Consider the following 117,500-nt stretch of genomic DNA (forward strand, 5'->3'; position numbering starts at 1 on the left):
GTGTGTACCACTGCGGGCGGGTTGTTCCACTGCTCATAGGTGCGTGCTGCGTAGGGGTAGATGCGATCGTTGATGATCTGGAGTGTGGTCAGTCCGATAGACTTCATACTGCTGAAGTAGGCCTCCCAGAACCATCGCGCCTGAAAACACACACACACACACACACACACAACACACACATTCAGCAGGGAACACACACACATTCTTGTTTAACAAGTTTTCTACCTATTCCTCAGGATCAGATATTGTTTTCATAATTGTTGGAAGTCATAATTGAAATTATGCGTAGGGGTGTGTGTGTGTTAACACTGCAGATGGATTGATCCACTGCTCATAGGAACGTGTTGCGTAGGGGTGTGTGTGTGTGTGTGTGTTAAGGAATGAGCTGGGTTGTAGTAGACCCAGTGGTTGTAAACACTCAGCTGGAACAGCCCTGAGACAAAGTGGAGCCCGAAAGGGCGCGCAAAAACACACACACGTTAATGACCATTTTCACACAGTTGGTCGCGTGGCTGACCTGCATGTTTTAATGAGACATTTAAACGACATGTGGGGGTCAGCAAAGAGAAGGGCAGCGGCAGACCAGCTATAAAACACACACACACACACACACACACACACACACACACACCAGCAGCAGCAGCAGCAGCAAGATAGCCCCATATCCTGCCATGCGGATACATTGTCACATCAAATAGCAACATGCTACTTCCTAAGAGAGGCTTTGCAAATCACCTGAGACACATCTCCTTCGTTAGCATGATGGGCTGATTCAATTCAGCTCCTTGCCAGCTAGCGGTATTTTGTGGGCAGTTATGAGAGGTCCACTTGCTAACATAATATTACTAGTTGACAGATTCCACGCAAATAACCTCACATGCATTTTTGGATTACAATTATGAGGTTGAGGGAATAACCTGTCTATCTTTACAAAAGCTAAGCAACAACAGGCCAAACACATTCGAGACAACAGCGTAGCGAACCGTAAATCAGCCTCGACTGGATCAGCTAGGACTACAGCAGAGCACAGCGGCCCCTACCGGCCAAGACCTTCAATCCACACACACACACACGGACACACACAGACACACACACAGGGCTCAGCAGACAGAGATAAAAGACTGGGAGGGAGAGAGAAATAAAGAGAGAGAGACATAGAGAGAAAGGAGTAGAGAGAGAGAAAGAGAGGGGAAGGGGAAGAGAGAGATAAAGAGAGAGAGAGGGGAAGAAAATGTCCAGATGTGAAGTGGCGTAGAGTGATGTGTAAAAGGTGCAGCGGCACCTCATAAATCCTCTGTGTGTGTGTGTGTGTGTGTGTGTGTGTGTGTGTGTGTGTGTAGAGTGAGAGAGAATCCTCCCTCGACCCGAGCCCGTCTGGGTGCCTCGCCCCCAACACCCAACTCACGGCACCTAAAATTCCCAAACACACACACAAACGCACACACACACACACACCTCATATTCCTGATGTCTCTGAAATGTAACCCACACATTCCTCACGTCACCTTGAATACTCCCTCAGCACACACACTCTGATAAATCATCTTTACACACTTCTCACACACACTACTGCCACCTCCCCCAGAGTACAATCAGACAGGCCACACCCAAAGTATTTGTGAGAGTGAGAGTGTGTGTGTGTGTGTGTGTGTGTGTGTATGAGTGTGTGTATGTGTGTGGGTGTGTGTATGAGTGTGTGTGTGTGTGTGTATGAGTGTGTGTCTGTGTATGAGTGTCTGTTGAGGATGCTTTAAGCAATACATCACTTAGGATCTACACAGTGCGTGTATGCTAGCGTTTCTGAGCGTGATCTAGGTATTTACTTGAGTGTGTGCGTACTCGAGTGTACGTGTGTGTGTGAGAGAGGTGGGTGTTACCTGAGAAACTGAAACCAAAAGTGACACATTAGAACAGCTGTAACAAAATTCAAGTCAAGGAGAAGGACTTTACACCCCACAAGGTGGGTCATGCCTTTGTCTACTTCAATCCATCTCCCACACACACACTCAAACACACTCTAAGACACCAAGCTCAGGTCATGACCTTTCCAGCTGTACGTCACACCATGTTAACCTTGAGCAGCCTGAGGCAACTGGCCCACACAGGTCTCCATTTGGACTCCGTGGCCTGTGCTGTGTCAATCAACCTGTACCCAGCAGAAGTCCATTACGGCTCTAACACCAGCACAGTTTCACTGGACGCCTGCATACGCCTTTACCCAGCAGGGGTTCACTGATGCTACGCTAAGCAAGTGCTGTTAGCGATACCTGCAACTCAAAGCTCTAGAGAGGGCAACAATACTAGCCTCACCACTAACGTGTGTGTGTGTGTGTGTGTGTGTGTGTGTGTGTGTCTGTTTGACAATTTATCCATACACTCAAAGATGTGTGTGTCATACCTGTCTCTGCATCTCCTCTACTTGTCTGTGTGGGATGTTCTTCAGAATGGTGTACATCTCAGGAAGCTTCTCCTCTGGAATCACCACAGACGCTCTACACACACACACACACAATATTGGTACTAGAACAAGTCATTGTGGATAATTACCATCTTACTTCAAAGTCAAGACCAAAACAATCAAGTGAACATGCACGCACACAGACACACACATACACGCACACAGGGACACACACACACACAGGCACACAGGCGCACACACATACACACGCACTCGCACACGCAGTACCTCTTCCAGTCGAGGACCTCAGAGAAGGGCAGGATGTAGGAGTCGGCCATGATGACTGGAACACAACCAGCCTGTAGAACATCACTTAGAACTGCCTGGCCCAGACGAGCACCTCGCAGAACCACGCAGAACGAAGACTCCTGCACCAAAGCCAGCGAGATGAACACGTGTGTGTGTGTGTGTATATGAGTGAGTGAGTGAGTGAGTGAGTGAGTGAGTGAGTGAGGGAGTGAGTGAGTGAGTGAGTGAGTGAGTGAGTGAGTGAGTGAGTGAGTGAGTGAGTGAGTGAGTGAGTGAGTGAGTGAGTGAGTGAGTGAGTGAGTGAGTGAGTGAGTGAGTGAGTGAGTGAGTGAGTGAGAGAGTGAGAGAGAGAGAGAGAGAGAGAGAGAGAGAGAGAGAGACAGGAGGTGAGAATGTGATGAGTGCTAAAAACATCTCTACAGTGTGATAAGGACTTCCTGTTGGATTGAAATCATTTCATTATCCCATTATGGCACTATCACACACACACACACACACACAGTAGCATAAATCAGACATTTATCAGTGACATGTGCTAATCTGTTAGATATGGGAAGATCTCCCTCACTCCCCATTACCCCAGTCTCTCTCGCCCGTGGACAACGTGTCCCAGATGTGCTGCCCCTTTTCCAGACAAGATGAGAAGTGTGTGTGTGCGTCCGTGTGTTTGTGTGTGTGTGTTGCATGTGCATGAAATAATTGTCTATGCATGTCCGTGTTTAAAAGTGCAGGAGTGTGTTCCTCGGTGTGTGTGTGTGTGTGTGTGTGTGTGTGTGTGTGTGTGTGTGTGTGTGTGTGTGATGAGTGGGGTTTCCTGTCTAGACAAGGCTGGACGGAAGATGCGCTGAGAATCAGCAACAAGACATGGCCAATCTCCCATCTGTGTGTTTTCATGGGTATGTCTGACAGAATGTGAGACCCAATTGACATGCACAAACACCTCAACACATCCCATGCATGGACTATGTATGCATCCCCATCAGAAACACAAGCAACGGCATCACACTAAAGAAATACTGTACTACATCTTACAAGAATACATCAAACCCTCCTAGTATAACGTTTGTGTGCAAAGAAACTTTATCCCTCCTAGTATCCCTCCGTTTGTGTCCATGTAGCTTGTGTACACCATAAAATGGCCCTAAGACTGTGAGTGTGTGTGTGTGTGTGTGTGTGTCCCACCTGGAGTATCTGTGGGTAGTCGTAGACCTGTCCCCTGGCGCAGCGCTTGCGGGGTGATTGAGCTTGAGCGTGTGTGTGTGCGTGTGTGTGTGTGTGCCCCTGCGAGAGGTTGCTGCACTTGTCCAGCAGGAGGATGGTCTCGCCGTTCTCCTCCTTCAGCCGGTCCAGCTCCACACGGTACTCCCTGTGCAGCGCCGTCTGGGACGACAGCAGGAAGAACCGCCGAGGACTAGAGGAGAGGAGGAGGAGGAGGAGGAGGAGGAGGAGGAGGAGGAAGAGGAGGAGGAGAGGGGGAGGAGGAGGACAAGGAGAGAGGAGGAAGAGGAGGAGGAGGAGGAGGAGAGGAGGAAGACAAACAGAGAGGAGGAAGAGGAGGAGAGGAAGAGGAGGAGATGGAGAGGAGAGGAAGAAGACAAGGAGAGGAGGAAGAGGGGGAAGAGGAGAGGAAGAGGAGGAGATGGAGAGGAGAGGAGGAAGACAAGGAGAGGAGGAGGAAGAGAGGAAGAGGAGGAGGAGGAGGAGAGGGGGAGGAGAGGAAGAGGTGGAGGAGGGGAGGAGGAGGAGGAGAGGAGGAGAGGGAAAGGGGTAGGGGGTGGGGAGGAGGAGGAGAGGAGGAACACAAGGAGAGGAGGAAGAGAGGAGGAAGAGGAGAGGAGGAGGAGAGTCATGCCTCATGTCTACCAGTCATATCTGTTGTCACTGATATCAATCAACAGCAGAACTGACGTCCAGATCAGAGTAATGATTATTTCACTACATCAAATCACATTACATTCACACTAGTGTATTTATCAGGAAAAGAGGAGATACGGGTGTGTGTGTGTGTGTGTGTGTGTGTGTGTGTGTGTGTGTAACCTCCTCACCCAGGTTGCCTCTCAGGTAGGTCCACCTCTGCAGAGAGGGGGCTGTAGACGGGAATGCTGACATCATAACCCTGTCTGTAGGTCCATGTGGAGAAACCACCGCCAGCCAACAGAGCCCTGGAACACACACACACACACACACACAAAGTTTCTTAATATAGTCATCAGCTCGCACACGTTTACAATCTCGCACACACATGTATACAGTAGATGCGCTCACACACCACACACTGATTGTTATTGCATGTCGAATACCGTATAGGCACACACACACACACACAAACACAAAGGGATTCTTAATGTGAATCAAAGTTGTCCCTTAAATCAAGCAAATAGCAACTCATCTGTTCTCATTATATGGTGTAAGAAATCATAAAACACACACACAGCTGGTGCTGATGAGGACGCATGCCAAAAAAGAGCACAGCTGAAAGAGCCAATGAAATTCCCAAAAGCTTTAGTTAAGGAGCCACCTAGACACAGACACACATGTAAACGTTTGCAAATAAACACACACCCATGGAGATACAAACATACACGCACAGTCCTTAACACACATGTACGCTCTTGTGAGTGTATGTATAGGTGTGATGGCTTCTGATGTGAAGGGGAAACAATGGCAGTTGTAAATAACAGCTGATTTTTTGGACTGTAGAGTGGGATTTACACTGGAGAGAGTTCAAATGAAACACACTTCTGCACCAGATGATTCAACCTTCGAAGGAGAAGAAGCCACGTCAGACCTACAGCAGCCTGATGCGCTGGCGCCCTCTGCTGGACAGACACCCTTACACAGCCTCCCTTCTTATCGTACAGCAATACTGTGCAGGGCTTTACCGTTTTTAATACAGATACAGATATAGATACAAAGTCTTCAGGTGAATCTACAGTAACACAAATGCAAACATCCATGCTGGTGTGTGCTTGTATGTGTGTCTGTGTTTGTATGCGTGTCTGTGTCTCTCTCTCTCTCTCTCTCTGTGTGTGTGTGTGTGTATACGGCTCTCCATGTGTACAGAGCAGGCATTAGTACCTGTCTTAAGCCATAATGAGTGTATGTGTATGTACCCACCTGTCTCGGGGCACATCTAGAGCAGTGTTGTAGTCTGGTGGTCCACCAGGCAGCATGTTGAACAGCAGGTGGTTCATGCCCCGGTCCCATCTGATAACACACACACACACACACACACACACACACACACACACACACACACACACACACACAGTCTTACCACAAACCCTGAAGCAAAAACCTTTATTTCACACAGAGGTCAACCTCAGTTATTTCCAACCATACACCATATTTTTCAACACCACACCCAGTCTGATCCAACGTGTACATGTGTGTCTGTGAGAGATGATGAAGTTTTTGACCATATGTGTGTGCGTGTGTGTGTGTTACCGTGGTAATGATGCGAGGGCCTGCGCGGTCTCCCGGATGCGTAGGGAGTTCTGGTTGAGCACGTCTATAGAGGGCAGGAAGAGACAGGCGCGCGTGACGTCGTCCGTGTAGAAGTGGCTGTCGGACACGGCGCTCAGGAGCTCGTTGTACTCACGAGACAAACCCGTGCTGCTGATCGCCACGCCCTCCTCATCCACAAACCGCTGCAGCGGGTAGATGTACACCTACACACACACACACACACACACACACACACACACACACACAAATGAAAGGTTCAATTTAAGTTGTTGCACCAGAGATGCAATAAATTAGACACAATCCTGTGCACACATGCAGTGCTGCTGCTGACTATGTATGTGGTTGATAGTACATGGTAGTAATGCGCACGCACGCACACACACACACAAAGAGGTTAATAGAAGGTTCAGTTTAAGTTGGACATTAGACACAATCCTGTGCACACATGCAGTGCTGCTGCGGACTGTATGTGGTTCACATGGTAGCAGCAGTGGTGAACACATGCACGCACGGCACACAACGCAACACAACACAACACCTCATGTTTATTACGTTTTGGGATTTGTAAAGGTAGGAAGCAATACATACTCATTCACACACACGCGCGCGCACACACACACACACACACACACACATCACTCACCTTGATCCTGTTCTTGGGGTTGTACCCACAGCGGTAGACGTCGAAGCAGGTGTGCATGCGGCAGCTGAGGTCGCCCCTCTCGGGCAGGGGGCTGTTGGGCGCCAGGCGGGCCAGCGGGGCGTCGTGGACGCTGCGGCGCTCAAGGGTCCATTCGGCGCTGGACTCGATGGAGTGTGGCCAGAACTGGAACATGCCGGTGGCCAGCAGGCCCAGCAGCACCACGGAGAACAGAGTGATGTAATAGATCCGGTGCTTGGTCTTCATCCGCGGGATCAGCGCCGGGCCGCGGGAGCTGTACTTCACCGATGCGCACATGACCGCGCCACACACACACACACCACACACACACACACACACGCGCGGCACGCACTAGGGAGAGGGGAGAAGAGGCAACAAGGCAACAATTCAAGTTCAAAAGTTATTTGTCACATACACATTTATAATATACAAGTTATAAGTATAATGTGCAGTGAAATGCTCAATTTACTTCCCACTTGCTTAGTTCACTTTTCACAGTATGACACTGAGTGCTGCCTTACACTAAAAAGTGACAGGGATGTGATAAGTGACTCAAGAAGAGATGTGTGGGTGTCAGATCAGATTAAGCCCATTTATTAATTTAATTTAACATGGATGTGTTAGGAGTGTAATGTCCTCACGGGCCTTGTTTTACCCACATATCAAAGATATATTTTAGTTCACTGTCATGACGAGCAAGTAGAAAATCGTATTATTAAATATTATTCATATTTATTCATATTTCATCATCATTAATATTATTATTATTATAGGTATTTTCTTTAAAAATGACACAATGAGATGAACTGGTTACCAAAGTAGTTGTCAATTAATTCAATAGTTGACAACTTATCAATTAATTGTTACAACTACACATAACATTATCAACTGAATATAACTTTACATAGAATGGCTTTCTATTTCTATTGCAATTTACCATTACTCATTGTATAGCTTGTAATAAGTAATCTTGCATAGATTGAAAATGTATGAATTAATTATTACAACTCCACATAACATTATCAACTGAATATAACTTTACATAGAATGGCTTTCTATTTCTATTGCAATTTACCATTATGCTTTATATAGCTTGTAATAAGTAATCTTGCACAGGTAGGCTGATCACTTTGGACTTCACTTTTAGTACTACCTCCATGAACATACAACATCTCACTGCATTCCACTTCCACTGATACATAGGCTACTGCACCGCAGTGCCAGTTCCCTGTCCCACAATTTTCATCTATATAGTGTGTGCTTATTGTTCATGCGTCATATAGGCTACTGTCTCCCTAAATGTAACTTTGTATTGTTGTTATTTGTATGTCGTTTTGGACAAAAGCGTCTGATAAATACCATAACCAAATGACCATACCTGATGCAGGTAACGTTACTGATCTGATGATGAGGTTGGCTAGTCGCTTCCTAGCTCAGGGCCATTGCTCAAGACACAAGTAGTGAGTTGATGGAGGCTTATCGTCAACTTCTCATCACCAACACCAATAATAAAACGGACCCAGGGATATAAAATAACTGATTACTAATGTTAATGTCCCATGTTACATGCATTTCCAGTGTTCCCGTTATCAGTTACCGTTAGTCTGTTTCACATCCCGTCACATAAGCTACATCATACTGGCAAATGACATAAACTAGTGAGGGATGCAGAGGATCACCAAGCCAAACACGTAAAGACCTTGTGTATGGCAGAAATACAAAACTGTGAACGCACCCTAGCCTAACCATTTCCTTGTAAACATTACTTACTACGACTTAGCATAGTTAGCTAGTCAGCTAATGACCTGTCTGGCTAAAAAAAACACCAAACTTACCTTAATGCCCGACAGATGATGTCGCTTCACAAAAGTCAGAAATTCAATTCATATCCTCACTGACAAAATTAATTCCACATCTAGGTCTTATCCAGTTGTTCTGGCGAGTATATCTGATAACGTTAAGATCATAAACCTCGTCGAAAAACAGAAGAAAAAATACCGGAAACAGATTATATTTTAGTGCCAGTGGAAAATAAATCCCGTCTGCCCTCTAGTGCTTGGAGTACAATCGTTATTTAGCAAGAGTTGTTTTGTATGGGTTATATCCATTGGCCACACACAAGTGTCGGTAAGAGTCAAGGTGGCACAACTTGATTGGTGCCACTTCATTTGTTAGACCAACAGTAGTAAAATAATCCATGATAAGAGCAGCTGTTTCATTCTCAAGCAGAAAACCTAAAGGCGAGAGACACTACAGGTGAATGGGGTAACATTTATAACTAGAAAACGCAATTCCAGGGAATTACCAGTGCATGAAAATGCAAAACATATGGTGTGAAATATATTGTTAAAACAGATGATGTGCTAATTGACAACCAACATGATGAGGTTTAATACAGTTGAAATGACTGAACTAGGTAGATGAGGTTTAATATAGTTGGAATGACTGAACTAGGTAGATGAGGTTTAATATAGTTGGAATGACTGAACAGAAAGGTGGATAGTTTAAAAGGTTAAATTATTTGCTAGGTAGACGAGGTTTAATATAGTTGGAATGACTGGACAGTTAAATAGGTGGATAGTTTAAATGGTTAAATTATCTACTAGGTAGATGAGATTTAATATAGTTGGAATGACTGAACTAGGTAGATGAGGTTTAATATAGTTGGAATGACTGAACAGTTAAATAGGTGGATAGTGTAAAAGGTTAAATTATTTGCTAGGTAGATGAGGTTTAATAGTTGGAATGACTGAACTAGGTAGATGAGGTTTAATATAGCCTGGCCACCTGGCCTAGGATTCTAATTGCTTAACGGCAGTCTTAACAGAGCCATATCCTATGCTTAAAGCCTGAGACAGAGTATATAGTTTTAAAAATGTAGATAGTGTAATGGATGTTGATAGACAGAAAGTTGAATGGATGTTGATCGGCAGATTGGTTAATGGATGTTGATAGATAGTTTAATGGGTGGATGAGTGAATGGTTTGAAGAGGATGAATGGATAGAAAGTTGGTTGAAATGTGCCTTATATCCTTGTAGAATGGAGAGATACAGAGAGAGTTGGCCTAGTTCAGCAGAAAGCAGTTGATACAGGTGCAATCAGTTGAACTGATTCTTTGATGGGGCCTAGATTTGCAGCTGGAAGTTGATACAGGTGCAAATCACATGCTAACAATGTTAAAATGCTAACTATGCTAACCATGTTACTTAGCTAACCTAGCTAATCATTTTTAGCAGTTATGCTAACTATGCTAACTAGCATGTTAACTATGCTAACCATGTTACTTAGCTAACTTAGCTAATCATTTTTAATAGTTATGCTAACTATGCTAACTAGCATGCTAACATGCTAGCATGCTAACTATGATAACCATATTACTTAGCTAACTTAGCTAATTATTTTTAGCAGTTATGCTAACTAACATGTTAACATGCTAATTATGCTAACTATGTTAACCATGTTACTTAGCTGACTTAGCTAATCATTTTAAGTAGTTTTGCTAAAAATGCTAACTAGCATGCTAACATGTTAGCATGCTAACTATGCTAACCATGTGACTTAGCTAATCATTTTAAGCAGTTTTGCTAAAAATGCTAACTAGCATGCTAACTATGCTAACCATGTGACTTAGCTAACTTAGCTAATCATTTTTAGCAGTTTTCCTAAAAATTCTAACTAGCATGCTAACTATGCTAACCATGTTACTTAGCTAACTTAGCTAATCATTTTTAGCAGTTTTGTTAAAAATGCTAACTAGCATGCTAACATGCTAGCATGCTAACTATGCTAACCATGTGACTTAGCTAACTTAGCTAATCATTTTAAGCAGTTTTGCTAAAAATGTTAATTAGCATGCTAACATGCTAGCATGCTAACTATGCTAACCATGTGACTTAGCTAACTTAGCTAACTAGCTACAGTGGGTAGGAGTCATAGTTGATGACAAGTAACAGTTACAATGGCTGAACAGTTAAAAAGTTCAGTAGTTTAAAGTGAAATATTGTAGTGAGGACTTTTATTTTGAAACAGTTTTTGGCAGAGGAAGCAGTTGAACAGGATGTGTAGTCTTAATAGGGCCAGTTTGTATGCTTAAAGCCTGAGACTGGCAGTTGGTCCAGGTGGCCCGAACACCTGCCATAGGATTCTAATTGCTTAACGGCTCTATTGTGATGTCATCAGCCCATGTTAAGTCTATGGGGAAATTTTGACTAGTTTTTAATTAATAGTTTAAAAAGTATAAAAGTTACAAAGTTGAAAAATACAAAGCCCACATGTCATAAGTAAGACCTACGTTAACATAGTTTGAATGAAGTTTCTAATGCTAAACGGTTTAAGCTGCATTAACTGCTTAGAAGAAGAAGAAGAAAAAGCCTTGGAATAACAGTACAGTGCATTTTCATGCACTGTAATAAAACGTATAGGCTACTCTTTTGATCCCGTGAGGGAAATTTGGTCTCTGCATTTATCCCAATCCGTGAATTAGTGAAACACACACAGCACACAGTGTACACACAGTGAGGTGAAGCACACACTAATCCCGGCGCAGTGAGCTGCCTGCATCAACAGCGGCGCTCGGGGAGCAGTGAGGGGTTAGGTGCCTTGCTCAAGGACACTTCAGCCGTGCCTACTGGTCGGGGTTGGAACCGGCAATCTTCCGGTTACAGGTCCGAAGTGCTAACCAGTAGCCTAGGCCACAGCTGCCCCAAAACGTACCCACTTGTTTATTCAAATGTTTTTGCATTACAAATAAATGTTAGGCCTATGTTTAGATATGCAAATGAGTCATTATCTACCGAAATATGCACACATTTAGGCCCATATTTCCAAATCAGAAAGGTAGCCCAAAAATCAATGTGTTAATTGTTGTATACAAAAGTGTTTACAGAAGTATTATTGGATATATTCAGAAATATTGTAAGTCAGATAAAATAGTTTTATGGATAAAATGTTAAATCATGAAAATATAGGCCTAAATAAAGGCTATGAATGGTAGGCTATAAACATATCCCTCTACAAATGGCCTATCAGCATATAGGGATAGAACATTTGTTGTGTGTAAGTGCAACTACAGTGAAAATCCTGGCATCAAAATATGAGAAAATAAGAGAGACTGATAAAAGGCCCTGTAAAGATGTAATTAAAACCTGCACAATCAAATAACACACACACACACTCACATATTTCTTATTGTGATGTAAGGTTTCCAAAAATAAACTGCTCAACAAAAGGAACACTTTGAAAACACATCATATCTCAATGAAAACAAAAACATGCTAGATATCTATTTGATATGGACAGTGTTGGGAGGGTTAGTTTCAAAACGTATTCCGTTGCAGAATACAGAATACATGCCCACAAATGTAATTTGTAACGTATTCCGTTACGTTACTCAATCTGAGTAAAGTATTCTGAATACTTAGATTACTTCCGCATTGAATTGCATTTTATAAGTGTAGGAATGCGGCCATCAAATCCTGCTTAGGCCTACTAAACAGGCATATTCTGGTGTGTTCTTCTGTTCCAAATGGCTGAAGTGTTAGGCCCACATAGGAGAATGTAAAGTCAACTAAGCTACACAACTTTAAAATAGCAAGGTGACCACTAAAACTACAGCAGGCGACTAGGCTAATTAAAACAAACTAAATAAATAGGCTACTTTAAGGGCGTAGCCAGAAATTATAATTAAGGTGTGCCTGTGAGATTTTTCGGTGGCATCAACCCAGTAGGCTACAATTGAGGGGCGCATATGACAGGTGGAACGCAAATGACCTGTAAATGTAAACACTATAGGCTACTGTATATCAGTGCTCTCAAAATGAACGTTATCGCGTAATGACAATCAAAAACTGCACGTTAAAATATGCTACTCACAAGAATAATTATTCAGAGGCTGCATTTTAAAACATAAATGTAGATCTAATTAAAAAAAAAAGAATCCATAAACTATTATAAGTTAGAATATGCAGTGCCTATTTTAGAGATTGGTTTTATTGTAGGTCTAAATCAACACGTGAACTAGGCTTTGTTTATTGATTAGCAAACTGTGTAACCGATTGGCCGAAGTAGCCTGAGCTATTAATACTTGGTAAAATATCATTTGAACAGACATCAGGAACCACGATCAGTGAGGAACAGGAGTTACCTCCACTTACTTTACTCCTAATTTGCTGTGCAATTTTCAGGGTCTCCGATGACGGGTCCATAATGCGCGCTGGCTGCGTTTTGATGCTAGTGCAAGATGGCGGGGGTTGGATTTAATCATAGAAACAATTTAATCATAGATTGTTTTCAGGAGCTTCTGGGAAATGGAGTGGCCTTAATTTATTTAGAGAGTGAATAAACTTATGAAACAGAGAAGTATCGTCATGTAATCCATTGATTTTAACAGTGTAACTGTATTCTAAATACCAACTATTTAACTTGTAACTGTATCGGAATACTTACTCATAATTTGTATTCTGAATACGTAACACCGGTACATGTATTCCGTTACTCCCCAACACTGGATATGGACTGGGTAATATGTTAGGAATGAAAGGATGTCACATTGGTTTTTGGAAACAGAGGGCTGAATTAAAAGACCCTCTGAAAATCAAAGTGACAAAATTATGCGTCAGTGTAGTCCATTTGTAGTCCATCACAGCAACTGAAAATGGTACTCAGTTGGTATCGCCCCCACATGCTTGACGACATTGGGGCATGTTCCTCATGAGACAACTGATGGTGTTGGGGGATGTGCTCCCAGATGTGGACACGGCCATCACTGAGATTCGTGACAGTTTGTGGTGCAACTTGACAGTGGCGGACTTGGCAATTTTGTATTTTATGGCAAATGCCAATTGAGCTTCACTGTGCTGGGCAGTGAACACAGGTCCCTCTGGACATTAGGCCCTCAGGCTACCCTCATGAAGTCTGTTTTTATGTGGTAAGAGACATTCACACCAGCGGCCTGCTGGAGGTCATTTTGTAGGGCTCTGGCAGGGCTCCTACTATTCCTCCTTCAACAAAAGGAGCAGATCATACTGGTCCTGTTCCTGGGTTAAGGACCGTCTACCACTCTGCATAACTCTCCTAGAGCAACTGCCTGTCTCCTTGAATTTCCTCCATGGTCTTGAGACTGCACTGGGAGACAAAACAATCCTTCAATAGGACATATTCAGTTTTGGTTAAGTTACTTCAAAATCGTAATGTATTATGTATTACTTATTACTGTCATTTCAAAGTAATTTGTTACATTATAATATTACTGTCTCTGAATTGTAAGGCATTACACTACTATTGCATTACTTTTAAGTTACTTTCACCAAAATATCTAGAAATGTGGATTTGCCATTCTAAATGCAGTTTATTACGCTCAATGCAGCTTGCTCTTCCAATGGAGGGAGATGTGGTATAGCATAATGACTGAGCTAGGCTTAAGGCTAACAACAGTAGAATGCAATAGGCGCAGTGCTCATGATGCAATACCAGGAACAATCATAGTCAGAATTTTGTTAAAAACCGACAAAAGGTCAAAGTCTGGTAAATTGTGATAGAAATACTGTAACTTTAAGGCCTAGGCCTCCTCATTAAAATCAATAGAGAGCCTTCTATATTGCAGAGGTGGGACCAAGTCACTGTTGGGCAAGTCACAAGTAAGTCCCAAGTCTTAGCACTCAAGTCACAAGTAAGTCCCAAGTCTTAGCACTCAAGTCACAAGTAAGTCCCAAGTCTTCAAGTCCAAGTCAAGTCCCAATAGTCCTGTAGTAATAGAGTTACACCCGGAACAAATGAGTAACAAGCTGAATGTGTCAGGATATGCTCAGGATATGTTCAGACTACCTTTAGGAATGACATACTAAAAGTCCCCGTGAATCCCCCTTGTGCTCTCTGAGATATTCAAGATGGCGTCCAAAATGGCCGCCATTTGGAGATTTTTCCGTATCTCAGGCTTAAAACCTGATACAAATGTAATTAAAAGGTCAAAATATATGTTTTTTAGGGTAAGTAAGTCAAGTTCATCATTAGTTTCTTGAATGGAGACATTTCATAATAATAAATCACTTCAGTCATCATCCTCATCATCAGAAATGGGTGTTGATTATTCAGTTTCTCCCTCATCATCTAGTCAAGCTGGCATTGGTGCTGCATTATATGAAGTCAGCATTATATATAATATTATGTGCTATTACATTATAAAGGTTATAGAGGGAAAATTGCTGTCTGATTGTTGTCTAACTATGCGTTCAGACCAAGAGCTACCAAAGTTGCAAAATCACTTTTGTCAATGGTAAAATGCAGCTGCTAAATAATAAATCTGTCGTTTTTGTCGCGCAAGTCGCTCACGACATGAGATATTTTAACCTTCTAAGTTTACATATTTTTCACTAAGATGATTTATAAACATCAAATGTATACAGAAATGCCTGTAGCCTAAATATGCTTTAAAACTTGCCATCATATTTATTCCTCTTTTTCCAAACTCTCTGAATTAACAAGGAATTCTTATTTTAAATTAGCTTACGCTAACTGTTTTTTGGGTCACTGTACCATTTTAGTATTTTTTGAACATATTTCATCCATCCAAATCCTTATTTTTTTGTAAAATGAATCAGAAATATATAGTTTGTATACTCAACATTTTTAATCCTTGTAAGCAGTGTATCTGTAGAAGGGTTAATGTTGTTTCCCTGAATTTCCCCACATGAGTTGTGCTTTTCTTTTTGGAGTTTTTGAATTTTCTTTATTTTCCCACGGGAATCTAAGGGTAAGGGGGTGTGGTGTAGGTGTGACGTGGGGCTAGGCCCCGCGAAAATGAACTTTTAATTAAGTGTCCCACTACCCCGGGTGGGTTTGTCAGATTTCACGCAACACGAGCACCTGAATGTGATAGCCTGTGTACGAAAATAAACAAATTCAGTAAGACTCTGATCGAACGTCACGTTGCATTATTTCAACTTTTCTTTTAAAAACACAACGCAGAGGATATTTATGGAGAGCAAAATACTCCCGTTACATATCTATCAGTAGGGCTACATGTATTGACTATTGACGATGGTTTGCTCACTGAGCTAACTAGCATAACTCATCTTTCTACATAAAGCCAAATGGTAAACAATGAACTACCTGTTTATACACTCAAAACAATAAACAATAATCTCCCAATTTACATAATATGAATCTACATACTAAGTCAGTGGCTGAAAATAATTGAAAAGAGGCTCTATCTGAGGGGTTCGAAAACACCAAAGTTTTGAAGCGACTTTATCTGAGCCTCCTTGAGACTCTTGCAACAATTATTTCCCATAAGAAACGGTCTCCTTTTTTCAATACCTCCCAAGCCATGTGACCTAGTGACTCCAAACCAGTGCAGAATAGCTATCCTATATGGGACTCATCAGACACACCTCTTTCTATAACAATTGAATGCACACTCTATTTTATATTAATATTTTAAAGAAAATGCATCGTTTCCTATAAGGAATGGTCTCCTTTTTCAATACCCCCCCCCCAAGGGAAGTGACGTAGGGACACCAAACCAATGCAGAATATCCTTTATGGGACTAATCAGACACACCTCAAATTAATATAATTTTTGCACATACTATTTTATAGTACCCATTTGTTTCCTATGGAAACATTCTATACATATTCTGTTTTTTTTCTCAATACCTTAAAAAAAATTGAATATCTGTCAAATATATGAATATCAAATATCAAACTAACTTCACCTCGGTGTGCCACCTGGTGCCTGCAGTCTTCCTCTAAAACACCTAGGATATTCCGAGGACACAATTAGCCTATTGCGTATGAACACAACACTCAAGAACAGATAATGTGATGTGTTAATCACAACGTTTCTTCTAACAATTTGACATAGGCTATCCAACTAGCCCACTTGCCGACTCAGTGGCTGCATTTGCACCCGCTTCCTTATTATGACCGCCGCGCAGCGAAGCGATTACCGGGACACTGAAAGACCGGGGTACACGAAACTTGGTGGGCATGTAACCCCACATGGATAGCATGGAACCATCGTTTTTCGTTTTGATCTGTAGCCCCCGCTGGACTGGACCCCGAAAGGAGGGTAGGGCAGACACAGTTTTCTGTGAATATCTCGAAAACCGTAGGGTTTAGGAGGACCATTTTTTTGTATGTTGATCTCAAGGGGCCATGTCAACCCATTCCATAACCACTCATTTCATGTATAGCCCACCTAGTTAAACACAAAAAAAGTAAAAATGAGGTGTTGTAATTGAAGGTATCTGTGACCTAACATAGTCAAAACTGCACGAAATTGGAAGTGTAGGATCATTATGACACCCTCTGTATGCACGCCAAGTTTTGTGGAATTCCGTTCATGGGGGGCCACACAATAAATTAATTTATGTTACTATACACCAACTGGCCTGTAGGTGGCCGGAGACAGTTTTCTGTGAATAACTCGAGAACCGTAGGGCCTAGGAGGTCCACCTTTTTTATGTATGTTGGTCTTAAGGGGGCATGTCAACCCATCCCATTACCACTTATTTCATGTATAGCGCCACCTAGTTAAAAATTCAAAAGCAAAAAATTAGGTGTTTTCATCACAATATCTCTGGCTGACAAGGTCAAAACTGCACGAAATTAAAAGTGTAGGATCATTATGACACCCTCCGAATGCATGCCAAGTTTTGTGTACTTTCGTTCATGGGGGGCCTTACAATAAAATAATTTATGTGTACATTTAGTAACGTACACCAACAAGGATTCCCGGGACACTGAAAGACTGGGGTACACAAAACTTGGTGGGCATGTACCCCCCCACATGGATAGCATGGAACCGTCATTCTTCGTTTTGATCTGTAGCCCCCGCTGGACTGGACCCCCGAAGGAGGGTAGGGCGACACAGTTCTCTGTGAATTTCTTGAGAACTGTAGGGCCTAGGATGACCAATTTTTTCCGTGATATTTGCCTCCAGGGGTCATGTTAACCCATTCCATGTGCACACATGTGCATAAACAGATACACACGCACACACATACATTTACAGTAATCATAATGTGATGACACATACTCACACAGTAGAGATATAATACGCATGCATGCACATGCACAAACACACATACGAGGCAAACACACAAGCACGCATACACACACACACACACACCCACACACATAAACATAAATTTGTACACGCACACATGCACACAATTCAAGAATTTTTCCGTCATCTACTCCCTGAATTTTTGGTCATTGATACCCGGGACACCGAATCACCGGGTACATGAAATTTGGTGGGTATGTAGCCCCACTAGACTTTTACGGAAAAATTTCATTTTAGTCCCCCGGGACCACCACCACCCCGCCCCAAGTGCTGGGCCCCGAACCCAAAAAAAAACAGTTTTTCCTAAATAACTACCTGAACCGTGGCACTGAGGATGAAGAATCTTTTTATGGTATGTTGGTGTCAAGGGCCCACATCAACCTGGCTCATAATCACTCATTTGTGATTTGCACCCCCACCCCCGGTAAAAAATGAAAATGCAATATTATTCTGCTTTAATCGCCCCTATCTTCAGTTAAGATGTTCAGAACTGCACCAAATTTTATGTGTATGATTGACCTGGCATTCTCTGGGGATATGCCAAGTTTAAGAGAATTTCATCCATGGGGGTCTAAAAAAAATTAGGTTATGTGTACATTTAGTGACTGTACACTCATTGGCCTGTAAATGGCGGTGCACACATATACACATGCACACACACAGGCACCCACATACTATCGGTATTAGAACGGCCAATACATAATTACAAATTCAGTAGGATTAAAAGAAAGCCAAAATAAATATTCATCATCATCATCATGGCTGCATTTTCAGTATTGGCGATAAGTAGTCGTTTGTCCACTAGATGGTAGATCGTTGCAGTGAGGCGTAATTTTGTTGGAAGTTAAAAGTGGGTTGGAAAAAAACAATGGGCGCTTCCTACAAGGACTGTAATTTACCGCAGCGAACATCTAATAAGGATAGGACGATGTTCACATGAAGTGTAATTCCCATTTCTTCTTGAAGCCGAAATAAATCTGAGGATGTTTATCGGACATGCTTGGTTTTTACTGCAGGTACGTTAATCTTGTAATATCAATAAGGACCTAGGTAATGTTACCTTTAGCGTTGGTTGAGTGATGGAGGCATTTGATTGATTGCATTTGTAGAAAACTATAAATGCGGTTATACCAAGCAAATTGATAGCAGCACTGTTTGTATCTTTCGACTGTCATTTATTGCACGTGCTACAAAATCATTCTGTGCAATGGAAGATTTTACCAACGTTACACCCGGTCTGATACAGTTTTGCCTATACATCGTGAGACTGAGACGCCTGTTTATTTTGTTTTAAGTGCGTGCAGGGTGTGAGAGGGGAATCGATGTGCTTTGATTACAGCTTGGTAGTTGTAGTCTGTGAAATTAAAAAGCACGTGTGTGTGAAGTATCCAAACAATGACACCTTCATTTCATGGCTGCTTTAGCAACACACCTTAAGCTACTGTGTAGTGGGTCCCATTTAGAAGTGGCTACTTCATTCAAGGCTTTCGCTTGACTCATGGAGCTGCATGAATGTTATTACAACTTTTAAGCCCGCGATATGACAGTTTAAGTCCGCTTGATACTGTAAGGCGAAACCATTGGTTTCCAAAGGAGATTTTATTTTGTTATTAACCAGCATAGCCTATTGACAATTTATGTTGTAAATAGGCCTACCTTATAATCCTACCTGTAGCTTAGGGAAGCTAACAGCTTTCTATTTGGATCTAGTTTGTTAGTTACCGTTTTGTCATAACTCCCTGATGCATTGTTGCATTTAGAATAGCCAGAGCGTGTATATCTCAATCGGAAAATTAAACAATATAGGGTGCCTATGGACTAGGCTGGGTGAACCCAGCCTGATCTGCCCGCTATTTATTTTTTGATTTCTTAAATTTTTGATTGCTTGGTCTGATGAAAGCCAGACTAGCCATGGACCTCAGTTACACAATGCAAGGGAACATGAATCAGTCTATATTTGCCTTAACAATAACGGACAAAAGCTCTTCAACTTTGGCCCGTTAAAATGTGTATGAACAGTCTAGCGGCCGATTTCATCAAGGCCCATTTGGACATGTCAGTTATTTGCACCACTGGTTAGATGTAAAACAGCATTTCGTTTCAGACTAGGCTACTGTTACTTAATTTGTGCATTAACAATAACGTTTCAGACTACTGTTACTTAATTTGTGCATTGACAATAAAGTATTACATGAACTAAAGATGACTAAAATCTTATGTAGAAGAAGAAACATTCACAAAAAATCCATCCATCCAAAAATGACCTTTGTTTTTGATAACTGTTGAAAACGGCATGGAACAGAGATGTTTCTGTTTATAAATACATAAAAATAAATAAATAAATAAATAAATAAATAAATAACATTATGCTGATACCTTTTGCTTTTCCCAAATACAATGTAGCCTACAGGTGTAAGTGACCTTTCATCAATCCAGTTGCAATGGATGAACTGCCCTACTGTGATTGTTTAGAGATTTTAAAGGTTTTATAACAATGCTACATCTTCTTTGGCTATTCTACAATCTATTCACCTTTTCAGCACCAGTAGGCTACTTTCTGTGCAGCCACACACACACACTCAGGCATGCCAAACAAGCATACACAAAAGTTTCAAGAGTGGGGGATGGAGTAAAATATGGAGACAAATTGAAGTGTGATTTATTTTCGCGGAACAGATGTATAGGACTGAGCGGCGGTCATATTTTGTACCGCTATGCGGTACATCTAGTTTGGGTTTTGAGTTGCCAGGTTTTATGACAAAAGGATTGAAATTGAAAGTAAGTCATTGTAGGCTATAGCTTAGGCTATGTATAGGATGTATATCATACCCAATTTGGCAATCCGGGAAATGTCAGACTAACAGAAAAAATGAATGGATCGGTGATTTTAAAATTAAGTTTGATGGTCATGCAAATTCCGGGAGTTTCCCGGGAGAAGTATCAAAACGGGAAGGCGCCGGGAGATGAAAAGGAGAGACGCCTGTGCAGCTCAGATGTCTTCTTAATTTTCTTTATTCTTTTAGTAAAAGGTGCAGAACATTATTACACGTAGACTAACGTTTCGATGTAGTCACATCTTCATCAGAGTCTTTGGAAGGAATGGGGGGTAAGGCCCTAATAAGGATTACCAACAGGTGTGATTGAGCATAAAGGGGGCGTTGGCTACCTGAAGATACACCCAAAGCTACCAAGGAGCTACACTCACATTAGTCATTAAAGGCAAATTGCCCACAAGCCAGAAAAGTGATTAAAATGATCGAACAAGCATACGTAGCTTAAATAAACAAGCATAGGCCTACATAGTTCACAATACAATAGGGAAAAAGAGTAATTGATACATAGTTTACATTGTTAGACAAATACATAGTTTAACATTACAGAAAGCATGATAGATTCTGTTCTTCATTCAGGCCTAAAGGTTCTAAAGTGCCAAGTGCATGTATCCAATAAGCTTCCCTGCACAGGAACTTTTTGATAATATCACCACCTCTGGGTGGGGCTGTGATCTTCTCTATTCCCCAGAATCTTAAAGATGCCGGAGAACCACGATTGGCCTCCTTGTAATGTCGCGCCATGGCATATGTTGAGTTTTGGGTGCGAATGGCAGTCTTGTGTTCAGATACCCGTATTTTATGTTGGCGTTTTGTTTGCCCTATATAAGCCAGTCCACAGGGACATTTTAGAAGATATATTGCATGTGTGGTGTTGCAATTTATAAATGAAGAAATAAGAAATGTCTTGCCAGTGCGGGGGTGAGAGAAGCACTTTGTATTGGACGAATTTGAGCATTGTGCACAATTTCCGCATTTATAGAAACCTTGTGGTAGACAGGATAGCCAAGTGGTAGGAAGTGAAGGGGCCCGAAAGTTCATAATCCGCCCATGCATACACACACAAATGAAGGTTGTTGTTCTATGACTGCTTTCATTTTGTGCATACTGTCACATGTCTGTGCATGTCACGGCCTGAAAGCTTCATGTCCCTTCCTGTCAAGCATGTTCAGCTGTGGGCCCGGGACGCCTATGGCACAGCCTTTGGGATGACAGTATCACAATCCTTTTCCTAGCCTAACTTTTAAACGCTCGATTTATTTTAAATAGGCCCAGAAATACTGCCATGGCTGAACCCTGTTTAATATAATGAAAGAACATAAACAGACGTAGCCTACGCTAACTTAAGATTCACCGCGAAACTTCCTTCAACAAGTTTTGACAGATGTCAGTACCTGATCCAGAGCTGGATGACTATATTCTGGATAAAAGCGTCTCATCATCTCCTCATGACATAAAGCACAGTTGTTACACACTTGGGGAAAACAATATCCCCAACATGTGTACTGCGAGGTTGATTGCTGCTTTCTTTTCTCGCACTTTAGCCTACTTTTGTTTTCTCTCTTTACGGTGTTTGATCTACATGGTGCATCGTATAGCCTACTGCCACCTGTTGTTCAAGAAATGCATCAGCATGAGTAAATAGGACTAATCCCTGGACCGACTTGAAGAGACAGACTTTGACTATACAGTGCTCCTCTCACATGTGGTGCTTTTCTAGATGTCAAAAGTAACATTTATGAATGAAATTTGTGCATTCTAAGGTCTCTTTAACTCCCAGAGCCATATCCCTAATCCCAGAGCTCCAAGCACCTCCTCTGAATCTGCATCTTGTAAATGTGTAAAGCATACTGATTAGCTAATGTGTCTGATAATGTGCCATGGAAATACATTTGAACTTGAACCGTCACCCCTGCTTTAAACATTGGCTGTTTACTTATTAATAATGAGATGGAGTACTGTGTAGTAACTCAGTAATAAAGTGGAAGTACACGTATACAACACAGCATTTGCTATTAGCCTAATTATTGGGATATCAACAAGCTGACACATTTGTTAAAGCATGCAGATAAATAGTTATTAGATTACAATCAAAAGAATGAGTATATCAACCAGACATAAAATAACTGAACAGAGAGATCTGATCTGTTTTTAATATCAATCAGGTGTCATCTGCAAATACAATAGATACAATACAAGTACAAATGCAATACAATGCACTAATGCAAAAACACAAACATATTCACAATGTAACAGCACGATTCACATTCATATGAATTCACATTCACAAACATTCATATGAATTATTAATCTATGGTTTCTTAAAGTGATCACACTTTACTTGAGTAGCTACAGACAGACTACAGATGCTCCGATTATCAACAAACTATCTACATGACATGTTATGGTTAAGGTCAGGGTTAGGGGTTGGGTTTGGTTATGGTGATGTTAACTGCTACAACTGCTCTGATTGTTGCTATTTTCATATTTAGGCTGCTGCTTTATTTATTTATTTATTTTTTTGTTTGCTCACCAACACATTACTCTTTTTATTTACTGTTGACTTGATTCTTTTGGCATAATCATGCTTGTGTGTTTTCTGTGTATGTGTGTGTGTGTGTGTACCCCATAGGTCCAGCTGTGAAGTACACACACAGGGTGCTGATCACACACTCTCATGAACCATTCAGCAAAATCAACATGCAACATCAAAACACTGCTGTTGATTTTACTCTTGTTCTTTTTCCCTCCTCCTCCTCCTCTTCATGTGCTGTGCTTGTGATGGACATGTGTGGGGCTACTGGATCCCTCGAAACAAACACATGGCCAACACCATGGCAAAGAGCTGCAGGGAAGCACAGAGGTATAGCCTGACGAGCCAGACCCACATTAAAATGTAGGGTCTGGGCACTCACCGTTCGCAGTGCTCAGTCCGAGGGGCGGGATAATCGGTTGTCTTTCAAATTCCCTCTGCACACTATAGGACAACGCTGAGTCCCATGTGTTTTCCCACCAGCGGAGCTAGTTGGCTAGTTCAAACTTTTGCCAACTTAAAACAAGCTTAACTCGTGTCACACTGTTGGCCAACCGCAACATCCATCTTCTTTGTTTTCAAGTAGCAGGGAATTCAAGCCAAACCGTTGCAACTCTGCCATCAATCATTATGTTAAGCCCGCCTAACGACTCTATACACGATTTGATTGGCCTGATAGAAGTTTAATTTTTCGAGCTCACAAGCCAACGGAGAGTTGCTAGACTAGCCCTGGAAGCAAATGTAATTTGCTGCCGCTAGGGTGCGTCTAGATTTCTAGGCTAACAGAGATATACACAGCAGTTACTAATTGGATTTCAGGTACACAGGCTACGAGCTCTGGGAGAAGCGCATACACAACATTTACTAATTGGATTTCAGGTACACACAAGCTATTCCGCATTCAAACATTTACTTGAATATAACACAACATTTCGGTCTCAGAATATAACACTGAGACCGAAACGTTATATTCAAATACATTTTTGCATGCGGAATGGACAGTGTGCGGGATCGCTTCTAAAACCACTGATTCACGACCCATGGTCATCTCCGACGCACCTATCCCCAAAAAAAAGTGTGCAAAAGCTTTGCCACTTTGAACTGAGGTACACACAGGCTAATTTAGCACAAATCAGTGTTTTTATTAAGCTCTTTCTGCGTGACCCTGCAGTGTGTTACATCATATTTTTTTATCATTAACAACTCTTTTGAAATGGTCCTTAGTCAAGATAGTAAAAACAAAGTACAAAATCTGCAAAAGTCTACAGTTTTCTGTTAGCAACATACTGTATGTGTGATGTGTGAGTAACTGCAGTACCACAAACTTCCACAAGAGGGCACTATCTGGCTCTGGAATCGTAAGAAACAATCACAGCACATTGACTGTTCAGGGTGTGCAAGTGAGAAACATCACTCTCTGTACCTTTATGCACCACAATGGCCAGCCAAGTGGATATACGTCTCTAAATACTCAACCACAGCTGAGTTGCAGCCCTGTACACAGGACTTAGTCTTTGTGTGTGTCTGTGTGCAGCTACTGCATGCTGGCCCAGTTCCTTAGCCACTACACTATCACTGTCCAGTATTATGACATAATAAAATGTATCATCATAATGTACAGTATCAATGCGATTTTAATACAAAATGCACAGTGTGGATTACAAAAATTACATTAGGCCTACATTACATTACATTTGGCATTTTTAACCAAAGCGACTAACAACATGGTAACAGTTTAAGTTTTAAAGCAATTTTCTCAACAATTTTAGGACAATTTAAAAATGGTACAGTACAGTAAGAATAGGTGTATCAGTGAGTGCTGTTTTTAAACAGTTGAGTGTCAGTTCAAGACAGGTGGTAAGTGCTAGCATCAGCAAGACTTGTTGTAAGTAGTGCTATGAGAGGAGATGTTCTCTAAAGAGCTGGGTCTTCAGGAGTTTTTTGAAAATGGAGAGGGATGTCCCTGCCCTTGTAGGAATTGGCAGTGTGTTCCACCAACGAGGAACAACAGATGAGAAAAGTTTAGATTTGCCTGAGCGTACCGGTAGTAGAGCTAGACGTTGTTCGTCTTAGGAGCGCAACGGTCTGCAGGTAGAGTATGTCTGTATGAGGGCAATCAAGAAGGTGGGAGCAGAACCGGAGACTACTTTGTACTGTAGGCAAGCGTTAGAGCCTTGAATTTGATGCGGGCCACCATAAGTAGCCAGTGTAGCTGGATGAGCAGCGGGGTAACATGTGCACTTTTGGGTTGGTTGTAGACCAGGCGCGCGCCACGTTCTGGATCATCTGAAGGGGTTTCACTGTGCAGGCTGGGAGACCTGTCAGGGGGACGTTGCAGTAATCAAGTCGTGTGATTACTTTTTTATTGCCTGAACCAGGAGTTGGGTAGCATCTTGAGTCAAGTAAGTCCTGATTTTCCGTATGTTGTAGAGTGTGAAACGGCACGACCGGGCGACTGAGGCAACATGATCTGAGAAGGTTAGTTGGTTGTCGAGAACAACTCCTAGATTTCTTGCAGTCCTGGTAGGTGAGACAGACAGGGAGTCAAATTTGATGTTGATGTCGTGGTGTATGGTAGGTTTAGCTGGGAGGACTAGCAGTTCAGTTTTTGAGAGGTTCAGCTGGAGGTGATGTGCCTTCATCCATGTCTGAGAGGCAATCCGAGATCCGTGCTGAAACCAAGGGGTCATCAGGTGGAAAGGACAGATAGAGCTGTGTGTCGTCTCCATATCAGTGGTATGAGAAGCCATGCGAACGGATAATCTGTCCCAAGAAGGTGGTGTAGATCGCAAAGAGAAGGGGGCCCAGCACTGAGCCCTGGGGGACCCCTGTGGTGAGATAGTGAGGTGCAGATAGCTGTCCAAGCCATTATAGGTTAAACGAGCGTCCTGTGAGGTAGGATTCAAACCAGGAGAGAGCAGAACCGGAGATTCTCGTGCATACAATACAACATCTGATGACAATCGATTTATTTGATGTTATAGGCTAGACACTAAAAATGACCGCAGTGTAGATTACGCTATCGCTCATAAATGCGAAAGTAATTGTTTTCGGAGTGTCTATTTACACCCCTAGTACGAATAGCCTTGGCCACACAGCTGAGCTATTCATACCCTGTGACATAACAACAAAAAGACGTTGCTCACGTGGCCAATATCATCCCAACACCGAGAACGCGCACAGATCTGAGCTGAAAGCCTAGTTTGACAAATACTGTATATCACATAACTGCTATCGTAGTATCACTTAACTTATACACCAGAGTCAAGGCTTTGTGAAGCCTCAATATGTCTAGATAGCCTAGATATGTCTAACGTGCTTCGTAGTATACCCCACAGCTGAGCTGTTGGAGGTAAAGAGTGGTGTTGTTGACATATTCATCAACAGGTTGGTGTTTCAGATAATCCCCATGTGTGAAGAGGATGATGGCTCTGTCCCTTATTATGTTCTGCAGTGCTCTCTATAACCTCTCTAAAATGCAGATGTGTCTTTAGGGATTATTAATCATATTATACTAGAAACTGTTTCCCCTGCTCCTCTTACTAACACTTATACTTACTTATAAACCACTGCTTTGTGTTATGATGATGACAGCCCTAACCTCCCTATGATATGTTTTTTTTATCATTGTAGTGGTGCCTCCATGCAGTGCAGCGTACATATGTGGGGTCTGTATGTGATGTGGGTGATGTGATGTGGGGTCAGTATGTGATAAATAAACCAAAATTGCTTGTTTGATCAATTTAACCAGTGGCATCACTGAGTGACCAGATGGAGGATCTAATAAGCTCAAGGTCAGCCTTTGGCCTGGTTTGATGTCTCCATCTCCATCCTCATCCCCCTACTTAGCAGGGGATGCGTTGCTCCCCCCTTTCTAATACCCACTCCTCTGTTTTGTTGGTTGGCCTGGTTTACGTCACCTCCCCTCCCTTTCCCAGCATCCTCTCTGCCTCTATGACAAGAGGCAGGCGCTTTGATTCTCGGCTTGTAGCGCTGCCCTAGCGGCCAATTCAAACACCTCCCTGACGCCCTCCATCGTCTTCGCTGAGCACTCCATGTAGCCAAAGGCATCGATGCGAATGGCCATGTCCCAACCCTCCTCTTGTTTAACAGGTTCCTGGTTCCTCTTCGCTAGTTCCCGACGTGCATGCTCATCATTGCGCAGATCCTTCTTGTTGCCCACCAGAATGATGGGAGCATTCGGACAGTAGTGTTTGAGCTCCGGAGCCCACTTCTTTGAAATGCTCTCCAAACTGCTTGGCTTATCTATGGCAAAGCACAGGAGTATGACGTCTGTATCAGGGTAAGACAAGGGCCGCAGTCTGGGATACTCCTGCTGGCCTGCTGTGTTCCACAGATTAAGCTCCACCTCTTTCCCATCAACTTCAATGTTAGCAATATAATTTTCCAATACACGGGGGACATATATTTCAGGAAACTTGTCTTCAACGAAAGTTATACGCAAACATCTTGTCCCACATCCAACATCGCCAACAGTGAGTAGCTTCTTCCGAATGGACACCATTGTGGCTCGCATGACTCTTTGTCTCTCTTCGTACATCTCCTCAGTGAAGTGACCGCCCCCATTTCTCTTCACCATCTCATCTATTTTCTTCATCAGCTCCACAACTTGTGTGTGGTCATTGCTGTTGTTGTTGAACACATGGTATCCTCCATCACAGCTCTTTATCACTTCCCTTAGTTTGGGGTGGGCAGAGTGCACATATTTATCAATAGTCTGACCATGCAGTTTATCACCGTGACTGAACAGGATCATTGTGTACTTTGCAGCTCTTTTCCCAAAGAGCTCCTGTAGGGTTCTGACTGCCTTCTGTTCATTCCTACTAAACGTCCCCACTGCAATCACCAGCAGGAATACATGGGGTCCTGGAGTGGAGTACTTCATACATTTCACTTTGACATTATCTGCATCTCTGTCTTTGTGTAAAATACCAGGCGTACCAATCACTTTAACTGGTCTCAGACTGCCCATACACACTCCTTCACATACTTGTGTGACTGAGTTATATGAGTGGAATGCTTCTCTCCCCAGGATAGTGTTGCCAACAGCACTCTTTCCCACTCCAGTCTTTCCAACCAACACGATTCTCAGAGATGGACCTACAAACAACAAAATTCAATGAATTATGGGTATGCAATATGGGCAAAAGTAAATGAATAAATAAAACATGTTTAATATTATAAGTCTAGTACTAGTATATCATTCATGTCAATAGGATATAACATGTTCCTAAAAGAGGTCTTCACTATTTATTAAAAAACTGAAGCATTCACATAAAATAAAAAAAGAAAACACTTCACCAGACAATAGATGCACATAGTAAATTATAATCATGGAGTATTAAAATGATAGTTGAAATAGTCTACGTTATAAAATATATTGAGGGGTATCAGAGGGGGGACAGTCCAGTAGGCTAGATGTCTTTGGCAAGTACTAGGCTACAGACACAGGTGAAGAACAGTTGGCCTTAGCCAGTACTAGCACAAACAGATACAGTATGTACAGCAGGCATCAAAAGCAAGCAGACCAGACCAGACCTTAAAACTGGGCATTTACAGCTGTGAAGGTGATTCACACAATTATTTTTGGCAATTTCCGTAGACATCTAAAATGGGGTGGGATGATTGTATTGGGAGCACTGGGGTGTCAGGTGTGACTGTGTCCCACATAGTTTAGGTAGGAGGGCCCCATAGCAAGATTTTGCTTAGGGCCCTATATGGAGGTCTGAATCGGCACTTCCAAATGGAGTTGTGCTTAGAACTAATAAAAAAACCTTTAGGTTTTATCTAGGGACTGTCAATAATTTATTTTGTAATTGTGTTAAAAAGTCTTATTAGAAGATTCAGTGGTGTCCATGTACATACCTTTATAAATTATATCTCACCTGTCTTTAAGTGAACAGAAGCAGGCTGGCTCTTGACTCCATGTTGGAGCTGAGTGTAGACTCTAACAGTGTAGTCCATTTCTTCTTCCAGGCCTGTGATGTCTGTGCTGCATGACTCAGTAAACATGGACTGTGGCTCAGTCCCCTCACTCTGGTAAGAGACCAGGAAGCTGTGTGGAGTCTGCTTCATCTCAGGAGACACCTCCCATCTGAGGTTAGCAGATGATGTAGTGATGGAGCTCACATCCAGACGCTCTGGGACTGGAATCTCTGGAAGGATTGAGAAGGTTGTTGTGCAATAAAATCATGAAGTTCAGCCATTTGGAAACATTTTTTGAAAACTTGCTTAAACGTCTTTGTGAAAACTGTATGATGTGTGGTTTTACAACTCCAATTCCAAAAAAGTTGAGACGTTGTGTAAAATGAAAATAAACAGAATGTGATCATCTGCAAATCTCGAAACCCATATTTAGCTGCAAAAAGGACATAGACAATATATCAAATGTTGAAAATGACAAATTTTGACAACCTGCGAAACCTGTGAATTACTGTAAAGAGTAAGTGAGTGAATGAATTATTGTAGTGTCTTAACAATTGATATGATGCTCTCTAATTGAAGTGAAAATGTATCTGAAATATGTATTTGCATCCAACAATACTTTACCTATTTTAAAGATTTGGCTGCTTGGTTTGCTTTGGCGGCCATTGTTCAGCACAGTGTACACACTGATGGTGTAATCTCCTCCAGGTTGTAGGCCAGTGAAGGTATAATTGGGGGAACCTCTGTGGACGGGTTCTATGCATTTCTGATTCTGAAGCTCCAGCAGGTAAGACACCTGGTCCACTCCGGCGGGTTTGGTCCACTTCAGAGAGGCCGTCAATGAGTTCAAATCCACAGTGAGATTCTCTGGTGGAGGAACCTCTGCAGAGAATATTAGGGACATGTGGAGGCATGTTGTAACATCGTGATCATAATCACATGGCTTTCACTACTCCACTTTATGACAAATAACGCTCACATCACTCACACTAATTTCAGTTAACATCTCAAGCATTAGTGCACATAAAATGCTGCATTGTATGTATACAGAGTAGGCTAGTTGGTTGACAAACATGGTAGGCTGTGGGGGCCTATGAAATAGGCTACATCAGAATAATTCTGTATGGGTCAGCATTCTTTTACTGGGCTATAATTACTATTAGGTCCCGGACAGTTGATTATCAAACAAGGTCTACCACATAGCTGTGCATGGAAAGATTGCTGCATGGTGTTGCCACCTGCATCACAAAGAGAATGAGTCTTGTTCTCACCTATTATTTATTCTCACCTGTGTGAACAAACCTCTCCACACATGAGCTCTGATAGCCATCTTCCCTGAGGGTGGTCACAGCAAAGTCATACTTCTCTCCTGGAATCAGTTCTGTCACCATTAGACCCAAACTTGCCACTACCATGCTGTGCTGCTTTTCACCACCTCTCCAGGTCACTCTGAACCTGTGGGGTCCAGGAGCGCCCTCTGGTGGTGACCAGCTTAAGGACACAGAGTCTGGCTGCACTGAAGTGAACTGGATCTGCCCAGGAGGAGGAATATCTGGAAACACAGGAGAATGAGCCAGACTTCAGACCTCAGGATAATGATTTAAATACTAGGGCTGGAACACCAAAGCTGTGAATCCCCAGAAATGAAGGCTGTGCCCTATTGTTTCTGTAAGAATGATGAAGGGTCCAAGCAGGGCGGCTGTGGGAATCCTATTGTGTTTCCTGTGATTATTCCACATTATTGGTGGTCAACTCAGAATATGTTCTCAGAATATGTTCATCTGCATCTGGTTTAGTAATGCTGAGGCTTGCATAACAATGCAGTCTTGCTATAACTGGGCAAGTTTGAGACATGACTCGGGTGAGTTCTGAACCCAGAGTCTCCTAGGCAGCAGGTGGAGAACCTTTGAACTACGGACCAGCTCAGAGTTGAGAGTGTGAGAGTATATTAAAATGCATACATGCAGACGGTCAAAGTTTCAATTATTTTTTACTTTTCTAAAATTTGACCAAATTTTGATCATTGTGTAGGCTATGTTCTTGAACCTTTGTTATGTTAGGGCCTTTGTATGGTTAGATATAGGAAAGTCATAAGGGGTCACTTCCTTATAATGTTCATTGGGTGTTTTTTTTTTTTTTTTCAAATATGGTTTGACAAATTAAAGTTTTTTGGATAATTATTTGTCAGCATTGTCTGTAGATGATGTACACCATAGCGGTCAACCCTCTCGTTTTTTCCGGGTTTCTCACGTATTTTAACTTTTTTCCCGCTGTCTTCCCCTTTTAATATTTTCCCGTAAACATCTCGTATTTTAACAATCTCATAACATAGCTCTACCATCGGACTTGTCATTCTCTGTACTGTTGTCCTGTTGCTACAACCTTGCCCTTCCAACGAAACAGATGTTTTCAAAGCATCGTTTTGCTTGCTTGAAGGCGACAGTGAGACTATTTAAGATGAAGGCGTGGTTGTTGTGAGAGCACGATTCAGTGGCACCTGCATAGTGTACGGCCGAACGCTGTGTGTATCGGCCTACCACTCAGCTACGAGTAGAGAAAGAATTCCCCCTGTTTGTATATTCACTCCAAGTTGGCCTACCATAACTTCCCAACTCTGCACTGTAGCCCATAAACTGCATGACAGGCTATTTATATGTTCTCTCTAAAATCTCTAAAATAACCAAATGCATTTGTTCAACTTTATGAAGAAGAATTACGCAATATAGGCTACTTGGAACGCACATATTTTGTTTGTGCAGGAGAGAGAATGACAGCGCACAGGGCCATCAATTAGGCTACAGAACTTTAACCTTCCTAGGGCTGTATAAAGTTGACCAAATTAATATAGGCTGTTGTTAGGCGTAAATAAAGTTGGCTACTTTGTTGTATTGTTTAGCTGACCAATGCACAAGTTTGCAATTATGAAACGGACTAATACTGCAACCCTTCCAACGTTGGGGGACGAATGTTGACATTTTCCCGTATTCTGCGTGAGAAACCCGGGAAATGTCCCTTATTTTCAAAGCTCAATGTTAACAGCTATGATGTACTGACACTGAGATGAACTGCCTCAGACTAGTTTACTTTACTTTCAATTATTATGAAATTGTGAAAAAAGTTGACATCTCCACAGCAGAGGACGATTATTACGATTATATTATGACGATTATTATAGCGCCGCCTGTAGATGCACAATACATTGTACAACAATGTTTTGGGATCTGAATCGAGACTAGGGTCTGTGACCATAGTGTGTAGTGTCCACTTTTAATGAGAACAAAAACAAGAGTTCCCACAGCTGTGCTGCTTGAACCCCTTATAATTATGAGCACAAAAACAATAGGATTCCTGCAGCTGTATTGCTTGGATCTAGCCTGGGTGCCAATTTAGCCCCGCCCACAACATTTGAGGTCGGGAAGTTCGGTCTGGCATTGCTCCGTTGCGGAGCAACTATGCTCGAACCAGCCAAACTGGGCTTTAAGAAGATGGACAGGTGAGCAACAGTGCCTCGTCTATCCCATCATCTGAGCACGCTTAGGTTGATTCTGTTTGTAACAAAAATGTGCTGTTTGCACGTTTATTTTTTAAACATTGCGACCAGGGGTGTGGCAATTAACAACCTAGGGAGGGGCCTGGCGCGTTGTCTAAAAATCGCTATCATACACCACCTAAACCTGGTCAGAAGTCAATGGCGAGTTGCTCATATGCTATTTTAAGAGCGCATGTCAACAGTCATATTGGCAGGTGCACGCACCATCCTTCTATCATTCATGAACGCACACCAGCGCACGTCCATGCAAAGCATTACAAATTGCACGATTACAATGGGAAACATAATTAGAATAAAGATATTACGAAATACTGTACATCTCATGATGAGTAGTTATTCACCATCATTTGCAAATTGGTAATGACGGTTAAAAGTGATTAGGGGAGAGGCGAGAGACACGTATGGAGCACAGCTGAAGACGCACTGTCACGAGATATAAGCAACTCCTCTGCAGGATAAATGTTGTTTTATTCAGTCATTTGAGCAATATTAGGGTAAGTGTTGCTTTTTCCAGCCTATGTTTTCGGTGGTAACCCATTGTCAGTCAATAGTAAAAAGTAACTGCATATAACTGTCTTGTCGTTGACTGACTCCTTGGTGAAGTTAGTTTCACTTTGCCAATGAGTTCAAATAATAGACAAGTGCAAATGCGTGAAGGCTATGCTAGGTTTTAGTAAAGCATGGTTTAAGAATGACCCCTTCAAATGCGCCGTTGAATGCCAAAATACCGATGCATTTATTTGACATATCGGCGCATTATACGTTAAAGGAATGACAGATGTCATTCTCATTGGTTTAAAATGATGTTACGCCCAAAACACACCCATATGACTGATTAAAAAACCTAGGAACACCTTGTTGCGCCATGCGCTCCACGTTTGATAACGAAACCCCTCCCAATGTGAACTGGACATCCTACTAAATTTGAATAGACTTTTGACGAGTGACGATGCACTTTAGAATGTCATGATAGGGCCCATGTTGTTCTCTTGTTTGTTTATAATGATAATACTTACAGAAACAATAGGGCTTTGCACCTCTGGTGCTTGGGCCCTAATAAAATGTAACGTGCCGTGTAATTTAATTACTTGAGATAACATAATTAGGCGAACATATGGACATTGACTGAATTTCCACTGGATGGGCACTGGAGGGTCATTACTTCCTCTTTGCTGTGGCTCAGGCTGAAGATCCTCCAGCAGAAGAGGGTTATGCTTCTTAAGAGCCTCATAAAACTTCTCTTGGGCCACGCCTCCTTTCTTCTCCAGCATGGTTATGAGGGCAAAGTTCTTTTTTAGGCGGGTTGTGTTGCTTTTCACTTCCTCCCTCTCCGGGCAAGAGAGAACCCCGCCACACTCCAGGTGGTTTAGGATAGGATCAAGGACATGAAGACGCATCTCTAGCTCCCCCTTGTGTTTCTTAAAGAACTCTTGGCCTGATGCTGAAGAATGGTAATAAGAAAGAAGTTATGTGATTCGTTTGATAGTGCCTCTCTATGTATAATTCCAGTCTAAAAGGACAGGTTAGGCTACTCTTTAAATGATCATAGACATTGAAATGGATGAAAACATACCCTGCCTTCCCCATGCCAAACTGGCCATAGCTGTGACAGGGGCTCTGAAAACATCATATCAAAAACACTGTAAATAAACTAAATAACAACTACAATAAAACTAGAGCATTTTGCAAAGCAAAAACTACTAAATGTAAAACAAACTAAAACCAAACTGAAATCAAAAACTAAACTGAAAAACCACATGAATATTTTTTTTTAATATATTCATGCTTAAGATAAGTAAGCTAGCAGTACACTTCCATGCATTTATTTTTTGGGAAGAGAGAGGGGGCATAGAGCTGGATTATGGAATTAAGATAACGTGCAGAATAAGTGTCCTGTGAGGGATATGAATTTCATTCTGGCTCCTCTATGAAGCCAAAAGAAGAGTATCTAACAGGAAGGAGGTGCTTATAACGTGCAGATAACATGCTAAGTTGTAGCAAGTTAACACGGCTGATCATGGTGTATGGCTATCGTGTTATCTTGCTACAGCAGTTGTCCAAGCCAGTAGGTCTTCAAAGTGTCATGGTTAAGTTTTCAAACGTTTCACTGACTGCTGGCCAGGCTCTCTGTGGCCACCTCTATCTGTAGCCTAAAGTGAGGAAGCATTGCTCGTCTAAGAATAAATAAATAATAATTAAAAAAAAAAACCTGTGATGGGCGAGGATTGATCCCACATTGACTAGCATGCAATAGCAATGGCATTAACCTGTTGTGCCACAAGAGAAGCACAAGTTTGCGGCACACTTGATGATCTCTCATGGCACACTAGTGTGCCCCGGCACAGTGGTTGAAAAACACTGCCCTACCTGATAGCCCCAAATATATTTGCATCTTTCTAAAACTGCTTTTCCATGTCTCACCTGCATAAAATATAGTATAAACACAGATATGTGTGCATTGACTTAGAATAAATGGGATTTACTGCCTGGTCGGGACAAATGAAACAGGTGTTTCAATCGTCCCCCCATAGACATTTAGCATTATAGGCTGTTTTGCATCCATTACAAACAAACATGCAATGTGAACGTCTGGGATTGGAGAGAGCACTGAATGCTCTACTGAATAAGCATGAAGTCAAACCTTTAAATGAAAAACACTCTTTAATAATAATAAAAAATAAACCGCTAATGAAGTAAACTTGTGACCATCAAAAATCGTTTATCGCTTGTAACTACGTGATAACAGGACGGCATTTGGCTGAGCAACGGAGGTTAATATGCTCTATGTTTTGTCCAAATGATGTCTGTCTACTGTATCATCGTTGCACTCGGAGAAAACCGGAATGTTTCATTCGTCCCCCGTTTCAATCGTCCCGGTGTTGCACCAAATTCTGTGACCTGTCGAATTTTGTGACTCTAGAGGGCGCTGTTTTATTGGAGTCTATGAATGTACTGAGCTGTACTGACACACTGATGAGGCAATTCTGTTATGTGTATAATTCTTCTAATAAACTTTGTACATTTTTGAAACATGGAACATTGTCTGGGTGTGGGTGTATTACTCCACAGGCCTGCATGTGTATCTTCCTCTCTATACTATCTCTATAGAGTACAGCTAAGGCCTACCCCACCACTCCAGCGAAGAGGTGGACTTCAGCTGGACAGGTCACATATGATGATAAGCCTACTGTCAAATTATGTTTGACAGTAGCCCACTATATTTACTATTACCCCCCACTATAACTCTGCAGAAATGGACTGATGTTGTACATTGTCATTGACATCAGCAAACACTTTATTTACATTATTGACAAACTTCTTGTCATTGTCCGTTAATTTACTTTTTGGCACCTCAAACTGATATACAAACTTAAGGAGGCAGTTAGTGACCTCCACAGCATTTTTTTTCTGCAGTTACAGTGACATAATTTGACAGTAGCCTATCAAAATATGTGATCTGTCCTGCTGAAGTCCATCTGTTCACAGGAGTGGTGAGGGGTAGGCTTTAGCTCTACTCTAGAATAATACACCCACACCCAGTCAATGTTCCATGTTTCAAAAATGTACAAAGTTTATTAGAAGAATTATACACATAACAGAATTGCCTCATCAGTGTGTCAGTACAGCTCAGTACATTCATAGACTCCAATAAAACAGCGCCCTCTAGAGTCACAAAATTCGACAGGTCACAGAATTTGGTGCAACACCGGTTGTACCCTAATGAAAGATAAGCTGCTCAAGAATTTCCCTAGTAGCAGGTGTAGCAGATAGGGAGACCCTTGATGTCTGGAGTGACTTTGGAAGTGCAAGACTCAAAAATAGTCAAGCTATTTAAAAATGTCAAATAGGGAAGCACTAGCTGTTTGCTATGGTTTTGGAAGCACAACATTGAAGGCTCAATGACAGTAAAGCTAATTAATGTATTTGTATCCACTTTCGGTTTTGCACTTTGTAGACGGTCCCTAGACGCTCGGCTGAAAGCAGAATGCTCACAGGGATGCGTTTTATTTATCCACATACACGGTTCTTTCGGATGAAAAATGATGGTTGTAGCTTGTTGTCTACCCTACGGTTAGATAGAGCTCTCTATTGTGCAATGAAAACATTTCTCCTATGATTTATTGAACGTCAAAACGTGAATCTTGCGAATCTGCCAATTTCTGTCTAACTTTACCGAAGTCTTCAACTTTATTTTGAAGGTAGGCCACACAGACTAAAACATAATGGATGATGGGGTTCTTGCTATGGGTTCTTGTCATTGTCTTTGTTCATTACCACTGCATGCCCAGAATGTGTAGGCTAATTGACTTTGGACTTTTGGACCAGGAAGTGATCCTTGGCATAACTTTTATCGCACTGGATATTTGAAAACATGAAAAGTAGACATAGGCTACTGCCAAGGCTGAACCCTGATCTTTTTTTTTTATATAATTAAAGAATGTAAACAAGACATAGGCTAGCTTAAGACTCACCGCAAATCTCCCTTCTTCAACAGAAGACTGACGAGTGTCAGTAACCGATCTGTGGAGCTGATTGGCTAACATAGTCAGCTGACATTTATGGTCCTTCGCCGACCTTTGTAGGCCTAAATTCACTGCATATAAAAAGTATATGAAAAAGAGTAGGCTATATGGGGGTGGGGGGTAGGGGAGGAAAAGGGTTTGTCAAATTTACTAAACCACAAAACATTAAATTAAACAAGCTCATGTTTTTCTTTCGAACACAATGTTATTACGTTGAACTGCCTTAAACACTAAACACTTCCTTTTTATTGATGAGTAATAAGATGCAGCACCCTAGTTCCTCAATAGTAAAAATGGAAGTAGCCTACTTGTAGACAACACATCATTTGGTAGTAGCCTAATTATTAGCAGGGTTCTAAATTAACACCCGCCAACCCGCCAAATGCGGGTTAAAATTCATTTTGGTGGGTGTTAATAAAAACTTACTACAATTGAAAAAAATATAATGTCCGCAACACTGCTTTTGACTCCCAATTATTTAATGCAACATTTCGACCCTGGGTCTTCTCGAAACGTTGCATTAAATAATTAGGAGTCAAAAGCAGTATTGCGGACATTATATTTTTTCAGTTGAGTATAGTTTTATTTTGTCCTGCACCTGCCACCAGAAGGTGGGATGTGCACACTATAACTGTTTACTGAACGTTTAATAAAAACTTACTAGCCAGTTTGACCGGTGATGCATGAGGCATTACATGTACATGCATGATACATAATGCTCTGTTTTCGGTCATATATCCCCCGGCAGTAGCTACTTCCTACATTTCCCATGACCACTGTGCCGTAATGCTACGTCGGCTGCACGCAGTTTGCAGTGAAACCAGCGCGAGAGACCATGGAAACGAACGAAGCGTCTAGGCTACCAGAAAACACAAGGAATTAGAAGAACGAACGGAACCAGAGCAGGGAGCATAGACTGAAAGAGGAGGGAGTTAGCCAGTAAAGTAAAAAGTAGCCTACCTAACACATGTACATAACACAAATGAATGCATTTTATGCAATTTATATTTGTATTTTGTATTTGGATATTTATAAATGTATGTATATGTATATATATATATCCTTTTATATATATTTAAATCATTTTGAGACAATTCTCACTCCATAGGTACCCGCCCAACAACATGTAGCTTTCATGCATGGAGCTGGTTCCAAATGCTCCATGCGGCGCCATACTTGAAAATGGCGTATGCTAACATGCCGAAGCTAATCTGCACGCTCTTGACCCCCTGTTCCACGAGCTGCACGAGCTGAAACACGCCCTCATGACGTCAGTTCAAATACGTGATAGGGCCATTTGGGAGGAATGTCCTCATGACGATTATGACGGGAGGCTCATGCTGCTTCCTTATGTTGGAATATGCGAAAATAAACAGAAATCGAAGGGATACCTTCTTATAATGTGATTTCTGCAACAATGGTAGGCTAGCCTACTGAAAACGTTTGGATATTCTGTTATTTTCTGCTGTTGGCTAAATAGATAGACACACATATAGGGGAAACACTTGATATTGAATTTATGTGCTACAATGCAGGCCTGTTAACTGTATGACAGCAGTGGTTTATTTAAACTACATCATAAGAATTTATTTCGTCAGTCATCATGCTCATTTTAATGAGTAAGAATGAAAGTTCTGCTGTATTTATTGCAAACAACATTCCGCGATATCTCCCGCGATGTCTCACGCGAGTCACGTCATGCAGACTGTAGCCTTTCTGTCCGGGATGAGCTGCCCTCTGTTGTAGCTCCTCCCGGCTAGCCTCTGAAGATCACGTTTACGTAGTAAGCCAGACCAAGTCAGACTCAGCCGAAGTCGAACAAGCCTACTGTCCCATTGCGGAAGCGCGCTCCGCGCCGGGACAGGTTATTTTAAACATTCTGCAGGGGTAGGGTGCAGGGCATTATGCTACAGGGGTGTTTAGGATATTCTTTTGGTTGTTTTGTTTCTTTATGTCTGGTGGTTAGGTACGTACTTATAACGGACATATGTTTTGTTCATTATATACTTTTCTGTTGTTTTCTATATAATTGTTATGTTGATTTATGCTATGTATTATTGAGCCATATTTTGATGTTTCCCTAGTTCAATGGTGTGCCTCAATTATCCCCATACGGGCCATTTGAGAGTAATAGCTGGGGCTATTTAATGGGGTAGCTCAGTTCCCAAAGGGTGCGTAGTAGGTGAAGGACTCTGCTGTTGTGAGGCAGAGTAAGTGAAGTAGGCTATACTGATACTTTGGACTGTTCATTATTTGTGCTATTTTTGTTTGTTTTTGGTAGGGAAAAGTATTTTATTAGTGTTGCTATTTTTGAATATGGTGAAAATAAATCATTGGAATTAACAGAAGCTACATCCACCTCTCCTGCAAGTGCCTTTTTCTCCATTTCCACCTAAACTCACAATCCAACATGTGGGTTGACCGCCCGGTCGCTCACACATGCAGATAAATAGTTATTAAATTACAATCAAAACAACCAAACAAAAGAACTGAACAGAGAGATTTGATCTATTTTTAATATCAATCAGGTGTCATCTGCAAATACAACAGATGCAATACAAGTAGGCTACAAATGCAATACAATGCACTTATGCAAAAACATAAACATTCACAATGTAACAACATGATTCACAAGATAAATCAAATTTACAATCACATTCATATTAATTATTTATCTATGGTTTCGTAAAGTGATCACACTTTACTTTGAGCTACAGACTACAGGTGCTCCGCTAATCAACAAACTACATGACATGTTATGGTTAAGGTCAGGGTTAGGGGTTGGGTTTGGTTATGGTGATGTTAACTGCTACAACTGCTCGATTGTTGCTATTTTCATATTTAGGCTGCTGCTTTATTTATTTGTTTTTTTTGTTTGCTCACCAACACGTTACTTAGTCTTTTAATTGACTTGGATTCTTTTGGTATAATTATGCTTGTGTGTTCTCTGCATGGTTGTGTGTGTGTGTGTACCCCATAGGTCCAGCTGTGAAGTACACACACAGGGTGCTGATCACACACTCTCATGAACCATTCAGCAACATCAACATGCAACATCAAAACACTGCTGTTGATTTTACTCTTGTTCTTTTTCCCTCCTCCTCCTCCTCTTCATGTGCTGTGCTTGTGATGGACATGTGTGGGGCTACTGGATCCCTCGAAACAAACACATGGCAAACACCATGGCAACAAGCTGCAGGGAAGCATAGAGATATACACTTCCATTTCAGGTACATACAGGCTAATATACCACTATATCACCACAAATCACTGTATTCATTAAGGTCTTTCTGCATGACCCTGCAGTGTGTTACATATTTGTATCCTTAACAACTCATTTGAAATGGTCCTTAGTCAAGGAAGTAAAAACAAAGTACAAAGTTTGCAAAAATACAGTTTTCTGGTTGCCATATACTGTATGTAACTGCAGCACCACAAACTTCCACAAGAGGGAATTATCTGACTGTGGAATCATAAGTTACAATCACAGCACATTGACTGCTGGCCCAGTTCCTTAGCCACTACACTACCACCGTCCAGAATTATGACATAAGATGCATCATCATAATGTATCAATGTGATTTGAATACATGCACATATGTGGATTACAAACATGTACATGTAAATACACAAATTATTATTTGACATAGGCCTACACAATAACACAATAAAACACAAAAATAAATGTACTAATAAGTAAGTATAAGTATATATATCTTTTGATCCCGTGAGGGAAATTTGGTCTCTGATATCCCAATCCATCCCAATTTATCCCAATCCATGAATTAGTGAAACACACTCAGCACAGAGCGAACACACAGTGAGGTGAAGCACACACTAATCCCGGCACAGTGAGCTGCCTGCAACAACAGCGGCGCTCGGGGAGCAGTGAGGGGTTAGGTGCCTTGCTCAAGGGCATTTCAGCCATGCCTACTGGTTGGGGTTAGAACCCGCAGGTTCCAAGTTTGAAGCGCTAACCAGTATGCCACAGCTGCTCAATAATACCAAGCCAAGTAAGATCTATTTCATTCAAATTCATTATATAGTTTACATGAACACAGCAATTACCCAATAACACAACTGTTGTTCTTCCAAGGGTCATGTTCTGGGCAGATCTGAACTGTCAATCTCCTGCACCAGTGTGCTTACCTTCCTCATGAGCTCTCTCACCTGCTGATCCTCCATCTTATTCTCTCTCTCTCTCTCTCGCTCTCTCAAGCAGGAATGTCACACACACATATAACAGGGTCTCTCATACACAGCTTACAAAATACAAAACAAGCAGTGCTGTAGGCTACTCATGTAAGCTCACACAACAGGGGTTACACACTCACTCAGTTCAGGCAAAGCAGAATAAGCAGCTGGGGGGTCTCTCACACACTCAGTTGAGTGGTCAGCACTCTTATTCATTACTATGGATTGTCTTGCCAGGATCTGCCAGGTGACGGACTGAAGCAGCCAATGGCCGTCTTAATCAGCGAGGCAGACACCAGGGTTCTCATTGAAGGCACAGAGGTCCTCAGTAACATGCCTTCAACTGCAGCTGCTGTACTGTAGCAGTGCATGTTTGGACTGACATATGCTCTTCAACTGCAGCTGCTGTACTGTAGCAGTGCATGTTTGGACTGACATATGCTCTGAACCTCAAATACCCTAAAGGACTGAAATTCACGTTTGAGTTTTTTTTTTTTTTTTCAGAAAGTCTTAATGGAACTTGGCATTGGAATGGTTTGGCAGACCATTGTGGATGTTACAAGGTAAGAAGCACAATTTAAAACGAGTTTCTTGTCCTCTTACCGGACGGTAGTCCCAATGTTGAAAGGTTTGTTTTCCGCCTGGGGATGCTATGGGGAGTGGGGAAAGTCACCATTTTCACCGGAACAGGTCATTTAACCACCCAAATAATTTTAACGGGTTTATTAAGTTGAAATAGTTGCCAAGTTCTCCCTTAAAATATTGATTTACACCAAATTCAGAAAAGTTTTAAATTAGTTTGAACTGAATGGTTTCTATATATACTCTTTTGATCATGTGAGATAAATTTGGTCTAATGCATTTATCCCAATCCGTGAATTAGTGAAACACACTCAGCACACAGTGAACACACAGTGAGGTGAAGCACACAATAATCCCGATGCAGTGAGCTGCCTGCTGCAACAGCTAACCAGTAGGCCATGGCTGCCCTTAAACATTAGGACATCTGAACATTAGGTCAGTGTAAAATATTTATTGATTGATTACTTCAATGGTATTAAGTAAATCCATTTTTTCCACTTTTTACAGTGAATGTGCAATATACTAAAAACCTCTGTAGTTCACAGAGGGCTGTTACAGTAACGGATGTTTTAGATTATGTGTCCCATTTGGATGTTGCATAGACATTGAAGACAAACACTGACAGACACATCACAATAAGCATATGATTACTGTTATCCTACCAATATAACAACTTCATTCAACTAACTAACCACAGATCCACAGACATATCATAGAATCAGTTGATGTATGTTCAAATGATCTAGTCTTCAAAAATAAGTATTTTCCACCACAGCTTCGCATCACTTCCTTCAGTTTATCATTTGACAATCGTCTGATCCTCCATCAGCACAATCCAGAAATCTGGACAGTCCAAGCACAGACTCAAGTAATCTTAGATCTGTTCAATCCATTTTTAAGCATGACATTGACAAGAGTAAAAAACCTTCACATACAACAACTTAATTAGTTAATTAGCATCACTGAGGCAAGATGGAGGATGTATTAAGCTCAAAGTCAGCCTAGTTAGCATGGCAGACATGGTGGGTCCAGTCAGGATGGCCAGACTGAAGGATACAGTGTCCCTGGGAGTACTCAAATATAGGCCCTTCTGCGTCTCATGGTTTTACTTCCTACTTTCCTGCCTTGTAACGTGACTAATCTGAATTTTTATTCAAAATGTAAAGATTAAATTGTCTCTGGGGTGCCAGGCAGTATTAACTGCCAATTCAAGCTTAAGACACAGTTACAGCTAGCCTATCACAAATCAAATAACACAAAAACAAGTTTTATAAATTTCAAATAATATATTGTGATAGTTCAAACCAAAAATATTTATACAACTTAAATAGTCAAATATACTTTGATACAAAATGAAAAACAGAATGAGTGAGTCTCAGAAGGAAAGTAAGTTGTGGAAGAGTTTGTATTGTTGTATACTGGCGGCAAGGGAAAAGTGAACTCGGAGATGAGTGTTGAGCGTTACCAGCGGGAGACTAGCCAGGGGAACTGCAGAGTAGGCCTACGACTTGAACCAGGGAACTTGGCAACACCCCGACAAGAGAAATGAAACATCTTGCTATGCTGCAGATCCATTCCGTCGTGCAACAACACAAAGTAGTTTGAGCCGGTCCTATTTTGCTCAGGATCCGCGCTGCTTCATAGTAATTCCTCCAAGGGATTAATCCACAAGGGTACGATCCAGAGGAATCCAATGTAACTACATCCAGTATGAAAACTCTGTTTTAAAAAGCTCCCGCCACGTCTCACATGCCCTTGGTAACCACTCTCTCCGATAGAGCTTCCGTGGTAATTAGTGCTCTCCCCCCGCAGGTTTGGCCAAACAGCCTTTTATCTTCAGCTGACTGCGTGACGTTAACAACCCCAATTACGTTTAAGCAACCCGGTTGGATAAGCCTATAGTAATATGTACTTCTATTATAAAGAATCTGTAGTTGTTCACTACAACCTCCAACAATACTCCTCAAAGTTCCAAATTAGAACCAGGTTCTGTGTTCAGAACAAGTGCTGGAGTTCTAGATTCATCATACATCACCCCAAAAAAGAAAAGACAGAAAATAACTACATCATCTGGGCCGAAGGTGATGGATATTGAGGAGCACCATCATAGTCAGATGCAAGTTTAGTATATTGTTCTATGATAGAACTTTCCTTATGTAGCATAGCACCAACCTGTAACCTTTCTATCTTACATTAAGTGTCTCACAAAAGACAGCATTCATAAAGGTCAACACACTAAGTCACTATTACTTCGCTTGGTCCTTTGGCCTGATTTGATGTCTCTGCCCTCTGTTCCCTGAGCAAGAGCAACGCTCCCCGTTTCTAATAACTACTCCTTGGGTTTGTTGGTTGGCCTGGTTCACGCCCCATGTCCCTCCCTTTCCGAACATCCTCTCGTCTTCTATGACACGGGGCAGGTACTTTTTTTGCTGGGCTTCTTGGCTTGCAGCGCTGCCCTGGTGGCAAATTCCAACACCTCAAGGAGGCCCTCCTTCATCTTGACTGAGCACTCCATGTAGCCAAAGGCATTGAGGCGAATGGCCATGTCCTGGCCCTCCTCTTCTTTAACAGGTTTCTGTTTATTCTTTGCTAGTTGCTGTAGTGAGTACTCATCGTTGCGCAGATCCTTCTTGTTACCCACCAGAATGATGGGAGCGTTTGGACAAAAGTGTTTGACCTCTGGAATGAACTTATTTGGAATGCTCTCCAAGGTGTCTCGTTGAACTATAGAGAAAAAGATGAGAATGGCATCTGTGTTGGGGTAAGACATGGGCCGCAGTATGTCGTAGTCATCCATGCCATTTGTGCCCCTAAGCTCCAGCTGCACCTGTTTCCCATCAACTTCAATGGGAACTTCACAGTGATCAAATATCATGGGAACCCAATCTTCAGGAAACTTGTTTTCCCGGAAAAATCTAAGAAAACTACCCTTCCCAGAACAAGGACCGCCAACAACCACTAACTTCAACTGGATCATTTTCAGTTCAGACGCCCTCGCCTCTTCGTACATCTCCTCAGTGAAGTGACCTCCCCCATTTCTCTTCACCATCTCATCTATTTTCTTCATCAGCTCCACAACTTGTGTGTGATCTCTGCTCCTGTTGTTGAACACATGGTATCGTCCACCACAGCTCTTTATCACTTCCTTCAATTCAGGGTGGGCAGAGTGCACATATTCATCAATAGTCTGACCATGCAGTTTATCACTGTGAGTGAACAGGACCATTGTGTACTTTGCAGCTCTTTCCCCAAAGAGTTCCTGTAGGGCTCTTACTGTCTTCTGTTCATTCCTACTGAACTTCCCCACTGCAGTCACCAGCAGGAATACATGGGGTCCTGGAGACGAGTATGTCAAACATTTCACTTTAACATCATATACATCTCTGTCTTTGTGTAAAATACCAGGTGTATCAATCACTTTAACTGGTCTCGGACTGCCCATACACACTCCGTCACATACTTGTGTGACTGAGTTATTTGAGCAAAATGCTTCTCTCCCCAGGATGGTGTTGCCCACTGCACTCTTTCCCACTCCAGTCTTTCCAACCAACAGAATTCTCAGAGATGGACCTACAGTATAAACAACACAACACAATTTAGTGAATTATGGGTATGCAATATGGGCAAAAATAAATACATGTTTAATATTACTGGCCATTTATAGCTGTGAAGGTGATTCACACAATTATTTTTGGCAATTTCCGCAGACATCTAAAATGGGGTGGGATGATTGTATTGGGAGCACTGGGGTGTCAGGTGCGACTTTAAAAACAGATGCTTACATTTTGGCCCACAGTTTAGGTAGGAGGGCTCCATAGCAAGATTTTGCTTAGGGCACTATATGGAGGTCTGAATCTGCACTTCCAAATGGTAATAGGAGTTGTGCTTAGCACTAATAATAAAAACTTTAGGTTTTATCTAGGGACTGTTCTGTTATCCAAAGTCTTCTTCTTTTTATTATTCTTCTAACCAAAATTTCTGCATCTAATTCAGCTTCAACCGTTTAATGTAGAAACTTCGTTCAAACTTTGTAACGTAGGTTTTGAAAAGGACACTTGAGCAATGTATTTTTACGTTTTTGTACTTTATACTTTTTGAGATATTAACAAAAAACAAGCTTATTTTTCCCCATAGACTTTGCATTAGCATTGACATCATAAAAGGGCTATAAACGACTTAGAATGCCATCAACTGCACTGTGCACTCTCACTGACTGCAGCAAATTCAATGGAACCTCTTCTCTGCGTCTCCATTGGACTGGATAGCTCACTTTTCTCTTCCTCACTTTCTTTCGCTTCTTTTTCTTCACTTCATCCATTAAACTATCTGTCTATCAACATCCATTAAACTATCTACCTATGCACATCTATTAGTTCACTATTAAATAATCTAAACTACTCAACTATTGAACTGTTCAGCTAGTCCAACTGTCAGTTGTCATCAACTATGACTCCCGCCAACAGTTTTCTCTGCCTTAAACTGTTTCAAAATAAAAGTCCTCACTACAATAATTCTCTATTAAATAATTTAACAATTTAAACTATCCAACTGTTCAACTAGTCATTAAGTTTTTAGCTTTTTTTTAATTACGAAACTAGACACTCTAACACACCTTATATGAGATTTTGGGAACTCTGTGATGAATGGAAATGAAATATATGACGATCGAAAACTCATGAAAACGCACAATCTGGACATTTTATCTGGACATTTAATCTTAAAACTCTGCTTTTGATGGTTGCCGCTTTAGGTTGAATCAGTGACACATGCACATCAGGTCAAAACCAGGCCATTTTCATGGGTTTATCACTAGGTGGCAGTCTCGCCAGGTCTCGCTAGGTCACTTCCCGGAAACTTTACAGGCAATACTTCATATATCATCAAAGACGCTACATCTCCATTTCTAGAAATAAAACAGGGATTTTGATGAAAACTAGCCACTGTTTAGCTTGGGATTTCTTAGGAACAGAGGCATGTAGAAATAAACGGTTTGTACCCACTGAGAGCTTAAAGGTGCCATGTATAAGAATTGAGGTAAAAATATCCAAAAGATGAGCTACACGCATCAAAAGAATGAGAAGAAATAAGGGCGATGATGTCATTAAAAAAATAACAAGGTAGAGTGCTGCAGAGATATCAACCTGAATTAGCATGCTAAATTACTAGCCACAGCCCGACAGGTGTCATAATACCAGTTTAGCCATGGGAGGCAGTATCACGGACAACATAACCGCTAACCAAACTGCAATATCACGAGTCTCGGTTGTTACTCTAGGGTAAACCAGCTCACTTTCTGGAGGTATACTGCCCCCATTTTTTATGGAATGTGGAGTATGAATTGATTTTTGGCGGACATTACACATGGCACCTTTAAAGTCTCACCTTTCAAACAAGCCATAGTATGTGTCCATAGCTATAACATAGAATACGCTGTGGCTCTACAAAAATCGTCAACAATGATCAAGATTGCTGGCACTCTGGGCCAAAGCTTCCGAAAACAGTGCGGCATTCAATGAGTTAAAGGTTGTATCAGCTATTTCAGGCCCAAAAAAGGCCCAAACACAAATGATCACATTCATCTATTCTCTCCTAACGATCTACTAGCTCTCTGCCCCATAAGCAGGCCGTCAAAAAAAAACACGTCTCTGTAGGCAGCCTAGGCTCCGAGATTTGTACACAAAAGCAATTGCTACCAACAAGGGTTGGCAACCCACTCAAAGGCAAAATAAAGCATTTCAACCAATAACCGACGAGATGCACGTTTAGGAGAGTTTTAATTGCACGGGAGGGAGGGGGAGGGAGTAGCGAGCTAGCTCTCTGTTTTGTTTTAACATCAACAGAAGTGACGTATCCCCGCTATCGCTGATACAACCTTTAAATAATTTAACTATTTAAGGCGAGACACGGCAGGTGAAAACATCGCTTTTTCATGCACTGGTCAATTTCGAGATTCTGGGCTAATTTGCTACCTTAGTATGTATTCTTCCACACTACTACAACAACAAAGTCCGATTTCCACATTTAGGTGTTTATTTCATCACATTTTGTTTACTCGCGCCTGTATATTTCTCCTAAATTCACCAAAAGTTAGCCTTCTAACGTTTCATGCTCTACCGCGTCCGTGATATGAAACATATCATGTGTAGTACCGTTGGAAAGCTCTGTTTTTCCTGCATGACGTTGTGCAATCCAAATATGGACACTTCCTTTGTATCCGCAGCCAATCGCGAAAGTTTAACGGCGAGTCTAGGCTGAGAACAGAATCTTATTGACTGTGTTCCAAGGCTGTTTTCTCATTTTTTTCCCCTCATTTTCCAGTGGAAACATCTCAGCCTATGTAGCACCTATGTACACCAAACTTTCCAGTTATACACTTCGAGTAGTATTCTGAAGATATTTACAGAGGGATTTGTTAACAAATCATTCCTGGCCTGATTTATGTGACACTTTAATAAAAAATATGGCAAAAACCGATTTTTTAAGGCTATGGACAGTTTATTTTGATTTCCTAGGTAATGAAAGCAGATATCCTGAAATCCCTCTGTAATTTTATTTTCATCTTATATAATTTTTTAAATAATTTTGTACCTGGCTTTATCATATATTCAGATCTATCTACCAAAAATATATGCAAAATTGTGCATATTTAATGAGATAATGCCTATTTGCCTATACTGAGGAAGTTTCATGGTGATGTCTATTATTTTACAATTTTACCCTACTCACCTGTAGTGTCTCGCCTTAAACTATTCAACTATAACTAACTGTTCAGCCATTCCAACTGTCAGTTGTCATCAACTATCACTCCCAACAACTGTTTCCTCAGACCACAACTGTTCCCAAATAAAAGTTTGTTTTGCATTATGCTGTATGTTAATATATGTTTTGCATTTTCATGCACTGGTAATCCCTCGGAATTACATTTTCTAGTTTATTTTGTAATTGTGTTAAAAAGTCTTAAGAGAAGATTTAGTGGTGCCCATGTACATATTTATAAATAATATCTCACCTGTCTTTAAGTGAACAGAAGCGGGCTGGCTCTTTCCTCCATGTTGGAGCTGAGTGTAGACTCTAACAGTGTAGTCCGTTTCTGATTTCAGGCCTGTGGTGTCTGCGCTGCATGACTCAGTAAACATGGACTGTGGCTCAGTCCCTTCACTCTGATAAGAGACCAGGAATCTGTGTGGAGTCTGCTTCATCTCAGGATGCACCCCCCAGCTGAGGCTAGCAGATGATTTAGTGATGGAGCTCACAGCCAGACATTCTGGGACTGGAATCTCTGGAAGGATTGAGAAGGTTGTTGTGCAATAAAATCATGAAGTTCAGCCATTTGGCTGAATGCTATTAGAAAACTTGCTTAATCGTCTTTGTGAAAACTGGATGATGTGTGGTTTTACAACTCCAATTCCAATAAAGTTGAGACGTTGTGTAAAATGTAAATAAACAGAATGTGATCATCTGCAAATCTTGTAAACCCATATTTAGCTGCAAAAAGGACATAGACAATATATCAAATGTTGAAAATTACAACTTTGTACCTGCGAAACCTGTGAATTACTGTAAAGAGTAAGTGAGTGAATTATTGTAGAGTGTCTCAACAATTGATATGATGCTCTCTAATTGAAGTGAAAGTGTATCTGAAATACGTATTTGCATTCAACAGTATTTTACCTATTTTAAAGATTTGGCTGCTTGGTTTGCTTTGGCGGCCATTGTTCAGCACAGTGTACACACTGATGGTGTAATGTACTCCATGTTGTAGGCCAGTGAAGGTATAATTGGGGGAACCTCTGTGGACGGGTTCTATGCATTTCTGATTCTGAAGCTCCAGCAGGTAAGACACCTGGTCCACTCCGGCGGGTTTGGTCCACGTCAGAGAGGCCGTCAATGAGTTCAAATCCACAGTGAGATTCTCTGGTGGAGGAACCTCTACAGAGAATATTGGGGACATGTGGAGGCATGTTGTAACATTGTGATCATAATCACATGGCTTTCACTACTCCACTTTATGACAAATAACGCTCACATTACTCACTAATTTCAGTTAACATCTCAAGCATTAGTGCACATAAAATGCTGCATTCATACAGAGTAGGCTAGTTGGTTGACAAACATGGTAGGCTGTGGAGGGCCTATGAAATAGGCTACATCAGAATAATTCTGTATGGGTCAGCATTCTTTTACTGGGCTATAATAACTACTGTTAGGTCACAGACAGGTGATTATCAAACAAGGTCTACCACATACTGTAGCTGTGTATGGAAAGATTGCTGCATGGTGTTGCCACCTGTTACACAAAGAGGATGAGTCTTGTTCCCCAACTCCTTGTAAACAGCCAGTCAGATTCCCCAAGTCCCCTCCATTCCCTTCTCCTGAAACTCTTTGTTAACCTCAAGTCTTAGACTACATCCACATTAGGCCGTTTTCATTTTCATTTGGCTTATTATGGCTTTTAGAGGCTAATTTATTCCGTGGCTGTTTCAATTTCCACATTACATCATTGTCCATATTACATCATTGATAAACAATAAGTCATTATCAGAAAGTCACCTATTTCCACCTGTGGATGTTGAGTAACGTCACTTCTGTTGATGTTCAAACAAAACAAAGAGCTAGCTCGCTACTCCCTCCTCTCTCCTTTGCAACAATGCAATTGAAACTCTCCTAAACGCACATTTCGTCTGTGATTTTTATATATCGGCTGCAACAGTTTGTTATGTAATTTATGGTCCAGGCTGGAACAAAGTTGTTTTTGTTGCATTTTTGGAGTCTGGCAGTCCACAGAGACCGCTATTCGGGGCACAGGCAGCTAGCTGACGGTAAGGTGATGTTTGCTGTATGTGACAAAAACATTTTTAGCCAAGAAACCATTGATTAAAGCTCCTTTAAAGTACTTAATGATAATGTATTTCATTAGACAACCGTACAGGTATGGGCTACATTCAATAAGTCTCAAGTCTCGCATGATCCTGTGATTTCAAATATCAATTTTAAAACACTACAGCAATCCAAACTACCTTAATTTGTACCAGGGTTTCCGTTGTCCGGTAATTACCGGACATTGGCCGGAAAAAAAATGAAATGTCTGAATGTGAGAATAAGCCTTAAAATGTAAGCCTATATTACAGTAAAGCAATACGTCCTCTGGCTATGTTTTTAAATGTACAGGCTCTACCGTTTGAAAGCTATGCTGCATTTCAAATAGGAAACATTTCAAATAGGAAGCGCACGCTTAAAACGTCCATGTTAAACAACGAACAAATGAGTGAGGCGGTTCAAACATGGCCAGGCCCAGGCAAACTAGCCTTAAAAGTTTTTTCAGAGGCCAGACGCGATGGATGATGATAAATTGGTAACGTCTGAAGCCTCAGATGTCCGGTCAACTCCACCACCACCAGATAAAAAGCAGTGTCAGGCGTATCTGTCGGAATCATGACGTTGGAAGTGGAGTTGCGGGGTTGCGACCGCTCCAAGACACTGTCATTCTCAGTGTACACTGGACATGCAACTGTGTTCTGTACCCAAAGCATACAGTAGGCCTATGCTTTCTATGATCTACCCTCCTCGACGAGGAGATTGCTGGTCCGCGGATAATTTCTGGCACAATTAAACGGTATCTGTCACGGTTCAGACAGACGACCAGAGGACCACAATTGCGTCACACCAGAAAGTTTATTAAACTTAAGGGAAAAGGAAGTAGGGGAGTGAGTGAAGGCTCCAGGAGTTACTGGGAATAACAGGGACTCCGTCCAATGTGCTGGGTCTGTGTCCCCCCAGTGGCAGCGATCGTCCCTATGGCAGCGGTGGTGGGTGGTCCGGAAGTCCTGGGGGAACACAGACACTACGAAGCGGATGAAACAAGGCAGAAGTACAGTTCAAGGGAGATCCAAATTAAAGTAGTAGCAAGGCAGAAGGCTAGTCAGAGTTACGGGATCGAAGAGTAGTCAGGAGTCGTTCGGCAGATAGCAGGTCTGGTTCTCTGGGGCAGAAGAGTATCCAAAATCAGGCAGGTCCAGGGTCACAAAACAAGAGTGAGCCAGAAGCCTTGAGCAAACAGGTTCAGGGTGTGAGCTTTGAAGGCGATCTGACAAAGGAGAGCTGAAAGACAGGGCTTTAAATACTGGGAGAGGTTAGTGGGTAATGCAGCGCAGCTGGCAGAGTAATTAGAGCAGAGCAGAGCATGGACAGGTGGAGCTAGTTAGGCTGAGTAGAGAGAGGGTGAGCAGAGTGGAAGATAGTGGAAACCAATTAAGGTGGTAACCCGGTGGAGTGAGAGGGCTCATGACAGAACCCCCCCCAAGCAGCCCAGAAGTCCCAAAGAGCAACACCACGCCGGGCGGGAGGAGGGAGCAGGAGGAGGGCTAGAACTCCTCCCAACGGTCAGTGAGCGTCCTCATCCTCGGAGGAGGAAGCCGGAGGGTCGTGGTCGGGAGATGGGACAGGTCCCGAGACAGGGTCAGGCACAGGGCGGGGAAGCTGGGCGGGCAGGGCCCGGTTAGGGACCCCTCTGGGGCGGCCCCTCTGGATTGCAGGTTGATCAGGATGCCGTTGGTGGAAGGAGGTGATGAGAGTCCTATCCACAATCCGACTAGCTGGCACCCAGGTCCTTTCCTCAGGTCCATAGCCCTCCCAGTCAATGAGGTACTGGAGGCCCCTACCCCTCCGTCTGGACGACCCAGCGTGGGGCCGGTGTAAACCAGACCACCATCGGCGAGCGTGGAGGAGGAGGACAAGGCGCAGCAGGGACCAGCGGACTCTCATGAATGGGCTTAATCTTAGACACATGGAAAGTGGGGTGCACCCTCATGGAATTAGGCAGTTGGAGCCGGACAGCAGTTGGGCTAATCACTCTTCACGATAGGGAATGGGCCAAGGAACCGAGGTGCCAGCTTTTGCGACTCCACCCTGAGTGGCAGGTTCTTCGATGACAACCACACCCTTTGACCAACATGGTAGGTGGGAGCAGGAATTCTCCGGCGGTTGGCCCGGTAGTGTAGCTGGCAGCGGATCTGAGGAGTGTGGCTCGGGCTTGTGACCAGGTGCGGCGACATCGACGGGCAAAAGCAAGTGCAGATGGGCAAGTAACCTCCCCTTCCTGGCTGGCAAATAGAGGAGGCTGGTATCCATAAACACATTGGAAGGGGGACATACCGATGGCAGAGCAGGTCAGAGAATTGTGTGCGTACTCTACCCATGTCAATTGCTGCGACCAGGAGTGGGGGTTGCGTGAGGTCATGCATCGCAGTGCCTTCTCGAGCTCCTGATTTGCCCGCTCTGACTGCCCATTGGATTGGGGATGGAATCCGGAAGTCAGACTGACTGTGGCTCCCAGCAGGTGACAGAACTCCTTCCAAAAAGGCGGAGGAGAATTGTGGGCCACGGTCAGAAACTACATCCTTAGGCAGTCCGTGGATCCGGAAGACGTGTTCCAGGACCACCTGGGCGGTCTCCTTGGCGGTTGGGAGCTTGGGGAGGGGAACGAAGTGTGCCATCTTGCTGAATCGGTCAACTATGGTGAGAATGACGGTCATGCCACTTGAAGGGCAGCCCGTGACAAAGTCAAGGGCGATGTGAGACCAGGGGCGTCTGGGCACAGGCAGGGGCTGCAGCAATCCGGCTGGGGGCTGGCAGGGCGACTTGTGTTGGTTGCAGATGGGGCAGGCTTGGACGAATTCCCGTACATCCCTTCTCAGAGAGGGCCACCAGAACCTCTGGGCGAGCAGGTTGTAAGTGCGGGTGGAGCCAGGGTGACAAGCTAGGCGGGAGTCATGTCCCCACTGAATGACCTGGGACCTCAGGTTTTCGGGGACAAAGGCGTCCAGCTGGGCAAGCTGGGACCTGGCTGGTTCACGGAGAGCTTCCAGCACCTGTTCCTCAACAGCCCAGGTCAGAGCTGCTACGATGCAGGGACTTGGCAGAATCGACACAGGATCCTTGGAGGGGTGTCATCCTTCTGGAATTGACGGGAGAGGCGTCTGGCTTGGTGTTGCGTGATCCAGGCGGTATGACAGAGTGAAATTAAACCTGGTGAAGAACAGGGCCCAGCGGACTGCCTGGAGTTCAACCGTTTGGCCGTCTTGGATGTACTCCAAGTTCTTATGATCGGTCCAAGCGAGAAATGGAATGGTGGACCCCTCCAGCCAGTGGCGCCCTCCTCCAAGGCAAGCTTCACAGCCAGCAGCTCTCGGTTCCCTATGTCGTAATTGCACTCAGAGGGGGACAACCGGCGTGAGAAAAGGCACAGGGATGGAGCTTCCTATCCTCCATAAGCCCACTGAGAAATCACAGCACCAACTCCCACATCCGGGCGTCCACCTCCACAATGAATTGCCCGGTCCACATCAGGCATCTGGAGGATGGGAGCTGAGGTGAACCTACCTTGAGGGTACTGAAGGCTTTGTCGGCTGCTGGGGTCCAGGTGAAGGGTTGCTTGGTGCTGGTTAGAGCAGTGAGAGGGGCAGCAATGGTACTGTAGTTCCGGATAAACTTTCTATAGAAGTTAGCAAACCCCAGAAACTGTTGCAGCTTCTTTCTGTTCTCCGGAACTGGCCATGAAGTGACTGCTGATATTTTGGCAGGATCCATTTGGATACTTCCCTCTGCCACTATGTACCCCAGGAAGGCCACTGTCTTGACGTGAAACTCACATTTCTCTGCCTTGGCGTGGGGAATTCTCCAGGAGGCGATGAAGGACTTGCTGGACATGGCGGGTGTGTTCAGACAGGTTTCTGGAGTAGATTAAGATGTCATCCAGGTAAACGAAGACAAACTTGTTTAACATGTCCCGCAGCACATCATTCACTAGAGCCTGGAACACAGCAGGAGCATTGGTGAGGCCAAAAGGCATAACCAGATACTCGTAGTGGCCTGTTGGTGTATTGAATGCGGTTTTCCATTCATCTCCCTCCCGGATCCGCACTAGGTGGTAAAGCGTTTCTGAGATCCAACTTGGTAAAACAGTGGCTCCCTGGAGCAACTCAAAGGCAGAAGGTGAGCAGAGGCAGAGGGTAGCGGTTCTTCACTGTGATGTCGTTGGAGTCCCCTGTAGTCGATGCAGGGGCGAAGAGATCCGTCCTTCTTCCCCACAAAGAAGAAACCAGCACCAGCAGGAGATGAAGATGGACCAGATTAATCCTGCTGGACAGAGAGTCGTTGATGTAGTCCTCCATGGACTTTCTTTCAGGAGCAGAGACAACGAATAAAGACGGCCCTTTGGAGGGGCTGTTCCAGGGAGGAGGTCGATGGCACAGTCGTCTGATTCGGTGAGGGGCAGAGATGTGGCTCTTGCTTTGTTAAACACTTCTCTGAGACCATGGTAGCATTCTGGGACATTGGAGAGGTCAGGCCGGAGTTAGTGGGTACTGGCCGAGGGGGTAGTCTTGACAGCAGCAAGCAGGCAGGTTCGGTGGCAGTCCTCTCCCCACTCCTGATCACCCCGGTCGAGCTGTCGAGCTGAGGGTTGTGCCGGCGAGCCATGGGTAACCCAGGATGAGGGTTGGCCTGGAGAAGGGAGCAGGTGAAACTGGATAGTTTCTTGATGGTTTCGGACAGACCCATCGAGACCGGGGCGTGACATGAGTGACGATCCAGTAAGTGTCCGTCCAGTGCCGGGCAGGAATAGGAGGTGTCAAAACGGTGGTTCTCCAGTCCCAGTTGGCGTGCCAGCTTGATGTCCATTATGTTGGCTTCGGCGCCAGAATCCACCAGAGCAGCCAGGGTGTGAGTTGAGTCAGAGAGGCGGAGGTGAACCTGCAGCAGGGGTTTGCGGTTGGAGGACTGGATGGTCATTGAGCTCAGCCGGACTCCCCTATGCCCGTGAGCCGGCCTTTAAAAGGGCAGGTTACCACCCGCGATGTCCATCACCTCCACAATAGAGGCAGAGGTTTGAGGTGAAGCGGCGCTGGCTCTGCAGGAGTGAGAGAGGCTCGCCCAATCTCCATGGGCTCAGACTGGTCAAGCTGACTTGGGTGAGTGGCAGTAGATGACAGGAGCCCAGTCGGATCTCTCCGGTGCCCGGTAGTTGGTGGACCTTGGCCCCCTCTCACGGCGCGCGGGTCTGTATCCTTCTGTCGATCCGGACAGTCAGTCGCGATGGCTTCATCAAGAGTGGAAGGCAGTTCATGGGAGACCAACTTCGTCCTTGATATAGTCGGCCAAGCTATGGAAGAACGCGTCCACCAGCGATGGTGTGTTCCAAGAACTTCGTCTTGCCAGGGTTCGGAAGTCGATGGAATGGTCTGCGACTGTCGTCTGCCTTGTCGAATACTGAACAGTTCACGAGGCGCCTCTGCGGTTGGTGAATCCAGGTCAAACACCTTCAGCATCTCCTCAGCAAACAGGTCAGAAGGTTGCACATGCGGGGGTTTGGCGTTCGAACTCTGCTGTTCCCCAGAGTCGAGCTTCGGCCCGTCAGGTGAGTGATGGCATACCCAACTTTGGCCCCTTCCGTGGCGAAGGTCCCTTGGCTGCAAGGAGAACTGAAAGTCGGCAGCTAGTCAGGAATGGCGGACCTGGGTTGAATCGCCGTTGAACCGCTTCGGGGTTTCCAATCTTAGGTTCGAACAGCGGCTGCAATGACCGCAGGTAACTTCGGGGCAGGGGCTGGTGGGCAGACCTGCCTGGAACTGGGCGGTGGGCGGAGTGGCTGGGGTAAGGTTGGTGAGGAGTTGGATGATCATGGCGAGTTGTTGTTGCTGCTGGAACTGCTGCTGGAACTGCTGATGCTGTTGGTGGCCGACCTGAAGCAGGGGAGGTGATGTCGCCGCTCATGCGGGCTAGCCCTCTCAGTGTGTTCCAGGCGTTGCATGGCGGTGGGTTGCTCAGGTTAAATGGGTTTCCATGTCAGGGGAAGTGTGCGCTGAGTCCATGATGGTCAGATGTACTGTCACGGTTCAGACAGGCGACCAGAGGACCACAATTCGTCACACCAGAAAGTTTATTAAACTTAAGGGAAAAGGGAAGTAGGGAGTGAGTGAAGGCTCCAGGAGTTACTGGGAATAACAGGGACTCCGTCCAATGTGCTGGGTCTGTGTCCCCCCCAGTGGCAGCGATGCGTCCTATGACGACGGTGGTGGGTGGTCCGGAAGTCCTGGGGGGGAACACAGACACAACGGGGCGGATGAAACAAGGCAGAAGTACAGTTCAAGGGAGATCCAAATTCGTAGTAGCAAGGCAGAAGGCTAGTCAGAGTTACCGGGATCGAAGAGTAGTCAGGAGTCGTTACGGCAGATAGCAGGTCTGGTTCTCTGGGGCAGAAGAGTATCCAAGAATCAGGCAGGTCCAGGGTCACAAAACAAGAGTGAGCCAGAAGCGCGAGCAAACAGGTTCCGGGTGTGAGCTTTGAAGACGATCTGACAAAGGAGAGCTGAAAGACAGGGCTTTAAATACTGGGAGAGGTTAGTGGGTAATGCAGCGCAGCTGGCAGAGTAATTAGAGCAGAGCAGAGCATGGACAGGTGGAGCTAGTTAGGCTGAGTAGAGAGAGTGGTGAGCAGAGTGGAAGATAGTGGAAACCAATTAAGGTGGTAACCCGGTGGAGTGAGAGGGCTCATGACAGTATCATTGAACCGCGGACCGAAAAATAAAAATAAACTTAACATTTCCCAGAATAGGAAACATTTCTTAATTTATTGTTATCAATTAAAGAGTCATAGACTTAGGGGGTAGTGGTGTGAGCGCTCATTCTTGTGTGTGCGCATCTGTGCAACTTAAACAGTGGAACCACTGGAGATAACGTGGGTAGCAGCAACAAACAACGTAGCCTTTTTAAAACAATGAACGAAGCGGACTCTTGCTGTCCATGAAAACATAGGTACTGGCTAGATCTTGTTAGACATGTTTACGTAAGTTAGATAGATAGAGAGATAGATAGATACTTTATTGATCCCCAGGGGAAATTCAAGAAGTTAGGCTAATGAACATGTTGCATTCTATTCAGCCTGATTATGTCATTCTTTAAGCTACATAGCCTGTCTCTAGTTTTCCTCAACTTGACTAATTAAGAAGCGATAATAGGATATTTGACCGGCATATCATCAAAATGTCCGGAAAACGAAACATTTTTTTCTAGCGGAAACTCTGATTTGTACAAATTGAACAACCACTAGAAATATGGACAAACAGACCTCTTGTTGTCCTCTTGTTTTCTATTGCTATTTCAATTTAATTCAATGCAATTTATTTATTCTCACCTGTGTGAACAGACCTCTCCACACATGAGCTCTGGTAGCCATCTTCCCCAAAGGTGGCCACAGCAAAGTCATATTTCTCTCCTGGAATCAGTTCTGTCACCATTAGACCCAAACCTGCCACTACCATGCTGTGCTGCTTTTCACCACCTCTCCAGGTCACTCTGAACCTGTGGGGTCCAGGAGCACACTCTGGTGGTGACCAGCTTAAGGACACAGAGTCTGGCTGCACTGAAGTGAACTGGATCTGTCGAGGTGGAGGAATATCTGGAAACACAAGAGAATGAGCCAGACTTCAGACCACAGGATAATGATTTAAATACTAGGGCTGGAACACCAAAGCTGCAAGTCCCCGGAGATGAAGGCTGTGCCCTATTGTTTCTGTAAGAATGATAAAGGGTCCAAGCAGGGCGGCTGTGGGAATCCTATTGTGTTTCTGTGATTATTCCACATTATTGGTGGTCCAATCAGAAATGCTGCGGGAAGCCTATTGTTTTTCTTCAGATTACAAGCAATGAAGCTGTGGGACCCCTATTGTTTTTTTTTTTTTTTTTGTTGAGATTATTATTATGGTTCTTATTTTTCTACCCTAAAAGTAGCTGTAAACAAAAAAAATGTAAGGCCCAGGTACTTGAAAACTCAGAATATGTTCTCAGAGACCCCTCACTTATTAGACCCCTAGCATGGGGTACTGCATCTTTAGGTGGCACTATAATAATCAATTACATTTGGGTTCATATCTCAACAGCAGTAAGGCTACTGTAGCTTCACAATTGTTGCTTCATTTTAATCCATACATTCATCTGCATCTGGTTTTACTTTTACATTAATACACAGGATTAAATGTTAAAATCCCTTGTGCCAAAATCCAAGGTAAAAACACATTCAGAAGCCCCTACTCAAATTAACTTTAAAAAGCGCGCTACCCACAAATCCGCCAACAAATGGTCACAAACACAAGACAAATGGACCATCCAACAGCAGTATAGTATGCAGCATGTCATTGGGGTCATCAAGTGGGCACCCTCATTCACCGATGTTTCGTTAAGTTAGGCCCACAACACCTCATGAAGTGAAAACCAGCGTCCTGGAGACACTCCCCTCCATGCTGCCACCATATTACCACATTGAAATATCTAATACCCAAAATACTCTTAACCAGCCTAGGCATGGTCAAGGTTGGCTAGGTTGGTCTGTCCCATTGATGTGGACTGAACCATAACCATAAAAACCCTGGCCAACCACCATTAACCTAGGCACAGCCAATCACAAACACAAAACAAATTAGCCAGTTAGCTCACAAACACAAAACAAATTAGCCAGTTAGCTTACGCCCCATGCTGCCACCATATTACCACAATAAACATCCAAATACCCTTAACCAACCTAGGCATGGTCTAGGTTGGCTAGGTTGGTCCGTCCCGTTGATGCTGACTGAACCATAACCATAAAAAACCCTAGCCAACCACCATCAACCCAGGCACAGCCCATCACAAACACAAAACAAATTTGCCAGTTAGCTTACGCCCCATGCTGCCACCATATTACCACAACAAACATCCAAATACCCTTAACCAACCTAGGCATGGTCTAGGTTGGTCCATCCCGTTGATGTGGACTGAACCATAACCATAAAAAACCCTAGCCAACCACCATCAACCTAGGCACAGTCCATCACAAACACAAAACAAATGAGCCAGTTAGCTTAGCTTGCGCCCCAGGAAGGGTAACTTCTCCTTACCCACAACTATTCGCTTGCTAGTTCTGCTGCCAAGGACATGTTACTAACCACCTGCCTTAGACTTTGACCACAAATGCCCAATTCAGACAGCAAGCCAATAGCAGATCTGGCCACAAACCCTCGTGCACCGATTTCAATAGACCTTAATCGTGCACTCCAACCTCGCTTGGCTGCCTCCTCTGCTATTTCAGTGTATTTCGCTCTCTTCAGCTCATTGGCCTCTTCCACTCTGTCTTCCCAAGGAACAGTGAGTTCAATAAAGTAAACTATCTTCTCTGAATCCGACCATAGAATTACGTCGGGTCGTAGTTTAGTACTCACTATATGTGGAGGTACCGCCATCTGCTGGCCAAGATCAACCTTCATTAACTAGCCCGTTCCATTTTCCAACTGGCCGGTTTTACGCCTGGCCTTCGCGGAACAAGGTTTATCCCCCTGATGTACAAAGTTAATTTGCCTTACCCCTTTACTAGCTGCTAATTAATTGACTTCTCTCCTTTTATCCTCTATTGCCGCTGCCACACATTTCAATACCTGGTTATGACGCCACGTATACCGCCCCTGGGTGAGACTTACCTTAAAAATTAAAATAATCCACGGCAATAATAATCCATAAATCCGAGGATGTGTGAAGACAGTCTTTGAAACTCCGCAAGCACAAAAAAAAAGGAAAAAGGATAGATCTCACCTCGAAATCATCTCCAGGATATGCGGAAAAACCAGTAAATTATTCCTTATATCGGGTGAGAAGAAGAGGATAAATCCAGTGTGAAAAGTAGGCTAAAGGAGGTTATCAGAAGCGCCGATCGCCTTCTACCCCTGTCCATTCATTCATTCTTCCTCCTGGCTTTCTTCCCGTGTTTAAAAAACAAACATGTGAATCTCCGACAGCGCAGCCATAGGGCCAGAACAGGAAAAGTGGGTGAGAGTGAGCGTGGAAGGGTGAGCGACAGTTCTAGACCCTATCGTCTGTTTTGACTATACTCGCCCTGGATCACTGACTTACGCCCATAGTCATCAGGATAGTTAGCGAACTATAAAGATGGTTAGAGAGAAACAGAGCTTATAGAGCTCAATACTACCTGGCCAGGTTTTTTAAACAGTACATTATAAAGAAAAGGCAACTTTTATAGTAAGAGAGTTAGGCCTATTCCACATGAAGAAACAGTTAACAAATCTGTTATATTTTACAAAAATAAATAAGACTTGTCTTATATTATAATATGGCCATTTATGTGGCGGATGCTACAGTACATCCCGCCATGATTCCTATCTCGAGTTGTTGCCACCCTGTGGTGTAATCTTGGGGACAGCCGTGGCCTACTGGTTAGCGCTTCAGACTTGTAACCGTAGGGTTGCCGGTTCGAACCCCGACCAGTAGGAAGCGGCTGAAGTGCCCCTGAGCAAGGCACCTAACCCCTCACTGCTCCCCAAGCGCCGCTGTTGTTGCAGGCAGCTCACTGCGCCAGGATTAGTGTGTGCTTTACCTCACTGTGTGCTGAGTGTGTTTCACTAATTCACGGATTGGGGTAAATGCAGAGACCAAATTTCCCTCACGGGATCAAAAGAGTATACTTATACTTATAATCAGCTGTAGTAAAACATAATTGAATATCCAGAAAGTATGCTTTTACTAGGCTTTTAATGCTACCTGGGATTCTGAAATAATCAAAGGCCTCCCACAACAGACTATGCGGCACTGACCCAAAAGCATTAGCCAAATCCAAGAACATAACGTGCAGGTCTCTCTTCTCACGCTTTGCAATTGAATTTGGTGCCAAATCATGCTGGTATGCTCTAAGCACCCGGAGAAGCCAGGAATTACAGCTTTTTGCACCGTGGTATCAATTAGTTTATTCCTTTCAAGGTAATTTGTCAGTCTCCGTGCCACCACATTGAAGAAAACCTTCCCTTCAACATTCAGCAGACTAACTGGCATAAATTGATTAATCTCCACTGCGACCTTTTCTTTGGGAATAAATATTCCCCCAGCCCTCCGCCAAGCCTTGGGAATACTCTGCTTTTTCCAAACTATTTTTATTAATTGCCGTAGAAATCTTAAAACATCCGGTGCACTGATATACAACCGGTAGGGCACTCCATTAGGTCCCGGGGCTGAAGAGGCCCTTGCACGTTTTATTACTTCTTGGACCTCTTTCCACCTTGGTGGACTATCGTCGCATTGGCTACTTAATAGAGGTGGGTCGGTCGCGAACAAACTAGTTCATTCGAACGGGTCTTTAAAATGAACGACCTGAACTGGTTCGCCTTTCCAGTTCTTGTTTGTTCTTTCGTTTGTCGCTGAATCACACTGACCTAGTGCTGCTGTGAATGCCTATGGCCCAGCTTCATAAGGCGAGAGCCAAACCAATCGTATGCTGTTGTCTGTATTGTTTCTAAAACGTTCTCATCAAATTAGCCAATGATGGGCATGAAAGCATAGCAACTGTTTCCATGAATGGGCTAGTGAGACTAGTGGGAGAGCATACGATAAAAAATAACGATAATGGTTTACATTAACAACTCCATTTTGCATTTCAATATTGGCATTTACATTTAAATATCTGACTAATGGTAAAATGCATGCTGTCTTTGTATTTTCTGTGTCATACCAGGTTAATAAATGTCTCTTCAATCTGTCTTGTTCGTTCGTTCGTTCGCACGCCAAGACCCCCCACCTGTTTCACTTCGGTCTGTCGTTCTTGTTAAGTCAGTCACTTGTTCTTGGCTAGAAGCAGAGTGATTATGGCTCTGTAGCCTATGCAAAATGGGGATTTGAAACATTTTCATCAATATAATCTTTCTGCCAAGCCTTTAAACATGTTTGTCGGCATAGCCTACTGGGTCTTTGTTCCTTTATGAATGAACACATTTATAAAAAAGAAATTAGCTGATCTAGCCGTAGTCTACTCTATTTACCTTCAATATGTCAATTTAATGTCAAGGTGAATGAACACATTAGCTACTGCTGTTTTGTCTAAAAGTACACATAATCATGAAGTTGCAGCTATATATTTGCCGCTACAATTACAGTGTTGTGTTGACCGTTTGCACAAACGAGGAGCTAAGAACCTGCATTCCATGATTCACCGCTGAACTACGTTGTAGGCTACTGGAAATGCGACTGAATGAACGAACGAATCATCTTGGCGAACTGAACGACGCGATCTGTGTCATGAGAACGAACGACAAAATCCACCTCTACTACTTAATTCACCAATAGGTGGGATATCTGCGGGAAGTACCATCTCTCTGAACCTCTCCCTATCTAGTAATGCTGAGGCTTGCATAATTATGCAGTCTGGCTAACTGGCCAAGTTTGATACATGACTTGGGTGAGTTCTGAACCCAGAGTCTCCTAGGCGGCAGGTGGAGTACCTTTGAGCTACGGACCAGCTCAGAGTTAAGGACTGAGTGTGAGAGTATATCAAAATGCATACATGCAGACGGTCAAAGTTTTTGGCCAAATTTTGATCATTGTGTAGGCTATGTGCATGAACCTTTGTTATGTTAGGGCCTTTGCATGATTAGATATAGGAAAGTCATAAGGGGTCACTTCCTTGTAATGTTCATTGGGTGTTTTCTTTTTTCAAATATGGTTCGACAAATGAAAGTTTTTTGGATAATTATTTGTCAGCATTGTTTGTAGATGATATACACTGATGTACACTGAGACTGAGATGAACTGCCTCAGACTAGTTTACTTTCCTTTCACTTTCAATTATTATGAAATTGTGAAAAAAGTTGACTTCTCTACAGCAGAGGACGATTATTACGATTATATTATTTTTGTTAAATCTTTTTATTTCAAAGGACATTCAAACATGCAAACATATATTTTTCATCCTTTTCGAAGATTTTTTCCCGCATACCTCCAACCACCCCCCCCGATTATATTATGAAGATTATTATAGCGCCGCCTGTAGATTCACAATACATTGTACAACGTTTTGGGATCTGAATCGAGACTAGGGTCTGTGACCATAGTGTGTAGTGTCCACTTTTAATGAGAACAAAAACAAGAGTTCCCACAGCTGTGCTGCTTGAACCCCTTATAATTATGAGCACAAAATCAATAGGATTCCTGCAGCTGGATCTAGCCTGGGTGCCAGACAAATTTAGCCCCGCCCACAACATTTGAGGTCCGGAAGTTCGGTCTGGCATTGCTCCGTTGTGGCGCAACTATGCTCGAACCAGAGCTGATAGGACCAATCAAATTGGGTTTACGATGATGGACAGGTGAGCAACAGTGCCTCGTCTATCACGTCATCTGAGCACGCTTAGGTTGATTTCGTTTGCGACAAAAACGCTGTGGCTAGAAGGAGATAGATGGCTTCTAAGACCCCATATGGAAAAATGCACATTATTTCTATGAGGTTTCATCATTGAAAATGATTATTTCTGAAAACTTTGGCCAAAGTATATATGTGGGAAAGCTCCGGTTTCACTTTCATTAAGGGAAAGCGTGTTTGCAATTGTGACATGTTGTTCTCTTGTTTGTTTGAAATCTCTGATTGGCCACCTGTTTGCTCGAGGAGTTTGCGACAACAGTCCACAACTGTTTATAACATGTTTGTAGCATCAGTGTTATTGAGTTATAGTGAATTATTTTTAAAAATAATATATCCTTATAACCTACCTTGCTACTGTAGGTATTTAGTTGTCTTAGATTTCGCTATCGGGTGCTGTAGGAGATATTGACAGCACAATAACTTTTACAAAAGACCAGAAAACAATGTTTCAATATTTAATTGCTCTGATTGGTTAAGGTCTATCCAATTGAGTGCAGAGGCATTCCCCCCTGTATCGGTTGAAACACGCCCCATAATTACGTCCCAATAGAGCAATATCAGACTCATATTCTGCCTAGAATTTTGAGTATGACAACGTCAGGCTATCTTGGATCCCTAATAATAATGATAATACTTACAGAAACAATAGGGCTTTGCACTTCTGGTGCTTGGGCCCTAATAAAATGTAACATGCCGTGTAATTTAAGAGAGAATTGGGCAAACATATTGTATACATATGGTATTAACATATTGACATTGACTGAAATTCCACTGGATGGGCACTGGAGGGTCATTACTTCCTCTTTGCTGTGGCTCAGGCTGAAGATCCTCCAGCAGAAGAGGGTTATGCTTCTTAAGAGCCTCATAAAACTTCTCTTGGGCCACGCCTCCTTTCTTCTCCAGCATGGTTATGAGGGCAAAGTTCTTTTTTAGGCGGGTTGTGTTGCTTTCCACTTCCTCCCTCTCCGGGCAAGAGAGAACCCCGCCACACTCCAGGTGGTTTAGGATAGGATCAAGGACATGAAGACGCATCTCTAGCTCCCCCTTGTGTTTCTTAAAGAACTCTTGGCCTGATGCTGAAGAATGGTAATAAGAAAGAAGTTATGGCATTCGTTTGATAGTGCCTCTCTATGTATAATTCCAGTCTAAAAGGACAGGTTAGCCTACTCCTTAAATGATCATAGACATTGAAATGGATGAAAACATACCCTGCCTTCCCCATGCCAAACTGGCCATAGCTGTGACAGGGGCTCTGAAAACATCATATCAAAAACACAGTAAATATGAACAACTAAATAACAACTAAAATAAAACTAGAGCATTTTGCAAAACTAAAACTAAGCTAAAACTACTTATGCAAACTAAAACCAAACTGAAATCAAAAACTAAAAATATTTTTTTTAAATATTCATGTTTAAAATAAGTAATCTAGTAGTACACTTCCATGCACTTATTTTTTGGGAAGGGAGATCCTCAAAAGAGGACTGCAGTCAGACTAGAGGGGACATAGAGCTGGATCATGGAATTAAGATAACGTGCAGAGTACACAGTAAGTGTCCTGTGAGGGATATGGATTTCATTCTGGCTCCTCTAGGTCCTATGAAGCCAAAAGAAGAGTATCTAACAGGAAGGAGGCGCTTATGATAACGTGCTAAGTTGTAGCAAGTTAACACGGCTGATCATGGTGTATGGCTATCGTGTTATCTTGCTACAGCAGTTGCCCAAGCCAGTAGGTCTTCAAAGTTCACTGTTCACTGTGTGCTGAGTGTGTTTCACTAATTCACGGATTGGGATAAATGCAGAGACCAGATTTCCCTCACGGGATCCAAAGAGTATATATACTTATACTTAATAAAAATAAATATTAGGCAGCAGTTAGCCACATAACACGGGTTCCCTGGCAGGTGTAATAGAAAGAAACTAAATTCCAGTGTATATGTCACATCTTCTCAAACACTGGCGGCTATTAAGAGTGACGTTTTTTGCCAAAAAAATAAAGCCAAAACACGTCCGTGAATTTAAGGATTTTAACCGCATGCTGTGAAGTTACATGCAGGTCTCTTTTACGGAGGAAACCCATGCTAAAATGAAACTCTGTAGTCACGAATTTGATCGTGTTGGTATGAATATATGTTGTAGTAGGCTGTCTTAGAAACGTTGTAAAATTATTGAAATAGATTAAGAAAACCACCGCTATAGTAATTTCTAATGGTAGATTGATTTGTTTAGATCCAGTGATATTGCTGCCTTGACAACGCTAAGTCATGGCTTTGATACTCTATTGTGCCCTCCCAACAAATACGGGAGCTTGTCTATTTTGGTAGCATGGGGAATTCGGGAGCAATCTTGCCAATGTGGTCAAAGAATTTTCTCCTAACCAGGGTGTCATCTTCTACTCGTGGCATTGTAGACATAGCCTGTCATCTCTTGGTTTCCATGTCTGTCTGTGCCCCTCTCAACTTCCAGACTGTGCTCACTAATTCTGAAGGAAGTTAGAAGTTTCCTTTTTTTATAATGTTTGATATTTGTTAAATATGGTTATTTTTTGATAATAGTTCAATTTGTTGGATTTTTTAATTTTGTCTAGCGAATATTTGTAATATTTGTAATAATATTTGTAATAATATTTGTTCAAATTGTGATAAAAGGTAATCAAAAGGATCTCTCTCTGGGTGGGTTCTCCTCTGTAGAAGGGCACTGTGTTTACATTCCTCTGGTTTTGAGGACAGTACATGGTAATAAAATTTGCATGCTCTTTTTTGTATATCAACTAATATGGATATCTTCTGCTGTGGAGTTCTGCTCTGCATGCAATATTTGTTGCATTCCTGTGTACCCCCAAGATGTAGTGCTTCTGCTGGGCTTTTGTCCCATAGCTCATAATTATTTTGATGTTTTATACCCCAAATTTCACTGCCATATAAGATAATGGGCTTGATAACCTAATCAAAACTATTTTGCCACAATTTCATAGGGGTGTTGTATTGGTATAGTGATTTTCTTATGCAATAGTATGTTCTCCGTGCTTTGTCAACCCGATCTTTAATAGCCTTATCATACCTGTTCATTCGTACTCGTCGCTCGACTTATCATGACTAACAGTAAACTTCCTGAAGGTACTATCTGTATAAATCGTCTTGTAAATAAACTACCAGTGCTTTTTCAAAGTTCTCAATGTCTCGTTTTAAATGTCAGGGCCCATGGAAGTCTACCAATGAAGTGTGGAGCTACTTTGAGCCTCGTAAATGGTATAAAACAGTGATTTATTTGCATGGTTAGGCCGATGCCCAAGGCACCCCCCTTGAAAACCTGTTGGTAGCATCGGCTAACTAGCGCCAGATCTCGGAGTGCAGGGGACAAGCCGAGATGAGCTATGAGACATACTTTCACACTCTGTATCATGTTTCAACACACTTTAGGTTAATCACACTGGAATTCTTCTTTAATGTAGCTTGAATCAATATCTGTTATTGCATAGTCATAGATCTTTCAAATTTGTAGCCATTTGGGTTTATATAATCTTTTCCTGTACCTGTTCTTGCATTCATGTCTCCTGTTCAGAATTGGACAGTGAATAAAGTCTTCCTTTAAATATTTGTGTGTAAGATGACTGTTTAGTTAGATGTGCATTTAAGACACACTGTTTCTAGTTTTTCATGGACAGTTTCGAAGTTTCCCCAGAGCAGCCCAGTCTGGGTAGCCAATATGTGATCTTGATTCACCTGTCCATCATGGTGACCTCACGGAGATTCATGGACATTCTTTCTTTCTTTGCCTTCCTTGCCGTGCGTCCTTTTGAATGTAAGTTTCAACAATAGTTGTGTGTATAAATTATCTGTTCTCTATGTAAATTTAACTGTTTAATATTAAGTATCTCAAATTGCCTGTAGAATGTGGTTCCGTTGCTTCAGTAACACGTGTAGCTCGCGTATATCTCGCGGTAAATTCCATATGTAATTGGGTGTATTTGTCCATTCTGGTATACTCATAAGGCGTCACTAGGTAGGCATATTGACCCAGTTAGTGGGGTAAGCCCTTGTTCAGTAAAGATATTAGCAGCAGGCCTTTGCCATGCCGTTTGCACATTGAGCAGGGCTGTAAGTTTCAGATGTAGCACTGCATTCACAGCTCATTCCCTTAAAGGGCCAGTGTCATGTTCATGCACTTTATTTCTGGAGATGTGCCCTTATTTGTAAAGGGCATTCAGTATCTGCTACTTACTCATAATTATTCATTAGTATTGGTGTGTAACCAATTAGTTGTCAGAGCTATTCTTCTTTTGCAGCGGTTCCCAAACTTTTTTTCCCCGCGGACCACCTTCTACATCCTGACTCGGCTCGCGTACCCCCACCATCCGACACATAAAAAACACATTCTAATGACGCATTCCAGGCATCATGTTTAATTAGCCGCCCTACATGATAACAAAAAACAGTGGGGAGAACGACATTAGACTGGTTAGATAGCACGTCAATGCAAACCACGCACTGTGGCTTTGGGCAGTCTGTCTCCCAATCCACGTGAAGCCTCGGCCTATATGCCTCATCATACTGTACATACAGTCTTTTCCATCTCGTGCTTTCTTTTATTCCTTTGCACTCCACCTCCATCTTCATCATTCTGCCCCCCCATCCCGTCACCTGTCTCCTGCTCTGTTTCTCTCGCTTCTCCTCTTCGATCGCTTTAATGAGGCCTTTTAGACAGTGTCCCTGTTTTTAGCCAGTTTTCCATGTTCTACCTAGCCTATACATCCACGAAACACGCCAGATATTCTGGCTGCCCGTAGGAAATCATGTGCATTGTGGGTAGCTTATTTTTTTTTATGAAAACATAGCCTATAGAGTTTACAAACGAGTTCCTTTAATTTCATGTTTTTCATTAATTAATATTTTTTACACCTTTTCATCGCCCTTTTCATCTCGCATATTCCCTAGTAGCAGCTCGCGTACCACCGGGGGTACGCGTACCACAGTTTGGGAATCCCTGTTCTATTGTATTTTTGGGCCCTATCATGACATTCTAAAGTGCATCGTCACTCGTCAAAAGTCTATTCAAATTTAGTAGGATGTCCAGTTCTCATTGGAAGGGGTTTCGTTATCAAAAGTGGAGCACATGGCAAAAAAGGTGTTCCTAGGTTTTTAATCAGTCATATGGGTGTTTTTTAGGTATAACATCATTTAAACCAATGAGAATGACATCTGTCATTCCCTTTAACGGCGCAAAGCACGATATGTCAAATACATGCATCGGTATTTTGGCATTCAACGGCGCATTTGAAGGAGGCTGCTTGTGAGACCGTATGGAATAGTCATTCTTAAACCATGCTTTACTAAAACCTAGCATAGCCTTCACGCATTTGCACTCGTCTATTATTTGAACTCATTGGCAAAGTGAAACTAACTTCACCAAGGAGTCAGTCAACGACAAGAGAGTTATATGCAGTTATATGTTACTTTCACTATTGACTGACAATGGGTTACCACCGAAAACATAGGCTGGAAAAAGCAACACTTACCCTAATGTTGCTCAAATGACTGAATAAAACAACATTTATCCTGCAGAGGAGTTGCTTATATCTCGTGACAGTGCGTCTTCAGCTGTGCTCCATACGTGTCTCTCCTCTCTCTCCCCTAATCACTTTTAACCGTCATTACCAATTTGCAAATGATGGTGAATAACTACTCATCATGAGATGTACAGTATTTAAGTAATATCTTTATTCTAATTATGTTTCCCATTGTAATCGTGCAATTTGTAATGCTTTGTATGGACGTCTTTCTGGTGTGCGTTCATGAATGATAGAAGGATGGTGCGTGCACCTGCCAATATGACTGTTGACATGCGCTCTTAAAATAGCATATGAGCAACTCGCCATTGACTTCTGACCAGGTTTAGGTGGTGTATGATAGCGATTTTTAGACAACGCGCCAGGCCCCTCCCTAGGTTGTTAATTGCCACACCCCTGGGCGCAATGTTTAAAAAATAAACGTGCAAAATACCGAATTAAACTTTGCGCGAAAATGAATTTTACGCCATGCGCTGGTGCCCAAAATACAGCCCATAGATATTCATTTCATACATATGTGATAGTAGGAAACTATTGATATTGATATATATTATTGTATTATTTACATAATACTTGTATTTTTCTGTTTATTCCATTCTGTATAGAAACCACGGTTTCCATGGAAATTGACAGTCATCCTGGAAATGAGTGGCGTGTGTGTGTGTGGAGAATAAATCATCTCCATTGGGAAATTCATTCATCTCAAGTTGTTACTGGACTACCTGTGGCGATTGTCGTCCACCTGGCCAGCCATTCAAGTAGCCATTCAATACCGTCCTTTAAACCAGTTTTCACGTCAACAATCACCAATTTAACAAGGTCCTTCGAGCCGGATGCGACAATTTCTGCAGTAATATGTCTTGCCAGATGTCAACGCTCGCCCACACCGTGACATACACCAGCCTAGCCGCCTGGATGACTACCTGGTGACTCTGCCACAACGTCAGCTACCACACACACCTCCACATAGCCATTCCAACGTGGGATATAGCAGGCCATGGGATCCTCACAAAGTGCCCCCTGCTGGACAGACACAAATCTTGGACTCAGTCGCTGTCCTCTCAGCTCTGAAGGAGATGCAAGAGGAGAACAATGCCATCTCGCCACTTCATTCAGCCGCATCTCAGCCTGCACCTGCCAGTCACAGTACCCCCACGCCAAGGCATCTCCACTTTGCGGACAACAGCGTATCCTTCGCCCAACTCCCAGCGTTTCTTCTACACCACTACAGCCAACCATACAGCCAGTAGCACCACTGGATGATGAGCTGCTGGAAGTGGTGTGCAGTGAGCCGTCAGCTCCACCACCGGCACAGTCACCACCAGCATGACCACGGAGCGACTCATGGCCCCCTACACCTCCACCAGGGCCATTCCACCCTCCAGTCAGTGCAGTAAGGCAGAGATCACAACAGCGGCTGCTGCCCTCAAAGCAGCCAATTCCTCACCTGGCTGAGGAGCAATCAGAGTGTCTCAGGGACATGAACATTCAGCCAGACTATGCACCTCCTGCACCAGAGAATGGAACACCTATTCCATCAATCCCCACACCAGAGTACGTGATGCCATTCACTTCACCTCGCTCCACGGCTGCTTCTAGTCAACATCCGGCCTCACCTCACCTGTAAGCCCAACCTCAAGATGCACGTCACTTCAGCCATCAGATGCTCCAGCCACGTAGCCAGGAAGCTACCTATTGCGGTCCAAAGCTCAACATCCCTTTGTTCAAAGATGACGACCCTCGTCAGTATGCTCATCTTAAATTGCCGTTGGACAACCTTCTGCCCTCTGACGCCACCGAGCATTTCAAGTATCAAAATCTGGTGGACCATTTGAAGCTGGAAGATGCTCTGCTGATAGCAGACTCGTACAGCAACTCCAACCACCCATACACCAGGACCATGGCTGCACTTACCGAACTGTATGGCCAGCCGCACAAGTTAACCCTGCAGCGCATCACAGAGGTGCTTGCCGAGTCACAGGTGAAGAGTGGGGACACCAGAGGGTTCCGTCTGTTTGCGCTGAAGGTGAGGGCCCTAGTTGGGATTCTGGACCAGCTGGGAAGCGAGGGAAGAACAGAGTTGGAGTGTGGGTCACACTTGTCACGCCTGCAGTCCAAGCTGCCACACGACTTGCGAGCACACTTCAAACGCTTTATCATCCCCCTTCGCACGCCCATCCCGACTCGAGTGGCTGGAATATGAAGTCCGTGTCCACCTATTTTGCAAAAGCCTCTTCTGATATTTATTCTTTTCACAATCTTACAACATAGCCAAACACAACACCGCATTGCAGCGTCATTGTCTTCGGCTTCGTTCCCCTCCCGCTCGCTCCCGTTGATTTCTGCTCTATCCTGTCCCTATCACGTTACCAACGGTGAAATTGACTCCCGTACTCCGTTGAGAAATTCATTCATCTCAAGTTCTTACTGGACTACCTGTGGCGAATGTCGTCCACCCGGCCAGCCATTCAACTAGCCATTCAATACAGTCCTTCAACCCAGTTTTCACGTTAACAATCACCAATTTAACATCTCCAATTAGCAAAACTGATCCTTCAGATTGGAATTTTAGTTAAGCTTTAAACTTTTCTCCTCCTTTACTCCATGTTTCTAACAGTATTACAATATCTGATCTATTTACAAGATTTACAAAGTCAGGATATGTACTCTTCTCACCAAAAGCAGATGAGTACAACCCTTGTATATTATAGATAGTGATTCTAAGTGATGTCATTGTGTATCTTTAGTCTTTGCCATAAAGAAATATGTATGTTTTGTCTTAAATCAAAGTTAACTTGAGGCTAGGTTGTATTAAAATTAAGTATAAGCCTAATTAGCTAAAAAAAAAAACCTGAAACTTCGTGAAATGAAACTTACAGCCATTTTTGTATATGGAATTGTATACACACACACACACACACACACAGATAAATACATATACAAATATTTATCTAGAAAAACATGAACACACACACACACACACACACACACACACACACACACACACACACACAAAGCCTACTACACCCCCCTTGCTCCACCCTACCCCACACACCATGTATTTTCTTGTCTTTAAGTAAGTTTAAATTAACAGAAAAGTACTATTAAATGAATAATTAGCAGGTGTAGTATGTTGCTAGGGAGGCCCTAGCTGTGTGTTGTGATTTTGGAAGCACTAGGCATTAACAGTGAAGCTATTGAATTTGTCCCGCATTAAACATATGTTATAAATAGGGCAAGTCTATTTTTCCCTAACTATCAGGTGTAGTATGTTGCTAGGGAGGCCCTAGATGTGTGTTGTGATTTTTGAAGGAGTAGGCTCAATAACAGTGAAGCTATTGAATTTTCCCCCATAAAAAAATATATTATAAATAGGGCGAGCCCTTTTTCCATAATTAGCTGCTGTAGTATGTTGCTTGGGAGGCCCTAGATGTGTGTTGTGATTTTGGAAGCAGTAGGCTCAATAACAGAGAAGCTATTGAATTTTCCCCCCATTAAAAATATATTATGAATAGGGCAAGTATTTTTTTTTCCCTAATTAGCAGGTGTAGTATGTTGCTTGGGAGGCCCTAGCTGTGTGTTGTGATTTTGGAAGTACTAGGCTCAATAACAGTGAAGCTATTGCATTTTTCAACCATTAAAAATAGATTATAAATAGGGTGAGTCTGTTTTTCCATAATTAGCTGGTGTAGTATGTTGCTAGTGAGGCCTTATGTGTTGTGATTTTGGAAGCACTAGGCTCAATGACAGTGAAGCTATTACATTTAACCCCCAATAAAAATATATTATAAATAGGGTGAGTCCGTTTTTCCCGTAATTGACAGGTGTAGTGTGTTGCTAGGGAAGCACTAGCTCTGTGCTATGATTTTGGAAGCACTAGGCTCAATGACAGTGAAGCTATTTAATGTATTTGTATCCACTTTCGGTTTTGCACTTTGTAGACGGTCCCTAGACGCTCGGCTGAAAGCAGAATGCTCACAGGGATGCGTTTTATTTATCCACATACACGGTTCTGTCGGATGAAAACCGGGTTGTAGGCTAGTTGTTGTCTACCCTACTACGGTTAGATAGAGCTCTCTATTGTGCATTGAAAACATTTCTCCTATGATTTATTGAACGCGAATCTGCCAATTTCTGTCTAACTTTACCGAAGTCTTCAAATATATTTTGGAGGTAGGCCACACAGACTAAAACATAATGGATTGTCATTGCCTTTGCTCATTACCACTGCACGCCCAGAATGTGTAATTGACTTTGGACTTTGGCCAGGAAGTAATCCTTGTCATAACTTTTATCGCACTGAATATCCTTTGGCTAAAGTAGACCTAGGCTACTGTCAAGGCTGAACCCTGATCTTTTTAATATAATTAAAGAATGTAAACAAGACATAGGCTAACTTAAGACTCACCGCAAATCTCCCTTCTTCAACAGAAGACTGACGAGTGTCAGTAACCGATCCGTGGAGCTGATTGGCTAACATAGTCAGCTGACGTTTATGGTCCTTCGTCGACCTTTATATGCTACATAGACTGTAAATTCACTGCATAAAAAAAGTTTATGAAAAAGAGTATATGTATGGGGGTAGGGGAGGAAAAGAGGGTTTGTCAAATTTACTAAACCACAAAACATTAAATTAAACAAGCTCATGTTTTTCTTTCGAACACAATGTTCTTGAACTTGAACTGCCTTAAACACTAAACACTTCCTTTTTACTGATGAGTAATAAGATGCAGCACCCTAGTTCCTCAATAGTAAAAATGGAAGTAGCCTACTTGTAGACAACACATCATTTGGTAGTAGCCTACCCTAATTATTAGACTATCAACAAGCTAACACATTTGTTAAAGCATACAACCAAATGCTTACAGTTTTTCTCAGTTGCTAAAACACTAAAACCCATTGGCTGAAGAAAGTTCTCATTTGCTTGAACTCATTAAGCTAATTGTTCAGTCTGTTGTCAATACCTTAAACCATTTCACATGGTAAAACACAATTTGCAGATCTCAGTTACAATTTTTAGCAAAACTTTGAACACATTCTCAGGGCATGAGCACTGACAGGGGGGTCCAAAATTGCCATAATAAAGAGCATCCTTCAAGCCTTTTGGATAACTGAAACAATATGATCATGGGGGGAAATAGTGCAAGAACATAGCGGTCATAGTCTATAGTGTTTATAGACTTGCACACAGCGTTTAATAGACTACAATACAAGTAAATAGGCTATAACAGACTCACCACTAGCAGGCTAGGCTACAGCTGAGTGCAAAATGTCATCATCACTGTGTCTTTCCATTCATTTTGAAATGTTCTTGTAAGATCTTGCTCAAAAGCAAATTGCACATAGGGCCTTCTGATAATATTGCAACATTGAACGTATACACGATCGCTCGAAATGTTCTTTAACGTACAGAACTAATTCTAACACATTACACACAAATTTGAACCAAAATTGAATCAGTCTGTTAAATATACTACCTATAATCATGACAGTAGGCTATGCTTATCATAGTCCAAGAGCCAAAGGCCAGAATCTTGGTGAACCTGGTTTTGTCGGTTATTTTTTTTATTTTTTTGCCTAGGGGTTACTCAATAAGGAAAGGGAGGGTACACCGTGACATCCCTTTGAAAATTCCCTATATTTCAGCTGTAAAGTTGACCTAGCGATTTGTCCATAAAAATGCCAATTTCATTACCCTTTTGGAGGGTCAGCATGAAATGTAAACTGATTTTTCATGTTTTCTTGCAGTAGTTGCCATATTGTGACCAATTTAAAAATGGTAAATACAACTTTTCTCTTTTATGATCCCCTCTGAACATGAAAAGAAAAGTCAGTCGAGGGAGCCAAAATGGTCAACTTTATCACCCCTCTGCAAGGATCACATGGGCAACATTTTTGTTTGTGCCTTAAAAGCATTAGATCTGTCCTTTCTGTTTTATCATCCCCTTAGCTTAGAACATGTTAACACATGTGGTCCTAAGTATTAAAATACTTAGAGAGGAGGAAACAACGAATCATGAGCTGGGATCTCTTTTAAAACCACTGATTCACGACCCATGGTCATCTCCGACGCACCTATCTAAGCTTTGCCACTTTGAAATTAGGTACACACAGGCTAATTTACCAACAGAAATCAGTGTTTTTATTAAGCTTATTCTGCGAGACCCTGCAGTGTGTCATCATATTTACAACCACAGCTGAGTAGCAGCCCTGTACACAGGACACACAGGACTTAGACTTTGTGTGTGTGTTTGTGTGCAACTACTGCATGCCCAGTTCCTTAGCCACTACATTACCACTGTCCAGTATGAGGATTATGACATAATAAGATGTATCATCATAATGTACAGTATCAATGCAATTTTAATACATAATGCACAGTGTGGATTACAAAAATGTAAATGATTTGTAAATACACAAATTATTCTTTAACAAACACAATAAAACACAAAAATAGATGTACAGTAGTCAAGTCAAGTCACGTTTATTTATAAAGCACTTTAAAAGCAACAACAGCTGACAAAAGTGCTGGACAGGCAAGTTTGTACGACTTGGTAGACAACAAAAAAGACAACAAAAAGTGAGGATAACAATATTTGCAGGCAAACAAACAAATAGATAAATAAGACAATCAGACTGTGTTAAACGCCAGGGCATAAAAATGGGTTTTTAGGTGAGATTTAAAAACACTCAAGGAGGGAGCCAAGCGTATATGTAGGGGCAGCTTCCAGAGCTTTGGTGCAATCACTGCAAAAGCCCTGTCCCCTCTACTCTTTAACCTAGAATGAGGCACAACCAGCCGTTACTAATGTACTAAAGCTAAGCAAATAAAATCTATTTCATTGAATAGTTTACATGACCACAGCAATTAAGTAATAGCACAACTGTTGTTCTACCATGGATCATGTTCTGGGCAGATTTGAACTGTCATTCTCCTGCACCAGTGTGGTTACCTTCCTCATGAGCTCTCTCACCTGCTGCTCTGCCTCCATCTTATTGTTGTTGAACACCTGATATCTAATAACACACTTGTTCAATCCAATTCAAATTTATTTGTCACATACAATTATACAGAGTATATGTAGTGAAATGCTTTGTCCACTATCTTCATGAGTGAAAGTTACGGTATCTACAGAGAGAAGTTGAAATACAACATAAAAATGCAAGCAATATTAATCACCAAAAATAGTGATTTTCCCCAAATAATTTGCTGTTGAAAATACAGCATTTTACAACCAACAAGAAAAAAACAAAGCAAAATATAATGACCACCAGATGTACATGGAGTTTTGAAAATGCTGATTTTGCAAGAGAAGTGAAAAAAGAGAAGTGTGTATGTGTGTGTGTGTGTGTGGGGGTGTAAGCAGAAATGAAGAAACATGGCCAAACATTCTTAAGCATTCCTAAGGCATTTCTGGAGGCACAAAAAATGTATGCGTTGCTCCCCCTTTCTAATAACCAGGGTTCTAAATTAACACCCACCAACCCGCCAAATGCGGGTTAAAATTCATTTTGGCGGGTGTTAATAAAAACTTACTAGCCAGTTTGGCCGGTGATGCATGAGGCATTACAAGCATAAGGCTCTGTTTTCGGTCATATATCCCCCGGCAGTACTTCCTACATTTCCCATGACCACTGTGCCGTAATGCTACGTCGGCTGCACGCAGTTTGCAGTGAAACCAACACGAGAGACCATGGAAACGAACTTTAGAAAGTTACCAGCCACATTGGCTGGTGATCAAAAAAGTTCATTTAGAACCACTCCTCTGTTTTGTTGGTTGGCCTGGTTTACGTCACCTCCCCTCCCTTTCCCAGCATCCTCTCTGCCTCTATGACAAGAGGCAGGTGCTCTGATTCTCGGCTTGTAGCACTGCCCTAGCGGCCAATTCAAACACCTCCCTGACACCCTCCATCGTCTTGGCTGAGCACTCCATGTAGCCAAAGGCATCGATGTTATTGGCCATGTCCCAACCCTCCTCTTGTTTAACAGGTTCCTGGTTCCTCTTTGCTAGTTCTCGGCATGTGTGCTCGTCATTGCGCAGATCCTTGTTGTTGCCCACAACAATGATGGGAACGTTCGGACAGAAGTGTTTGATCTCTGGAGCCCACTTGTCTGAAATGCTCTTCAAACTGTCCCGGCTATCTATGGAGAAGCACAGGAGTACGACATCCGTGTCGGGATAAGCCAGGGACCGCAGTCTGTCATAGCCCTCCTGGCATGCTGTGTCCCACAGAACCAGCTCTACCTATTTCCCATCAACTTCAATATCAACAATAGCATTTTCAAATACAGTGGGGATAAACAATTCAGGTAACTCGTCTTTGCAGAAAAGTATAAGCAGTCTTGTCTTCCCACATTCAAAATTGCCAACAATGACTAACTTCTTCCGAATGGCCACAATCTTTTTCAGTTCAGGCATCCACAACTCTTCGTACTTTTCCTCAGTGAAGTGACCTCCCCCATTTCTCTTCACCATCTCATCTATTTTCTTCATCAGCTCCACAACTTGTGTGTGGTCATTGCTGTTGTTGTTGAATACATGGTATCCTCCACCACAGCTCTTTATCACTTCCCTTAGTTTGGGGTGGACAGAGTGCACATATTCATCAATAGTCTGACCATGCAGTTTATCACCGTGACTGAAGAGGACCATTGTGTACTTTGCAGCTCTTTTCCCAAAGAGTTCCTGTAGGGCTCTGACTGCCTTCTGTTCATTCCTACTAAACGTCCCCACTGCAATCATCAGCAGGAATACATGGGGTCCTGGAGACGAGTATGTCATACATTTCACTTTAACATCATCTGCATCTCCATCTTTGGGTAAAATACCAGGTGTATCAATCACTTTAACTGGTCTCAGACTGCCCATACACACTCCTTCACATACTTGTGTGACTGAGTTATTTGAGTGAAATGCTTCTCTCCCGAAGATAGTGTTGCCCACTGTGCTCTTTCCTACTCCAGTCTTTCCAACCAACACGATTCTCAGAGATGGACCTATAAACAACACAATTCAGTGAATTATGGGTATGCGAGATGGGCAAAAATAAATGAATAAATAAAAAATGCACCCTTAAAAATTGTTTGCACAAGTCTAATATTACAAGTCTAATACTAGTATCTCACTTATGCCAATAGGATATTAACTGTTCCTAAAAGAGGTCTTCATTAAAGAACAGAAGCATTCAAGTAAAATAAAGAATAAAACACTACACCACATGTATTAACCAAGGGTCAGAGTGATTTAAATCCCTTCTGAATTGCAGAGGGTATACCTGTAGCTCTGTGCACACACGTGGACCTAGATGTAATGTAATGTTATTGTAATGTGGCCTAATCCTCCTAAAACATAACCATGTCTTTGTCTGTGTATGTATGATATTATATTACATTGTATATGGCCTTAGACGGCATTGGCAATGACGTCTAAGGGGAATATTTTGCATGCCTTACACTATAAGGCAGTGTGTGGGAAATATTCTCCTAAACCCTTCAACCTAAGTAAGTATAAGTATAAGTATATATACTTTTTGGATCCTGTGAGGAAAATTTGGTCTCTGCATTTATCCCAATCCGTGAATTAGTGAAACACACTCAGTACACAGTGAACACACAGTGAGGTGAAGCACACACAAATCCCAGCGCAGTGAGCTGCCTGCAACAACAGCGCGCAGGGAGCAATGAGGGGTTAGGTGCCTTGCCCAAGGGCATTTCAGCCATGCCTACTGGTTGGGGATCGAACCGGCAACCTTCCGGTTACAAGTTCGAAGCGCTAACCAGTAGGCCACGGCTGCCCCCAATTTAGGTGGTAATGCCAGGACCTTCATTGCTTTTGACAGCTAGCCTGAAGTGTTTAGCATTGTCCCTCAATCCCAGGCAGAAGAAGTTTCAGCCAGCCAAAGTGTGGATGATTCCCCACGGACTGACTCGTGCCTCATTTGAGAAGTATGAAGCATCACATTGTGAAGGACTACTCGCATTTGCTTCTGGTTCACACAGTCCCAATCTGTTTACCCCTGGCTAAGAGTGCAACAAGAAACCCAACATGCAACAGTTCTACTTCTTATCCTTACCTCTGTCTCCTGTGCTTAATCACTTTTTTCACTCACCCCTCACACTATGAATGAGGTGTCTAAACCCGTTTCCAACCATCCTCCTCAAAGCCATATCTTTTTTAATTGCTCCAACAATCACACATGTGATTTATGCTTTGCTGCCTTGACTTCTGGTACATTTCCTTCTACATAAATTGGCTTGGGTAACACCGCTGCTTAAAAAACCCTCTCTCACTCCCACTTGAGTGGAGACCAACGGCCGATATCGCTCCTCCTATTCACCTCTAAGAAAGTGAGCCCAAACAGGTCTCAGAATTCTTCTCACAGAATGACCCCCTTCATCCTAATCAATCTTGCTTCAAATGGAGCCACTCCACTAAATGGCACTGTTGTTTGTGACTGAAACCTTAAAGATTAACTGAACTGGAATTTGAAGTAAAGGTGATATAACAGATGTATTTTATTTCTTCTCATTGGTACAATGATTAAAATGGCTGAATTTATTAAAAGGGATAAAATTGTACGTTGAAAGTGTTGTTGTTGTTACACGGGCGCCGCCATGTTGGATTTCAACAATCGGCTACGTCACTGGCATGGTAAGCTACTCTGCACTAGCACTAGCAGCCATAGCAGATAATGAGTCTGAGGCTAGCTGACATGGCTGAGGAAACTAACATTAGGCCTAGCTGAGTTACATATTGGCCATAAGCTGTTTATCGTAGGCTAGCCTACATCACAAAATCTCATACAAAATGAAACCAAACTAGTGAAACAAAGGCGAACACTTTAACTGGGGAAATTAATTTGGCATGAATCATACTGAACGCTATTTTGTCAATGAGCAGAAACACACACGACATTCAAACTATTGATAAGATGTGCACTATGGAAACTGGTCTGTAACTTTGGAGGAATAAATGCCATTGACTCGCGATATCCTGACTTAAAAAAACCCTTTTCTTGCTTACTTTATCGCAAACTCGGTGGGGCAGCTTGTCTTTTTCAATTCATAGAAGGGCGAGCCCACAGTCTATGTGCCATGGAGCCTAAGTTTCAACAGTGCCCAATGCAGTCACTGGTCGCAATTACAAAGTCCGGGAAGGTTCGTTCAATCTTTTAAAGTTTTAAGTGCAGTAGGAATAATATCTCGAAGTAGCCTCAGATGAGGTCCAGTGTTAGATAGGCTACCATACGATCCAACCTAGGAAAGGGCTAGCAGCTAAATACCTTGGAAACACTCTTATGTCAAACTCCACAAGCTAGCACTCCGACCATAGAGAGTATAAACCATGACTCCGACGATATCACAGATCGATAATAATGCGTTTACTAGCTGGTAACTAAACCACAGCGGGTCTGCAAACAGAATCCAATGTCCCTTTCTACGTACTCACCCTGAAGCCAGTTTTTCACCGTCTCAGGGCAGATTGTTGATGCGAGGGAGTTTAACTCGCAGTGCTGCTATCCAAGAGACTCGTGCAATATAAACATCCACAAGGTAAAAATCTGCAAACTCTCCACTAACGTTAGCCTAAAATAAACGGCAAACTCGTGTATCCTCAGTGTATCTGTGGTCAACTTGGGGTGATGAAGTTTTTAACAGTTTCAAGGGAGGGAGAGAGAGAGGCCGTGTGAGTTGCTGTTACGAGTGCCAGTAGTCCAGACTGCGTTAGCCTACATTGCCATGACAATGCGTGTTATATAGCTTATTTGTATATGCACCGTAGCCTTCGCATAGGCCTAATGTAGTGGTGGTGAGTGAGTATGCAGTTGTGTGGAGGATGTAAAGTAGGCAATGTGTGTGTGTGAGGGATGGAGGGAGACAGAGAGACAGCGTGCATGTTGCTGTCTCAAGCGCCCCTCGTCCAGTTTTCTACATGACCTGTAGGCTAGGTCTACAGTAGCCTGTTGTGCCGCACAAAATATACTGTATCTATGTTGTACATTGCACAAAATGTATACCCCCGAAATAAACACATACATAAATAAACATATTTTTCCCGTCACTTTGGCTTCCTCGAACATTTTCCCTACGTTTCGCCACTGCTTTGCAACAGATAGATTCCAGTGTCCATGCTCCGGCAGCGCCCACACAGTCATTTTCACCCAAATGATCCTACTGAAGGTTGAGCTGGAGCCTGAAACCGATCGTCCCCCATCTAGTGGTAATCAAGACACTACAGGCCTGTCCCTCAAAGGCTCAAATGTGTAACCCATGCCATTAAAATTACTAATTTTCGTGTATACATAATATGCTGCAGCTGTTGCCTATAGAACTTCTCAGGTCCTACCATGCCAGTGACGTCATTGAAACGGGCAGCGTTCTAATACTAACAAACGCAATGTTGGTGTTGCTTAAAACAGGCTACGTATTGATTTTTTTAATTACATTTTTTAGTGTCATTTATTTTTAATTGTCATAATCAACACATTATCAATGTTGATTATTTCAGTTCAGTTCATCTTTAAAGTGAGCCAAAGTAGCAGATCGGTCCTCAGTATTCATCTTGCTCATCTCTCATCTTATTCATCTCAAGGGGCGGGATAATCGGTTGTCTTTCAATTTCCCTCTGCACGCAATAGGATAGTGCTACAACTCATGAGTCCCATGCGTTTTCCCACCAGCGGTGCTAGTTGGCTAGTTCAAACTTTTGCCAACTTAAAAAAAGCTTAACTCATGTTACACTGTTCACCAACAGCAACATCTATTTTCTTTGTTTTCAAGTAGTTAAAGGTCTGCTGATGCGTGAGGTCCTCTAGATGGTGTCTCTCCAGGTCTGGGGATGTGTAGTGGTTCTGAGTGTGATTGTAAGCATCATGTAGCACCGATCCAACTGATTCACTGTAAGGGAAAAAACTGTCTCTTTCATTCAGTCATTTTAGAGTTTCTTCTGTCTTAAAAAAATGTATGTATGACTGTGGACAAAGATACCTCACAAGAAGTTTGTTAATTACAGATTACAGATAATGTTTATAGTTTTCTCTGTTAAGAAGGTGGAATTTGTGTGAATGTTGTTAAGTAGTGACATACCTAGATGCTGACAGAGATGACCCGTAACCAGAATCCCAGGACTTGATGCTGAGGAAATCAGGAATGTTAGACTATCATTTCAATCATTTCACATTTAACACAATGGACTGCTTAGACCACTAAGGTCAGGTACCTCTGTAGCCACATGGCTATAACTGAAAGACTGAGGGAAATGGCCTTAGGCCATCTGGATTATCAACACGTACAATTAACTTTAAACACGACATATCATGGACACCATATAGTCCATGAGCCACAGGCTCACTATACTCACTATATTTTTCTGAAAGCTACATATCTCTGGAGTATAAAATGGTATGATAGCAAGTTGGATCTTGTAGCTTTGTGGCTGTACAGGCCTTCAAAGTTGACCTCTGATTTGAAAAAAGGAAATTCCTCATTATTACTGATGCATATGTGGTGTTTGATGTTGGCATACATATTTTCAATCATTATGTGATTTTGCCCTTCATTTTGGTTGATAAAATTCAAGATTTATGTGTAATGAGCAAATCTACGTTTTCAGAGACACGTGTTGTAGCACTAATTGAAATGCCCACTCCCTCATTACTCAATGTATTTATACCCTCCTACCTCCCAGCACTTCAAATACAAATTATTCCATAGGTCTGCATTGCTATGCTATTTACTATTTGTAAATGTACTATTCGGAAACACCCCAAAATTCAGTAAATTAGTATTTTATTGAAACTACCCATAAGAGATATTCCAAGAGATCAAAACATCATGATTACCAATCACATATTACCTTTACATTCAAGGAATACCATATGAAAATTGTTCACATCACCACATGTACCCAGCTTAACATAAATATTATAATTTTATAATGCCCAGGGCAAATGAAATACATACAGTAATTTCCTGTGTATTAGCCGTATTGTGTATAAGCCACAGGACAGTGTTTTATGCAAGTTAAAAGAAACAAAACCATATACCATATTAACTGCCCCTGTGTTAACCTCATAGCTGAAGAAATTTTGCAAAATCAAAGCTGCAGCTAATAGTTGGGAAATTATGGTAATTGCATCACAGGTGCTAAAATGATCTACATTATACATTTCAGTTGTACTTTTGACTAGTAAGAATGTGGGAATGAGATGTAGATGAACTGGTTGGTGAAAATATTCATACTTTACACATTGTTATCATTATGTACTATTATTATTATTATTATTATTATTATTATTATTATTATTATTAGTATCATACTTAAAATTGTCTTTCATCTGATGTTAAAATCATTTCCATTGAAAAGAAATAATAACTATTTTCCAAGACTTGATCTACAAGTACATACATTTACAACAGTTTTAAAAATTCTACACAGTTAGATCTGATGAGACAGAAACTGAAATTGGATCAATCCATTTTCAGAGGAACATGAGTTCATTTGCATATCTACAGCAGGCAAAGCAACACAAGAGGTTAGGGATGATCTGATTCAGGCTCATACTACAGGCAAAGATCATGACATAGAGGCTGGAGTCAGATACACCTAAGCACAAATTCCATGATACATTGACAAAGCAAAAATTAAAGACATTTACGAGTCAAAAAAGAAAATACAGGCACATGGCAAGGCCATCATGTTAAAGACTGGACATGAAATAAGTCTTTTGTCACCCTCTTGGACCTTAACCATGGTCATTGGCGACACCTGAGGGGACCCCAAGGAAAACCTCTAAAGCAGCACTTGCAAAGCATTTGCAGAAACTTGCATCACTATCAGATAATCTTCCAGATGAATATAATACAGCAACAATCATTGATGGAATGTCTCTGGTCCAGAAGGTCAATAACAATGTCTCAACTTATGCAGACATTGCTGCTGCTATTCATAGCATGATCCGTAAAGAGGCAAAGCAGAGGCAGATCATTTTTTAGATTAAATTAGATTAAATTTAACTTTATTGTCATTGTGCAGAGAACAAGTACAGAGACAACAAAATGCAGTTTGCGTCTAACCAGAAGTGCAAAAAAGCAGAAAAGTGCAATGTGATATACACAGTATAGGCAGGTGGTGCATAGACAGGACAAGAAATATAGTGCAGTGTAGACAGTAGTATACAGTTGTTTTGCAGAAGGTGGTTTAGAGTAACATAAATTAAATATAAATATGTGCAGTGTATTAGCAGTTACCTTATAAGAGCAGAATAAATATGGCTATGTACTGTAATATGAACAATGTATGAACAACATGTACAGGTATGTGCAATGTAGTGGCGGTACCATTATAGTAGTAGTAAGAACAATATAGATATATGCAGTGTATTAACAGAATATATTACAGAAAAACTGAATAAATATGGATATTTAGTATGAACCATATAGACAGATATGTACAGTATGTACAGCTGTGTGGAGTGTGGTAACAGTACCATTGTAGTGCAGAAACAGTAACATTACAATAGTATTAATAATAAGTGTATGTGCAGGATGAAAAGCAGTAGAATATGGCTAAGTACAGTATAAGTGTAATTACAGTATGTACATTTGTAAATAAATGGATGGGATAGATGGGTGGGATAGGGTAGTGCAGTTGTGTGTGGGGGGGATGTCCGCCTCCTTGTTGTCCCTGTCAAGGTTGCCATGGTCGTGGACACCTCAATAGGCACAGACAAGGAGGCATCAGGCGGGGGCGGGGCAGGGGGTGATGGGGGCTTAGTTCGTTGGATGTCACCGGGATGCAGAGCTAGAGTTCAGTAGGGTGACAGCCGCAGGAAAGAAGCTTCCTCTGAACCTGCTGGTTCGGATGCGGAGAGACCTGTAACGCCTCCCGGAGGAGAGTGGGGTGAACAGTCTGTGGTTGGGGTGAGAACACTCTTTGATGATGCGCGCCTTACGCAAGCATCGCTTGCCCTGGATGGCCTCGATGGAGGGAAGTGAGGAACTGGTGATGTGTTGGGCAGTTTTCACCACCCTCTGCAGTGCTTTCCGGTCGTGGGCAGAGCAGTTGCCATACCAAACTGTGACACAGTTGGTGAGGATGCTCTCGATGTTGCAGCGGTAGACGTTCACCAGGATCTGAGGAGACAGATGGACCTCAGAAAGAAGAGATGCTGGTGAGCCTTTTTGATCAGGGTAGAGGTGTTGAGGGTCCAAGAGAGGTCCTCAGAGATGTGGACACCCAGAAACTTGAAGCTGGTGACATGCTCCACCTCAGTCATGTTGATGAGAATGGGTGTGTGTGTGCTAGCTTTAGACTTCCTGAAGTCCACAATGAGCTCTTTGGTCTTCTTGGTGTTGAGAGCCAGGTTGTGATCAGTGCACCACGATGTTAGGTGCTGGACCTCCTCCCTGTAGGCCATCTCATCATTTTTGCTGATGAGCCCAATCACTGTAGTGTCATCTGCAAACTTGACAATGGTGTTAGAGCCATGTACAGGTGTGCAGTCGTAGGTGAAGAGGGAGTAGAGGAGAGGGCTCAGCACACATCCCTGTGGTACACTGGTGTTCGATGGTTGAGGAGGTGCGATTATCTAACCTAACAGACTGAGGTCTGTTGGTTAAGAAGTCCAGAATCCATAAGTTTGTTTTTTCTTTTATCACATACACATATATTGGTAGATGTTTTTTCTTTACCTTGACATGTTTCGACGTATACTTCCATTTTCATCAGAAGGTCACACAGTGGAGTAGTGTGACGCGTTTTTATCAGCTGATGTTGTTACGGAGGTGTGATCCACCTGTTTTTTGACAGGTGGACCACACCTCCTGCATGCCAGAGTCATTAAGCAGGAGAACAACCGATACCACCGCTGGATAAAGGAGGCGATTGAAATAAGAAAGCAGAGCCCAAAGACGATGAACAGAGATGAGGGAGCGTACATGCTCTCCCATACCTGGAGTGCCGTCCTGGGGGGCGGCTGACTGACAGCAGGAGGTGTGGTCCACCTGTCAAAAAACTGACAGGTGGATCACACCTCCGTAACAACATCAGCTGAGCGGTGGAGCTACTCCACCGTGTGTCCTTCTGATGAAGATGGAAGTATACGTCGAAACATGTCAAGGTAAAGAAAAAACATCTACCAATATATGTGTATGTGATAAAAGAAAAAACAAACTTATTTATCTCAAGTGTAGACACAATGAATGCAATACAAGTAGTCCAGAATCCAGTTACAGAGGGAGGTATTGATGCCCAGTTCACTGAGTTTGGTGATCAGTTTGGAGGGGATGATGGTGTTGAACGCTGAGCTGAAGTCAATGAACAGCATTCTTACATACGTGTTGCTATTGTCAAGGTGGGACAGGGCAGAGTGAAGTGCCATAGAGATGGCATCCTCTGTGCTCCTGTTCTGACGATGATGAATTCAATGAATAGATTAAACTAAAGATCCTTTGTACTCGTTTCAGCTACAATTTAAAAAAACATTTGTACTGCAGACCTATGTATGTCATCATTTAACATTAATTTCAACTCGCAATTGAAAGTAAGGAAGGTAGAATAGTAATGATCAATAAGGTCTGTATTCAGGTATTGCCATAACATGTTGCTCTGAAAACTCAAACTAGCTTTTTTTTGCACATAAATCTTGAATTTTATCAACCAAAATGAAGAGCAAAATCACATAATGAGTCAAAATATATATGCCAACATCAAACACCACATATGCATCAGTAATAATAAGATTTGGATTGTTTTCTAGGCTCTTATGAGCGTTTTAACAAAAAAAGCCAATAGGCGGAATTTCCTTTTTTTCAAATCAGAGGTCAACTTTGAAGGCCCCCCCAAGTGGTAGTGATGACCCCCTGTGGCTCATGGACTAATATCACTTAACTACACTGTACATGTTTTCCAATGTATCTCTATGTATGTGATGAATGAATAACACTCCTTGAATTAACACAGTTTCCTCTTTTTTAATAGTGGGGAAAGCCAGTTCACAACCTCCAGACACTTTGAGGTGGCCTTTGAGTTGATCTGATCCAAAAATAAATGGGTTTTCCTTAGCTTGTTGTAAGGGTCTGGTCTTGTCGTTGTGTTTCCCTGTCTAGTGTTGTATTCCATCATGTCTGCTCCTCATGTTACTCCTGTTTACTTCCTGTGTCCTGTTCCATGTGTTTGTTTATCCTTGCCATGTGCTTCTGCTCATTCTCCCTGTCTCTGCCCCTCACCTGTGCCTAGTTCCCTGATTATTTTTTGTCTTCACCTGTGCCTTGTTTCCCCAGTGTATTTAAGCCCTCATGTTCCCTCAGTTTTGTGTTTATGCTGTTACTTTATGTTTCTAAGCTTAACCATGTCATTGTTGTGCACTTGTCTTGCTGCCTGCAAAAACGTGACACTTGTGCTACACAAAGTTTTTGTGAAAATTGTACCAATTTTTTTCTTCATTTTTTTCTTGTATTGTTAACATACTGCACTGCAATAGCCTATGGTGCAGTAAATGGAAGCTCTTGATAGATAGCACATGCCACTAATGTCTAAGAAAACAATATTCTTGTGCATAGAGGAAACACTAGCTGACTACGGAAATGCACAAGAAAATACAGTACATAAACACCTTGACTGAAATTAGTAATTTTAAGGCTGTAAAACACTGTAAAACACTGTAAAACAAGTAAAATTAGATAACTTCAAAAATATGATTCTCCAATGTCCCAAGCCCATTCTTTCCTCACACTCACTCTGGTTAAACAGTTGACTCTCATCAACAGCTGAAATGAGCTGCACTGTAGGATTCTGTAGGAGTTGAGTTTGTGATGTTTCTATACCCACCTTTCCACTTCCCCCCTAAAGTCAGGTGGTTTGTCTAATGACCAGTCACTCTGGGACAGGCTGCTGGACACATTGGAGCTTAGTTTCTTCATGATGTCCCTGTGAGAATCACATAAGTCACAAGTACAGCAGGGAGAGGTTCAGCAGAAGATGAGGAGAATTGAGCTACAAGCTCAGCTGTATAAACTCAGCCTTCCTGTGAGGCTTCTCTGGGTCACCTTCCTGTCCTTTTCTCCAGATCCTGTCCTTCAGGGAGACTCATGTCCTCAAGGAGCCCTTCTTGACTCTATTTCTCTCAGATCAGATCAGATCAGCTCACTTCTGAGATCCGGAAAAGAAAATGTCAAGAAAGAAAGATTACATAAAAATAATCATAAGAACTAGATGTACCGCAGAGCGCTATACATGAAATGAGTGGTTATGGAATGGGTTGACATGGCCCCTTAAGATCAACATACAAAAAAAGGTGGTCCTCCGATATTCACAGAAAACTGTGTCCGCCATACCCTCCTTTCGGGGGGTTGGGGGCGTCTACAGATCAAAATGAAAAACGATGGTTTCATGCTATCCTTGTGGGGCTACATGCCCACCACCAAGTTTCGTGCACCCCGGTCTTTCAGTGTCCCTGTCCCAGTGTTCATAGTGATTTTCGGCAAGGTATACCACCTTAAAAGGTTAGAGTTAGAGAAAACCTTATAGCATCGCATTGGGGGTAGATTTTGTGTTTAGCACTCTACTTATGTCAGTTAACCTATACAGGGATTTATTACACGTGAATAGGCTAACCATCCTAATAAATATACCCCCATGCAACACTTCCATGCAGGGGCATAGCCAGAGATTATAATTAAGGTGTGCCTGTGAGATTTTAGGTGGCCTCAACCCAGTGAAAGTGAGGGGCGCAGAGACATGACAGGTGGAACCGATGAGCAAAATGCCAGCAGACAACCACCTATGCCCCCAATGGACCGACAGTGGTCCGCCAGCTTCTTGCTATCTGGGAAGGAGTGTCCAAGGCAAGCTATTCATGTTAAGCTTGTTATGGCAAGCTATTGATTGTTTATTTTTTTTGTCCCTACAGCAGGTTAAAATTAGCCTAGAAATCTAGACGTGCCTCTAGTGGCAGCCAGGGCTAGTCTAGCAACTCTCCGTTGGCTTGTGAGCTCCAGAAATCGAAACTTAATCAGGACATTGAAATCGTGTATAGAGTCGTTTGGTGGGCTTAACATAATGATTGATGGCAGAGTTGCAACGGTTTGGCTTGAATTCCCTGCTACTTGAAAACAAATATCCTATTGCGTCCTATTGCGTGCAGAGGGAATTTGAAAGACAACTGATTATCCCGCCCCTTGGACTGAGCACTGCGAATGTGGGTCTGGCTCGCCAGGCTACAAAAAACTCAGTTTTTGAGAGATTAAGCTGAAGGTGCCGATCTTTCATCCAGGCTGAAATATCCTTAAGGCATGCAGAAATCCGGTGGGAAACGCTAGAGTCATCAAGTGGGAAAGACAGATTATTATTGTTATTGTTTAACACAATTGTTGTCCACTAGACCACTGTGTTACTGCTTACACTGACACTGTTTACTGGCTATATTAGCCCATATTTACAACCTCTCCCTTCATCTCCCAGTCTGGACTGTGGTCTAACATCACATCGTACTTGACCAATGGCTGATATCCTATTACTGCAAACCTATCCTTGCACTGCTGCTATAATTCTTATATTACTATGTTTACCTTTTTGTCCTTTTTGTCCATATAATTATACTACAACTGTTATATTACTACGCTTACATTTTTCTCTTATATTGTCCATATTTAATGCTGGTCGCTAGACTTTAACCCTGCACTGTTGCACTTGTTTGCACTACCACACATCTTATTGAGCACCTTACCACTGCATATTGAATCACAGGGTCAGTCCCTGCCCTGTCATTGCAAGCGCCTCATGCTTATACATCCTCAGTACATTCATGTGGATCCTTGTTTTAGGATCTTTAGTGTCTTTTACTGTTCTTTTTAGTCATGTGGATTTGTTTTTTTTTATCATCCTGTTTATGTTGTTGGGCGTGGTGTCATAAGCTACTGGAACCTTGAAATTCCCCTTGGGGATCAATCAAGTATCTATCTTTCTATCTATCTCTCTATCTATCTAGCTATCTACCACGCCTGTTTAAATGTCCGACCGTGTTTAAGCTTTTCAAGACAAAAATATTACTTTGTGTACCTCCATCACCTGTGCCTTCCGAAGCCTTAGGTGTCTCTTAATCAACTAATTAATTAATCTGATTTAATTGATTTGTAGATGCCATTGGTCAAATGAATGGTCATGAAATGTATATCTGAGTGTGTCTTGAAAGAAAAGAAAACATTGTGAAGCTTAAAATGATAGTCCTAAATACTGTATTTGTGCATAGCTTCTCACATGTGAAAAGTGTGGTGCAACCTGGCAGTGGTGGACCTGCCATTTTTGTAATGCAAATGCAAAACATATTGTGTGCCATTCTGGAGGAGTTGGACTACCAACATTTGTAGGCTCCAGGTATTGGCTTATGCTACCAGTAGTGACACTGACCCTTGCCAAATGTGAAACTAGTGAAAAATCAGTCCAGATGGATAAATATGGAAAAATGATCAGTTGCCACCACCTGTAGAACCATTCCTGTTTTGGGGGTCGTCTCATCATTACCCCTCTAGTGCACCTGTTGTTAATTTTATTGACACCAAAAATAACTCACAACCATCTCTGTTTTGTCACTTTTTTCAATATAGTCATTATATAAGAAATACATTTCATTAAAAAAAACATCTGATTGAAGTAATTAATTTGAAAAGTTGATGTTTTGAACTTATGGGAATAGTCAGGGGGTCTATGTGGTTTCTGTGGGATTGAAATGTTACTTTTTGGAGAGTGGTTGGACTGTCTTTAGAGGTCATTGAACATGGAGAAAAATTATGTCTCTATTTTTTTACCTGTTTCAACCCTATTTTTGTGAAATTGTATATTTCACTATAATGAACACCATAAATTTTGCCTAAATCACTGGCTATGTTGAATAAAGTTCACAAAACAGTTATTTTCTTATTTTCAACAGTATGATTGTATGTCAGTATTATGATTGTATGTCAAACAATTAGAGATAAGATCAATAACCAATCAGTTTTACCAAATACACATACTCCATTGCTGAAAGATAGCAAAATCACAGTATCACAGATAAGACCTCAAACAACATTTTATTAATTTACATATACACAACATATTAGATCTCACCTCCACAATTTCCTCATCAAAATCTGCAACTAGTCTACTAAACCCTATTCCTACTCACCTTCTTAAGACTGCTCTCCCCTTCCTGGATAATGTTTTGCTCTTGATTATAAATAATTCAATGCTATCAGGGCATGTACCGCAGTTGTTTAAGACATCTGTTATTAAGCCCTCCCTCAAAAAACCTAGCCTTGTATCGATACTGGTCCTCCTAGACCTCAGCGCTGCCTTTGACACCATAGACCATGACATACTACTTAGGCTTGAATGAATTAACCCTGTTAGCCAAACTTGACACATGTATAAGAGATATAAAGACATGGATGACGAATAATTTCCTGCTTTTGATAAAAGAAAGTCATGGTTTTAGGTTCTAAAAAGATGAGGGATATCCTATCCACATGACAGGCTACATATAGTGATCTTCCACTGACCTCATCCACAAGTGTTAAAAACCTAGGAGTTATAATTGACCAGGACCTAGCACTAAGTAATCACATAAAACAGATCACCAAAACTTAATTTTACCATTTAAGGAACATTTCAAAGATAAGGAAGTCCTTATCCTTACCAGATGCCGAGAAATGAATCCATGCTTTTGTCACCTCAAGGATAGACCATTGCAATGCTGTACACAGACCAAACACTGGCTGTAACTAGATGTACCGCAGAGCGGTACAAAATATGACCGCTGCTCAGTCCAGCACATTTTTTCCACAAAAATAAATCACGCTTGTCAAATTGTGTTAATTTCCTACTTTGTTCCTTTTTTGTGTGTTTGTAATTGAGTGTGTGCAGAGTGTGTGGTTGTTTTTGTGTATATGTGTTGTGTGTGTGTGCTTGTGTTTGTGTATGTAGGTGTGTTTGTATGGGTGCATGTGTGTTTATGTGTTTGTGTGTGTGTGCGTGTTGTGTGTGTGCATGTATGTGTGTGTGCTTGTGTGTGCGTCTTTATGTATGTGTACATAAATAAAGCAAATCAGGGAACCACTACTCTTTGCGATAAGTACCATGGGATCTTTAACAACCATGGTGAGTCAGGACCTCAATTTAACATTCATGCAAAGGAAAACATCTCCTGCAATACAGTGTCCCTGTCACTGCAATAGGACATTGGCTTTTGGCCAAAGGGAAGAGTGCCACCTACTGGCCAGCCACCAACACCACTTCCAGCAGGAACCTACTCTTCCAAGGAGGTTTCTTATCCAAGTACTAACTAAGCCTGCTTAGCTTCAGTAATTCAGCAAAGTCAGGGTATCTGCTGGTCTGGCTGTTGGCTAAAAACAAAAGGTGAAAAGCATATATGATTCTAACTGTCTCACTGAATTGCATTATGCACACTCAATTCTCACTGGTATCTGCTAGACAACAAGTACCAAAACATGATTAGTTCATAGATTTCACATGTAAAATACATTTTATACAACCCCACCCCCATCTTGCCTGTTCATAATTCTGAGAACCTAATTTTTTGCTTTTTAATTTTTAACTAGGTGGCGCTATACATGAAATAAGTGGTAATGGGATGGGTTGACATAGCCCCTTAAGATACAAAAAAGGTGGTCCTCCTAGGCCCTACGGTTCTCGAGACATTCACAGAAAACTGTGCCCGGCCACCTACAGGCCAGTTGGTGTACAGTAACATAAATTAATTTATTGTACGGCCCCCCATGAATGGAATTCCACAAAACGTGGCGTGCATTCAGAGGGTGTCATAATGATCCTACACTTCCAATTTCGTGCAGTTTTGACCATGTTAGGTCACAGATACCTGCGATTACAACACCTCATTTTTACATTTTTGTTTTTAACTAGGTAGCGCTATACATGAAATGAGTGGTTATGTAATGGGTTGACATAGCCCCTTAAGATCAACATACAAAAGAAAGGTGGTCCTCCTAAACCCTACGGTTCTCGAGATATTCACAGAAAACTGTGTCTACACTACCCTCCTTTCGGGGGGTCCAGTCCAGCGGGGGGGCTACAGATCAAAACGAAAAACGATGGTTCCATGCTATCCTTGTGGGGCTACATGCCCACCAAGTTTCGTGTACCCCGGTCTTTCAGTGTCACGGGAATCCTTGAAAGAAAATTGGCCATGCGAAAAAGAAAAAGAAAAAAAAAATCTGACTAAACCTACGTATATGACCGCCGCTTCGCTGCGCGGCGGTCATAATAATACCTGTCTAAAGAGCTTACAGCTTATACAAAATGCAGCTGCTCACACACACAAAAAATATGAACATATTTCCCCCATCCTAGCATCTTTCACTGGCTACCTGTTAAATGTCATTGACTTCAAAATATTACTCATAGTTCTTGGCTGGTTGCCTGCATTGAAAGAGGACACCTCATGAAGACGCTCTTTTGTCTGCTTCTGACAGAAGAAGCACTTATCTATGCTGGCAGCAGCTGCTGCTGAACAAGTGTACAAAGTCCCTCTAGATGGACTTGATGCAGTTGCAGGTGTTGCTGCAGGTTCAATAGATGGTCTACCACGTTTCTGAACACACTGTCCTGCCTGCTTCACATGATTTCTAGTAGTGAATCTTAGCATGCTGCAGATGCTCATTGTTACAGGTGGATTTGTAGCAGTTCCTGTGCCAAACTGCTTTGTTCTGTTGTAAAATAACTGCACTGTAACAATGTAATCGTTGGCTGATCTGTGATCCTCATCTCCAATGTCTCTCATGGACAAAATATGTTGGAATACAGTATGTGTGCCATCACCTGACTAACAGAAAGACACACCTCAGAATATAACTAGACTGTGCCACCATGAACTATGAAAATGTGCTTGCTTAAATGTAGAAGGCTAGAAGGTCACTAATATTGCCAACCATGAAGAACAGATCATGTGCTTCAGGTTATTCAATATTCTAAATTCTATCACTGCCAGCTATCAACAGCCAACTGTCACTGGTAGTCAGGGATGGATTACTGCACGGGCCTACCGGGCCCAAGCCCAGGGGCCCAAGGAGTCAGGGGACCCAAGCCATTGCATGGAATCATTGCCTCAATATCAACACATAGGCTATGAATCTGATTGAATTAAAGTATTGGCCTTCCCCAAAATGCACCAGAATACATGAAATCACATCAAATAAATATTAATTAAAATAAATAAAAATTCCCCCGCAACAATTAGTGGGGGGCCCTTAATACATCTGGGCCCAGGGGCCCGAAAGTTCATAATCTGTGATATTGATAGTATTGATATTGAAGTATTATTTTTTTAAGCGGACAATTTCGAGAATTTTAGGCACAATTTCTTATCTTGTTAAAGAGATCAATCATCAGCCTAAAAATGTTTTATAATGTTGTATTGTTTATGTGGTCCACTTTTGACCACTTTTGGCACCGACCCCTATGCTATAATACCAGTAATGTGAGGTTTATGGACAAAACACCAAATTTGACCTTTTATGAATTTGACCTTTGATTTGGATCCTTCAAAACCTTCAAAAAAATGGAGACATGTTTTTTTTTCTCTTAAGAACCCCTAGAACAAAGATATAATACTCTCCAAAAATTAACATGGGAATCCCACAAGCCCCGAAATTAGACACATACTGTAGGCCCCCCTACTAGAAGACATATTCTTCATAAAGTGAATTACTATTGTCTCAACAATATAACAGGATCATTTAACTACCACAAAATATCCCCACAGACATACAGAATGAGTTGATGCATGTTCAAATGCAAGTTCAAATAGTCTTATAACAATAACAATTTTGCACTACAGCTTTGTATCACTTCCAGTTTATCATGATGACCATCCTTTATATCTTAGGTCTGCTCAATCAATTTTTCAGCATGCCATAGACAAGAGTATAAAACATTCACACACAAAAATGGCATTATTAAAATGGGTATGAGAGTATGCATTTGAAATTGAAGACAATGTCTATATTTGGTTTATTTTTTAAGTTAATATATTGTATATTAATATATTGTATATTATGTTAATATATTGTATATATATTGAGAAGCACCATCATATTCAGATGCAAGTTCAGTATATTATGCTATTACAGAACTTTCTTTATGTACAAGGATACAAGGACACAAGGAGGTTTATTGGTCACATACATACAGTAGCAATACTAACGTAAAGCATGTAGTGAAATTTCGTTTGGTGTTCAGCTTTTTCTGTGCAAGTGTGAAGAAAGAAAGATCAAGAAATATTTTAACAAATAGCAAGAGGGAATAAAAAGTGCACTGTTTGTACAGTCCATGTGCAAGTGTGTGAACAAAACAAAAAGGTTCATATAGTCTTGTGTGTGTTCAGGATACGGATTGCTTGAGGATAGAAGCTCCTCCTCAGTCTCTCTGTTCTGGTCTTGTAGCAACAGACGTTTGCCTGACCTCAGTCTTTTGAAAAGTTCATGATCAGGATGTGACACAGGACCAAACTGTAACCTTTCTATCTTCCATTAATTGTCTTACAAAATATAGCTTTCATAAAGGTCAACACACTAAGTCCCTTTTACTTTGTTAGGTCCTTTGGCCTGATTTGATGTCTCCATCTCCGTCCTCTGTCCCCCTACTCAGCAGGGGATGTGTTGCTCCCCCTTACTAATAATCACTCCTAAGTTTTGTTGGTTGGCCTGGCTTATGTCCCCACCCCTCCCTTTCCCAGCATCCTCTCACCCTCTATGACAAGAGGCAGGCACTTTTTTTGCTGGCTTGCAAGGCTAGCCTAGTTGCCATTTCAAACACCTCCCTGACGCCCTCCATCGTTAAGGCTGAGCACTCCATGTAGCCATAGGCATCGATGCAAATGGCCATCTCCTGGCCCTCCTCTTGTTTAACAGGTTCCTGTTTCCTCTCTTCTAGTTTCTGGAGTGTGTCTTCGTCATTGCGCAGATCCTTCTTGTTGCCCACCAAAATGACGGGAACTTTCGGACAAAAGTGTTTGATCTCTGGAGCCCACTTCTGTTGAATATTATCAAAACTTGATGGGCTACTTAATGAGAAGCACATGAGTATGATGTCCGTGTTGGGGTAACTCAGAGACCGCAGTCTGTCGTATCCCTCACAGCCTGATGTGTCCCACAGATCCAGCTGCACCTGTTTCCCATCAACTTCAATTTCAGCAGTATAGTTATCAAATACAGTGGGGAAAAATTCTTTAGGAAACTGGTGTTTGCTGAAAACTTCAAGCAAACAAGTCTTTCCACATATATCGGCAACAATGACTAGCTTCTTCCGGATCATTTTCAGTTCAGACACCCTCGCCTCTTCGTACATCTCCTCAGTGAAGTGACCGCCCCCATTTCTCTTCACCATCTCATCTATTTTCTTCATCAGCTCCACAACTTGTGTGTGGTCATTGCTGTTGTTGTTGAACACATGGTATCCTCCACCACAGCTCTTTATCACTTCCCTTAGTTTGGGGTGGGCAGAGTGCACATATTTATCAATAGTCTGACCATGCAGTTTATCACCGTGACTGAACAGGATCATTGTGTACTTTGCAGCTCTTTTCCCAAAGAGCTCCTGTAGGGTTCTGACTGCCTTCTGTTCATTCCTACTAAACGTCCCCACTGCAATCACCAGCAGGAATACATGGGGTCCTGGAGTGGAGTACTTCATACATTTCACTATCTCTTCTTTAACATCATCTGCATCTCTATCTGTATCTAAAATACCAGGTGTATCAATCATTTTAACCGGTCTCAGACTGCCCATACACACTCCGTCACATACTTGTGTGACTGAGTTATCTGAGCGAAATGCTTCTCTCCCCAGGATAGTGTTGCCAACAGCACTCTTTCCCACTCCAGTCTTTCCAACCAACACGATTCTCAGAGATGGACCTACAAACAACACAATTCAGTGAATTATGGGTATGCCTATGTGATATGGGCAAAAATAAATAATACCACATAGCGGTAGAAAATATGACCGCCACTCAGTTCTACACAATCTCTCTGCAAAAATAAATTACGCTTGTCAATTTGTCTCCATCTCCTACTCAATCCCCTACTCTTGCAACTTTTGTTAAAGGGACACCAGGCAACATTTTCGTGTTAATTACTCATCTTTGTAAGTCGGTATATGGTTAAATGACTCATTACAGGGCGAATGAAGACTCTCTCGCCCGCCCCTACTGCCTGTAGGAAGAATATCCCACTTGCAAGTTCAGTGTATCGTACCCGCCGACCGAAGCAGAATCAGTTTACATCCTGCATCCACAGCACAGAGGCAGGCTAACGAAACGCTAGCGATTGTTGCAAATGTGTGTATAATGGCGGAGCCGGCGAAGAAGCAGTGAAAACCCTTGACGGAAGATGCAAAGAAAAGGAAAAGAGCTTCAGAACGAGCGAGGGGGAGTTTCGTAGAGAAAAAGCATCAGGCTTGCCTGGTGTCCCTTTAATGTGAGTATGTGTTGTACGCCTCTGTGTGTGTGTGTGTGTGTGTGTGTGGGGGGTGCTTACGTGTGCATGTCTTTATTGTGTGTGTGTGAGTGTGTGCGTGCCTGTGTGTGTATACTGTATGTTTATGTGCGTGTTAGATGCAGAAACATACACACAGACTCACACACACACACACACACACACACACAGGCACGCACCTATACATGCACACTAGGGATGCAACGGTACAGTATGCCCATGGTTTGGCATGTAATGGTGACACTAATTTAAACAATTAATTAACTTTATTTTGCCTATAGACAAAAAAATGGTAGTGTGACTGACTAACTAGGCGTTTCGTTTTTAGCCTAACTTTAAGGTAGTTTTCAACTGCTTTGTTCAAACAATCAGTGGAGAGAGACATTACTGATATTATTGAATAACTGTCTAGACCTAGCCTATGACATTGTAGACCTAATAATTTTTCCATCATGACAAGGGAAATAACCAAATACACCCGCGAATGTGACTCTCCAGCTTTTATTATAATCCTATCTGGGATGTATTAAGCATGTTTTTGGCGTTATAAGGATGATGCCAAGCTACCGGCCGTATTCCCATAAAAAGTGGAAAGAATGGGCTGGGGGAACCTATAAAACTTCATAGTTTTACTTTAAATGCATTTGAAAGACATGTGTCTTGGATGCGAAAAATGTTTATGTTGACGGGGAAGCAATTCTGTCCATAGTGTTTCAGTAAACTGGAAATACCTCAAATGGTTGTAATGGTCACCCATGAAAATGATTTGTTTTCTTTTGAGCATGTACTCATTGTATGGTACGGGTAAAGAGGACTGATTTCACACTGGTGAAATGAGGAACTCCCATTGATTGTTCTTGTACCAAACTGGGTAACACTTTACTTGACAGGTGAGTTCATAACACATTCATAGCAGCTGTCATAAACTACACATAAAGCATTCATGACTGTTTCATGAGACATGACTCAACATTCATACCAAACCTTTCATGAATGTGGAAGACAGAACGACGACAACTTGTCAAAATAAAAGTCCAACAATCGCAAAGCAGCATTGCCGTTTTTGTAAAGTCTACATCGAATGTCACTTTACTATACAAGTTGTGAAATATTCATAATCACCGAGTTTAACACTGGGAGGTAAACTAGCCTACATTTAGCTGACTCGTATTTGTGTAACCTGGAATGGTTGGACATTCCAAATAGCAACAGATGAAAAATCATCTGCAAAGGTTACAACATAGGCTACATTTTTATGAAACAAAAATTATTTGCTTGACTATGTTCTGTCTTTTTGGCACTGGACTAGCCCAATGACTCAGATGTGATGTGATCAGGTAAGAGGAGGTTTGGAACAAAAACGGCAATGCTGCTTTGCGATTGTTGGACTTTTATTTTGACAAGTTGTCGTTGCCTTCCTTACGTAAACTGATGTCACCTGGCAGGGCTTCAGTGATGTCATTACCTGTGGCTAATTGGGTAAACTGAACACCTGTCCTCACCTTTTAGAGGCTCAATTAGACCTCTGAAGTTCACCTAAAAATAACCCCCATGTTATTTTCCCCTAGGAAAATTGCAAGATGACCGATCTCAAAGATGGCAGCTTTTTTTAGGCCAACAACTCCCTTAGGGGGAGCTGAGGCCTGTTATGCTGCCATAACTGTTTCAATTAAACGCCATCAAACTGAATAAAATGTGAGCACCGGTCAGGGAGTACAAGGATGACGCAGGTATGTGACTGCCAAGCTGACAGATACAGAGTCACACACACAAACACAGATTGAGAATCTACTTCGATGTTTGTGCTCCACACATAGGGCTAGCCTGTAGGGAGCAGTTAGGTTCTTCTCTGTGTGCTTTGGTTTACAGTACAAGTTGCTATAGGCATTACATTACGAGTTGCTTTTAGTGTAGTTTAACCAACCCCTAGATGAGTTGAGAAAATATGACTTGGTCATTTCAAAAGAGGGTTCGTAAAGTACCTTTTCTGATTGTAAACATTGAGGATGTCTCTTGAGGGTTCTGTATGAAAACAAACATTAAATAACAATCTTTAAACAATGGTAATGAGAGAGAGAGAGCATTGTTATTGTGCCAGCACCGTGCACACTATCACGGTCTCCCTCATCTATTAAAGAATTGCGAAGACTATCGAGTAGACTGATCTGTATTTGTGCCCACCTGCTCGATGACATCATGTGTCCTGTGGTTATGAAGTAAACACCTAGAGCAGATTGCTGATTGGTCAGTCCTGCAGTAGAACTCCAGCTGTCTGTGGTGTTGTTCACAAAGGTCCTGATGCAAGAGGTCCTGCAGCCAGTGTGTCTCCAGGTCCGGAGATGTGTAATGGTCCTTCACATGAGTCCCACAGTAGGAAGCCATGCAGGTCAAACACTTCTTGACAGCTGTGTCACTGCAAGCATCACACAGGTCCCATTCAGATACTCTGCAAGGAAAGAATAACAGTCTCTTTCATTCAGTCATTTGAGAGGTTATTCTTCTTCTGAAAAAAAAAAATGTTCTGTCTGACCGTGGAACAGAATACCTTGAAGCTATTGTGTTAATCACAGATCTGAAAAATTGAAGCAGTGATTGGCTGTTCTGGTTAATGTGTGTTCTCATATGTGTTTGCAGTCTTCTCTGTTAAGTCGGTGGCATTTGTGTGAATGTTGTAAAGTTTTGACATACCTAGAGGCTGCCACAGATGTAGCATAACCAGAATCCCAGGACTTGATGCTGAGGGAATCAGGGATGTCAGCCAATCATTTCACATTTCCCACTCTGACAATGGACTGCTTACATCACTAAAATCATGCAGACACCTATGTATCCCCACAAGTAAGACTGAGGAAGAGTTTATATCTATAATATTCTAACTTTAAACAAAACAATATCACTTAACTACAGCTTTTACAATGTATCTCTATGGAGGCTTACGCAGAGGTGGACATCCTGGTTCCAGAAAGTACAGTTAAAATCCTGCCATATATTCTTTCTACCTGTGCACTTAACACAGGTGATATCACTAATTATCTACCTACCTGATCTACCTGGCTGCTAATTAGGATAAGCTGGTTTACTAAATGGCTGGATCAAATACTTTTACTTTATGAACCCCGGATGTCTGCCCCTGGGCTTATGTAATGAATGAATGAATAAAACGCCTTGAGTAAACAGTCTTTCCTCTATTTTTAGCAGCGGGGGAAAGTCAGTCCACAACCTCCAAACACTCCCAAACAACCCCCCCACACACACACACACACACACACGCAAAAACAAACATACCTACCTGGTCAGACTGAATATTAATTGTATATTGCTATTGCTATTACATTGGTTCTGGTTGCTAATCACACAACGTCATGTGAACATTCCTCCATTTATTTATACCACATGTCATTGCTTGATCTTAGTTTGAAGAATTGTATAGCCCTACCACTTAGCCACTTACCAACTTACTCCTCCATCCAAAAGAGATTTGAATGGGATACCTCGTGTGAATGTGCAAAATGAAGGGAAAGGAGTAGAATTGGGACTGGACCTAAGCCTACCATATACCCTGCCATAATTGTGAAGCAGTGGCGGCAATTTGCCTTATACACCTAGGGCCGTATTCACAAAGCCTTTTATCTTACCACTAGGAGTACTCCTAAATCGCACTAAAAATTTTTAGCTAGGAGTTTTCTCTTAAAAGTTATTCACAAAGCCTTTCAGACCTACTCTTAGTAAGGAACTCCTAAACTAAGAGTGAGTCTTCGTTGCTATGGATGACGTCATGACTCATGCACGAGCTTGACTGAAGTGACCACCTTGATTGGCTGACGATTGTAACGCGGGAATGATTCCAAACACCTCCCTTACGATGATGAGTGACAGGTGACAGGTCTGAGAATGCGTGCACTACACAAGTAGTGTGAAGGACGGAAGATAATAACTGAATAAAAAGGCCTAGCCTAACTGAATAAAGAGTAAGGCCAAACAAATAGCCTAGTAGCCTAATAAAACATAGGCCTACAAATTGATGCAGTAGGCTAGGCTATCTTTGCAACATTATTAAATTAATCTGTCACCATATGCCTACGTTTGCAAAGAGGAAAACATTTTAATTTGATTCACAATGAAACGTTACATTTAATTTACATGTTGACAATGAGTAGTTTTGGTTGTTGTTCGTGGCGTTATTGCATCCCTTTTATGCCTACAATGCAAAAAATTGTTCCCTCGCGATTGGAAGCTCCTGTTGCCGCATACGCATTTCAAAACATCATGACCTGAAATGCCACAAAAAGCAGTTTGTGAATAGGTCTTAGTGAGTTAGGAGTCCTCTCGACTTCTTTTAAGCTGTCCCAGACTTAGGTGCTACTTTTAGGTCTAAAATGCTTCATGAATTACTTTTAGAGAAAAAACTTAGGAGTCGTAAAGTTAGGAGTGACACGGCCATTATTTTTAGGAGTTGCTCCTAAATTCGCCACTTAGGAGCTTCTTTTAGCCTTAACATTCTTTATGAATACGGCCCCTGGTGGCCAGAACGAGGCTAAAGAGTACACTTGCCATTAAACCTCAGTCCAGCAGATGGAGGTAATGCACTCTGTTTGTGAAACTGCCAAAAAAAGCTCACCGAAAAAGAAAAAGGGTTCGCTGGCCTGTTCTTCTTCTTCAGTGAGTTTTTTTGGCAGTTTGCTAACAGAGTGCATTACCTCCACCATCTGCTGGACTGAGGTGTTATGGCAAGTGTACCCTGTAGCCTCTTTCAGGCCGCAGGGTGAATAAGGCGAATCATTTCACAGCGGGGGGCCGCCACTAAAATGTGTATATATTGAAGAAACACTACTTGACTATGGAAATGCATGGGTTGACTGTAGTCAGTCATTTTGAGTGGGCACTACAGCGTGGGGGTGGCTACAGCGCTCCTACCACATAGTGCCCACAGGGACCTGGGTTTGAGTCTGACCCAGGTCATTTCCCGATCCACTCCTCTCTCTCCCACTCGCTTCCTGTCTGCCTCTTCACTGTCCTGTCATAATAAAGGCAAAAAAGACCAAACAATATCTACACACCTTCCCATTTCCCATCCAAGGTCACGTGGGAGGCCTTTTGACACTTCACTCCTAATGGACGGGACACTGGACACAAAGGAGCATAGCTTCAGTAACCTCACCAATAGCTGAAATGAAAGGTACTGTAGTATTCTGTTGGGGTTATGGTTATGGTTATGGGATTTGGCAGACGCTTTTGTCCAAAGCAACATACAAATACAAAACAGTGAACAATTTAAAATGTTGGTCAGACTACATTAAGGAGAGCAGCAATAGTAACAATAGTAACATCAATCAATCAATCAATCAATCAATCAATCAATCAATAGCCCAATGAAATAAACAATGAAAAGGAAGGAAAATAGTTATATTAAACACTAATATCCATTCAATCAATAATATAGTAACAATAACAATATAGCATGGTAAGACTACATTAAGGAGAATATAAACAACAATGTATATTGTAAATGTAAAATCTAAATCAGGTTTCTAAGCCAAGTATACAAAGAATATACAAGGAATTTGGTCTCTGTGTTTATCCCATACGTGAATTGGTGAACACACAGAGCACACAGTGATCACATGATGAGGTGATGTACACACTAGCCCAAAGCAGTGAGCCGCCTTGCTACAGCGGTGCTCAGGGAGCAGTGAGGGGTTAGGTGCCTTGCTGAAGGTCACTTCAGCCGTTCCCACTGGTCGGGGATCAAACCAACAACCCTTCGGTTCCCCCGAAGCCCTAACCAGTAGGCCACGACTGCCCCTAGGAATTACACAAACAACAGCGGAATGAAAATAAAGAATACTATAATATACAAACCATAACACATAAGAAGTGCTTAATAAACAAAGTGCATGCTGAACAGATATGCCTTTAAAACCCCTCTTGAAAGGCCACAGGAACAGAGAGCACTGGGCAACTCATTCCACCAACAGGGAACCACTGAGGAAAAGAGTCTTGAATTGAGTTGAGACTGTTTGTAGGTGGTTTTACTACCTACTTTTCCACTTACCCCCTAAAGTTAAGTGGATGTTCTTTCGACCGGTCACTCCGTATGGACAGATTTCTGGACACAAAGGAGCCTCGTTTCTTCATGATGTCCCTGTGAGAATCACACAAGTCACAACTACAGCAGGGAGAGGCTCAGCAGAAGATGAGGAGAATTGAGCTACAAGCTCAGCTCTACAACCTCAGCCTACCTGTGAGGCGTCTCTGGGTCACCTGCATCTCCTCTCCTCAGGTGGTACTCCTGTTCTTCAGGGACACTCATGTCCACGAGGAGCCCTTCCTGACTCACCTCAGTTCACCTTCTGAGATCAGGGAAAGACAATGGCAAGAAAAAAGATTCCATAAAAACAATTATTAATCAGAATTTGAAGGTAATATATTTTTGAACATATGACATTTGGAAATTGTGAGCCAGGGCACGGACTCTCGTCACAGCTATTAAACGTCGGATCAAGCCAAGGCTACATTAGGCTAATTCAATTCAATGTGAAAATAGAAAAACTTAGCCATCTGCATGTAAACAACCCCTGCAGGCTATATACCACACAGAGATGATGTATGGACATTGGGCTTAGAGGATGTAGCCTTACATTGATTCGTAAAGTCTGGATTACGCAAGGTGCCATGGAAAATGAGTGGAATGTGGGTGCAGTCCACTATTCCAAGCAGGGGCGGAGCCAGACATTTGAAACATTGGGGGCTTAGCCCAGTGTCACACACAGGAAAGCTAGGGGAGTCCGGGGGCATGCACCCCCGGCAGAAGATTTTGAAAAATAACCCCTTAAATAATGACTTCTAGTGAATTCTGTGTAAACTAATGGACAGGGGTCTATAGGCATAGCCTATCTGATCAGCAAGCACTTAGTTAATTAAGCATTTTTTATGAGTTATGGTTTGTATATTATAGGCTAGTATACTATGCTGAGATAACCCTGATGGGATGCTACCTTGTCTCAATACATTTTTACTTTGAACTCTGGCAAAAGGAGCCTTATGGTCAGGTTTAGCACAGCCCCACATTGTGAACCCACTTGTTATAATGTTCAATGGAACACATGAAGCTATGTTTAATTCAGGGCTTAAAGCTCATTTTTCAAAATGGGGGGAATTCTCCCCTTCAGTGCTTCACATAGGGGGACTAATTCAATTGGGGAGGGGTGGGATACGTATACATTTTACAAACTGAAATCGCATTACAAAAAAGATAATTTTCTCACCTAGGAATTTCTAATGGCCGGTATTTTTGACCAGGAATACACAAGGGTGTTTTAAAGTTAAACAAAACACCCAAATTGTTATGAAAATTATCCAAATTTGTTTTGAGTGTTCAGATGCCCTGTGTTGACAAAGTCATGGAGCCTCATGATAGTCAGATTGAATTAACAATATTTTTAAGAGAAAAGAATTGTTAATCGGTCAAATCTGACCACGAAGGAAGCTTTTGCCACTCTACACATTCTCTCTCTTGCACAGCACACCACTGAATTACAAAGACTACCCTTGACTTTGGTCAAGAAGTGTCTGCTAAATGTAATGTAATGTAATGTAATATAATGACTAAAACATAATGGAAGAAGTTCATGTCATTGACTTTAGCCATTATATGTACACACACCACTGCACACCTTTAGACGGGAAGCAATCCGTTCCATTGCCTAACTTTTAAACACTGTAGATACATTATAGCCTATAGGCTACGTTGTTGACACATTTATTTTAAGTAGGCCTAGGTACTGCCAAGGCTGAACTCAGTTTAATAGTTTTAAAGAAGGTAAACCAGATGTAGCCTGCGCTTACTTATGACTCACCGCGAAAACTCCCATCCCAAGTGTCAATTTTGACAGAAGTCGATACATTACATTACATTACATTACATTTGGCTGACGCTTTTTAACCAAAGCGACTAACAACATGGTAAACAGTAAGTTTTAGAACAATTCTCACAATTTTAGGACAGTTTCAAAAAAACATTAGAGTACAGTAAGAATAAGTGCCGGGTGAGTGCTGTTTTAGCAGTTACTTGTCAGTTTAAAACGGCTGGTGAGTGCTAGGATCAGTAAGACTTGTTGTAAGTGTTGCTATGAGAGTAGATGTTCTCTAAAGAGCTGGGTCTTCAGGAGTTTTTGAAAGTGGAAAAGGATGTCCCTGCCCTTGTAGGAACTGGCAGTGTGTTCCACCAACGAGGAACAACAGATGAGAAAAAGTTTGGATTGGCTTGAGCGCACCGGGTGGTAGAGCTAGACGTCATTCGTCAGAGGAGCGAGCGGTCTGGAGGTAGTGTAAGTCTGTATGAGGGCATTCAAGTAGGTGGGAGCAGAACCGAGACTACTTTGTAGGCAAGCCGCTTAGAGACTTGAATTTGATCGGCCACCATAGGTAGCCAGTGTAGCTGGATGAGCAGCGGGGTAACATGTGCCCTTTTGGGTTGGTTGTAGACCAGGCGCCGCCCGCGTTCTGGATCATCTGAAGTGGTTTCACTGCGCAGGCTGGGAGACCTGTCAGGAGGGCATTGCAGTAGTCGAGTCGTGAGATGACTATTGCCTGAACCAGAAGTTGGGTAGCATCTTGAGTCAAGTAAGTCCTGATTTTCCGTTATGTTGTAGAGTGCTAAAACGGCATGACCGGGCTTACTGAGGCAACATGATCTGAGAAGTTTAGTTGGTTGTCGAGAACAACTCCTAGATTTCTTGCAGTCCTGGTCGGTGAAACAGACAGGGAGTCAAATTTGATGTTGATGTCGTGGTGTATGGTATGTTTAGCTGGGATGACCAGCAGTTCAGTCTTTGAGAGGTTCAGCTGGAGGTGGTGTGCCTTCATCCATGTAGCTATGTCTGAAAGGCAATCTGAGATCCGTGCTGAAACCAGGGGGTCGCCAGGTGGAAAGGACAGATAGAGCTGTGTGTCGCCTGCATAGCAGTGGTATGAGAAGCCGCGGCGAACGGATAATCTGTCCCAAGGAGGTGGTGTAGATAGCAAAGAGGAGGGGGCCCAGCACTGAGCCCTGGGGACCCCTGTGGTGAGATGGTGAGGTGCGGATAGCTGACCAAGCCATGATACGCTAAACGAGCGTCCCTGTGAGGTAGGATTCAAACCAGGAGAGAGCAGAACCGAGATTCCCATGTCAGCGAGTATAGAGAGAAGGCTACGATCCGTGGAGTTGGAAGGCTGTTCTCGATAAAAGTGTTATTACCTGTGTGTTATCATCTGCTCTTGACATAATACACAGTTGAAAGAAAACAATGTCCCCAAAAAGAGGTTACTTCCTGCATTGTCACACTTGACTTCAGTGTTGTTTTCCCTCTTACGTTGTTCAACCTGCTCTTCAAGACAGTGTTGCTGTAATGTGTGTTTGTATGTATGTGTGTGTGTGTGTGTGTGTGTGTGTGTGTGTGTGTGTGTGTTTGTGTTTGTGTGGTTCTCTTTATGTTGTTTAAACTGAATTGTACAATATTATAATGCCAAGGAGTAGTTAGGAGACGGGGAGGCTGAGGTATCGTTCCAAACTCCAGTTATTTATTTTTCAAATTATGTACAGGCTAAGGTACAGGTAGCAGGAGGTGTCCACTACAAAGCAACAAACTGATCCTCACAAATCACGTCTCAATCACTCGTCATTCACTCGCATCGGCTAACAACACAACAACACAACCCACTTGCACGTAATTCACCTCTACTCTGACTAAACTTTAGCCTAGAAATCTAGACGCGCCCCTAGCGGCAGCAAATTACATTTCTGCCAGGGCTAGTCTAGCAACTCACCGTTGGCTTGTGAGCTCCAGAAATCGAAACTTAATCAGGACATTGAAATCGTGTATAGAGTCGTTTGGTGGGCTTAACATAATGATTGATGGCAGAGTTGCAACGGTTTGGCTTGAATTCCCAGCTACTTGAAAACAAATATCCTATTGTGTCCTATTGCCTGCAGAGGGAATTTGAAAGACAACTGATTATCCCGCCCCTCGGACTGAGCACTGCGAACGGTGAGTGCCCAGACCCTACATTTTAATAGGCTAGCTAAACTTACTAAACGTCTTAGAACCCCCTATTCTATTCCCTCCCCTTATCAATCGCTAACCTATCCAAACCCCTAAATATTCCCTCCCGGACACCTCCCCCCATATTGACACATTCTATGACACAGAAGGGAGAAGGAGACACAGACACTCTCGCGCACACACACACACGCCGGGAAAACAGAGACACAGTGGAACACAGGGGAAAGTCCAACACGGGAGTAAATAGCCTCGGCGCTTACACTGCCCCTTTCAGTTCCTCGCCCTCGAGGAAAGATGGCCTCATCAAAGCGTCGAGGCGGGCGAAGTCCTCTCCTGGGCCTCAGGCTATACGCAGGCTGATGTTGTTACGGAGGTGTGATCCACCTGTCAGTTTTTTGACAGGTGGATCACACCTCCTGCATGCCAGAGTCATTAAGCAGGAGAACAACCGATACCACCGCTGAATAAAGGAGGCGATTGAAATAAGAAAGCAGAGCCCAAAGACGATGAACGGAGATGAGGGAGCGTATATGCTCTCCCATACCTGGAGTGACAGCAGGTGGACCTCCGATATATGTGTATGTGATAAAAGAAAAAACAAACTTATTTATCTCAAGTGTAGACACAATGAATGCAATACAAGTAGTCCAGAATCCAGTTACAGAGGGAGGTATTGATGCCCAGTTCACTGAGTTTGGTGATCAGTTGGATGAGGGGATGATGGTGTTAAACGCTGAGCTGAAGTCAACAGCATTCTTACATAGGTGTTGCTATTGTCAAGGTGGGACAGGGCAGAGTGAAGTGCCATACAGATGGCATCCTCTGTGCTCCTGTTCTGACGATGATGAACTCAATGAATAGATTAAAGATCCTTTGTACTCGTTTCAGCTACACTTTAAAAAACATTTGTACTGCAGACCTATGTATGTCATCATTTAAAGGAGAATTCCGGTGTGATATTGACCTAAAGTGTATTGAAACATGATACCGAGTGTGAACGTATGTCTCATAGCCCATCTCGCCCAAAAATAATTTAGGGGAAATGCATGGATTCCAGTTGCTGCTACTGGAAGAAACTGGAATCCATGCATTTCCACTGAATTAATTTTGGAATCTGATCCCTTATCATACCTGTTCATTCTTACTCGTTACTCGACTTATCGTGACTAAATTCAAGATGGCTGCAAACGCTAATCTTCGTGAAGATACTGTCTGTATAAATCGTCTTGTAAGTAAACTACCAGTGCTTTTTCAAAGTTCTCAATGTCTCGTTTTAAATGTCAGGGCCCCTCGAAGTCTACCAATGAAGTGTGGAGATACATTGAGCCTCGTAAATGGGTGTAAAACAGTGATTTATTTGCATGGCTAGCCCGATGTCGAAGCACCACTATTGAAAAAGCTGTTGGTAGCATCGGCTAACTAGCGCCAGATTTTGGAGTGCAGGGGACAAGCCGAGATGGGCTATGAGACATATGTTCACACTCGGTATCATGTTTCAATACACTTTAGGTCAATATCACACCGGAATTCTCCTTTAACATTAATTTCAACTCGCAATTGAAAGTAAGGAAGGTAGAATAGTAATGATCAATAACATCTGCATTCAGGTATTGCCATAACATGTTGCTCTGAAAACTCAAATTAGCTTTTTTTTTGCACATAAATCTTGAGTTTTATCAACCAAAATGAATAACAAAATCACATAATGAGTCAAAATATGTATGCCAACATCAAACACCACATATGCATCAGTAATAATAAGATTTGGATTATTTTCTGGGCTCTCATGAGCGTTTTAACAAAAAAAGCCAATTTCCTTTTTTTTTTCAAATCAGAGGTCAACTTTGAAGGCCTGTACAGCCACAAAGCTACAAGATCCAACTTGCTATCATACCATTTTATACTCCAGAGATATGTAGCTTTCAGAAAAATATAGTGAGAATTTGCCCCCCCCAAGTGGTAGTGACGACCCCCTGTGGCTCATGGACTAATAGTGATATGTCAATTAAATATAATTTGTGTTACAACCTGGTACATTAATGAAGTCAAATAGCACCATAGACCACTATCTACAGTTCTACATTTCCGCCTTGACATTAAAGAATTATAACTTGTGCAGCATTGCACTCTCTCTACAAGCTTTAAACTTGGCTTGACTCATTCCCATAGATAGGGGTAGAAGGCTACTGATTGAAAGAGGTTTTGGGATACTATGTTGTTTCCAAGCTGGTATTCACTTTGAAATCTGGTTGTCTTTAGGCGGAAGTGTGTGGGGGTCCATTAAAGTTTAAAGATGATGTTTGTGTAGCTGAATAGGAAAAATATTAATGAAAAGTCAAAAAGTGTTTGTTCACAGTATTTGTATGTATTCAAAGTATTCAACACTTTGTGGTGTGTGTGTGTGTGTAAAGTATATATACTCTTTTGATCCCATGAGGGAAATTTAGTCTCTGCATTTATCCCAATCCGTGAATCACACTCAGCACACAGTGAACACACAGAGAGGTGAAGCACACACTAATCCCGATGCAGTGAGCTGCCTGCTACAGCGGCGCTCGGGGAGCAGTGAGGGGTTAGGTGCCTTGCTCAAGGGCACTTCAGCCGTACCTACTGGTTGGGGTTCGAAGCGGCAACTCTCCGGTTAACTTAGTTAGTTAAGTCCGAAGCGCTAACCAGTAGGCTAACTTTCTGTCAATGAAGCCGGAATACATATGACGTAGCAGCACATAGAGCCTTGTTTACGTTTTTAACCAATGATATCTGCTCAGATATTTATCTGACACCGCTCTTAGTCAATCATTTGTTAGACTGTGTTACTGCATTGTACGTTGTGCTCTGTCCCAGCAAAGATTCTAGAACTCGGCTCTTCAAGCCTGTCTCAAAAAGCTGGACAAATACGCGTCCTGCTTGATGTTGCACAGGACTCAGGACAGGGCATTGAAAACCAGGACTGTCCTTCCTAAAGCAGGACGTCTGGCCACCCTACCTCTCACACAGTGCACTGCATCAGGTAGCCTGTAGTCTAGACTACCCTGACTAAGGCCTAGTCCACACGTACCAAACCGATCTTTTTTTCCTCCGTCTTCCCTGGAACGTATCAAGAATATTTGCGTCCAAACGGATCCATCTCAACACGACTCAACACGTTACTTCATACCCCAGGCCTAGGCTAGATGGCACTGTTTCTTTACAGAAATTAACCAAAACTTGGGCTTTACAAACAGACAGAATAAGCTATGACAAAATGGCTAGTGCAAGGAAACCAGAATTGTTTGTGTGGACTGATGGTGAACTGTCAACTAGTCAACTGTAAAACTAATAAACTTTATTTTACGGTTTGTGAAGGGTGCAGTCCCGTCCTTTATTTGGCTAACGCAGGTAGGCCTACTAATCACCTTTACTTTCTTTGGTTGTAGGATAGCCCATGATTCACATTAGTTTTGGCTATCACCGCGCATTAGGCTACTAAACGCAAAGGCTTACCCAAGTTCTAGGCTATTCTGTCGCCACATTTATAATATTGCTATAAAACCTTTGTTAGTAACAGTCAATACGTTTGCCTGCATCAAATCTTGCATTTGCATTCAGTGTGCTACCATCGGCTTAACGTGAGTTCTAAGCGTCTTTGTATGCTTAAATCTGATTTCACTCGACTGTGAATGCATGTATATATGTTGTAAGACATGTAAAATAAATGAATGACACTGGCACTACGCACAAATTAATGTAGCCTAAACTTACACCACACTTTCCTAATAACTTAAGTTCTCTCGCCACTGAGAGTAGCTAGAATGCATAAAAACACCGGAAAAACAGTGTTCAGTCCACCAAGTCATAAGCTATCGGCTCGCGCAGCACCAGTTGTGATATTTATCTTACGGAGTGTAATCGTAGGTAATGTCATGTATGAAAACTAGTATTGTTAGGCAATACTATAAGTGCAAGTCCAGGGCAGCTGAGGTGTGGCGATGACATCATTAATACGCAGGCAGGACGTGCGGTTTCGCTGTCTAAACGAATTCAAACGGGCTACGGTTTCAGATTTTTCCACTCTGGGACCAGGTTTCAAAAAAGTGCGGTTTCGGGCAGTGCGTTTACAGGATTCGTTTGGACGCTCGGCCAAGACGAAGCAAAACCTCTGCGTTTAACCTAAAAAGCGTCTTTGTGTGGACAGGCCCTAAAACATACATGTAATGGATGAAGGAGTTTATGTCATTGACTTTGGTTAGGCCTATCACCACCAGACACAAATTCACGGACGGGCATTACACCTTTCCAGGGGGGCACGGGAACTTAAATTGATCACGGTAGTTTAAGCGTACACTTGACAAAACATTCTAATATGAAAATGTAGATGCAATTGTTGTAAAATGGTGCAGCTCCTTTAAGAGAGCCCCGTGCGCAGGGAGAAAAAGTGAGAGGGGATGTGTGTGTTAGAACTGAGATGCGTGAGAAAAAAGTAGACGTGCTGTTGAGACTGGAGCTAGTCATATTCAAAATAATGCAAAAATAAATCCGCAGATAAAACCAAAATCCTCGTTCATTTGCTAACCACTTTCAGAAAGAGTGTTAGGGAGTTAGCCCCGAAGTTACAGATAACTTCGGCCCTGGAGTGGTAACAAACTCCCTGTTCTCCGACTAGGTCAGAAGAAAAAAACAGTAAAGGATAACGCTCTCAAACAAACCCAGAAACTACTAGGCCTACTTCTACTAACTACGATATGAGATATAGCCTACCTGCGAGCCGATAAGCTATATTTGTCATCGGATGACAGGGGTTAGTGCAGAAATGAAGTAGACTGCACCACGTAACCTCCTCTCCATTTACATTAGGTGATGGGATTACCTAATGTTCCTGATTGATTAGCTACAGAATAGGCCTAATACAGATTTTACAAGTTTTATTTGCTACTTGCTAGATTGACAAACGTATAATATAGGCCTACATTTAATAAGTGTTCAAAATCAATCTATGGGATTGGGGTTGGTTGGAGCAGCAAAGCTTGTCCAGGGCGGGCACAGATGACTTCCAGGACGGGCCTGGCCCCCCAAAGCCCACCCATGCCGCCGGGACTGATCACCACTGCGAGCCCGGAGCGCATATTTTTGCACTGCCTGGACAGAACGGAGGTATCCTAATCATTTTAGCCTAACTTTTAAAGGAGTTTTCGTGTTAATTAATCATCTTCGGAAGTCGGTATATGGTTAAATGACTCATTACGGGGCAAATGAAGGCTCTCTCACCCGCCCCTACTGCCTGTAGGAAGAATATCCCACTTGCAAGTTCGGTGTATCCTACCCGCCGACCGAAGCAGGATCAGTTTACAGCACAGAGGCAGGCTAACGAAACGCTAGAGATTGTTGCAAACGTGTGTATAATGGCAGAGCCGGCAAAGAAGCAGCGAAAACCCTTGACGGAAGACGCAAAGAAAAGGAAAAGAGCTTCAGACCGAGCGAGGGGGAGTTTCGTAGAGAAAAAGCATCAGGCTTGCCTGGTGCCCCTTTAAACGCTATGGATAGGCTACATTTATTATATACGCTATACAATGGATACATTTATTTGAAATAGGCCTATGTATGTAGGCTACTGCCAAGGCCGAACCCCGTTTAATTATGAAAGGTCAACAAAACGTAGCCTACGCTAACTGACCGCGAAACTTCCTTCTTCTTCAACAGGAAAACTGAGAAGTTTTAAGTTTTGAAGTTTTGAAAACTGAGAAGTAGGCCTACCCGATCAGGAGCCAGACGACTATTCTGGACAAAAGCGTGTCATCATCTCATGAAATTCAGTTGTTACACTCTTGAAGAATACAATATCCCCAACATGTGTAGACCTACTACAGTAAGAGGTTGATTGCTGCTTTCTGTTCTCACACTTTACTTTCGTTTCATCATATAGGCTAGTGCCACCTGTTGCTCAAGAAATGCAACAGCTGTGAAAATAGGAATAAACCCTGGACAGACTTGAAGAAAGAGACTGACTATACAGTGCTCCTCACATGTGGTGCTTTTTCAAGATGTCAAAAGTGATTAAACTTTTATGAATGAAACTTGTGCATTATAGTCTCCTGTTTTAACTCCCAGAGCCATATCCCTAATCCCAGAGCTCCAAGCATGACCTCCTCTGAATCTGTACTTTGTGTTTGACGTGTAAAGCATATTAATTGGTCTGATGAATAGCTGTCTGATGAAGTGCCATGGAAATACATTTGAACTTGAACCGTCACCCCTGCTTTAAACACTTGCTGTTCACTTATGAGTAATGAGATGCAGTACAATGTAGTACCTCAGTAGTAAAATGGAACACAATATTTGGTAGTACCCTAATTATTGGGATATCAACAAGCTAACACATTTGTTAAAGCATGCAAACAAATTCTTATTAGCTTACTTGACATTAACTAATATCAACTAGAGACATAAGAACAGAACAGAGAGATCTTATCTGTTTTAATATCAATCAGGTGTCATCTGCAAATACAATAGATACAATACAAGTACAAATGCAATACAATGCACTAATGCAAAAACACAATCATATTCACAATGTAACAACACGATTCACAAGATGTTCATCTTGAAAAGTGGAATAAAAACATAAAATATATTCATGCACATATATGCACATGCACACACACTCACACACATACACACACACACACACACACACACACACACACATACACACACACACACACACACACACACACACACACACTGTGTAAAAGTTGTGCCTCCCTCCTCTGTAAGTACTGTAAGTTTTCTAGTATTAGGCCAGTGCATATTCACATTCATATTCACATTCACACACCTGAATGTCTTCACTGGTGCTGTAACATAAACCATATTCGTATTAATTATTTATCTCTGATCAGTGTCCATTCAACTTTTGATAGTTTCTTTGCAAGGGTTTCTGAAAGCTACTTGAAGTGAAATTGAATAAACTTATCACGTGCAACCAGTGTTCAAATCTGATCATCTATCTTTTACAGCGAAGCTACACCAGGCGTGTAACTGAAGCGTTCCGTTCGCGACGCGTAAAATCCATTTTAGAGGAATGGTCTATTTTTTTTTAACGTACACGCCGCTATCACGTCTGGTGTAGCTACTTCCATTGATTATGGTGGAAGCCAATTGTTGCAGCAGACGCAACGCGAATGGAACGCTTCAGTTACGTGCCTGGTGTAGCTCAGCCCTTATTCATTAAAGGTGCTCTAAGCGATGCTGGGTAACGTCACTTCTGTTGACTTTCAAACAAAACAGAGAGCTAACTTGCTACTTCCTCCCCCTCCCTCCCGTGCTGCTCCTGTGCAATTGAAACTCTAAACGTGCATCTCATCTGTGATTTTCTGGAACAGTTTGTTATGCTTTTATGGGCTAGGTTTGCCCAGGTTGTTTTTGTTGCCGTTTTTGTAGCCTGGGCTGTCCACAGAGATTGCATTTGTTTTACAGCGTATTCAGGACAGACGGCTAGCGGTTGGTTAGGTGATGTTTGCAGTAAGTGACATAAAATGTTTTAGCCTAAAAAACATGTGGCATCGCTTAGAGCACCTTTAACTGACTCCCACTTTGTGTTTACTCTTGCCACAGTGCGCATGGTGACTAAATACGCTGTCAAACTCGCACTCCTGTCTGTGGGAGGATTATCCAAGTAAAGTGTGTTTGCCAGTTAATTCTGTTACAACCCTGATTGGAGTCTTTTGTCATATTTACCCTGCTGTTGTATTTGTTTGTTTGGCTGTTCACCAACACATTATTTACTCTTTTTATTTATTGTTGACTTTTGGTATAATTACGCGTGTGTGTTCTCTGGGCATGTGTGTGTACCCCATAGGTCCAGCTGTGTAGTACACACACAGGGTGCTGATCACACACTCTCATGAACCATTCAGCAACATCAACATGACATCAAAACACTGCTGTTGATTTTACACTTGTTCATTTTCCCTCCTCCTCCTCTTCATGTGCTGTGCTTGTGATGGACATGTGTGGGGCTACTGGATCCCTCGAAACAAACACATGGCAAACACCATGGCAAAGAGCTGCAGGGAAGCACAGAGGTAGACACAGCAGTTACAAACTGGATTTCAGGTACACGCAGGCAAATTTACCAACACAAATCAGTGTGTTCATTAAGCTCTTACTACCAAACAGTGTGTTACATAATCTTTAACAACTCATTTGAAATTGTCTCTAGTCAAGGAAGTCAGACAAAGTCCCCAAGTTTTCTGGTAGGCTAATAATGACAGGCATGTGATGGTGTGTGAGTAATTGCAGTACCACAAATGTCCACAAGAGAGCACTGTCTGACTATTGAATCTTAAGATGAGAGTGTGTGTGTGTGTGTGTGTGTGTGAGAGAGAGAGAGAGAGAGACATTGCTCTCTGTACCTCTATGGTCAGCACCACAATGGCCAGCGCTCCAGCCAGGTAGATATACGTCTCAAAGTACTCAACCACAGCTGAGTAGCAGCCCTGTACACAGGACACACAACAGGGCTTAGACTTTGTGTGTGTGTGTGTGTGTGTGTGTGTGTGTGTGTGTATTTGAGTGTTTGTGTGTGTGTATTTGAGTCTGTGTTCGAGTTTTGAGGTGACATGAGGGTAAACATGCCTGTGTGTATGTCTGCATGTCCGTGTGTTTATGTAAGTGTGTGTGTATGGGTGTGTGTGTGTTAGGGCTGTTGGAACGAATTTCTAAAGTCGAATATAAATCGAATATTTAAAATATCAATACTAATCGAATTTGGACATTTCTATTCGAATGTAGTGTTTTGGGGAGTTTTTTTTTATGTGTTGGCTAACTTTAGCGAATATGTGAAAACGAAATGCTTTTGTCACGTCTAATGCACAATCTAAATATGGCAGAAGTGATGCACCCACGGAGATCACCACCCTGACCATTTCAGCGATGTGTAGAACGTTTTTGGATTTCCATCAGAAAACGGAAAAATAACAATTAGCCTAACGATGTCGTAATCTGCAGAATATGTAGCAACGAGCAGCCTGAGTGCACATCTGATAACGCTACACCCTGACAAGCTAGGTAGGTAAACAGTCCGATGACGAGGAACCGCGCAGCTAAAGCAGGCAAGAATTTTGCCT

The 117,500-nt window shown here is 42.3% G+C and overlaps 6 protein-coding genes and 1 long non-coding RNA gene across 14 annotated transcripts in view; 1 reads left to right on the forward strand and 6 right to left on the reverse strand.

Moving 5' to 3' along the window:
- Positions 1 to 8,825, reverse strand: part of ext2 (exostosin glycosyltransferase 2) — a 21,687-nt gene extending 12,862 nt beyond the window's left edge. Inside the window, exons 1-9 of the mRNA XM_048231386.1 lie at positions 8,672 to 8,825; positions 6,819 to 7,187; positions 6,155 to 6,378; positions 5,825 to 5,914; positions 4,753 to 4,869; positions 3,890 to 4,118; positions 2,687 to 2,826; positions 2,399 to 2,492; positions 9 to 140 (exon numbers count right to left, since the gene is read on the reverse strand). Of these exons, the coding sequence (XP_048087343.1) occupies positions 9 to 140; positions 2,399 to 2,492; positions 2,687 to 2,826; positions 3,890 to 4,118; positions 4,753 to 4,869; positions 5,825 to 5,914; positions 6,155 to 6,378; positions 6,819 to 7,133 (1,341 nt within the window). The 5' untranslated portion in view covers positions 7,134 to 7,187; positions 8,672 to 8,825. The remainder of the gene's footprint in view (positions 1 to 8; positions 141 to 2,398; positions 2,493 to 2,686; positions 2,827 to 3,889; positions 4,119 to 4,752; positions 4,870 to 5,824; positions 5,915 to 6,154; positions 6,379 to 6,818; positions 7,188 to 8,671) is intronic.
- Positions 8,826 to 26,530: 17,705 nt separating this feature from the next.
- Positions 26,531 to 37,658, reverse strand: LOC125286433. 2 transcript variants are annotated; one of them, XM_048231521.1, is made up of 7 exons: positions 37,235 to 37,658; positions 34,336 to 34,379; positions 33,925 to 34,203; positions 30,501 to 30,764; positions 29,837 to 30,094; positions 29,173 to 29,442; positions 26,531 to 28,387 (listed from the first exon to the last, which is right to left on the reverse strand). In XM_048231521.1, the coding sequence occupies exons 2-7, from the start codon at positions 34,361 to 34,363 to the stop codon at positions 27,219 to 27,221; spliced, it is 2,268 nt and encodes a 755-aa protein (XP_048087478.1). In that variant the 5' UTR covers positions 34,364 to 34,379; positions 37,235 to 37,658; the 3' UTR covers positions 26,531 to 27,218. The 2 variants fall into 2 exon arrangements, with proteins under 2 accessions (XP_048087478.1, XP_048087479.1); XM_048231522.1 differs by lacking the exons at positions 34,336 to 34,379; positions 37,235 to 37,658 and having other exon boundaries at positions 33,851 to 34,056.
- Positions 37,659 to 40,198: 2,540 nt separating this feature from the next.
- LOC125286437 lies at positions 40,199 to 49,247 on the forward strand. The gene is made up of 3 exons (XR_007192177.1): positions 40,199 to 40,515; positions 41,984 to 42,042; positions 49,162 to 49,247. It is a non-coding gene; the product is annotated as an uncharacterized LOC125286437 (long non-coding RNA).
- On the reverse strand, positions 44,431 to 74,289 carry LOC125286434 (immune-associated nucleotide-binding protein 12-like). Of its 6 annotated transcripts, XM_048231525.1 has the most exons (8): positions 74,255 to 74,280; positions 71,761 to 71,902; positions 65,489 to 65,532; positions 65,078 to 65,356; positions 58,251 to 58,514; positions 49,733 to 49,990; positions 49,071 to 49,340; positions 44,431 to 45,631 (listed from the first exon to the last, which is right to left on the reverse strand). In XM_048231525.1, the coding sequence occupies exons 3-8, from the start codon at positions 65,514 to 65,516 to the stop codon at positions 44,463 to 44,465; spliced, it is 2,268 nt and encodes a 755-aa protein (XP_048087482.1). In that variant the 5' UTR covers positions 65,517 to 65,532; positions 71,761 to 71,902; positions 74,255 to 74,280; the 3' UTR covers positions 44,431 to 44,462. The 6 variants fall into 6 exon arrangements, with proteins under 6 accessions (XP_048087482.1, XP_048087480.1, XP_048087481.1 ...); XM_048231523.1 differs by lacking the exon at positions 71,761 to 71,902 and having other exon boundaries at positions 74,255 to 74,289; XM_048231524.1 differs by lacking the exon at positions 74,255 to 74,280 and having other exon boundaries at positions 71,761 to 71,952.
- A 3,104-nt stretch (positions 74,290 to 77,393) lies between these two features.
- On the reverse strand, positions 77,394 to 100,870 carry LOC125286436. Its single transcript, XM_048231529.1, has 4 exons — positions 100,535 to 100,870; positions 100,336 to 100,375; positions 96,642 to 97,774; positions 77,394 to 78,092 (listed from the first exon to the last, which is right to left on the reverse strand). The coding sequence occupies exons 1-4, from the start codon at positions 100,733 to 100,735 to the stop codon at positions 77,676 to 77,678; spliced, it is 1,791 nt and encodes a 596-aa protein (XP_048087486.1). The 5' UTR covers positions 100,736 to 100,870; the 3' UTR covers positions 77,394 to 77,675.
- On the reverse strand, positions 78,103 to 88,938 carry LOC125286790 (GTPase IMAP family member 4-like). Its single transcript, XM_048232067.1, has 6 exons — positions 88,895 to 88,938; positions 88,677 to 88,775; positions 86,800 to 86,851; positions 85,948 to 85,981; positions 78,229 to 78,844; positions 78,103 to 78,106 (listed from the first exon to the last, which is right to left on the reverse strand). The coding sequence occupies exons 1-6, from the start codon at positions 88,936 to 88,938 to the stop codon at positions 78,103 to 78,105; spliced, it is 849 nt and encodes a 282-aa protein (XP_048088024.1).
- Positions 100,871 to 115,708: 14,838 nt separating the features above from the next.
- LOC125286784 (tetraspanin-18-like) overlaps positions 115,709 to 117,500 on the reverse strand; it is a 37,511-nt gene continuing 35,719 nt past the window's right edge. For both annotated transcript variants that reach the window (XM_048232059.1, XM_048232058.1), the window contains exons 8-9: positions 116,787 to 116,870; positions 115,709 to 116,438 (exon numbers count right to left, since the gene is read on the reverse strand). In XM_048232059.1, coding sequence (XP_048088016.1) covers positions 116,391 to 116,438; positions 116,787 to 116,870 — 132 coding nt within the window. In that variant the 3' untranslated portion in view covers positions 115,709 to 116,390. The remainder of the gene's footprint in view (positions 116,439 to 116,786; positions 116,871 to 117,500) is intronic.

The sequence above is a fragment of the Alosa alosa genome, chromosome 21, assembly GCF_017589495.1.
Source record: "Alosa alosa isolate M-15738 ecotype Scorff River chromosome 21, AALO_Geno_1.1, whole genome shotgun sequence".
Classification (NCBI taxonomy): Eukaryota; Metazoa; Chordata; class Actinopteri; order Clupeiformes; family Clupeidae; genus Alosa; species Alosa alosa.

Excerpts from the sequence above, each read along its gene's own strand:
- LOC125286433 (XM_048231521.1), bottom strand. The coding sequence starts at position 34,363 with ATGGCCAGTTTGGCATGGGGAAGGCAGG. Across the intron at positions 30,765-33,924 it reads TGAGCCACAGCAAAGAGGAA|ATATTCCTCCTCCTGGGCAG; the intron begins GTAATGACCCTC and ends CTGTGTTTCCAG. Across the intron at positions 30,095-30,500 it reads GGAGAGGTTTGTTCACACAG|AGGTTCCTCCACCAGAGAAT; the intron begins GTGAGAATAAAT and ends TATTCTCTGCAG.
- LOC125286434 (XM_048231523.1), bottom strand. The coding sequence starts at position 65,516 with ATGGCCAGTTTGGCATGGGGAAGGCAGG. Across the intron at positions 49,991-58,250 it reads GGAGAGGTCTGTTCACACAG|AGGTTCCTCCACCAGAGAAT; the intron begins GTGAGAATAAAT and ends TATTCTCTGTAG. Across the intron at positions 45,632-49,070 it reads TTCTGTTCACTTAAAGACAG|GTCCATCTCTGAGAATTCTG; the intron begins GTGAGATATTAT and ends TTTATACTGTAG.
- LOC125286790 (XM_048232067.1), bottom strand. The coding sequence starts at position 88,938 with ATGAGTCTCCCTGAAGGACAGGATCTGGAGAAAAGGACAGGAAG. Across the intron at positions 88,776-88,894 it reads CTGGAGAAAAGGACAGGAAG|GGACATCATGAAGAAACTAA; the intron begins GTGACCCAGAGA and ends TGATTCTCACAG. Across the intron at positions 78,845-85,947 it reads CTACCGCTGCAACATCGAGA|GTCCATCTCTGAGAATCGTG; the intron begins GCATCCTCACCA and ends TGTTGTTTATAG.
- LOC125286436 (XM_048231529.1), bottom strand. The coding sequence starts at position 100,735 with ATGGCTTCCTACTGTGGGACTCATGTGAAGGACCATTACACATCTCCG. Across the intron at positions 100,376-100,534 it reads CACATGATGTCATCGAGCAG|AACCCTCAAGAGACATCCTC; the intron begins GTGGGCACAAAT and ends GTTTTCATACAG. Across the intron at positions 78,093-96,641 it reads CAACTAGGCTAGCCTTGCAA|GTAGAGCTGGTTCTGTGGGA; the intron begins GCCAGCAAAAAA and ends GATGGGAAATAG.